This window comes from Phycodurus eques, chromosome 12 (genome assembly GCF_024500275.1).
Source record: "Phycodurus eques isolate BA_2022a chromosome 12, UOR_Pequ_1.1, whole genome shotgun sequence".
Taxonomy (NCBI): domain Eukaryota; kingdom Metazoa; phylum Chordata; class Actinopteri; order Syngnathiformes; family Syngnathidae; genus Phycodurus; species Phycodurus eques.
Window position 1 is genome coordinate 21,858,463 of NC_084536.1, and position 144,179 is coordinate 22,002,641.

At 41.4% G+C, this 144,179-nt stretch overlaps 2 protein-coding genes across 2 annotated transcripts; one reads left to right on the forward strand and one right to left on the reverse strand.

Annotated features, from left to right (window-relative positions):
• Positions 1-9,535: 9,535 nt before the first annotated feature.
• On the forward strand, positions 9,536-15,317 carry dct (dopachrome tautomerase). Its single transcript, XM_061692534.1, is given in 10 exon segments — positions 9,536-10,007; positions 10,090-10,389; positions 10,815-10,915; positions 11,148-11,314; positions 11,400-11,579; positions 11,651-11,690; positions 11,692-11,787; positions 11,865-12,066; positions 14,441-14,577; positions 14,579-15,317. Coding segments are annotated over 10 exon segments (1,542 nt in total). The 5' UTR covers positions 9,536-9,724; the 3' UTR covers positions 14,615-15,317.
• On the reverse strand, positions 14,883-109,048 carry gpc6b (glypican 6b). Its single transcript, XM_061692545.1, is given in 9 exon segments — positions 14,883-17,288; positions 18,661-18,836; positions 20,147-20,283; positions 49,069-49,212; positions 51,444-51,580; positions 70,753-70,918; positions 77,698-78,089; positions 82,705-82,863; positions 108,556-109,048. Coding segments are annotated over 9 exon segments (1,677 nt in total). The 5' UTR covers positions 108,716-109,048; the 3' UTR covers positions 14,883-17,082.
• Positions 109,049-144,179: the final 35,131 nt, after the last annotated feature.

Consider the following 144,179-nt stretch of genomic DNA (forward strand, 5'->3'; position numbering starts at 1 on the left):
ACGTTTGAAGGCTGCTATCATACAGAGCATGTTGACAGCTCAGGCGTTTTTTTATTTTAGCAGGTTAACTGGGCCACATGTAAAATGGGTCAAGTGGAACTGCAACAACTATAGCGACATATATTTTTTTCCCCCCCTCCAAAAAGATGGGAGCCATAAAAGCTCTCAGGAGAGACACAAATGGACTTGAACGTCAAAAAGCAAACAGACGTCAATAACAAGGCAGGAAGGTGTAAAAATATACACAGCTAACACACAGCAAAAAAGAGATTTATGTATGTAGGGCGCTGAAAAAGAGACACAGCCGACGCCTGGTGCTGTCAGGCTCGTTTGGGTGTTGCGTCATTCACCGTGGCGGCGCGCGGCGAGGCCAAATATGGCAGAGGGCTCTATTTCGCGCCGCTCGCGCGCCGTGATCCCTTGTCACGCAAACAGATGTTGGAATTGCTGGATGTTTGTAAACAAGTTGAAAATATTCCCCCCTCTTAATTTGATCCTCAATGCATGCTGACAGCTAATTCCATTCAGGCGGCGTTCAGATCACGTGTCACATGTCAGCGCAAATAGGTGAAGTCAGTTGACTAGCAAGACACTAATAAGTCTGTGTCGCATCTTGCCGGGGCGTAATATTATCGCCTGGCTCTGACCCAATCTCACCTTTTAGCTGTACAGCCAGTACGCCGAGCGGTGATAAAAGTCCACGTGTGAACGTAGAGTGTGCGAGGCAAGAGCCGGCAGCGCTTTCGCGAGGTAACAGGAACACTTGGAAGGGATACTGAGACAAAGCTCACTGTGCGTCCTAAATTGCTGAACGGCTCCAGGGCTGACATTCAAAACACAACATTACCAAACAAAACAAACAAACAAACAAACAAACAAACACACACACACACACACACACTAAATGCAGAAAAGCCAAGCAGGTGGCGCAGAGCGAAACCTGAAATTCAAGTTCCTGGCGACGGCGACTGACCCAAATTTCCTGGCCCCTTCCTCTCCTTAACGTGTTTGTGCAAGCCCGGGCCCCGGGGGTGACATATCCCTTACACAGGGATTGCAAGTGCATTTACATGCAAGCATGCTTAATGAGAGATCAACAGCAGCAAAGCGCCTTGAATATAAAGCTTTCTTGTAAAAATAATGAGCGAGCGATTGATCCATACTCAAACAAGCCGGTTTGCTGAGCTAATACCAAAGGCAGATTACAGCCCCTGCCAAAAGTGCCCTGGCGTGCGACGCCTTTCGCTTCCAGGGTCCCCAAATTTGTCATCACATTAGCACATGGTCAAGGAGTACATCCGAGCACTAATCTGCTTTCCTGCACAATTACCGTCGTCTTCTTGAAGAAGGCTGTAGACTGACAGCCAGCAGGGGGTGGGGGGAATAAGAGGAAAATCCCTGAGTTTCACATAAAATGGATGGATTATTTACAGCCAATCCAATGTTCCTCCCTTTGCCCCTCACCTTCTAATTCTGCGCATTGGACTCTTGCTCTGCTTTTAGTGTGCATTGATAAAGAGGTTTCAGTGAACACTCACAGTCACTGTCAATGTCTTCCAGCTGAGAAGAGCAGATGATGGCCGACTGGCAACTTTTTCCTCTAGAAAACATTAGATCATTTCATTTTAAACTATGGGCAGAGAGGGAGAACAAAATAGCAGGAGGGATGGAGAAAGGAAGTGTTTTTTTTATGCGCAAAGAATAAGAAGAATTCAGTGCTGCTTCTTGCAAGGGGAAAAAGAAGAAGAAAAAAAAAACATTGATGACACCCAGTTCCATTCTTCCAGTCTCCCCTTTCTCTGCTCCTCGCCTCGCAGCACGGCGGGCTAAGCTGGGAGCTGTAATGTCATTAAATTGCAAATGCTTTTTTTTTTCATTTCCGACACACACTGTTTACTTATCTGGCAAAAACATATGTTGGAAGGAATCCGTTAAATTCTGCCCATTGCCTTGGGTGAAAGTGCAATAGAAACGGGCCCACTGAGCTCCTTCTGTCGTCTCCTTTTAGCACTTTGCGTTATCTACAAGGCTGCTTAGCAGCAAACTGGCGAGTTCAATGAAAAATGAAGATACAGAGCAAGATTGGGGAAGAACAGTGAGGGGGAAAAATGCTTGGAGAGAGGGTCATCCCATTCCTCTCCATCTGCATAAATGACTATTTTTAAGGCATCTGGGGCGTCTGTATATTTTTCTCACTCTGCCACACATTTAATTTCACGCCCCGTGTTCTGAATATGCTTAAATGCATATCTCTGATGCACCTTTAAGCCAGAGGAAAGAGGATGGGGCGGTGGCGGCGGGGAGGGTACGAAAGCAAAATTAAAGATAAAATGGTGTGATTTGCACTACAAGTCTATTACTTTATGGCATTTACATATAGTTTACCTCTGCAATTCCAAGATTTTTTTTTCACCCCCAACACACCACTTTCCTATCAGTATAGCTGGGCTTGTATAAATATGTATAAATCTTTGTTAAAACGGGGGGGGGGAATAGAAAGTTTCAAGGGTGCACTTTCTTGCCACAACTTCCTCCCATTGGTGCCGTGAGGCTGTCAGCAGACCTGCTGGGAGTGTTCTGCCCCAACAAAGACCCATGCGGCTTCAAGCACTTTGTGCACCGTGATCCCCCTGACAGAAACCCTGAGCGGTTGGGGAGGGCAACCTTTTTCCCTATCAGGCACCGTTTCAGCTTTGGATGCGCCTGTTGTACAATGGAGAAATATTTTAAGAACATTTTTAAAATGATGCTACGATTGAACAAATGTTCATTCGTATACATCCTTAGCATTTGTGGATTTTGGTGATACTCTGAGGTTCTGTGTGATTTTAGAATTGTGTAGCGCTCCGGATCAAATGATTCCCAATTGGCTGCCCACCCCTGCTGTAGAGGAAGTGCTTTATCGTACAAGAATATGTGTGTGTGTGTGTGTGTGTGTGTGTGTGTGTGTGTGTGTGTAGCCCTGTAGCATGGACACGTCATGCAGATAGACCTACAGAGTCCTGTGATGAAAAGCGTCTGCGAGTCTTCCGCCGCCGTGCTATCAGGTGCTACAGCGGCGAGGGCTTTCGAACCCCGCCCCTTTCAAGGATGAGGATTGGCCGGGAGGAGAGTGAAAAAGGACAGAGAGAGAGAGAGACTATTCAGGGCACGATTCCTTCCCCTCATTGTCTGCCCGCTTCGATTTGAATGCGCTTCGCTCAAAAGCGGACGAGGGAAGCGCTTCAGTCCGCCGCATTGTTGCCTTTCTCTCTGCGCTCTTTTCTATTTGCAATTAAATGCATTTCAAATGGAACAACTGTACAGAGAGCGTTGCAGATAAGGAGCGGTGGGGTGGTGGTGGTGGGGGGAGGGGGGGGGGGTTCCATTGCCTTTAACCTCGTTTGTAATGCCTTTGCAAATTTGGAGTGCTCTTATTGTGAAAAGTAGGCAATCAAAAACAGAAAATGCCGCACAGCTAAAAGCATTGCTTCAATGAAAATTAAATTGCTTTTAGAATTCTCTTTAAAAAAAAAAAAAAAAAAGACAATCTTAGTGTTTTGGTTCAAGGGCTTTATGTGCAACATTGTGCTCAGGCAGGGACATCACACACACACACACGCACACAGGTCCCAAGCATGGGATGAGATCAGTCAATTAGAATTAATGTCATCTGGTCATTTACAGCTAAACACCCTCCACATTGCATTGTGTTGGCTTTGTGTGCGCGGCGTCAACTGCAAAACCAATCTCATCCCGCAGACATGGCATTCTTTTTTTTTTTTTGAAGGATTTGAACGCTGTAAATAACTCCCAAGCCCTCTCTTACGAGGTTTACCCCTGCAGCACTTTGTAACTTATCAGGGCCTCCTTGTGCTTCCTCTAATGCCGGCATTATGCTCAAATGTAAATGGGTAAAGCTGCCAGAGAGGTGGGCGGGAATCACTGAAGAAAGACTCACTCAAAGGGTCTAGCCAATATTCTGATAGGGGCACAGAAAAATCAACAAGAAATACACAGTATGGTTTTATTTTTTTAAAAGACAACATACAGCGCTGTTCTGTTTTAATCTCTTTTGTTCTTTAGTGTTGCGCAATTTTTGATTGTCATTTTTATTCCAATAAGAACACATATGACAAGTGATGGGCATAATCAGTCAATTAATCTGGCGTTGTTTGTATGGAATTGATTTGTTTAATGATTGTGACTCGAAGCCATCGAGGCAAAAATGAGCGCACTACTCGGCTGCAACCAGCAGAGGCGCTGTTGATTCATTGTCAGCTAGTTTTTGACCTGAAGAAAAGCATTACTTTGAGACACTGGTAGAGAAACAAGACCTCAGACTATTCAGTCACTATGCTGATCCATGTTTTTGCTTTAAGTAGTATATATTTTTGAAAACGCTCAAACAATCGATTAATCTTGGTCTAGTCAAACAAAACAAAACAAATTTGACATTTTGACTCTTGAAATATGTGGGTAAACACATTTTCATTCGTATTTTGTGCCATCTAAAATTATTATAAAAGTATTCTTGTAATAACTATTGATTATTAGATAATTTTCTCCAAATTTGAAGCACCAAATTCAGTTTAATGCCCATCTGAGTTTTGTGAGGTGTAAAATTGTTGAAGCTAGAAATAAGATATTTAAATGGATGAAAGCACTTAAAACACTTGGTATTTTCTGCCATCTAAAATGAACAAAATATATATTTTTTAATTAAAAAAAAAAAAAAAAAAAAAAAAAGGATTGAATGAATTCCAAATTGATACTATTACCTCTGGCAAAGTTTAGATGTTGGCCTTAAAAATTTGACTTTTGCACTAACATATATGTATGGAAAAAAAACAAAATCCACCTGTATCAAAAATATATTGTAAATGTATCCTAAAGTATGTCAAGGACAATCAGTCAAATGTCCATCCTTACTTGCGACATAGTTCTGAGGGTGGGCACATCCAAAAACGACACTTACACCCGACTGAAGTAAACTTGAGTAATTCTAAGCGAATGAGGCCCAAGGCTCTGTTTTGTACTTGTAATTTCCATCTCTAATGGTACAAGAGACTGATTAGTAATTAGGACAGCCTCATTTAAATGCATGTAATTAGCATTATAGGTTTCTGTTCTACTGGTGAGCCGGGATAGCATCTTCACGTTGGATATTTAACGCATGTTGACCTCTAACGACAGCTCTTCACGTCCTTGAATTGGCTTCGTAGCATAATGACTTTATCGTGGGATCGCTCAAACAATTGACCTCAAGCGTGTTTCCCAGCATAACTATTAATCTTATTTTCCAGTGAATCATTTGAGAAGTGGCTCTCTCTCACACACACACACACACACACACACACACACACACACACACACACACACACACACACACACACAGGCTGCACGCGGAGGGATGTGTGGCCCCTAGATATTAATTTGGAGATGGATAGGAGTCTTAAAGAGGATTAAAACTCTATACAGGCTACTCATTTCACATGGCTGCCTACCACCCAGGCTACTGTGTTGCGCTCCCAGACGCCGCTCAGCACGGTGGACATTTTAAATGGTGACAGTTAAAAGTACAAAGATGTCCAATCTCAGACTATTTCATGGCATATTTGGCCCGAGCATCCTGGAGGAAATTCAAACTGTCGGGGCCGCCTGTCCCCACCAGTGGCCACCTGACACGGCAACACTGCCCTCCTCCTGTTGTCTGCTGGTACTGCACCGCCCTCCCTGCCCTCTTCCTGTCAAAACACCATTATTTTCCTTCACAGGTCCAGCCTGAATACAAAGCAACAACATTACAACAGTGACCACAACTAAAATTTGATTGGACTGTTATGTGGAATGGATTCAAATATAACAATGTTTCTTGTTGTCTGCAGCGGTGTACTGCAGCTAATATTTCGCCCCCATGCAGCATATGAATGACAATCATAAACATTTTTAACATACATGTGAAATGAATATCTCTATGACAGTGTCAAGCAAAATTGAGTATTACCTTTGTAAAGGCAGAATTGCTCATTTGCTTGTCTACAGAATGTACAATCGTCATAATCTCAACTGACTGAATATTTCTGAACACTTTACACTAGTCTTCATAGCAATATTTATAATAACGCAATGAGCAATTGCTAATGTTATTTTTACAATGTTGTTGCAAGACTTCTGTTGGATTTTTTACGTTAACTTTAGGAGAACTAAATTGTTTCATTGTCTAATCTGATTTAATTTCAATTTAATTAAGGCTAACTGGTAGCGTAAACTTTTGTTTGTTTTTTAACTGCCTACGTTTTAAGACCAATATTTTCACGCTTCCCATTTTGTCTCAAATTCCCTAAGTCACACCTTGTTTCTCCACAGCTCTTTGGCACCATCCTGTGTTTATAGAGAATAACCAAGTTGGTTATTACAATTATGCACAATTGCACATAAGTAAATACTTATTCTTTTATAGCAGAGGTTCTCATTTTGAATGTCTTGCTAAGCAATTAAAGTACCGCCGTATGCCATCACTGTTTAAAAAAACAACAACAACAAAAAAAGACTTTTTTTCTGCATCCAAAATGGAGCAACAAGAATTACACTCTCACATTTTAAGAGGCTATGGTTTATTTTTCAATAGAACGGTTATAATTCAATGTTTAGGAATGACAGTTTTGCCTATTTATTTCTTTAACCATAACACACACACAAATACGCTAAAGATGATCGCTTTAGGTTTAAGTTTCAATATTATGCAGCACATCTTCAAATACACATCCACTTATTGTCTTATATTTCACCTAAATGTATAATTCTAAACGCCGCCTAGCTTCCCTTTGATTCGATTTCAACCTGCGCACTGGATCCACACATTCAGGAGGCAAAACAATCCATCTGTCGCACGGTGAGCCGCAAAACTGTGACCAATCCAAATCATATCACAATCACGGTTCATTTTGCCACCGTTATAGTGTCTTTGCGCTTCCCAGACACTTGATATCATTCCGATATTCCAGTTGACTCCGTCCGGGCAGGAATTCGTCTAATCCCCACCAGTCCATTAAAACTCACGAGGCCTCTTGCGTAAAAGCATTCCCATGGTGCCATCATGTTATAGTATTACTACCTCTTGAGAAGATGATTAACTTCTTACTGTTGCCATTATTTGCTGTATTTGGTAAAACAAATGAAAATAATGGGAAACAAACAGGAGTGAAAAGGATATTTGTATCAAACTGTGATCACCTTTTCTTCACATTGGCTTGGTAATTATTGCAGTATTGTTGTAAAACAGATGCACATAAAAACAAATGACGACATCAACTGCAATGAAACGTGGGCGTAGGCGTCTTTTTGCTTTCGCATAAAAGCAATGAGCTGCCAACGTCCACACAGTTCTCTCGTGGTTTGCGGCGCGGTCCAAGTCTCGCTTTGACAACGAATTCCATACTCTGACTTAAAGCGTCAGCAGTCACAAGACGCACGGTTGGAATGCGCGAAGCGGGATTGCGGGTGAAAGAGACAACCCCGGGAGTCATGTGTCTTGAGTCACGGCCGAACTTTGATGCTTCTGTCGGTCGGAATGCGGTCACAAGTGCATTGGAAGGGATGCTCGAGAGAGCCTTGTGATATGCATACGCAAAACAGTGCAGCAAAGCTTTTAGGGCTCAATCATGCTTTGCAGCGTAGGGAAGTTTATTGTACTAATATGACATACATTTGGCTGGTGTTGAAAAACAAGCACACAAATAAAACATGCCTAACGCTGGATATGAAAGGACATTTCTCAAACAAATTGGGGCGCAATAACAAGTATGCAAATCAAATAACCTAGATATATCAGTTCCATGTAACACCTTTTTAATACTTTTTCAATATTAAAAAAAATGGCACTTAGTTTAAACTTTTTTTTTTTTTTTTTTTTAAATCTTTAACCTAATTATGAGACTGTAGATTCTCAGTCATCCAAGTCGAGGTAATCGGCAAAGGTTGAACGGACGCAACTGGACTTTCCTTTTGTGCTGAAGATGGTTCACCGAAAAATCCAAAAGGAGTGATGTCAGTAACTCATTTGAGTTACTCTAATAATCGTTGCAGCCTCAAACCTCCCCATATGTTTAGAGGTGGCTTCTTTTACGCCTCTTTCAAACCAGCAGTCCTTCTTGTCAAAGATTTGGACATTGCTTTCCCTCAAAGAAAGGTCACTTCTTTATGAGATGCAAATGATCTGCTGACTCTGGACTCGAAGAAGTTGCTCGCCGAAGTTGTGCCGTGCGCTTGTGTAATGGCTGCTTGGTCTCTCCCGTGTAGAGGTCTTTGCATTCCTCTCTCGGCTGCACAGCAAAAAACAACATTGCCGAGTTTGCGCCTCAGGACTTTGTCCTTGGGGCGAATCAGCTTTTGTCTGAGGGTGTTAGTGGGTTTGAAATCCACTGGTATGTTATGTTTGGAGAAAATCCTTCAGAGTTTGAGATTAATGGTCATTACAACTGATTTATATACACATACGAAAGAGGCCTGGTTTGTATTTGGTGTTAAGAATTGACCTGCAGTGTGAACGTAGCCCATGTGCCACTGCATACTTGTTGGCCTGTTCAATGTGACATGAATCTCAGTTTTGCACTTGGTCTACGGTCAACCCGGCGTGATCTCATCTAAAGCAATGAAAACATGGTTCAATTAGGCCTGGGCTGCTCAGTACAGTACAGTACAGTACAGTACAGTTGAAAAAAGTTATTTACCCAAACAATTCAAAATAATATACAGTACTACTACTACTACTAATAATAATAATAACAGCTGTAACCGTGGCATTATTGTTCATGGTTATCATGTCACAATCTGATACTGCCCTATCCCTAATTACAATAAATTGTGTTTTTATATATTTAATATAATTTCTTGCTTAAGGTTTTTCTACAAGGTTGTTGTCCTTTACTTGTCTAGATATCACGACAGAACAAAGCCTATTTATTTCAAACATATTGATTATTTCATTGACGAAATATCGGTATCGCTGGCAAAATACTGCAATAATTAAGTATTGCAATTGACTCTAAGAATCCCAGCCCTAGCTCCAAACACGATAGGAAGCTACACGTTAGTGTTCCATTGTCATTTTGGATCACATGAATTGCACCATTTGCCCCTTTTGGAAAACAAAGTGAAAGATTCACTGAAAAGTCTCTCCTGCCCCTAAGATATAATGGTTTTTTTTTTAGCTATGAAATGACAACAGTTGCTAATGTGATGATCCTGTTGTTTTATGCAGAAGAAAACGTATGGATGGATGGATGTTGTTTTGTGCACTTATGCTAACCCAATTATTGTGATATTTTGCAAGATAAAACCGTAATCTGCTTCAACTATTCAGAGAACCTAATGAATATAGTCTTGATGAAGTGAATTAAAGTCTTATGCCTAATGGCCCCTTCAGGCAAACATGTTTCTCGGTTCATGTCTCAGTCCAGCTTCTCAGATTGGCTGTCAGGTGATAGTCACAAGACCAACTAGCCTAATCCCACCCAGCTCTACTAAAGCCACAACACAAAATAGCGCCATCCTTAATGTGCATGAAACCAACTGGAACAGATGATTTGACTTTAAGTGCCATTTCCACCAACTTTTTCTGCATCTAATTTAAAGATACACACACAGGAAAGGAGATTCCACACTTGTGCAAGGGGAACTAAATTATCCGTTCATCAACAAGCTGATTTTTCACCACTGACCGGAATAAACAAGCAGGTGGAAAATGACGAGCATATTACTTTTCAGCCTTTTTTGCTTATTTCTGCGACCTGGTGAGGCTCAGTTCCCCCGAGCGTGTTGCACCGTGGAGGGGATCTTGTCCAAGCAGTGCTGCCCTGCCCTGGGCTCCGATCCTGCCAACATATGCGGCACTTTGACGGGGAGAGGAAACTGCACCGCTGTCCGGGTCGACACCAAACCCTGGGGAGGACCCTACATGCTCATGAACGTTGACGACCGGGAGAGGTGGCCCACCAAATTCTTCAACCAGACGTGCAGGTGTAGTGGTGAGTCACGTACAGTTACGCAACTATTCGATTAAGCAAATCTGACCAGAATCGCGAGTAACTACCTTCATCTGCGTTTTAGGTAACTTTGCGGGTTACGACTGTGGGCAGTGCAAATTTGGTTGGACCGGCCCAAACTGCGACCAGAGAAAAGTTCCCATCATTCGAAAGGACATCCACACGCTGAGCTCGACAGAGCTCCAGGAGTTCCTGGACACCCTGCAACTGGCTAAAACCACCATCCACCCAGATTACATGATCGCCATGCAGCACTGGCTGGGCCTCCTGGGACCAAACGGAACCGAGCCCCAGTTTGCCAACATCTCCATCTACGACTTCTTTGTGTGGCAACACTACTACTCTGTCCGAGATACTCTACTTGGTAAATAGTCGTAGTCCTTCTAATCGGAACGCTTAAATTTAAGAACACTAATAACAAGAATAGTTATGCAATGATTATCAGATGATTAGCTATTCAGCTCAGGATAATCCACAAAAATTGGAATAAAAAGGTAACTATACTTCTTGGTTTGTGAAGCTCCAATAACATTTCCATTATCTTAATGACAGGTTTTAAATGTATTATGTATAGATTGCAGCAAATAACTGAGCATAATTTAGTCATTAGTATTAAACTGTTCTTAGCCCATGGTCATAATATAGTTGTTTAGGTTCTGAGCACAGAAATGTAGGCGCTGCAGTCAGTGTTCAAATCTTGAATTACATTTGATCACTATCCGTTCTTAGAAGAAAGTTTTTTTCCCCTCAATTCCAAACGTGTAATTTTAAAAACTAATTTCCTAATAGGTCCTGGTCGCCCGTTCAAAGCCATTGATTTCTCACACAAAGGACCCGCGTTCATCACCTGGCATAGGTACCACCTCCTCAGCTTGGAAAGAGACCTTCAGGTATGCACGAAATTTCAGTTTTTCTCAAAAAACGTGACTGGAGAATCTAGTCAAATCAAATTGGGTATAATTCTCAACATACTGATGAGAAGAGATTTTTGTGAAAGAATGAACATTTTTATAAATACACTTGTGTATATTATTTGCTATGGGGGCCTATCTAAGTAAGAAACAAATACATGCCACCTCTACAAACATACTAATAATCCCAATAAATGTCTGTTTCCCATAGAGGCTGACTGGCAATGAGAACTTTGCGATCCCTTACTGGAACTTCGCCACCGGGCAAAATGATTGTGATGTGTGCACAGACGCTCTGCTGGGAGGCCAAAACCCAGACAACCCCTCCCTCATCAGTAACCAGTCCAGATTCTCCAACTGGGGGGTGGTGTGTAACAGGTCTGCACGAAAGCATTGAGGAAGGGGGGGTAGTGAATGCGCCATGATTGCCACGAATCACAAAGTATTGTGCTCCTCATTCTAGTTTGGATGACTACAATCGCCTGGTGACTCTTTGCAATGGCACCAATGAGGGTTTGATTCAGAGAGGCGTGATGAGAGGAGCTAACATGACTTTGCCCACCATGAGTGATGTTCGCAGCTGTCTTGGTATCCGAGACTTTGACAGCCCTCCGTACTTCACCAACTCTTCCTTCAGTTTTAGGTAGACCATGAGACCATATTCAACCATCTATGACTACACTGCACACTGTTACCCGATGTTTTACCACACAGAAACGCCCTGGAAGGGTATGATAAACCCGACGGAGAACTGAGGTGAAACTGTCAATAATCTTCACAACCTGGTCCACGCTTTGCTTAACGGAACCAGCTCGTTACCTCACTCCGCGGCCAATGACCCCATCTTCCTGGTAGGAGTCAAATTTTACAGATTGCAACCAAAAGTCCAACTCTAGGGGATGTTGCATTCTGGCTACTTGCCTTTCAGGTTCTCCACGCATTCACAGATGCCATCTTTGATGAGTGGATGAGGAGGTTTGTCCCATCCAATGCCAGCTTCCCAGATGAAATGGCCCCCATCGGTCATAACCGGGACTACAACATGGTTCCGTTCTTTCCTCCAATCACAAATGAGGAGCTCTATATTACATCAGAGCAACTTGGGTATTCCTATGCCATTGCCTTTGAAGGTAAGACAGTGATCAATGCTGGAATTTACATGTTTTTTTTTAATTTAATCTCGGTTATGAGACGAAATATTCACATTGTATTTCTTCTGAATTTGAACAGCAGGGATCTGAGTGGCAGCGGTTCTAAAGTTTCATTTTAAAGATGCGTTTTTGTTTAAAAACTAATTTGCCCAATAAGAAACAAACCAAACTTACTGTCACCGACATAGAATATTTACTAACTGGTCAGGCAATGTTTTTATATATCAAACTAAAAAAAAAAAAAAAAAAAAAAAATACGCACTGAGCAGCTAGGACAAACGTGTACCATTTTTTACGATATTGCTATTTTACACGAGTTACATCACAAGAAGCAAAAACAAGACAATTTAGATGCCTAAAGTAACCTAAAGTATCACGGGATATGCTGCCGTAATGGATAAATGCATAAAAGTTTGACCGCCATGTTAATGTAATCAGCGCATGCCGTAGTACACCAGTGTCAAACTTAAGGCCCGCAGAACAGATCAAGCCCGCCCTGTCACTTTATGTGGCTCACAAATGCTTGCCACAATGATTACTTGATTTCTGCTCATAACTAACCATAAAAATGATTGAAAGCAAATGCAAGGGGAATTATGTAAAAATTATGACAATTACAAGGGTTCACACACACAAAATATATTAAGGGGACAAGAAGTGTAACTGCGTCGCACTATAGTCACACACCTGATCACTAATGAATCAGTGCAGCTCAGCTTCTGACTAGCAAATGTCATGGCTAACCCTATATGATACAGAAAAAATATTGTAAAAAATAGATGGAACAAAGGAAAAAGTGCCATTGTTAGAGTTTTTGGGGCATAATGATCTGTTTTGTTACTGTTGCACTTATCACCACCCTTCATTTCCCAAAAAGAAGCCATAATTGGTGAAACTGCATTTTCTTTAAAAAATAATAATAATTCATTAATAATAATACATACATTTTAAAAAGATTGTAGCAAATAACATTTGCAAATAGCATTTAAGAAATGTTATTTGAACTTGCTTACATAAAATACAAGCAGTTTGTTGCGCATTTACTTCCCGTACTGTACCAAAAGGTTATGGTACCAATCCATGAACTTAAAACAAGCTACATGCTACGCTTGCTTTGTTTTTTTTATATTTTTATTTTGTTTTACCCTTCAGGCCACGAGGCACCGTGATGACGTCACACCTTATGCGTAATATAAAACACTTCCTACCGTGTACAAATGTTTGATATGTTTCCCAGGAACAACCACGGACAGTTATATCCACTGGTTCAGTCGAAGAGGTGAAAGAATATCCGTAGTGTTAGACAATCTCCTCCGAAGGCTCGCTTACGTTCGTGGACATAGATATGAAGACGCCAGCGTGCTGTAGCAGCCCGACTAACCAACGTGCCTACGTGGCGGCCATGTTGGAGAGGTCGTTCTATGTTCTCAAACAAGTAAAGGGGCGAAACTGTTGAAAGAATTCGAGATTTAATTGGAAAATCGTGTTTCAGTGTTAAATTGTATTTGTGTACCCTACCTCTTCGAGATAGTGCTTTTCTATGACCAGCTTGTCGTCGTCTTCTACGGGTCACCAACGTGAACCGGAAGTTGATACCTGCTTGTTTATCATTTATTTATTTATTTGATTGCTTGTTTATTCATTCAGTAAATCATTCATTCATTCATTTATGAAAAAATATTTTGCTGGAACGTTTTCATTCGTAATGTCAGACATTTGGTTATTCACATAAACTGTCCACTGTTTTAAACCACTAGCTATGGGATTTATGCGACACTTTATTAGGTACACTTGCACTACTTGGATCCAATAGAAAAGCTGTTGTAAAAGTGACTTGTATACACACACACATACAGTTATATAATCTAATAAAATTTTTAGCTGTAGTTTTCACTGCTTGGTTATATGAGGTTATTATAGTCAGTGTCTGACTGCGAGGGAAATAATATTAGACACACCATGCTATAGTGCATTGCACTTCTCCAGCTTCGATGAAACGCTTTTCAAACGAAATGTGCTGTATACGTCATTAAATGTCAATCCATTTTCACTTGTCCTCATTAGTATAGCTGGTGAGCTGGAGTTTCTCCAAGCTGAATGGGTGAGAGGCAGAGTACAACCTGGACTGGTTGACAGCCAATCACAGGGCAGAGGTCACAGATTTGAACCCCTGACCTCAGAACTGTCAGGCAAACATACTAACCACCAACTACTGCGATTGGCTGGTGACCAGTCTAGGGTGTACCCCGTCTCTCACCCATAGTTAGAAAATGGAAGGATGGAGAAACAAACAGAATTTCTGCATTAGATTTCCATTGACATATGTCTTGTCCTCGTCTTTCCCTTCTTCCAGATGCAGAAGGATCGTCCGTGTTTGTGCTGGGATCCACCCTTGGGGGAGTCTTCATCGGGCTCTTGGCACTCCTCCTTATCTTTGTGCTCTACCTTCGCCAGCGTAGAAACACGGGCTTTGAACCCCTGATAAAAGCAGGACTTCACACATAGGAAGTACACAGAGGAAGCTTAGAACCTTATCAGGTTGCAGGGACACAGAGAAATGAAACCTACTGTGTTATCAAGGCCTGCATGAAACAAAAGGAAAATATTAATCGTGTCGCTCAGGGGTGGGGAACCTTCAGCCTGTGGGCTGTCTATAAGTCCTGCAAGGGCACTTGATCCAGCCTAAAATATTAGACAAAATTGGAACTCTTCTGAAGACCCCAAACACTGACCAAAATGAAAACATCACAGCCCCTCATAGGAACAAGGTTCCCAAACCCTGTTGCAGATCAATGTTTGCCAAACTTTATTGCCATCTGTTGGAAGAACATTTGTTCTGCTTGTCAACATACATCATTGGCATTGATAGATGAACAGTGATAATAGTGAGAATTTCCTGTGGAACATTAGAGTGGTTGGGGAATCACTTGTAGATGAATGACATGCCGAAACAATGAAAATTATGAAATAATTAAGCCCTTTAACATGCTTTTAGTAAAATGTAACAAAAAAAACCCCACTAAATTTATTTCAACTATTTGGAAAGAAATGTTGTCTTATAGCACTCCAGAGTCACCACAAATAAGAACCTATTGTATTGTTTTTAACAAATATTTATTTTTAAGAACAGTACAAAAAAAAAAAAAAAAAAAAAAAAAACACTGACTGCAATCCCCTTTAGTTGCATTGTAAGGCATATTTTCTCATCTGCTTGAAATCGAATTCAAACAGAGTTCATTTGAATGTAAATTCATACAACAACAATGTACTGATGAAAAATAAAAATATTGACTGAAGCATTTCCACCGCTGGATATATATCCCCCCCCCCCCCCCACAACATTTTATTGCAAAAATATTACCATTAAAGGTTTGATGATACAAAACATAAGAGCACTATTCATTATAAATTTTGGAATTACAGACTGTACAAGTCCTTGCTGATATGTTATGAAATGAATAACACAAGCTCTCGGAGAAGGCGCACACAGGCTGCTTTTGGTTGGCCGGGACCCCCGACCCCCTCAGCAATACGCTCTACTGACGAGATAGATGCATTCAGGCCTGTCCGCTCTCCACTCTCCACGGATTCTCATTTCACAGGTGACTGTGGTCGCCTTCCAGCCCGCCTGCGCTGCACACACACCAACGTTCAGGCTTCACAGAACACGTTCAGGGGTGGCTTTTCTTTGCATTTTGACGCACACTCTCCTTAATAAATCCCTCACATTCTGCATTATTGTGCAAGGGCTGCTATAGAAATGGCACACTTTGAGATGCATAAAGTACTTTTTGTTATTTTCCGGGGGCATTTTCGTGACTTTTACTTCTAGAGCCATATATGCTGCAGTATTTTTATTATTATTATTATTTTTTTTACCAAATCCATGTTTTCTTGTGCAGCACAAACACATATTTCCTATTTATGAGCCTGTTTTTACAGTCAGTATGATACAGTGGTATAGCATGAGTGTGGATGATATTTGTATGTGCACTGCGCTGGTCGCCAGTGTACAGCACATACAAACAACCAGCTTAATTGGTAGGTTGTGTTATTGAGTTCAACCAATAAGATTTTCCTGGCCTTCAAAATTCTTCTTTTCATAAAGAGATACATGCATTTTAATGAGTGATCAAATAGTTTTCAGCATTCAGTCTTTTATGCACAGAATGCTTGCTTGTACTTTCAATGGATAGACACTAACAAGATTTAGCCTTGTGAACAAATACAAAATGGCAACGGAGGCACGTCTGTGCAGATGGTTTACTCTCCAGACTGCTTAATTAAAACCAACACAATATGAACGTATTTTGCTGAAAGTTAATTAATCGGTTGCAAGGCAAATGAAAGCATACAATATCAGCTTTTTTCCCTTTTAAATGAGTATACGGCTTGAGGACGGACTATTAATACATAATTGAAATCATTGTAAGAATATGATAGATTCATTTAAAAAAAAAAGACCATTCAATTCATTCAAATGAAAAAAAAAATCCAATATTAGTACTGATCTTTTTATGGCAATTTAAGTTACAAGTTAAACTCTATGTCACATCTTCCATTAAATCCTTTGAATCAGATTAAAATGTTACATTGAACATAACTGTACCACTTTGAGTCCTCAATAAGCATATTTTAAAGGAATTTACGAACTTACACACACACACACACACACACGCTCATTTTTTTTTCATCAACACAAAATGTCAAAACAATCAAAGTGCGTGCTATATTCTTCCACATGGTGACAGACATTACTGCCTGACATATGTGCAAAGAGTTTTTTTTCTTTTTTCTTGAATAAAAATAGTTTTAATCTCTCCAGCAGAGTTTGTAGGGTCGGCATCAGGGTCGGACAGAGGAACGATGTCGTGAAGTATCAAGTCAGTGGATGTGCACTCTTTGGGAAGGTGGGAAAATCGATGTGTGACTCAGTTGACTGCTTCAGCCTGAATAGTGTCTGGCAACGCTCGCCGCAAGCTACTTTCACCTGCATTATCTCCAATGTATTTGGAGCAGCAAAGCCGAGAGGGCCAAAGCGGCCAAGAGGCCCGCGTGGGGCGCGTGGGATGAAGGAGCGCCGTCCACCGGACCCCTGCGGTCGGCCTCCACAACCGGGGCTTCGGGAGCGGCCCCATCTGCCTCTGTGGGGCAGGCCTCTGTGCAGCCGCTTCCACTGCCTGAACCGCTGCCCTCGTCGCCTACATTGGTTAAATTAAACACAAGGGGATTCAGAATGAATACTGGTGATTTGAAGAACAAAACAGTACACTATATAATCAAGAAAAAAAAAATTGCATGCAAAAAAATGTCTACTATTATGCGCAGATGGTTCTTGATTTTTGAGTCTGGACAGTTTTTTTTCAGTTTTTGTCCCTTTGCTGTTGGCTTGATAGAACTCTTGTCTGGCATATCGATATGATTGTAATGAACAAAGGACTTCTTGTACGTCAAGTCCACGTGTTGGGTTGTTTGACAACAAAATGAACCAAGTTAAGCTGTAGACTGTGAAACTAGCCACGAGCTCGCTTGCTGCCACGCAGTGTCACGGAACGGATTGAGTTTGAACTTCGAGGTAGCACTGTATTGTCTCACTTCCTGTAGATGTACTGGCCGTTCTCAGCTTGCAACGGGCCCGACACACGACCTTTAAAGGTTATGAAAGACTTGCAATGACCGGCTTAAGAATTTTCATCAAACTATTTACTGTAATCATGGTTTTACTACCGCCTTAACGTAGGTTAGTGATGGACTACAGCGCGTTCAGACTTACATACGAAAGCAAGTTTATGTCGTTGGCTTAGGAATGGAACTAAGACAAAACCGAGGACCTGAGGACTATACTTGTCTCTCTATCCAGGGGTTAGACTCCTTCAGCCCTTATTTTGTCATTTGGTCAAGTGCAATGTGACCCCCCCACTAAGAAAAAACGGAATATGAGAAATTCTGTTCATCTAAGTTGCTAGGTTTTATAATGACTCACAGTAAATTCAGGTTGTCTTCATGAGCTCAGGTTATAATTTATGTGCATGAATATGCATTACCTTTGATAACTTAATAAAACAAACAAACAAACAAACAAACAATTTGTTTTCATAAAACCAAGACCGAGTTTGCCTGTTCTTCCCAGGCTTGCGTGGTTTTTATCAAGCTATTCCAGCGTGCTCCTACATTCCAATAACATGTATGTTCGGTTAATTAAAGACTATAAATTGTCTACAGCTGTAAATGTGTTGGCAAAACGTCAAGGGCGTACCCTGCCTCTCGTCCAAAGTCAGCCCGAATAGGTTGCAGCTCACCCTGAGCGATAAAAATGGATGGATGGATGCAGAGATGAGCTGCTGGCTTCAACCTTAACATTCTTAAATCAATACTTGCAATTACACTACGAGCGCTATTAGTCCCTCATCAGCACGTAATTTTAAAGTTGGCCACATCCCATCGCCACGAGCAATGTAGGAAAGAAAACTCACCAGCTAATAACAAAAACTGCCCATAGGCCACCTACGTATACTGTAAAATAGGAGCAGCGTTAATGACCTGAGAAAGGAAAAAGCGCAATCCATAACTCACTTGAGTCCTGAAAGTAGATATCGTTGCCGTTGTAGGCGTTCTTCAGCTTGTTGGTCATCACTCGGAGAGCCATGATCTGCTGACGGATGAGCGTGTCTGGACGGGTGATGTCCACGTTGACCTCGGGGTTGTTGACCTGGTTGGTCAGTCCGTCCATTACCACTTCTGGGAAATACCTTTTTGGGAGGATAAAACAAACCGAGCATGCATTTTTACAAAAGCAAACCACATTTTCCAGTAGTCATTTGACGTGTAGACAAGACGTTGTACTCTCTAACACACAAAGACATCTTGTGAAAGCTGAACTAGAAAGAGGAGCGCATTATCTTGTGATGAGTCAACCTCACGAGTCGCCTCTGAGTGTAAAGATAAACCATTGTAAGATAACACAACATTCCGTCCAATCAGTAATAAAAAAATAACGTTCCGAACATCAGACACACAGCTGCTGCCTCTTTGATGAACCAGCAGTGTGTGATATATATTTATTTGTTTTTGCGATTCATTCCACATATTGCTTGTCAGAACACCATTTGTTCCCCTCCGGAAGAGCACCCAGGTCAGTCGGGATAATAAATACAAATGACAGCTTTGATGGCACCAGTAATTTGCTTAGAAATTGAGGGTGAATGCTATGAGATGACTGATGAAAATGTTCATTTATCACAATAACATGACATGATCACCGTTTTACATATTACAGATACAATACATGCATTGAAATCGCTGTTGCATTTTCGAAGACAACAAATATAAACCATGCCACCTAACGCGCTTTTCGCTCGTACGAGAATAAACTTGGAGACATCCACCCATTTTCTGAGCCGCTTCTCATCACTAGGGTCGCGGCTGTCATCGGGCAGCTGTCACACCCTGAACTGGTTGCCAGCCAATCGCAGGGCACATACATACAAACAACCATTCGCACGCACAGTCACACCGACAGGCAATTTCGAGTCTTCAATTCATGCATGTTTTTGCGATGTGGGAGGAAACCGGAGTGCCCGGAGAAAACCCAACGTAGGTACGGGGAGAACATGCAAACTCCACACAGGCGGGCCGGGAATTGAACCCGGGTCCTCAGCACTGTGAGGCTGACGCTCTAACCAGTCGCCCACCGTGCCGCCTACTTGGAGACATGACCTGCGTAATCAAGTCACTGGCAGAGAAACTTGGCGTGAGAACACTTCGCTCACACGGCCATTTTCAGAATAGGCAGATAGCAAAAGACTTGATGAGCGGGCAGAGACTTCAATTAATATTTGTTTACAACCAATACAATTTCCACAAAATGTAACTTTAAAAAGTAACTATTTATACCTCTGAAATGAAAAACTACAATCGAATTTTGACTTCATTCAGGGTAAATGTTTTGAGGTTTAGGCCTCAAAAGCTCCAAGTGTGATATCTCTTACTTCCCAGCAGTGCTGAATGCAGCACTTATGGCGAAACTACAGACAGCGTAGCCCATGGGGACACCTTTTACCTTCCCTTGGTGTGTCCATTCCAACATTGGTCATCAGAGGCGTTCCCAGCAGCCAGTCTGGTGTCCATGCACATCTCCTCAGGGAGACCGGACCAAAATCTCTTGGACTGCTTCAGTTTCTCTTTTATGTCAACAACCTGAGCAGAGGAGAGAGAGAGAGAGAGAGAGAGAGAGAGAGAGAGAGAGAAGAGAAAGAGAAAAGAAAGGCCATGAAATAAAGCGTTTAGTGTTGCCAAAGACAGTTCTGGGGTTATTACGCAGCGTCATGTGCCCCTTTGGTGTCGTGAATGAGCTTGTACAATAATACAAAAGTTTGAACTGCATTTTTGTTCATCGTTAACCTTTAAAGCTTGGTGTTTTACCTTCCAACTTTTTCAGATAAAGGACAAAGTAGTCCATTTAAAAAAAAAAGACCCACGGACCAAAAAAGTGAAGAAAAAAAAAAAATCACAATTTTGGTAGAGAAAAGAACAAATCCATTTATCAAGAACGATTAAGTAGACGCAATTGATTTGCTTTCGTGGGCTACACACACACACACACACACACAAAATCGATGCGTTGAGTTTGGCACGTGGAGTCAAGATTTTTGCTTTTGTCTGACAAGGGCCAAAATCAGGCCAGCGAGTGGGTTGGGCTAGGTCAACCACTCAATGTATGAGACCAGGATGGGTGGCAGAAATGACCCCCCCCCCCCCTAAAAAAACAACAACATTCTTACAGCTCTGACTTTATTATGGGCTTTCTTACATGAGTGTGTCCAACTCCAAACTTTCATCAAGCACACAAAAATGTGACATATTTTGCAGGGACTGAGGAGAACGTCTGATAAAAGCAGGCTGCCCCGTTATTATTTTTTGGGGGGAGGGTGGGGGTTCCTTGGGTTGCAGGTTGGCTAATGTGAAATTGCAGTGAACCTGAGCAGAACATGAAAGGTGCTGTGCTGAGCGCGCCACGCCGCTGTGGGCCTCCACGGTGCTTTTGATGTGTTAATCCTGTCACACTGATGCCAAGGCACAGCGGCTCTGATGCTGCCCAGAGGGTCACCGCAGTCTGCTGCCACAGACTGACGATCAGGCGATGTTGGACTAAAAAACCTTTGCGCGTTCAAGATTAGTTTAACGTCACTTGACATCTGCAGGGCCTGTGAAAAGTTACATTTTACTGATGCAAATATGCAGAAATATGTGAACTCCACCTCGACTCAGGATGTGTTTTGCTCATTGTTGCTTCATTTGGATGATTGAGCCTCTGTGTAGCAGCATAAACACTCTAAATACTTAATGGGAATACATTACTGTATTCTCTTTTAATCTTCTGTTGGAAGTAAGTACTCTGGAAGCTTTTAATGAAGTCACACAAACTATATGCAATAATAATGGCTCGAACAGGCACTGCAAAGGCCCCTCTTGAAATTGCTTTGTTTCTTTGTCGTTATTCTTTTATGCCCCTGATTTTTCTTTTGAACATTCCGAGCCCGAAGCCATTTTCACACGAACGACTGCACCTCAACGCACCCGGCTGTCAAACTCCTGAAGTTTGCAGATGACACCACTGTCATCGGCCTCATGAAAGACGGTGACGAGTCTGCATATCGACAGGAAGCGGAGCGGCTGGAGCTGCGGTGCGGCCGACACAACCTGGAGCTGAACACGCTCAAGACTGTAGAGATGATTGTGGACTTCAGTAGGCATCCATCGCCACTGCTGCCCCTCACGCTGTCCAGCTGCCTTCTGTCAACCGTCGAGACCTTCAAGTTCCTGGGAATTACAGTCTCTCAGGACCTGAAGTGGGCGACCGACATCAACTCTGTCCTCAAAAAGGCCCAGCAGAGGATGTACTTCCTGCGGCTTCTGAGAAAGCACGGCCTGCCACCGGAGCTGCTGAGACAGTTCTACACAGCGGTCATCGAATCAGTCCTGTGTTCTTCCATCACAGTCTGGTTTGGTGCACTGCATCCACTCCTTGAAGTCTCGACGCACTTTGCACAATGTTCCTTCAAACTGCTCTAAGTGCTAGAGGAGTCTGCATCTTTTTGCACAATTATCAAAACAAACAAATAAATAAACAAATAAAACAATGGTACCGGCATTACCAGACAACTAGTAACCCTTTATTGCTCAGTGACTGTTTTTCCTCAATGTCTTTATGTCTCAAAAGTGTTCTCTGTCAATTGACTGTCTGTTGTCGTACTAGAGCGGCTCTAACTACCGGAGACAAATTCCTTGCGTGTTTTTTGGACATTCTTGGCAAATAAAGATGATTCTGATTCTGATTTATAAGACATTTGATAGACATGACTATCATGAGTAGACCATGAAAAAAGGCTCACGGAACCATGCAGTGAAAAGACACGGGAAGTACTGTAGGCCAATTTGGCTTGAAGCATCCACTTTAGGATCATTTTGGCCATTACAGAGGTACTTCAAAAAATTCTCCGATTCTCCGACGAAATTTAAACCAGCTATACTAGACAGAGGATCAATCATCTTTGTCTGCGGGTTTGAGCGTGACATTCTTGCAAACGTCAATCTCTCAAGTCAGTTGCACTTAGGAACATGGAATTTAAAAGGCAAAAAAAAAGTCTCAGCAACCCACAACCACATTTGCAATTTTGTCAGCGAAGTTTGATGACTCGCCATAAAACCCTAACCCTAACTAACCCTAAACCCTAACCCTCTAATTACTGAGTTCCACATTTCTTTGTGTTATTGTCATTTTAAATGATTAAAGATTCAGATCAGATTCAAATTACAGATTTATTCACAACATGAGTCTAAGAAATGTGAGGCAGATGTGTTGACCATGATTAAGGTTATTTGTTATTATTATTATTATTATTATTATCATTATCATTATCATTATTAGTGGCAGTGGCAGTAGTATCATTAGTAGTAATAGATTCAATGTTTGGTGGCTGGGTAAAAAAAAATAAAGAGAGAAAAAAACCCCCATTTTTTATTATTTTATTTCATTATTTCACCATTTTAATTTTACTTCCTGCACTCTGATAAATCCAATTTCTTACTTTTCTCAATTTATTCCGAGTCAGATTAAGTGGCAAATAAATCAGGCGCTGAGGGAAAACGCTTATCCATTGGATGATTAATGTAGGACATTTATATGGGAGGAAAAACATTTTCACAGAACAATAAAGCTGCTTCTAGGAAAGGTCAGCCTCCTTCCCGCTTTAGTGCACATTGCCCATAAATAAATAATAACAAGTGCGACGAGACCTACTGACTGCAACTACCAGCAATGTCCACTAGATGACACTGCGTCCTAGAGGAAGCCAGAGCTAAAAGGAACGTGCAGAAGCATATCTGCCTCACAGTCTGGGTTCTGGGTTCAAATCTAATCTGCGGCCCTCTCATGTGGTTGACCCGTTTTGACTGTGTGCGCCTTGGTTTTCTCCCTTTTCTTTTCCATTTCCTCCTACTTTCCAAAAACGTGCATGTTAGCTTAATTCAATCCCTTAAAATGTGAGTGTGAATGCGTGTTTGTTTTTATTTGCCCTTATTGGCTGGCGACGAGTCCAGCGGGGATCAATTTCAGCTCACCCGCAACCATAACGAGGACCAGTGTTGGCGTTTGTAACCCTCAAACACCAAAAACAACAACAGGGTTGGGCACAGACTCCAAGGGGTTCAATCATAATTGCTTGTATGATCCATCAGCATTGTTCAAAGGGAGTGATTGACAGCAGTTATGCTTTAATCCAAAGAGCACATGAAATAATTCAAGCTCCCACTACGCCTTTGGGGTAAGAAAGAAAAAGTGCAGCACGAAGCGTCAACGACTCTATTGTGTCTTGTGATCTCCTCTCTCTTTGCTCTTCGTCTCAGCAGCCCTTCGTCCTAAGTGAAGGCGAAGGTTCCTGCAGCTTCACGGCCTGTGATCTTCCACCAAAAAGCCTCTTATTCTAAGAAGTATCTCTCTGGCTCTTATGTAACTGGAGTCTCAAAAAGTGGGGCATGGGTGTGATGCATCGCTAATAAAGCTACCCTGTTCTTTCTGTGCAGCTTCCTCCTTCAAACTATAGGAGACAAGATGTTTACAAAACCACAATCCGAAGATTAATTCAGCAGTAAACACAATTAAAAAGTGGCTTGTAAAGTATTACAGCTGAGGCTGCTTAGCCTGTCACGAATTTAAACTGTCTTCCCCTTCAACACAACTTCGATTGGACGTACAGAAGAATATTTATTTACATATTGTGTGACACATGGGGAAGTGTTTGCAGAGAATAATTAATGACAGGGAGAAAAAAAACAGCACGGGCCAATGAGATAATTGTGTTTGCTTTCTCAGAGTGGGCGTGTTGTGTGTCTTTCTTCCAATATTTGTCCTCTGTTGTGTTTGTGTACACACGCATAGACACACGTGCACGGGTCACGAGTCAATGTGGATCTCTGCATGCGAGCTGGCAGCTACCTTCCAGTTCAAGAGCTTGGACCTCCACTGATTGGCAGCTTTCCTGGGCCTTTTTCACCCACCTGACTTTCAATTAAAAGTGCAACCAGAGTACTCTACGCGCACTAAAGTACTGAGAAGCACCTTGGAATCAATTTATCATCATCACAGTCTGTGCATTCAACTTTGAAGGAACAATTTGGGGGCCCAAAGGCCTTTTCTTGTTCTACCATGTGCTCAAAGTAAGGTTTGTCAAAGCATGCTCGGATGAGTTTGGAGGGGGAGATTTTGACAGCCAACAGTTCCAACACAGTGATTGCGCGTGGGTTGCCGGCACCTGAGGTAAGTACATGTGCTATGTGTTATTTGTACACCTGCAGCAACATTGATCAGTCCGGAATTGACCACCATACTTTATATTTTCGGCAGTGCAGAAGTCACAATATGCATCAAGGCTCTTGTTGGAACTGTACTGTAGTAGAAGACTGTTCAACTTTTGAAATGTTGCACCGTCCATACCGTGGTACCTTGATGCTTGAATGTTCCAAAGGTTGTACAATGTGGAGATGGACCAATCTTTTCCCGAAAAATATGCTTCAAAGTAATCTGTAACTGTAATCAGCGGTGGTGTCAGAACATCAAACATGCCTCCGTGGACTTCATTTCAACCAGCAATCAAAAATAATCAAAGGGTTAACTGTGCATGAGTGTGCTGCCTCTTCATTTTGCTTTTTGCAACACGTGGATGAAGGATGTAATGGAAGAATAGCCACTGGAAGTTAGCATGTAAGCGGACTCACATTCTAAGCAGAAAAGACTGTGCTGTCCAAGTATTTGCAGTAGTCAGTGTTTCAATGTCGTGATAGTCAGATATAATTGCCAGTTGTCATGTGGATGGCTGAGCACAAGTGTTGCTTCTATAAAGCCATGTTTGGTGCTCTTCTATTTTATTGGTTAAAATTGGACTTCCTGTTTTTGTTCCCTTGCTATGATAGGACTCTCGACTGGCATATCATCTAGCACATCTGCCTCACAGCACTGGGGTTCTGTGTTTGAATCCCAGCTGCAGGTTCCTGTGCGGAGTCTGAATGTTATTCTGCCGCTTTCTCCAGGTTCCTTGGCTTCCTCCCACATTCCAAAAACATACAGCTGTACTTTTACTGTCTTTCCATTTGATTGTTTTCTATTTCTGACCCAGAAATGTTTTTTATACAAATATTTATTGTAATTATGCCTCGCTAGTGCATGAGCGTGAATATAGTGATAGACTGCGCCTCGTACAAATTGAGGTTATGTTGCGGCCATAGGACCAAAACTCAGTCAAAAACTCTTAACTTTAGATCAGTGATTCTCAACCACTGAGCGGTAAATCAATTACACTGGATTGGTCCAAAAACTATTATTTATTCACTTCACGCAATGTATCTTTGTTTAACTATCTATGCTAGTGACAGGCAGAACAATTGCTCTTCCACTCCATGGCTAAAGGTACAATGATTCCACCCTCTTGCCATTCATACAAAAGAATAAGTTATGACTTCCTGCCAGTGCATGTGCTTTGTGTTCAACTAAACAGAAAAGTACATTTGTGAGTGAAATGAGACTCAATCATCATTTTAATGAATATACTTTTTGTTTCGTGGTGTGCCGTGAGTAAAATGTAAAATACTGTATGTGGCTTGACTCGATAAAGGTTAGGAAACTGCCTGTACAGTATTTGTCCTCTCAGGCCTCATTTCCACCAGGCAGAGAAGAATACATTTTTAAATATCCATCCACCAAATCCACCTTCGAAATGATTGAGACTAGATTGAAATGATTAGACCACTATCTTAATTAACCATTTCATAATAATTCCATCATTGATTTAACGAGCTTTTAAAATATATGAATTGAGCTTGATTCTATTGTTTCTTTAAGTTGTTCCATCACTTCACACATTCCACTACTACAGCACATTAATTTCCACTAGTATGTGAGATGATTTAAAAAAAGGTAATGACAACAATAATAATAATGCCTTCGATGCATTGATTTCTACAATGATTCAAAGGGTTCGATGTACGCTGTTCTATTATTTATATTTATGAGTTTGCATATCTGTCTGCCTTCACCTCGATCACAATATCACATCACATTCAATCACATTAGACCAGCAGTCTGCTGTGTGCCAAAAGTGCCATCTTGGCGCAGACCGGTCTGCCAAATTGGCAAACACACCAGCGAGTCTTGCGCTGGCACGAAAATCAAGATATGCCGCCATTTGTCCTCTTGGTGCACAGTCTACGAAAACAGAGACCCCAATGTTGATGTTTTGAAGGCTCCTGTACCTTTTAAACTGTAGCTGATTACGCTTTTTGTCTTTGAATAATTATTGGTAAGATATGTTTATTAGAGGCGGCACGGTGGACGACTGGTTAGAGCGTCAGCCTCACAGTTTCTGAGGACCCGGGTTCAATCCCCGGCCCCGCCTGTGTGGAGTTTGCATGTTCTCCCCGTGCCTGCGTGGGTTTTCTCCGGGCACTCCGGTTTCCTCCCACATCCCAAAAACATGCATTCATTGGAGACTCTAAATTGCCCGTAGGTGTGACTGTAACTGTGAGTGCACATGGTTGTTTGTTTGTATGTGCCCTGCGATTGGCTGGCAACCAGTTCAGGGTGTACCCCGCCTCCTGCCCGATGACAGCTGGGATAGGCTCCGGCACGCCCGCGACCCTACTGAGGAGAAGCGGCTCAGAAAATGGATGGATGGATTTTTATTAGCCTTGTTTGTAATATTTTAAAATCATCAAATGTCAAAACCTATTTTATATATGGCAACTGTTAGTAATTATTTTTAAAGCTACTTTTTGAAAAATAAATATAGGTTGCACACAGTAGGTCAAGTATGGAACAATTATTACGCTGTATAATGTTAACATGACATTGATACGCATTTCATGTAAATTGCCCCCATCCTATTTTCCAGCGCATTTGTCTGGGGTACCGGTAGCAGTTGTACAATATGGTAGCCCGTGTTGAGCTCAACACGCTGTTGTCTATCAACTGTACCGTGTTTATCTTCTCGCCATAACTCATAGGCGAATTACATCTTGACTCGTTGCTATGATGTCACACTATTGACGTAGTTGACCCAGCTCTATGCCTCCTGCGTACGCAACCCGCGGTGGAAGCCTGATCACGGTTTATGGATCTGAACCGCAATGTGGTGAACCAAACTGTAATGTACCGCTTGGTGGAAACACAGCTTTAGGGCATCTGACGAAAACCTGATGCATGACCCTTACAGTTTCTCCTTCAAAGACCAACTCCGTCTGGCATTTTGCCTTTTTCAGTATCTATTTAAATTCCCATTTATCTCGGGATGTCCTGCCCGCCTGACACTTGACTTTCTATTGCAGCTGCCGGTTGGAGCTAAATTAGCGCATGTTCCTTTTAATCACAGAGTCCGCAGCAGGCCTCGCAACCAAAACCGCGAGGGGCAGACGACTCCTCAATGGACTTGTTTTCCCTGGCAACCGCTACGGCAGTCTGTGTTAAAATAGTCTTCCATTTGATACACGTTTGCAGTCTTCTTCCTGCGTCTCAATTACAGAGGTCAGGGAGTCAGGCGGAGCTCATATCGGACCCCCGCCAGGCCTCGGCCTGACCACCGAGCACTGTGAGAAGAGATGGAATAGTTTCTCACAGGCCGCGGTCAGAATAGTTCTGCCTCCTCATCAGAATCCCGATCAACTTTGGTTGAGACAATAAAATCCCCTCCTCGGCCATAAGATATTTGAACACAGATTGACTTTGCCGTGTTGTGTAACCTGGAGACCTTGAGAGTGTTAGTTGACCAGTCTCGTAGCTTCCAGTTCTCCTTGTTGTTTCAAGATTTCAAACGAACAGCTCCAAGGCCAGAGCTGCTATTTTGAATGTAAGCTGATATAAAGATAAAGCAATGAGGAATATTATTTTTGGTACGTTACTTTCAATAGTCATTGTTCCTGTGTAATTTTACTCCACTTTTCCACAGTACAAATCGAGCTCCCAGTTCTCAGTTCACTTGGGCGGCTATGCCACGGGAAACTGCGAAAGCCAAGCCGCCTTGAATTCATCTGTCAAAACGAGACATGACAACTAACAACAGTGGAGGAGAATGAAAGTATCCTGCAGTCTATTTACTTCTCAGCCTGTGGCTGTTAAGGCCACCAGTTTCACTCGAGAGGAGGGCAGCAAGAAATGTAGCGCTGCAGCAAAGTCAAAAACCTTTGGCATAATACTAAAGCATCTTGATCTACACACATTTTTACAACTTAAAACAACTAGTGATTAACGTGTCTGTCTCACAATTCACAGGTTTAAATTCTCTGAGTTTGCATATCATCCCTGTGATTGGATGGATTTTTCTACGGCAAGCATGTGCACGTTAGGTTCACTGAAGACTCTAAAAGTGTCCAAAGTCGACCAGCAGCACGGAAAGGATTACGTATTTAAGCAATCACGACACGAGTTGAAGGTGAAGGGACGGAATGATGCCTTTGATGATGTGCCCCCCTCTCTAAGGTCACTTTAGCAGGTAAGTAGATCGCATATACTGTAGATGCAGGCCAATCAATATCCATCAACACCACCAACTCCCCAGTGGGACTCTACCAGCTCGAACACCATGAGAACCGTCATTAAAAATTCAGTTTTACATGTGGCTCCTTGATGCAAAGGCTTCCGATCTATATAATATACACACTTGGCTGGAATCATCGCCGCCCTTCGTTTCTCATGATTACAATCCATTATTAATCTGCCACGGTGAGCGACGACAAACACGATTTAACACGGAGAACTCGACAAAGCTCCCGCCTGTGCCCTGCGTTCATCCTTCTAATAGCTCCCACTGACAGTGGTGACAGTGACAGTCCTGTGGGATCGTTATCACGTCGCCTCCCGGGAATGGATACTTGACAAACTGATGTTCCTTTTGCCCATTATTTTGCATTTTTAAGCTGCAGCCCTGACTTCTTCTTCGTCTTCTTTTTTAACCGAGATAAAAATGTCCACATCTCAGCTGAGCATCTAAAACTTTATGATGGAGATTCAATTGATGCATTTTAAATAATGCATATTTATCACTTGTCACACAATGTGATTAAAAACCGTTGCCTCAAAGAAAGTGTTCGCATAGATTGGACTGGCTGCCGCGCATTCACCGACTTTGCTGTCAAACTCACTCTCCATCCAATAATAATTTTGAACGGCAAATCTTGTCACACCCTTGAGACATAACATTATTTTCAACTCTTCTAATGTGTGTGTTGCAGAAAATGAGTCACCGTGCCCTTAATTTAATGTGACGGCAAATCTCTGTATTGAAACACACAAAAGATAAAAAAAGGAGAAAAAAAAATTGGTTCCAAAAATAGAAGACGACGAACATGTCTTTGCTCTATCTGGAATTTTATTGGGATTATCACACTGCACACTGGATTTAGAGCTGCTTATGTCAAAAAAATGTTACATGGATGAAGATCTGCTATTTTCTTGTTTGGATTACATGGAACCATGGTCATGTCAAAGCCAAAAGCTAAAGCAGGGTACACACAAACCAATAATTAGTCCAAATTGGACAAAGGCTTGTCTTGATTATCCTGACTGATTATCCTGTGATGTGGGGTGTGTTAAGAGTGCCCCCCCCCCCAATCTGCACAGAAAACGATCAGGGAGCTTCAGCAGAGCTGCAGTGTTGTTGGATTCACAGACATCAACTCCGTCCTCAAAAAGGCCCAGCAGAGGATGTACTTCCTGTGGCTTCTGAGGAAGCACGGCCTGCCACCGGAGCTGCTGAGGCAGTTCTACACAGCGGTCATCGAATCAGTCCTGTGTTCTTCCATCACAGTCTGGTTTGGTGCTGCTACAAAAAAAGACAAACTCCGACTGCAACGGACAATCAAAACTGCTGAAAGGATTGTCGGTAACCCCCTACCCACCATTGAGGACTTGCACGCTGCCAGAACTAAGACAACAGCGTGCAAAATCCTCTCTGACCCTCCACATCCCGGTCACCGGCTCTTCCGGCTCCTTCCCTCATGTAGGCGCTACCGATCAATGCAAACTAGAACTAGCAGACATTCCAACAGCTTCTTCCCTCTTGCGATCAACTTCTTAAACACCTAATCTACAATTCCATTACAACATGCTGGCAATGTTTTGACTTGAGTTCGTTGTCACATTTCTGTGGGGCCAATTACGTATTACTCGTGCACTCACTGTAGTAGTCTCGCCACGCTGCACTATTTGCATATCTGTTGTTGACCAATACTGGCCACTCATGCCAGAGTAGCATCTGCTCCATTTGCACACTGATTTAGGAGTATCTGCAACATTTGCACAATCAACGTTGTCCCAGATTATCAGGCTACTCGTCACTTTAAACTGCATACACTCCTTGAAGTCTCGGCGCCCTTTGCACAATGGTCATTGCCACCGGACTATTCGCAATATTAGTCATTCGAACTGCTCTAAGTGCTAGAGGACTCTGCATCTTTTGCACAATTGTCAAAAAAAACAAAAAAAACATGTACCGGCATTACCAGACAACTAGCAACCCTTTATTGCTCAGTGACTGTTTTGTTTTTTTGTCAATGTCTTTATGTCTCAAAAGTGTTCTCTGTCAATTGACTGTCTGTTGTCGTTCTAGAGAGGCTCCAACTACCGGAAACAAATTCCTCCTGTTTTTTTTGGACATACTTGGCAAATAAAGATGATTCTGATTCTGATTCTGAAAGCAGACAGCGTCCCGGAGGTCCTTTGCCATCAGCAAACATCCTCCAAATGTGATCATAGTGCAATTGATCATGTTCTTTCTTCACTTGGATGATAAATTGCAGTCTTTTCTCACCATAATGTCTTATTACACGTTGTCATTGTAGGTCATATTCAGTATCGTGTTTTACATAGTATCGCCTCTAATTATTCGTTAAGTCTCATGACAGCAACCTCGTTTGGCCAAGACGGTCCATCACTGGGAGGAAAATGTATCACTTGTCCATCCTGCGGCGAGGAAATCAAAATGACAGAATATTGATGAAATAGTGGTGAGTTCGCACTTGTGACTCGCTCGGGGCTACGACGGCAGACGTTTGAACAAGAGGGATGATTAAAGGGAAGCGATGCTCCGCGGAGAACAGGGCCGTCGTCAATGGGCCACGTGGAGAGAGCTCCCTTGGGAAGCTGCCAGCCTGAAGTGTTAAAGCGCCAGTGCAACTCATTATGCAGTGACAGCTATGAATGAGTCACGTCCGAGGACCGGACAACTTATGTGCTGATTATCACCACAATATCCTCAGTGACCTCTCACTTCTGGATGTTCAAACTGTACGAAATGCTCTTACTTAATAATGCTAATGATTGCATTATAGCAATGAGCGCTACTGTAATTGCAATACGCGTGTACCTGTCTAAAATGTTTGTTGGCTATGAATCAGGAAATGTGTGCATAACTGTACATGTGTATTGGCCTTGGTACTCTGTGTCACTACATAGCTTGGCAGAAATGAATTGTTATAAGTCTTTTCAGCCTTTGCCCATGTATCATCACAATGATTTTTCCCTTGCTGAAACTCCCTCTCTTTTATTCCCTAAATGTCGTGCAACACATTTATGAAGAGCCACAGATGTATTCACTCTGCAATAAATTGTCTTTGCAGGATTACCAAAGCTCACCTCATGCATCTTTGAATGCAATACTCATTTCCACAGTTCTATTAAATGTCAGTGCACTGCATGGATTGCAGAATAATACGGCGTGGAAGAAGAGAGGCCCCCCGGCGTGGTCGAGACGCATCGGCTTTGGCGAAGCTTTGTTTCAAACAGCTGCTTGCGCTTTACTCATGCACTCAACGTACTTTTGTTAGACAAATCGAATAAAATTGTACTTTCATGTGGACATATTTTCTGTACAGTACACAAATACTATACTGTAAATACTAGATACAAAAACGCCAACAATCGGGACTTTTTGCTAAAACGGAGCACTCTTGGATTGAGTGGCAAGGTACAACTGGGACTGGCTCTCCGGCACCTCGCAGGGCACATACAGACAAACAACCATTCATACTCACATTCACCCCTATAGACAATTTAATCTTCCAAAATCTGCCATGAATGTCTGGAAGATGGAAAGGCTGGAACGGATCAATGGCGTTTCCAATCATTTACATGGGGACCTACGATTTGAGATGAGTGTTTTACACTACGAGCATGGTCACAGAATGAAGTCCGTGTAAGTAAGTACTTACTTGGCTTGAAATGGCTTCACTTGCTATTGATCAAATGGTCTCCTACTAAGAGTTAATCTCTTAATACAGAGTATACAATACGATATCGAGAACCAAGGCCAACACACAGATCACACTGGTAGGAGGTTAGTCTCCAAGGTTGGAAATTAGTCAGAAACTACGACCTAAAAAGCATAAACTTGACATTTAACGCGGACTATTGTGAGGTGAATATAAACACAAACGGCAGCCGTGGCCCAATGGTTAAGATCATCGCCTGCCACCGTGGGGTACCTAGGTTCAAGACCCCGACTGGACCATCCACCAACATCCCCCGGGCTCACAGGCTGTGGTGTCCTTGAGCAAGACACTGATGCCCCGAAATGCTCCCCGGGTGCTTCAGCTGCCCCCTGCTCCAGTGTGTTCCACTAACATGTGTATGTGTTCACTGTGGTGGGTTAAAAGGAGAGAACAAATTTCGTCGTGCATGCATGCATGTTCATGACAATAAAAGGTTATTCTTCTTCTTCTTCTTCAAATCAGTGAGGGTTATTGATTTGACAATAGTAGCTCATAATTGTTTAAAAACGGTGACCCAGAATGGGATGATAAGGAACATATTGTGATTTTTTTTGATCTGAGATATGTTGTGCTTGTGATGATTCAAATCAATGCCTTCTTTGATGGAGGGCAATCATCTAGGAAAAATTGCTGAAAATTTGTAGTTGTGAGCAGGTGGATATCATTTAAAATCAATAGGTTTCTCTTTTGATACAGATTAATAAGAAACCCTTATGCCACTGGTCTGTGCATTTACAAAAAGAATGTGTTTTTGTTACCTTGGAAGAGGAAGGATAAAGATAGTGTTTGTGTTTCCTTATTGTTGGAAGGCTTTTCACTTTTTCTGTTGCTATGCATCAGTAAATGCTGTGAAGCAATAAACCAATATGTTATTTGTTGGGGGTTAGCGATCTTATTTTAAGAGTTATTTGGTGTTTTTACTGACAGGATGTCATTAGATGTTGTGGAATAGCATTGCTGTTACATGCATATTTTTATTTTTAATTTAATTATTATTGTTTCGGGGTTCTGAAATTTTTTGGTCCAGGGACCCCTTACAGGGAAGATATTTCTACCAATTAAATATAACTAACCTAAATGCCAAAGGAATTAAAAGTTGCCTGTTTTTGAGAAAAAGTCAGAATGTTACAAAAAAAATTTAAAAAAATCACATTTTACAACAATGATAACAATCATAGTCTCATTCTTTCAAGAAAAAAAGTTGTATAACATTTCCAACAACAAAGGTATTTTGTCGGGCTACAAAGTCATAATCTTACACAAATCACATAATTTGGAGTATTATAATATTAAAGTCAATGTTTAACAAGGGAAGACATTTTAACAAGTGAATTTGAAAAATATAACTTTATTTTCGTGATATTACATCTTTGTTCTCAAAGAAAGTAGAAATAAAGTTTGTAAGTGTATGTACAACCCCAATTCCAATGAAGTTGGGACATTGTGTTAAACATAAATAAAAACAGAATACAATGATTTGCAAATCATGTCCGACCTATATTTAATTGAATACACTACAAAGACAAGATATTTAATGTTCAAACTGATAAAGTTTATTGTTTTTAGCAAATAATCATTAACTTAGAATTTTATGGCTGCAACATGTTCCCAAAAAGTTGGGACAGGGTCATGTTTACCACTGTGTTACATCACCTTTTCTTTTAGCAACATTCAATAAACGTATGGGAACTGAGGACACTCATCGTTGAAGCTTTGTAGGTGGAATTCTTTCCCATTCTTGCTTGATGTACAGCTTCAGCTGTTCAACAGTCCGGGGTCTCCGTTGTCGTATTTTAAGCTTCATAATGCGCCACACATTTTCAATGGGAGACAGGTCTGGACTGCAGGCAGGCCGGTCTAGTACCCGCACTCTTTTACTACGAAGCCACGCTGTTGTAACATGTGCAGAATGTGGTTTGGTATTGTCTTGCTGAAATAAGCAGGGGTGTCCATGAAAAAGACGTTGCTTGGATGGCAGCATATGTTTCTCCAAAACCTGTATGTACCTTTCAGCATTGATTGTGCCTTCACAAATGTGTAAGTTACCCAAGCCATTGGCAATAACACAGCCCCACACTATCACAGACGCTGGCTTTTGAACTTTGTGTCCATAACAGTCCGAATGGTTCTTTTCCTCTTTGGCCCGGAGGACACAACTTCCACAATTTCCAAAAACAATTTGATATGTGGAGTCGTTGGACCACAGAAGACTTTTCCACTTTGCATCAGTCCATCTTAGATGAGCTCGGGCCCAGAGAAGCAGGCGGCATTTCTTGGTGTTGTTTGATAAATTACCTTTGCTTTGCATAGTAGAGTTTCAAGTTGCACTTACAGATGTAGCGCCAAACTGTATTTACTGACATTGGTTTTCTGAAGTATTCCTTAGCCCATGTGGTGATACCCTTGACACATTGATGTCATTTTTTGATGCAGTGCCGGCTGAAGGATCGAATGTCACGGGCATTCAATGTTGGTTTTCGGCCTTGCCGCTTACATGCAGTGTTTTCTCCAGATTCTTTGAACCTTTTGATGATATTATGGACCGTAGATGATGAAATCCCTAAATTCCTTGCAATTGTATGTTGAGGAACATTGTCCTTAAACTGTTCGACTATTTTCTCAGGCACTTGTCCACAAAGAGGTGAACCTCGCCCCATCTTTGCTTGTGAATGACTGAGCAATTCAGGGAAGCTCCCTTTATACCCAATCATGGCACCCACCTGTTCCCAGTTAGCCTGTTCACCAGGTGTTTGATGAGCATTCCTCAACTTTCTCAGACTTTTTTGCCACCTGTCCCAGCTTTTTTGGAACGTGTTGCAGCCATAAAATTCTAACTTAATGATTATTTGCTAAAAACAATCAAGTTTATCAGTTTGAACATTAAATATCTTTGCAGTGTATCCCATTAAATATAAGTTGAACATGATTTGCAAATCATTGTATTCTGTTTTTATTTATGTTTAACACAACATCCCAACGTCATTGGAATTGGGGTTGTATGTAAGTATGTTTTTTGTTAAAAAAAAAAAATACTCATGCAGGGATGATTTTATTTAATTTAATTGTAATTTAATGGGCGGCATGGTGGACCACTGGTTAGAGCGTCAGCCTCACAGTTCTGAGGACCCGGGTTCAATCCCCGGCCCCGCCTGTGTGGAGTTTGCATGTTCTCCCCGTGCCTGCGTGGGTTTTCTCCGGGCACTCCGGTTTCCTCCCACATCCCAAAAACATGCGTTAATTGGAGACTCTAAATTGCCCGTAGGTGTGACTGTGAGTGCAAATGGTTGTTTGTTTGTATGTGCCCTGCGATTGGCTGGCAACCGGTTCAGGGTGTACCCCGCCTCCTGCCCGATGTTAGCTGGAATAGACTCCAGCACGCCCGTGACCCGCGTGAGGAGAAGCGGCTCAGAAAATGGATGGATGGATGTAATTTAATGTATTCATTATAATAATGAAAAGGGAAATTCAGTTTACACTTTGCTGTCTATGTTGTGTTGCTGCACACCAGACAGACAACCAGAACACACACATGCACGCATGTAAGCAGAATCTTAACGTGAAAAGGGCGGGTTCACAAAACATGCTCCACCTCTTGAGCTGCAGGGATGGGGAAGGTGCCTGGCTCAAGGGCACCTTGTAAGTAGCCAACAAGCAGATAATAATCTCTCCAACACCTACTTGCCATTTTTACATTTTTGTCTAAAGCTTGACTCGAACCCTTGAAAAGTCCTTACAGATGAGCTACAAAATCATATCGGAGCTTTTTGGCCCAAAGCTAAGGGATATTAATGGGTTAATGTTTAATTGGTCCCTGACACGACATAATATATATTCATAAAATGATTGCAGATTAATTTGTGGACCTGTGGTGGTACCTGAACCCCAGTTTGAGAACCACTGATTATGTGTTTTAACAAGACCAGTTATTCTCAGTACTCAAGCGACAAACTCCTGCACACCTGGGTGCAATGATCAAGAGTAGCATGCTGATTGGTGCATGTGAGAGCACTTAAATGGAGCCAGTTTGGCGCAGAGCCAACAGATGTTGCAAAGCCAAGTCGTAAGCAGGAACAATTGACCGCATTCATCAATGGCTTGTGACTTGTATTTGAGGTAATGTTGCTTTTTGTCCTTTTTACAGACTTTGTCAATACTGACTTTTTAGTCTGTTTGCTAACTTTCTCTCTTCAGGGTGATTGTGCTCTGGCTGTTAGCCTTTGGACAACAAGCAAAGGGTAAGTACCAGTGGTGGCTGGTCAAAAGAGGGCGCTAGGGTGCTGAGCCACCTTAAATAATTAAAAAAAAAATGTCTATTATTAAATATGTAGTAATGTATGCATCTATTTTTAGATGAGTTGGGGTAAATTAAGGTTATGAGGACTAAAGTTGTCTCGTTCACCTGAAGCCTGAATTTTCACCCAGTGACTCTTGTTAAAAGTAGCATCTCTTCAGTGCAATAGATTGGACCAAAGTGGGGCGTTACATTCCAGTGCCCCGAGCTGGCAGTCTAGTCCTCGACAGCCGGCTCTTCCGTCTGCTCCCCGGTGGGAGGGTTGTCGTATGTAAACCTCTTGATTGACAAGTTGAAGTAATTCAGTGAAGTAACTCAAGACTGCACTTTTTTTGAGAGAACGTACCGGCAGACAATCAGGACCTTGACATGAAAGATCACGGATGTACACAGCAGTCCATGGACTGAGAAGATGGAGATGACTAACCTTTTGGAGGCTAATGCATTATTTATTTATTCTGCTTTGTCAAATGTCAGGATCTGACCCAGCATGGACTAAGATGGGCATGGCTCCTTTAATGTCTGTCTGTTACGTCCCTGCCGTACTTCATTGGGAGGGGAGGGGGGGGGGGGTGGTGGTGTTACAAAATAAAAACATTCGGGAGTTCATCAGAATCCTCTTTATTTGCCAAGTATGTCCAAAAACACACAAGGAATTTGTCTCCGGTAGTTGGAGCCGCTCTCGTACGACAACAGACAGTCAATTGACAGAGAACACACACAAAACGTGTCTTCAAAAAAAGGCCGATTGGGGAGCAACAACTTGTTTCATATACACTATAAAGTGCATTTTAACAAATCTAGTTGGTAGATTACTCAAAGACTGCAGGTGGCTACCTATTGCTTTCTCTTCATCCTTGGTGAAAACCTCACCAGCTTCTCTGGTAAGTACCTGTTCTGTGAGTGCACAGATTCACTAGTTCCTCTCTTCAGGAGATGGTGATACACATGGAGGTTTTGCTGCTGCTGCTGAGCTGGCTGGGAGCTCCCCTAGAAGCCCAAAAAGTAGTTGGGATCAACAGCAATCCAGTCAACCTGAGTTGGCTAACCCAGAGCAAAGTGGTTGCCCAAGCTGTATTTGCCATCCATGCGACCCTCTTCCTTGCCCTCAGCCTTACTGTGTACCTCTTTTTAGTCATTGCCCTTGCCTTGCAAATTGCTGTCAGCGTGGGTGTGCCCCACATTGGATTTCTTGGTAGAATCCCCCATGGCTGAGCAGGTAAGACTAAACTATGGTTCAAGTTTGTCAATTTGAAACGTGTGCCACCTCTAAACTTTCTTTCTTCCAGGGTTTCATCTGTTCACTTTAATGGCAGAAACTGGAATAAATTTGTATACTTGAATCTATTTATTCTGTTGGTGTTCACTGGACAATTTAACACAAGATGGAGGCATTACATGCAGTGGCTGATCAAGAAACTGGGAAGTAATGAATTCAGACCTAACAAGGAAAAGTCAGTCACTAGAATCTGAGATCCTAATTGCAAATGTTCAAAAACTTAATTAAGAGAACTGTGACTGATAGAGGGATGACAAAGGGCGTGTACCGATTTCATCCTTTGCTATCTTACTGTAATTTCCCATATATATGTAATGATGCACATTATACACAAATTACAGTAACTGTCTTGTGTTGGCGAGCATTCAAAACCAATGGGGTTCTTTTCTGGTCCTTTTAGTGTTTACCTTCTCAACAGGTGTTCACTTATTTTGAAATCACTGGAAGTGCATCAAGTGAACTGGCAAAGGGAATGACAGATGGGAGGTGCTGGATCATAAACTTTGAGCCTCCTCATACAAACTTGTGGGATTTAGTTTGAGTGAACTGTGTATATACTTGTGATGGTTGATGACCTAAAGTCAAATTGGCAAACCTTAGGCATGTGCTTCTGCAATACTTTGTTTTGTATGAATACCTACTCTGTGATTAAGTACTCCATTTAATGATCCGAGTTTGTTCAATGTATGAATGTTTTCAACCTGACAGAATCACCTGCATTAACTGTTAATTGGCCTTTTTTCAGTTAAGGCAATAATTGTGGAAAATCTTGCAACACCCCTTGTTTGAAGAAATCATTTTTTTTTTTTTTTTTTTTTTTTTTTTAAAACCAGCTTTGTCTTACATGTCACTCATTTCATAAAGGATGTACTGTATGTGATGTAAAGGCAGGACTCCAACGCACATTACATTAAAATGTCTAACGTTCAGCCTATAGCAATGCTAAATTAAAATGTCCTCATGGAACATTGACTTAGTCTCTACCTTCATGTGGCATATAAAGTGCAGACTCACAGGTGGTTAGCCTGCAATAGGAAGCGCTGATGACTTGCCCAATTTGGAAAGTCATAATCATTTCCATGGAAGCGGAGGTAATTCCTTGAAATAAAACTTCCTCACGGAGGAAGCAGCGAACAATAAATTAAACACCACACTTGCCACATGTGCACTCATCGCCCAGTTCTTTCTCGTGGTCTATGAAGAAGCATGTTAGAATCTTTGGAATCTACATAATTACATGGCCCGCTAGGTGCAACAATTTGGCGAGAGCGGAGCTGTGGACAGCGATGGGCTCAATTCACTTCCATTAAACTGGCTCCAGTACAAGAATTTCCTCGTGGCTTGACGTTGCATTATTTCTGGGCTGCAGCTTATAATGTCAGGGTCAAGCTGTTTGGGAAAGGAGTGGCTTGGTTCTTTTTGACTTCACAAACCACATTTGGATGTTTTATTCTGTGTTTCCTGTTGAGCATGGCAGGGAGAGAAAGAAATGCACGAGAAATAAATTTAACTCCATTTTAACCAATCTACTGTATATCAACATGCTGTAGTACGTGAGCTGTGAACAGGAGTGTTGCATGCAGCTCAAAAGACCATTTTAATCAACAGATAGCCAAATCATAAATATATACAGCAGGTGGAAAAACTGAGCTCAAACAAGCGCACATCATAAAACACACCTTCCATAACAGCAATTTCCTAGCAGGGCAGGCCATAGTGGTTGAGAAATAGCACAAAACACAGACAACCATGCCGAAAACTGAAAATAAAGCCCACGTCTTTCTAAGTCGAAGATAATGATACAGCTTGCCGCCCTCTTATTGCACTGAGAGACCTAAACAACATGACTTCCGCCTTCGGACACAAATTTAAAGCGGTATTTATTCATCCCTGAGGGAAATTAAAGGGGGCTGACTTTTGTTTTTTATTTGTGGTTCTGTGAGGAAGTGCGCTGTCACTATGGTTATGTATAGGATATGGCTACCATGGCCAGACAGTCTGTCTTTTTTTTTTTTTTTGGTGTTGTGGTTAGTGAACAGGTTTTTCCAAAACCATCGACCCTAATTCCAAAAGTAATGGTGACAGAAGTAGGACGGTTAGTAGTGGTGTAAACATTCTGGCTATCATGCCAAAGAGCTTTAGTTAGCGTACATTATTTTTTTTTTAACTCAGAAGACTTGGGGTTAAATATGGGGTGAAGGTACTCCTCATCAGAGTTCATCAAATGGTGTCAGAAGTGGGATGGTTTGATGTGAGTCCATCTGTGGTGTGTTCAGTTGAAAGGACTTGAGACAAGTGACCCCGATGGTAAACATTGTGGGAATGGATGAAGCAGTAGGATGATAGAAATGTGGTACCTGTTTGGAATGGGGAGGTAGCCTGTACAGTTGTTTCAATACAACAGACCACTGTTCAAATCTAGATTGAGGGTACTACTCCTCAGTGTTCTGTGACAAATGGTGTCAAAAGTGGGATGCTTGACGCTAAGGCCATTTGTGGTGAGGGTAAGGGTGTTATCTCTGTGTTCTGTGACAAATGGTGACAGGAGTGGGGCTGTTAGCTTTGAGGCCATCCATACCTAAGAGTCTGGGGCTCACAGGTTTTTAAATCAGTGAGAACTGGGTTCAAATCAGGGTTTAGTTTAGTTCAGGGTAAGTGGGATGGCTAGTTGTTTGGCAATCTCTGGCATGGAAGAACCCTTGGAAGTTAGTGTGTCAAGGTCAGTGGACATGTTTAAGACTGATTCAAATCTGGGAAGAGGACACACATCCTTAGAGTTCTATGAGAACTGTTCTCAGAAGTGGGATGGTCTGTGGCGTGGAAGGACCCATGTGCAACAGATACCAGGGATACATAACTCAATAGATGGATTGAAATGGGACAATTGTATGAAAAGGGAAGGTAGTGTCTTGAGCTAAAACCAGACGTTGCTTCAGATCTGAGTTGATGATATTATTCCTCAAAGTTCTGTGACAAATGGTGCCAGGAGTGGAATACTTAACCATGGGGCCATCCGTCCACACAAAAGCACAGCACTGAGGATATGGTTTCGTGTGTTAAATGGGTAGGGTTATTCCAAAGCAAATAATTGTATCGTTTAAGATAGATGACAGATCTCTCTAGCAATTATAAGTCAATAAAAAAGTATTTTTACACCTCGCTTTTTGGAGTTTCAAACCCTTTGGCTTCGAATCTCCTTATTTTGTACAAAGCTGTTTGTGTAACTGATGTTCCAGCAAAAGTATGTATTGAATATTTATTTTGACTAGAGGCCAGGCAAGAGTGCAGTCTCAGGGGTTCATCTGTGTGGCTGTACATTGTTGAAGGTAACACGAGTTTTCTATTTCTCAACACAAAGCATCTGGTGAGGGTGGGTGGCGGCGGCACCATGGGTTAGTAACTTAGTTTTAATGGGGCTGGCAGAAAAATGCAGTGACAGGGAAGTTCAATCCAAGATAAAGTTTTATTTATGTACTTGAAGCAAAACTATGCGGGAATTGAGAAGGAACAAGGAAAGATGACAAAACAAATGCAGAAAAGGGACCCACTGTGTTTGTCTTGTTAATCCTCGTACGTGCTCACATCGAGTGAACCTACGTCGGTTTTTCAGAACTGTCTGGCAGCGTGTGCCTCTTTTTGAATTGTTTGTCTGCTTTGAGTTTCAAATTGCGGTGGCGAGCTTGGACAAACCTTGGGGGTGTGTGCCTAAATCCACCTTGGATACCCGCTGTTGATTCTTTACTGACAATGCAAGCCTCATCCTGCGGTGCAAAAAAATGTTTAACATGGCAAAGCGTGGCAAGGAGGCGAGTGCAGAGAAACAGCAGTAAATTATATCGCCACAATGAAAAAGGAGCTATAATTTGTCTGCAATGATAGCTTTTACCATTGGTGTGAGGTCACAATAATCAAGCTCTGACCATGCTCGTATTCAAACATAAATAAATAAATTAAAAAAAGAAGAATCCAGTCGAAATCATTGCAAGCAACTACATTGGAACCTTAAAATCGGACTAACCGAAAATATGTATAATTTGTAGTTAGATCAAAAATTTCCGGAAACGTGTGCCTTAAAAGTCAGTCTGTAAAATATTATCACGGGATACGTCACGCAAAAAGCTAGTGTGAGACTTGAGCTCAATGAGCATCTAAAGGATTAACTCCACAAGTTAGTTAGTTGAGATTGTTGTCATTTATGATGCCATTACAGAGGGCTGCAAATAATGACCAAAGAAGGAATGTGTGATGATAAACAGAACTGGAAATTTAGGCAGTTTTCTGGCTGCTTCATTACCTTTAAAGGTAGATGCTGATAAAATGTCTACAAAGCTCATTGTGTGTTGTTATGGACGCCACACAATAACAACAATATCTATAAAACACGCTCCGTTTCCTCTCTATTGCATGTCTTCAAAGGATGAGAAGTTTTACTTTATTTTAGCTTTACTTAAAGTGGTTAACTAATTTTGACAGTTAAAATGTTACTTAAAGGTGCCATATTAGAGAAGCGTCACTTTTGAATGGCTTGTATACAAAGAGTTTGTTGTGACAATCAACCAAGTAAATCTCTTATGTGCTTATTTATGAAAACGTGTATGTGAGTGAGCCCTTCTGCATTTCCGCGGTGCTGTTATGTAAAACTGGGGCTAGTTTGCATAATTACTGCCCACAAATCGAGTTCCTACGCACATCTTATGATCTGCTTGTCTGGGTGAAGATCCGAAGTGACTTTCAGGTGACGAAGATGCCGGACTCCTATGCAGAGGCTCTATGACGCGGAACACCCACATCCCCCACCGGTATGGCACCCCTGCTATCATGTCAAAGAAAAGGTAAGGAGAGCTGCATTGCATTCTGTTCGATGTGCAGATTAGCATGATTTGATAGTGCTTGCCTTTGCTAACCAACACCAACGGCTGCATCTGAATAAATTACAATATAGAAGAGTTCATTTATTTCAGTAGTTCAATTCAAAAAGTGAAACATATAGGAAAATACTTTACTGATTGCAAATTGTTGCATTATTTCTGTATTATAAATATTTTTGTTTCTTTTATAATCCAATTTCTTGCTGAATTTGGGGATTTTGTTTGCTGTAAAGGGCGGCACGGTGGACGACTGGTTAGAGCGTCTGCCTCACAGTTCTGAGGAGCGGGGTTCAACTCCCGGCCCCACCTGTGTGGAGTTTGCATGTTCTCCCCGTGCCTGTATGGGTTTTCTCCAGGCACTACGGTTTTCCTCCCGCATACCAAAAACATGCATGGTATGTTAATTGACATGTGAGTGCGAATGGTTGTTTGTTTGTATGGGCCCTGTGATTGGCTGGCAACCGGTTCAGGGTGTACCCCGCCTCCTGCCCGATGTTAGCTGGAATAGACTCCAGCACGTCCGCGACCCTAGTGAGTAGAAGCGGCTCAGAAAATGGATGGATGGATGGATGTTTGCTGTAAAGCGTAATTTATCAAAATTATAAAAAAGATACGAGTTTAATTTTTAAATTGAACTACTGAAATAAAATGTGTTTTCCGCAATATTGTAATTTATTGAGATGCAAGATTCATAAATTTGGAAGTCAAGCAGCGTCACAAATTCGTAAAAGCTCCCTTGTGTAAGTTGCTTGAATTTATTGAGGACAGACTATTTAAATGATAAAATCGCAATAATTTCTTTCATTAAAAATCTACAGTCTAGTGACTTTTTGCGTCACCCCATACATCTTCATAAAACACCAGACTGTATTGCACAAAAGGACACAAAAGCCCTTTAAAACTTGTAACAATTGCCAAATTAAACGCTTCTCTTCTTATCTATAATGCGGCTCTGAACTTAACAGTCTGTTGTGCCTTTATCGCCACTTTTGGACTTTTGTGATCTCCATTTCTCGCTGGGCTTCAGGGGTGTGTGCTCTGACAGAATGTCAGGCAATTAAAGCATCATGGCTCATTGAGCTGGAGGTGGACACCGCCGCTCAACCCCACAGCTGCCATCCTTCCCGTATTCCTTCACTAACAAATGTATGGCTGTACTTCCACACAAGACATTCCTATCAAAGGGCAAGTTAAACTCTTTTCAGCTTTTCACAAGGCGGAACATCATCGCTGTCGTGGGTAATTATTGTGCATCGGTATGTAAAGGAGGACAGCGGGAGCAAAAACAAAGATGTGCTTTACACATGGAATCCATTTATAACCCCCTATCCAGCAGAAGACGTCGAAATTCTGCTATACTAATGATTGCACACAGGAGCTGCCGGACTGTGTGACACGTTCTTCTACGTTGTATTTGTAACAGAGACAAAGCCGCAAAAAAACAATAACAGGGTGTCATATTCTCTTCAAAGAGCTGCGAGTGGCACTGCGATTCAACTTCTTCTTTGCTTTTATGTTGTGCATGAAAAGAGAATGTCCCGGTAAAACCTTTCAACCACAACAGTACACACTGAACAAAATATGTTGTTTTTTAATAAAAAAAGGAAACAGAGGAAAAAGAAAGGTGGAGAGTACTTTAAAAAAACACATATATTCTGCTGTAAGGGCCACTGCACAGGCCATTGTACTTTCAGTCATGACATGGGCCTAAGTTCCCCTCAATGACAACTTTTTTTCATACATCAATTGTATGTTATGATTCTAGCTGGGGTAGGATAATAGACTGGGGTGTCTGATATAAGGCAACTCTTAAGTTGGTCATGCACTGTTAAATAGTGGATGGGTATGTAAGTATGGTCGTACAGAAGGGTAGACAGGTATGTACTAGGTGTTTAGAGTAGTAACTCAATCATGTAGGATAGTACGGGTTCTGTAGAGCCGTGTAGTGGTTTGTATTTGTAATCGCTGGCAGATAAATTCTTAGATTGGTAAACGGTTAGTCTCGTAGGTTGGTGGTATAGTAGTGTGATGTACGTATATTTGGAGCAGCTGGCAGGCCGGCTTTCAAATTGATACATGGGTCGGGTAATAGGTGAGGTATGATAGTAGATAGGGTGGGCTCATAGCAGTGGGTAGGGTAGGTAGTTGATACATAGAATAGTTAGTTAGATTGGTAGATTGGGTGGTAGGTAGCAGGAAGGTTGTGCCAGACCGTAGTTTGGTAGGGATGTAGGTTGGGTAATGGGTAAATTAGTGGATAAGTAGAAGGTTCCCTAATGGATGGATTAGTGGCTCACTAATAGGCAGTGTACAGCATGGGGCAAGGATGTGGGCAGTAGTGGGTAGACTCATTTTTAGGTTGGTTGTGTCAGAAAGTGTAGTATGTAAGTTAGTCTTCTAGGAAAGCTTGGTCAAGTTGTAGGAGATTAGAAAGTGGATAAGGTAGTAGATATGGTATTCAACAAGACAATCAAGTAGGAAGGAAGGTTGAATAAGTAGAATAGTTAGTCCATAGGCTGGTATCTTAGTCGGTGGGTAAGGTAATAGGTAGTGTCAGATTGTAATACTGTTTGCTTGTGTCAGATATTAGGAGGTATGGTAGAGTAAGGCAAAAAGGTTGGCGAGCTATGTAAGGGAAGTAGGTGAAATACTAGGGTGTTGGTGCAGATTTGTGAAATAGTATATAAAATAAACAAAGTCCGTCACTCTGTGACATTGAGGACCATTTCAAGTACATGTATATCCCGGCTGCGCACGAATGTCCTTGCTGCTATTAGCGGTAGCGTCTCGCTGTTCAATATTTAGCAGCTGGAGGTAAGCCACTGAGTGAGTTCACAGCAGATGTGCATGGTATTTCAAATATGACCTTAGACACCTCCGGCAACATTAAAAACAATTCGAGCATCATTAACGAACTTCAATACTTTTCACCATATGACTCACTTCAAAGATGAAGGTCATGTTTGATGGCGTGAACATAACTATTGCCCATGATATGATGATATGATCATACGCTGGGTTTTGGGCTGATTTAATCACAATGTGATGACGCGTCGCCTATAGCTTGGCAGCCTTGGCTGCTGCTATTTTCTGCATTTGCAACTGGTCCACTTCACGCATATGACACAGTCTCTGTCTGTTCCCGCAATTTCCTGTCTGAATGCCGGCTGATTATTCATGAGCGGCCCCCGCATGCCTGCCTGGCCGCCTGCCCGCGTCGCTGTACCGTTAGAGCAAATGCTGGCAGCGGTGCTCTGTCAGACCAGGTCACCTCCTGATTTTGCTGTCCGTGCTATTACAAACGTTGGACAGGGGATAGTTCCAGAATAGATAGGTTAATTGAGGAAGGTTTGTGTTGAGGGATCCTCGCCACCTGAGGACATGCTGGCATATGGTTAAGCCATCCTTGATGAGTTAATGACTTTGTAAGAATAAAATAAAGTTTAAAGGCTGGAGCTGTGCTATAGGATGATACGAACTGCTGCAGCCAGTAATAAAAGTAAGAAATTTCACATGTTCATGCAACCCGTTGACTATGAGTGCTCAGCAAGCATCAGATGCTACTTATAAGAGGGAGTAGTAAGGGTGTCATTGACACATTTACGCATGTAGTAATTACTATTTTGAAGTGTTCATGGCAAAACTATGAGTAGAAGTAGGGATGGTCATACCAATTGATGAATGAACAATTATGTGGATTGATTGTGTGGAATTGATTATTGAAGTCAGTGAGACAAAACAAAAACAACAAAGGTTTGTTGTCAAAAGAAAGCCACCAGTATATCAGCTATGTGAGGCGACCGAGCAGTACGAAGGCACATGTAAAAAAAATTTAAACACTTCTACAAATTACGACTGCAGGAACTTTGTCCCGGAGCCAGGGACTTCTGGAGGACCATTATGTCCTGTCTAAATTTAGATCTCCTTGGGGTGGTTAATATTAATCTACTAATTTGAGAGGTCAAGGAAACTTTGAAACAGGATCTGCAGTATTAACATATCTAATTGGTTAGTACTAATACAGTTAGTACTGTGCTTGCATTTTTATCATTTTGTTCATACTCAGCCAGCGTAGTTATGGAAAGTTGCATTACATTCACTGCATCATTATTAGCATTATTTCTATACATCCCTATTACTCTGCTCAGTTAGCAAGTGTCAGGTAGCGCGGTGTGGGAGTGCATGGCATTTTTGTCTCACAGTTCTGAGGTTCTGGGTTTGAATCTCGGCTCCGGTCTTCCTGTGTGACGTTTCCATGTTCTCCAGCTTTCTCCCACATTCCAAAAACATGCACGTTAGTTTAATTGAAGACTCTAAATTATCTTTCCGTGTGAATGTGTGTGTGAAATGTTGTTTTTCTAAATGTGCCCTGTGATCTCTACCCAAAATCATCTGGGATGGAAGAGGACAAGCGAAATCAAAATAAGACTTATGACCATGCAGTCAGGGAAGATTGTCTAATTAAAAAATAGCAATGACTCAATTTACCATTCATTTTAAAGGACATTTAAAGTAACTCTCCACCCCAAGCAGAAGAGTAGAAATATGTTGAAGCTTACGCTGTGTTGCATGGTATTCCAAATAATCCTCTGGTTTGCAGCAGAGAGAAACGGGGAAAGAAAGAAAGTCTTAATTAATTGTGTAGGTTCAAAAATGAGCTGAGTGGAGACTTAAAAGAAAACCTCAAAAATGGGCGAATGGACATTAAAAAACAATTAGCATTGCATCAAACAAACATGCATTGTTGAAGAAAAAGACAAATTATATATCAGTAAAGTGACAAAGTATGGATTTTTAATAGCGAGGGTAAGTTGACTGGCAAGTCCATCCATCCATCCATCCATCCATTTTCTGAGCCGCTTCTCCTCACGCGGGTCGCGGGCGTGCTGGAGCCTATCCCAGCTGTCATCGGGCAGGAGGCGGGGTACACCCTGAACTGGTTGCCAGCCAATCGCAGGGCACATACAAACAGACAACCATTCGCACTCACAGTCACACCTACGGGCAGTTTAGAGTTGCCAATTAACCTAGCATGCATGTTTTTGGGATGTGGGAGGAAACCGGACTGCCCGGAGAAACCCCACGCAGGCACGGGGAGAACATGCAAACTCCACACAGGCGGGGCCGGGGATTGAACCCCGGTCCTCAGAACTGTGAGGCAGACGCTCAAACCGGTCGCCCACCGTGCCGCCTGATTGGCAACTCATGCAGTCATTTGACATTTTGTCACATTGTCAAACAGGCAAAGAGGGCATTGTGGCTGAAAAACTATTTACGGCATGACGAGACCTGCTCTTTAGCTTCATTTGGCTGTCAGCACGTAACCTTTACTCCGGCTGTAGCATTTTAGCCCTCAAGGTTGTTTGAGATGGTAAATGCATGTATAAAAGTCCAATCCCGCAAACACTCAGCCCATCTGATATGAAGGGCTGGCTTTGCAGCAAACAATGGCCGTGGTCAGCTCTCGGAAACAGCCTTCAGCCTTGTCTGCTCTGTTTGCCAAGCACACAGACAGACAGGAGAAGGGCACGTCGTGGCACGCCGCGCTCTCCGAGGGGCGGAGGAGGCTGTTGATTCGTTAACAAACGCCGATCGATAGATGCGGGCCGAGTACGTGCAATGAATTGCCATCGGCGGGGGACTGGCAAATCACCGGCTTTAATCAACGGTGTCAGGCGCGTGAGAGACAAATGGTGTTTATGCCATGAAAAGCAAGTGCCGCTCGATGTCCTTACCAGTCTGTCTAGGCTCGTGCCAGCTGCCGTGGTGGGACGCTCGTCTGGGTTGTAGGGCCTGAAGCGGGCGTTGAACACATCCGGAACGCCACGGGCAGACCTCGTCATTCCTGAGGGTTTTGGCTGACCGCAACCTTGAAAAGCCTGCAATTACAAAAAACACGGGCACCCGACGGTCAGGCTCTGAAGTGACTTTTTTGGATGGAGAGAAGGAGGGAAAACACGATGTTTTCTTAGAGACTGTGCGAATCGTTGAACACCACACACTGCTGGTATATAATGGGCTGCAGGCTGAGGTAACCACGGTGACGCTCACGGTGATTCAGCCGGGCTGCGACCGACGTTATTTAAGTTTTACAGCTTTTGGAAAAATACCACATATAGCATGACTGTATGCGTTGTATGGGAAAGCCTGCAGAGGGCTTGAATCACAACTGACATCAACACTATGTGGGAATGGAAACATCTTTACAGTTCTGCACATTTTTTCAAACTTTTTTTTTGTATTATTTAGTGGGTGGTAGAAAAATGCCATAAAACACATCAACTGCTGATTTACGCTGCAGGTCTCAGTGTAATTAAATGCGTAAATAAAACGTAGGTATTTTCAAGTGCCACACATCCAAAGTCAAATAAAGATCACAGGTGCCAAACTCTTGGCCCGGGGGCCAGATCGGGCCTGCCACATCATTTTATGTGGCCCGTGAAAGCAAATCATGTCAACTTCCATGATTCTTGCTAAAATCTGTACCAAAATTTTTAGTTGTCCTATTTAATAGTAATAACATTAAGATATTGCAAGCATTTTCTTGTTACCAAACCCCTTTTTACAGGAACTTGAACAATAGTTGAACAAACTATCATCCTTGAATTCTGATTTCAAAATTAGTTATCCATCAGTTTGTTGTGTATATGTAATATGATGAAGGGATTAAATACTTACATACTAACTGTAACCTTTTCATTGTTATTTAAGACTCATTAGCAAATTCCTGATTTGAGTTGTTATCATTCATATATATATATATATATATATATATATATATATATATATATATATGACTGTGGTTCGAATACGTTGGGCATCTTGAGTAAAATATGCGTTTGACGTTTTTTCGAAAGTTGACCCCTCGTTATTTGTGTGCACGCATGGTCTGAGGAGGTTCTAGATTCGATTTGATACGAACAAAAACAAGTATGAACATATTGATGAATCGCAGAGTTTTTTTCCCGTACGCACGATTAGTAAATTGAGGCCCATTGTGAGTAAACGTGTAAACACTTTGGAAGTTGGAAACTGTCTGCATTGTCATTGTCGAACGCTGGTCTGCTGTTGCAGGTGTGCCAAGATAATGACGCTCAATCTGACTTTTTGGGTGAAATGATAACCGATAACAGTGATAACTTTGTGTTTTGGGACATCATTATAGCTATGTGTGAATGCAGATCACTTTAAAAATGTCATCTATTCGTGGAACCTTTTTTTTTTCTTCTTTCCAGCAAAGCAACAAAATCTGTTTTTAAAACTTTCTCGTGTAATTGTACACTAAGAGGAGCCCTGTTTACAAAAAATGGTGCCGTTTTGGCCCCTCATCTGCATTTTATTTTTATGTAAAAGCGTAAAGTTTTTAAAATGCATCTTAATGTGAATGTTTTTGAAACCGTTATTGTCATTGCTCTCTTGTGAACACTGAAGGACACGCACTTTCACAAGTGATGGAACACAGTTGGTGTTGCGCGTGTGCCGCTCAAGATAATGAGCTTAATGTAGTGTGACCAAAACAAAGAACTTACGAACATAACACGTATAAGCCTTTTTACAGTTTTATGTAAATGTGGATCATTTTGACAGTGTTGACATCTGTGCATGAAACTTCAAAAACTCTTATCTATCTGTAGCTGTATTTATCCATCTGTTTTGTTTTGTTTGTGTGTAGGATTAGAAAATTCTTAATCACCACAAATGTGAACAAAATGCTATAATCTTTTACTTTTAATATTTTCCTGCTTCACTCTTTGGAAAGTAGCTCAAACTGACAGTGTAGGGAATGTGTTAAGTAGTAGTTATATCTTTCCGTCCACAAACACTTTCCCACTTTGTGCTTGCCATAGGTTTTAATGCATTTCTTAAAAAAATCTGTATAAATTCCTTTTATTTTATTTCAATTATAAGTCTTGTTTCGAACTCAGTCCTTTTTGTGAAAGCATACCCTTACACGGTCTTATCTTACCTTGACTCGGACATGTAATTCACAGGCGACACCTGAACTTGAACATAATGAGAATGTGTTGAATTACACACCTAAGACTCAGGAAGAGTAGCGGTGTGTGATTCACAGCTGATGTACCAGTACGGCGTAGACGACAAAACGTACAATACCTTAGTAGGAGACCTGCGCGCTGTTGTCTTGCATATTCATGATGGCCTCTGAGATCTTGACATCAATGGGGTCCATGACGGATTCGATGTTGAAAGGTCCCTCGAGCCGCAACGCCACTAGCAGCATGGCGTCTGCCATGAGAGGGGTGAAGCACAGTCAAAGTGAACACTGACATGATGAGAAGCTATTGATGTTTGTAATTGTAATAACGAAATGAAATAATTATTGTATAATTATGCACTTGGACATAACCCCATGTCGTGTCACTCTCCACACAGCAGTATAGTCTTTTGTGCTCTGCAATTAGTTAAAATATACTACACATTGTATATATATTTTTTTTCAACCACTCCATTTGTTAAATATGTCAAGATAGATGAGCTGTTCATAAATTGCAATGCTAATTATAAAATGTAACATAGGGGGTTAGGGAGTCATTTATTAGACGACCAGACAGTGCTGACAGTCTTTTGTTACACTAATTAGTTAATTAATACTTGAGTTAATGTGATGCACTCGCTGGCTGCATGTTCCTAAAAAGGAAACTGAAGTCTCAGTTAACACTGTTGATCACAAAGGAGGAAGTATAATGAATTGTGTGATTTTGGGAGCTTTTTTCGAGACATGTATTACGAAAGTTGGACCGCTTCCATGGATGACATCACGCAATATTTCAGCATATCACGTAAGACCCCACTGTACCTAATGATACCCAGTTAAACATGCAGAAAATGATTGACTTAGTGCGTTTTGCTTCTTCTTTGGCTTTTGGTGGAATTATTGGACTCTCATACAAATCTGTATAATCTTGCATCACCATACAATTCAAAGTTAAGTGGTTAAGTGGACTTTTTACAGTCACTACACCCTAATATACACTTGGAATAAATCCACAGTAAATGCAAAAAATGTAGCCTGATTTTCTAAATACTGTAAATAAGGCTCACAGCCACACACAGCGTTGTATGTCTGCCTCTTTCATTATCGCACATTATCTTGTGAGTTCCCGCCTTCTTTACACACAAGCACCAAATTACAAGGCATGAATGCCTTTCAGGGTAAATTCAATTTTTATGTTGATTGACCCCGCACGTCAAGCAGATTTCGTTTGGCGCCATGCAACGAAAACCCGCTGATGAGTCATTGATTTCATGGGAAAGCCAAGCACCTATTGGTAGCGGCTGCGGGCACTACGGGAAGGTCAACGCCTCATTAATGTCACTGTGTGGACAGGAGCCAGCGCCTCCTTGAATTCAAGACACTTGCATCATTGTCTGAGCAGATAACTTTTGTTTTCATTGCCAATAATTACTTTGTACAACGCTTTTAACCCTTTTAAAACCAGCACAATGAAACTATGAGAAGTAATAGGGACAAGGATGCTAATGACATCCACAATAGAAGCACCGCTCTCTGTCAGGAAAAGCTAAAAATGATAATAGAGTCCTGCGAATCTGCACTAAACCCAAGGGTATTTATGCTAATGCAACACTGACTATTAAATCGAAGTTCTGAGTTGAACAACTGAATTATAATGGAGATATCCCCAGATTTCCCCCACTTCAAATGGCAATGTAGCACACTACTACTACTTTTCCCATGAGATGTTTTCTCATTGAGTGGATTTTGTAAAAATTGTTAAGATTTTACTTCCCCATTTGGCATGAATTTACATTTACCTTTACATTATGCTGTGACTGTTTATTTGCTCCTTCTGACTGTAAAGACTACATAGAGTCACAGTTGCGTGTCTGATACTTTGCAAAAGGACACTTGAGCAGTGCTTAAGAACAAAACAGGCCTGTCTTCGGCAACTGATATTAAATTCCACAAACTAATTCCCTGGGGTTCTCCAAGTCGACCCGTCAAAATCCAAGAACAACAGTTTGTAGAGAAGATACCAAGTGTAAGGCCAAGATTTTAAGATCCTTTCAAGTCAAGATCAAGACCTTCAGGGGGAGAGAATAAGAGTGAGACAATGTGAGACCAAATGAAGACCAAGACTTTATAGAGATGAAAACCAAGACCTTGAGGGGGATGAGACCAAAGTCAAGCCAGAGACCGAGGCAATATAAGACCAAGTCAAGACCAAGACTTTGAGGGGATGAGAACAAGACCGAGGCAATGTGAGACAAAGTCAAAAGCAAGACCAAGGGAATGTGAGACTAAGCGTTGACCAAGACTTTGTGGAAATTATGTCTTGTCAAGACCAATGCTGAGGAAATGTGAGACCAAGTCAAGAATCTGAAGAGACTAGATCGAGACCTTGAGCAGATAAGACAAAGTCAAGACCAAGACTTTGAGGTGATCTTTCCAAGATTTTTAGCGAATGAGAAGAAGACCCATCTTATGTGAGGCCAATTCAAGACCAAGATTTTTAGGTCAAGACCAGGTTTAAAATTGTAAAATAGCATTTCTAGAAACCTATGAAATACAAGGGACATGCCATGAATAAATATTATAAATATTGACAACTCTAAATTGCCCGTAGGTGTGAGTGTGAGTTGTTTGTTTATATGTGCCCTGCGATTGGCTGGCAACCAGTTCAGGGTGTAGCCCGCCTCCTGCCCGATGACAGCTGGGATAGACTCCAGCACGCCCGTGACCCCAGTGAGGAGAAGCGGCCAGAAAATGGATGGATGGATATTATGGCATATGTGATGATGACATGAAACTAAACTGGAGAGTGACCTCTCTGTAAATCCACCACAAAGTAAAAAAAAAAAAAAAAACAGTTGGCAAACAACAAACATCTAGGTGTCACTCGAAACTATCTTAAAACAGTGTTTGGTCGCTTTTCAGAAATACTACAGATTCTGTGACCGAAATGTGTATCCTCAGCGCCATATTGCGGAAATGTGGGAATCTGTCATGGTTTATGGCCCAGAGGAAAAGTATATGGGTCAACACATGTCAGTTGATGGACTACAGTTCTCGTTTTAAGAATAAATGATAAGCCCAAGACAGCATTTAGTTAAAAACTTATCGATTCAGGGATCAGACCCTCCCCAAAAGTGTTCCATTACCAAAACCAAGAGACAAAGCCCGATCTTGAGTAGTTCAATATTTCAACAGTACAAATGTATAGAAACATTAAATGAGACGTTGAACATTGACTTTTTAAGTGGATATACATAGACTGTACAGTAGTTGTGTCTCTGGAGTGCCTATCCACCCATCGAGTGTTAAATTCTCCAGTGGTTGATTTGTGCTAGGTAAGCAGAGCTGCACTGAATTTTGTTGGATACACAAATTTGTATTAGCTAACAGTTTTAGCTTTTGATAAGATGCACTTACTTGATTCCTCAGTGAAGTTATCAAGTTTAGGAATATTTGTGTTTGACGATGTGTCCAAGCGCCACATGCACACAGAAAAGTACTAACTGCTGCCTCCACGACGTAAAATGCTTCCCTTGTCCTTAAGAACGCTTGCTTTTTGTGCCATATAAAATGGATGCACGGATGTCTTGTTTCAATCGAAAACCAGAGACTTTAAATTAAACATTGATTGAAGTGAGATACTGTCCCGAGCTTGGGCTCCATTTACTCGCCACTTATGTAGAGGCCTCTTCAAAAAAAAACAACTGTTTGTTGACACTGTGGAAAGGGAAATAGCCCATGATGCACCTGCAAGGTGTTAATATGCAGGCCACATCGGTGTCAAATGGCCTTGTGAAGTAGCACTTTAGTGGATGGCTTCACTGAGGCTCTAAGTGTAAATGACACTTTCATCTGGAAAGCAAAAATTTGAACTCGTCTCCGAGCGGTGATGATGATCAGTCGCCTCGATGCATTTCCCAACGCTGAATGCGCCGTATTGCTTTGTTTCGAAAGGCGCCTGACATTGCCATTCACATGCCAGTTTAATCTGTTTACCATGTAAATATGCTTGGATTGGTCTGCTTCCTCGCTTGCTGCACAACAAAATTAAAACCATCTAGCAAGAATATAAAAGCTGTCAAGTGCATGCAGCGCCAATTTAGGTCAAAGGAGCCGACTGGGGGAAAAAGTCATTTTCATGGCATTTTATAGTAAGAAAAACCGAGTTGCCTCTAGCATCGGAGATAATGGCATTCATTCCCAATGATGAAGTCAGAGAACGAGCGCCTACAGACACAGACAACATACTGCAGAGACCACTGGTCCACGAGTTGTGTCATGTGGGAAACGACATACCCTTAGTTACTTTTGCTAAGTCTGACAAGCTTTCAATGCGTGTTTCTGCTGCCTGAAAATCCTTGGTGAAATATCATCCAATTTACGGAGAAAGGATGTTTTCAGACAGAAGCTGGCAGAAGGAGTGTGTGGTGTGCCTTTGAAGGTCACAGCCACCGTATCAAAGCGACACAGGAAATTGTGCAAATAAAGATGGGATGTGAGCGACTCCAACTACGGGAGACAAATTCCTTGTGTGTTTTTTGGAAATACTTGGCAAAATAAAGATGATTCTGATATAACATACCATCCAGATTCTGGTGCCGACAATCGAGACAACAATTGAGGAACAGCATTTACTTTTATTTACTTTTACAATAATTCAAAAGCAAAAACCAATAGGCCAGTACTAACAGAGAGTGTACCTTCAGAGAGGTACATCCAAAAAACACGGTGCGATATGATGGGCTTGTGCATTGCGGAAAGGGCAGGCTACGCAGTTGTAATGAGATGACCATTTTAAATATGTATCGCAGTACAAAATAAAAATAATCAAGTTTGTTTGGATAGGTTTAGGGATAGGGTTGGGGTTAGGGTAGGTTTATGGTGGGTTCGGCACGGTTAATGGGATTCATATCAACACCGCCACACTGAAGTCACATACGTCTTTTCCCATCTGGGAGCAGTAAGGTGCAGCGGCGCATGTCCTGCAGCCGATCATATTGCAGCAAGATGTCTCCTGCCTAGAACACGAGTGGTATTACTAATAACTTGCATAGTACACCACACAAATATATATCTTATATATCATATCATACAATAATATCAAGAATTGTGAGTCTCATCCCTTAAATCAGATGTCTGTCGAAGTACCAAGATTGACCTGTTAGGGGCGGTATGATGCCAGAGGGCATCCAGATGGCCAGAAAATACATAGAAGCAGAAAGAGTAGGAGTAGTATTACTGTAGTTGTCGACAAAATAGAAAAAAACTAGATGAACTGTTTGCTCTTCTGGTGAACGGCACTGCAGTAAAAACTCTTCTCCTGTCATTTCTATTGTGATGAATGACTTTTAAGACGTTATACAAACACTCAACAGAACTGGTTGCTCCACTATTTGTATTCGACAATGGTGGAAGCTTCAGGTCACTTTCTGATTAGCTAGTTGTCCGTTTTACATCACAATCACAGAGTACGCGGCTCAGCCCATCTCGGTGTTGACCACACACATAATAATTTGCAATCGTAAATATTAAGCAGGTTTAAGATTTACTATTGACAACCGATTTTCCAAACAGGTCAGGCAGGGAGGAAAAATGACTAAAATCATAGCATGCCAAAGGATAATCGCGCAAAGAAATCTTTAGAGACATCTGATTATTGGGCCTTTGCTGTCTTAGATTTGAGGAGAGTAAAAATGCTACAATGAGGCCTGATTGTCAGTATGTGTGTTCCCTTTTAAATTGGTGACGCTTGCTCGCACCGAGGATAGAAACCAAGCCTTACATTGCTTTAACTTGAAGCAGACAAGAGTATGTCTATTGATTTTTGAGGGAATTATGCAGATGACATCAAAGTCTTATCCCGACCCTGCCCTTTACCTGGGTTAAATTGAGATTTTGTAAACAGAACAAAAACACCACATTGCCCAACAATACAATCATGTCGAGAAGAAATACTGTTCCTGTACAGCTGGCTGGCTCTATTACAATCATTAAATCATCAAAAGCAAAAAGCAATAGACTGATGCAAATGCTGCAATCTGGAGCACGTAGCTGGCCATGGATACAAACTCTCACATTAGTAGCTTAACACGAGCATTTTGTCTGACACGCTAACAACACCACCATTACTGAGGTTGACTAAGTTAATCAGCTGGATGCGGAACGTCACGTGACCAAACCTGAAAAACAGGCTAGCGGGCTTCCTGTGTATGCTCCGCTAACGAGCATCACTACAGGTTTATGACATGACGTTTTGAACCCGAACTGAAAAGAAAAAAAAAAAAAAAAAAAATATATATATATATATATATATATATATATATATATATATATATATATATATATATATATATATATATATATATATAAATCTTTGGTGGCTCTGTGGTGACATCATAAAAAAAGACATACTCTTACTAGTGACGGTCCCCTTCACCATTCACCTCAGTGAAGAGGAAGAGCTTGGACCTGTTTTGCCGAATGCAAAAGTAAGTTGCACATAAACCGGATTGCTTACCTTTGGAGTATAAAAAGGTGTGGCTATTGATTATTGAGGGATTCTTTTGACCAAATAGCTTTATCCAGAGCCTGTCTTTATCTCGGCTAACATGGGTAATCTTTCGTCTCCGGATAACGTGTTACTTATGCAGGTACCAAGAACATTGTAAAAGGGCAAAAATATTTCCAACATGTACAAAATCCTAACAAGTAACATCAAATTCAGGAGAGTGTCAGACCTGTGTTCTGTGCAGTGCTGTGCTTGGGCAGTCTGCATTTGGACAACAATGGCATAGTTGGCACTCTCAGCCAAATGTTCCGAGCATCAATGCAGAGATAGGCAAGCATCCAGCTGTGGGAAATCTTTTTTTATCACGCAGACACAGCCGTAGAGATAGACAGGTCCTATTCTGAGCCCTGGGCTTTTAAAGACAACATCAGAAGCTGTACCTCATGTAGAGCACAGGCACCATGCTGAAGCAACACAATAGACCCTAGCTTTACCAATATGTGCTTCACTTTGGTTTAAAACCTTAAAACCACTTTTAGTCTGTGCTCTTTATCGATATTGATGTGTACATAAATAGGACCGATGAAATCGCAGAGCAGACATTGACAAAACAGGAAAGTGAACGCTTATCTCTGGGAGTCTATTTTCACCAGATGAAAAATAGCTCTTGCATCATTTTAGCTTGTGGGCCTCATCTGTGGCTCAGTCACCCAACGAATGGTACTGAAAAATGGGAGGAAAACACAAAAACAACATATTTCCACTTGCTTTGACTTAGGGTTTTAAATACCACGCATGTCTCAGACTTGTACCTCCCTTCTGAAAAGTAGTTTCCTATGTTTAATGACTCCGTCTTATGAGTTTCACTTTTTGAATTGAACTTCAACTTTTCTACAATTTATTGAGTTCCACCTGTATATTATATATCAAACCCCTCTAAGGTCACACAATATGTTTTCCCACAGGACATAATGAAAATAATAATATTGCTAGAGTTTTGCTGCTTTTAAGAGATTCTTCTTCTAAAGTTATGCTAGTTGAATTCCAAATGTAAGCTCAGGTGGCATTTGCGGTTCAACTGTTTAGCGTTTGTTTTCAAAATGTATACAATCAGACAAACGGTGTAACTCGAGTCAAAAAGTGTGCATTAACATTGATTCCATACACCACATAAATAACATTTAGCATTGGACCTCCCACCCACAACTCCGAATTTTGCTGGAACCTTAAGAAACATTACATCCTCTGAATGCAATTGCAGTCCACTTTGCTATTAAATGGAGTTGAAACAAACTAGCAGGCAAGGAGGAAAGCAAGCAAGCTGCGGGAAAATTGCCTTCATCTACTTTGAATTAAAGTTATGGCCAGCACAGCAGCCATGCAGGTCACCCACTCTGCAGCAAAATGAAACACATAGCCTAGTGTGAAACTGATGAAACACTTTGCTCTCAAAAGTGTCCCTATGAGCACAATAGGTTTGGTTCCCAACATAATCTAGCCTGATAATAGAAAATAAAAAATAATTAAAGAAAGAAATACTGTATACATGTCAGGCGTTATCCATTACACTAAATTATGGTCAAACACACACACACAAATAATTCATGTTTCTCACCCATGCATGTCAAAATTGTTATTTCCCAAAGAAATGGCAAGCCTGATGGGAATGCACATTAAATAATCACCGGTCCTAGGCGGCAATGTAACTCATATTTAGTCACAAGCCGGAACACACAGTAGTCGAACACTTACCTACGCTAACACAGTGGTAAAGTCATAATTACAGTAAAATTAGAATGGAAAACGCTTCTAGGCCCTAGATATAAAATATTCCTGTAAAAAACTGTAAATATGAAGCTAACTGAGCGTGCATTCTTGTACCGCATGAAGACATTCGAAATGTTGTCAGTACCATATCATAAGTATCATAAATGGAGGAAATCACGTAATTTTTTACTACCTCTCCACCACCCACACAAAATGGCTCCGCCAGCCACCTTTGGGTCCCAACCCACGAGCAAATCAATTAATTAGCCACACCCGTTTAGTTCCCACTCAGTGACACCGTTACTTATGTGAAGCGCTACACTAACAATCTTCAGTACATACCTTGAACATACTGTTCTTACCTAAGTACTGGGATGTTACAGCGCAGTTAAGAATTTTAAAAGTCACAAATGATCATTCCGAAGACACATTTAACTGACGAGGCGTTCAGTGAAATGGGTTTTCAGCCCCATTGTTGAAAACCGGAGCGTCAATGAAGGCTTCAGACATGAAGGAAACGTTGCACTTAAACAATGAGTGCAGCTTGATTACTTGTCTTTAACTCGTGCCATCTGAGCTCTTCAAGCTATTCAATACAATTACTGATGGTGACATTGACAGAAATGTATGAAAAATGTTTCTCCCTTTTGGCTGTAAGTATTCTTAGTTTAGTTAGTTTTGTTCCTATTGAGTTCAGACTCTTTGACTTGATTGCACCACCACATGCATCATTTGACATTAGTGGGAAAGCACATTTCTACCAAAAAAGCCTTGTATAAATGTTTTGCAATGTTGCCCTATTGTCCAACTACTGTAATTTCTCGTGTATAATGTGCATTTTCTTCCCCCCCCCAAAATTGTCCAGTCAATAGTGCGCAGTATACATAGGTATAGGGAGAAATGGGGGAGAAAAAAAAACATTTATATATTTTATAAATGAGGTTATGAAAAAGCTGTACACTTTCATTCCAAAATGGCACCGCCACCTAGAGGTTATGAGAAAGGTGTAAACTTTTATTCTAATATGCCACCACCACCTAGTGGTTATAAGAAACGTGTAGCCTAGACTTTCATTCCAATATGACAGGGGTACGTATGGCTGCATATATGTACAGTTGTCCACATAAGTGAATGAACAACAAGTATCATTACTTTCTTTATGGTTATGTTTTGTTCAATGATAATGCTTTTTGAAATGCTTGACCATTTCATTTGAATCCCATTAAAATAAAAAATAAAATGTTTCGCCTGGTCCTTCATGTTTTCTTTAAAGAATTGCATCCATCTTACAAATTCTGCCTGGGTAATCAAACATATGAACACAACTGTGTGTTTTCTAATTTACTCAATAAAAGTAGAGCTTTAAACTTCAAAATACGAGCAAGTAAGTAAAAAAAGTATTGCGTGTTCAAATAAAGTGCTTAACTTCAGAATAATTCTTTGGAAAAAAACTAACAACTTTGATCATGTGGGTAGAAGCAAAATCATGTATTGTAAAAATGCATTATACATAGGTAGCAGGGTTTTCCAGAATTTTGAGTTTACTTTGGGGGTGCGTATTATACATGGGTGCACATTATACACGAGAAATTACGGTAATTTAAACTGTGGCCATCGACACATCAACAGACAACTGGAAAAAAGAGGCTGGACCGTAGGAAATTTAGGCATACCAGCAGTTTTATCAGAACTAGACAACATTTTTGTCAATTAAAACAAATGCCCACTCCGACTAACTGCAAACAATTGTATGTCTGTGACCATGAAGTGTCTACATTTTTAAAATAAAAATTTAGAAATGTATTTATTTTTTTTTTTTTTTAATGAATAAACTACAAAACAAATCTTCACACAACATGTATTTTCAATCAGCAATGTGTTTACATTTACTGAATGCATGAACTAAAGTGTTTAATCAGGTTCTAACCACTACACATGGATGTCAACATTGTGTAGTGACAAGTTTCCTATGTACGCTGCCACATCCCGAATCTGGCCAAATGGGAGAAAAAAGCCTGCGTGTAAATCTATATGTGTCAGACAATAGAAGGAATCGAACAAAATATTGACATTACAATGTATAGCTTTCTTCTATGATACGCGTGCGTCGAATACAGATATTACAGGCGTGCGATGTCCAAGTTTAAACACTTTATGACTTCATATGATGTGAATATCAGTGCTCACAGGGTCCTCACATAGCTCGAAACGACCAATGAAAACATGTTTTATTTGTTTTATTTTCTGCCTAAACATTGTAAAACAATTGACATACAGTGCCACATACAACAGATTGATGTTTCTAGGACTAGATCTGTCCAATAACTGTCATCTTTGTGAGGAGCGTTTTTTCCTTGCTGCTGAAAAAAAATAAACAACACACCAACTGGCTGTATTAGGTTTAGATCAGTGTAGTCTCGTGTATTTTCATATTCCATCTATTACATATTCCATAAATATTAGGGCTGTCACGATCGACTCTTTTCAGAATCGATTATCCTATTGATATTTCGTTGAGTACTCAAATGTTTTACGACTAACATGCATTTTATACTCATTTGTGAGGGGTGGATTTGTCCTTAAATTCCATACTTTGGTACTGTATGGTATAAATTCTGTACAGAATTTGAGACAACAGAATCTGACTTTGCTAAACGGTTAGCATACGTGATTACCATTAGCGTGCTAGCAATGAACATTTCAGGTAAAAAAAAAAAAAAAAAAAAAACGCTAACTACCATTCAGCTCACTAAAACATCATGTTATGTGTACGTTACACATCTAATAGTGTCTTAAAAACCATTAACAGACGCTACTCTGGAGTTTTTGGCAATGTTTTTCACAGACCCAACAGTGCATCCGTCTACAACAAATGTCTGTGCGATAAACACATTATTTTCAGTAATATTTTTATTTCCTCGAGGCAGAAATTTTTGCATCAACCAATTTTTGTGGTTGACACACACAAAGACAATCGGCCTGTTTTTGTGCCAATTTTGTCCCTTCCCAACCAAGCACGTCAAACGCCAGACAATCTTAAATCTTATAAGATTATCCTATAAAATTGTCCTCAGGTCTGATGTGTGTTAAGAGTGGATTCGTCACAATTTTAGGGTCCGAAACAGGTCGCGCCTGACATATTCAATATTTACGACCACAATTCTTCGTGTGTGGGGAATGCCGACTTCTCCCGAGTCACGACGCCGAGAATGATGACGTGAAACAGAATGGAGCCAATAAAAGAAGCACCTAAGACTGAAAAACAGGGAAACAAAATGCAGCTCGATATACATACCATGACCCTCCCACCATGGGGTTGATGTCATACCGGACTGTCATCGAGTGCGGCTCAATGGCAGGTCGAGACGATTGGAAAATGGAGGAAGAGAAATTAAGTAACTCAAACAAATCACCAAAGTAACGTTTTGAGAGGAGAATGTACCAGCAGAAGTTCGATGTGAAAGAATACAGAACCGATTGACCGAACATCAAAATTAATAAGCAGTCAAAATACAAGGCTTGGCTAACTACATGTAGCAAGGTTAATTCTTTATTCAACTTAGCTGCCCCCATATTTATAACCATCCATCCATCCATCCATCAATTTCCTGAGCTGCTTATTCTCACAAGGGTCGCAGCATATTTATAACCCTGAACTTAAAATCGTAACCATACTACCCATATTTTCATGTAAAATAAAAATTTCCACCCATGCCTGTTTTGCATGCCTGGTGTATTTTTTTTGTTCATTTTTGATGCGTGATCGTAGGATATATTCCTCCAGTACATCAGTTTTTACGTTAAAGCTGTATTAAGATATTGTTATTGATATCATAATGCATATTCGATTCCCACCCTTTTCCATCTAAAAATTATATTCAAAAATTGCAGTAAATTAATCACATCGTGAGAAAAAAAGATCAGCATCGATGCTAATCTTTTAAACATAAACACACACCAAAGCGTGCACAATGTCCATTGAATTAAAAAGCATGAAATCATGGTGCAGAACCTGTTTTAATTATTTAAATGAAGTTACAACTAGCCGGAACGGTGGACGACTGGTTAGCACATCTGCCTGGGGACCAGGGTTCCAATCCCGGCCCCGCCTGTGTGGAGTTTGCATGTTCTCTCCGTGCCTGGGTGGGGTTTTTCCGGGCACTCTGGTTGCCTCCCACATCCCAAAAACATGCATGGTAGGTTGTTTGAAGATGTGTGAATGTGAGTGCGAATGGTTGTTTGTTTCTATGTGCCCTGCGATTGTCTGGCGACCGGTTCAGGGTGTACCCGCCTCCCGCCCGAAGATAGTTGGCATAGGTTCCAGCAGCACGTGAGCCTAGTGAGGAGAAGCGGTAAAGAAAATGAATGGATGCAAGTGTATAAGTATAATGTACAGGTTGAACCCATTCCGTCTGCTAACACAGTTCATCTACAAGGCAACATGAAGCCTGAGTAACAGTGTTCCAAAAGTATCAAATTCGACATAATGGCATAATGTCTATTCACGCTCCAGTTGCCCACTCGTGTGGCCCTGTCGTTCTCTTTCTTTATCAGCGAAAAGTGGGAGTGGGCTAAATCTATTTGAAATATTAATAACATGCAATTAGATTTCCACCTCCGCTCGTTCTCCAAAGCTGATAATTGGTTCCTGTTCAAACCAGCTAGGAAGGAGTGTCACTGAGCCAGGGCTGATCTGGAAAGTCTACACCGGCAGCACACGTTTAACCCTTGCCTCACAGTGTAAGTGTAAGAGACCTAGCACCTAGCCTCAGTAAAATTTAAACGTCAAAAATATATCAGCGGCTTACCTAGGTGTTGCTGGTACAATATGACAAAAAACATTTTTAACAAATAAATACAATAATTATAAAAAAATACTTTTTAATGGCTTGTATACAAATAGTTGGGTCTCTAGAGTGGCTGTCCACCCATCAAGTGTGAAACAACCAATCAAGTAAATCTTGAGTTTTCTGCTTATTTTCTGAAAATTTGTTTGCACCCCCTAATTTACATAACAACCACCCCCTGGTCGAGTTTCACCGCCCAAGACATTATCAACGAGGCTGGGTGAAGATCCAGAGCAACTTGAAAGCTTTATCAGCTGCAAAGGCCATGTTTTAAGTAACTTTTAAGCCCTCATAACACATAAATTGTAAAATAATAATAATAATAATAATAAATAAATAAATACAAATAATACTTTATTGTTATAATTTTATGACTAAAAAATATAAGCTTTATTCTTGTAATATTTTTATTTTAATCTTGAAAATATTAGATGATCTTTATGACGTCACACACCGAGAAAGTTGGATGTACAATTTTTTAGTCTGACTTTTGAAGCACATTTTTCTCAAATCTTATGTATTCGTTTTCCAACTTGTACAACATGGAGAGTATATCTTGCATGTACAGTAATTGTCTATATTCCACGTCACTCAGGTACAGATTAAAGACTGAGCGCTGCAGCTTCATGACTGGTCTAATTACCATAATTAAATTGTAAACCCACTCTCATTAAAAGGCCAATCATCTGCTTTTGCAAAGCACATTTCCAGCATAAAGCTGTTATTACAGTTATTGGAAGAAAAAAAAGGGTTTTGACAAGGAATGTTAATATGCATTTAATATGCAGCTGTTATCATAATTAATGCACAAAGCAATTGTGGTATAGCAGGAACAGATGAGGTCGGCTCGGATGTTTTGCTGTCCGGTGGGAACAAATGGATTAACGAGGGGCTACTCATCAGAGCCGTTTAATCTGCTCTGTGATTCACTGGGATGTGATTTATTCACTGTAACGTAGGCGAAAACACATAGATTAAATGACTACGAAATGAAAATATAACCAAGCAAAGAAAATATTATGTATGCATACCGAGGTACTGTATCGCCTAATTCCATTGCCCCAAAAGTGCTACAGTTTGAAAACATCAATGGACTTCAGTTCCGTTAGATAGACAGACAGATATGTAGTTAGATAGAGAGCTAGACTAGGACTGATGAACTAACTTACTAACTAGCTAGCTAACTAACTGACCGAATAATGGACTGACCGATTGACTGACAAACTCACTAACTCACTAATTTACCAACCAACCGACTCACCAACTGAGTAGCCGACAGATTCAAAAACCCAACCAACCAACCAACTTATTAACTAACCAAATGATTGATTCACTTGCTGATCATATAACTCACCAACTGAGTGACATTTTGCTTTTTCTACCTTTGTAAAGTGTCCTTGAAAATCAAATAAAAATTATTATTGTTATTATTACAGCACCCACTTGTAATTCAACTTTTTAAGGATTGTTGAATGCTCAACATTTATGTATCTATTTATTTATTTTACACTTGTTGAAAATGTGCTTCTTGTACAATGAACGTTTTTACAATGAACAAAAGTAAATGGTTTTAGTTATTTCTATACTTATATGTATAGATATGAAAGTAATGATGATGATGGATACAATTTGACCCTGGAACGGAAAAATTCAATTTCCAACCAGCGTCATAGGACAAATTGTTGTTCAAACTTTAAGGTCTCAATGAATATGCATTTACATTTGACGGAACCTTGGAGCCTCCAGGCAGCAAGTGTGTTAAATATATTTTACATTTAATTGGCTTGTCTAATTATTTCCTTGCTTTGGGGCAAGAAAAACAACCGTTCTCATGAGGACTTTGATTTCATATTGTTATGAAAAAAGAAAATCTCTTCATGAATAATGTTGTTACTGTGAAGACCAAATGCACGGGGAGGAAGTGATTCAGAGACGCTGGCGTCATTTGTATTATGGATACATTTGCAGATTTAAAAGATGCATTTTTTTAATCGTCTCAAATCGCTGAAGAATATACTGCATATAGAAATAGTATCAACAGAAGCAGCATATCTGTTAGAATTTACAGATGGCACTGTCAACGCACGCACACACGCACGCACGCACGCACGCACACACGCAGACAGTTATGATGGATAAAAGGCGAGGTCTCATTAATGTCAAGTGCATTTCTTTATTTGAAGTTGGCTATACAAGCGAGGGATTGTTGTTTGGTGGAAAATAAAATGTAGCTATCAGTGGGTGCATCTTTTGAGTTTAAAGGCTTTCACACTCTTTGCTTGGATTATTTTTCACCTCCTCCAATACCTGGTCGTCTGTGCTCAGTGGAGCAGACATATGACGTTGGTGTGAACGCCGCACCATCAAGATGAATTTATTAGCTGATGTTATGTGCCAGCTTTAAAGGGCGGGCAAATAAAGTCATATTTGCATACTACGGCTTCTTTTTTACACAAATTCAATGCCTATTTCTGTCTGTCCGTGTTCAGAGGGGCTTTTACAGCGAGAGCTTAAAAGCTAATCGAAGAATCTTTCACTCCTAAATGAGCTTGAAATGTCACAGGCAAAACTTATAAAAAGGCTGTTTCATTACATACAATAATGTCTGATGAAGACAGACTGAAAGCTGCTCCCGTGTTAATGAAGCACAATTCGAAAGTGAGGGCAGATGTTTCCTGTTGCCAAGGCTGGACTTATATGAAACAAATGAATAAAGTGGACATTTGTTTGTATGTTTGTTTGTCCATCTGTTGTTTTTTTTTTAAATATCCGATTGACTGCCTGACAGATCAGATCAGATTGACTAACTAACTATGACTATCTGACAGACCAACTGATCAACAGCGTTACCATCCACGGAAACTACTCACTGACCAACCCACTCACAGACTAACCATCTGACTGACAGGCCAACTAACTGTTTGACCGACTGTCCAACTGGCTAACTACCCAACCCACCCACTGATTAACTGAGCATCTATCAACCCAACAGACTCACCAACAAATAACCAACCAACCAACCAACCAACCAGCCAGCTGACTGATTTACCAATGAACAGATTAACTGACTAACAAGCTCACTTGCTGATTAACTGACTGACCAACCCACTAACCAATTGACTAACCTAAAAACTAACTGTTGGACCGACCAACCAACCAACCAACTGACCGACTGACTGACCGACCGACCGACCGACCGACTGACTGACCGACTGACTGACTGACCAAATAACAGACAAACTAACCAACTGACCACCAAACCGACTGACTGACCAACCCACTCTCAGACTAATCAACCTACTAACCAACTGACTGACTGACTAACTGACTGGAGGTAAAAAAAAGCTGAATTAATCATCTTATCCTTGCACTTGAAAATAATATAAGATGAGGCAATTAATGATAACCAGTTTAGCTGTTAACACTTTAACGGCCATCTGTGAACATCTTGTTGTTATCCTGAGGAGGACGCGTAATATTTGAGAAAGATGTTGGCTTATCTGAAGTGGATGCTGCAGTCGGCAACTAACCGGGGCAGTGTCTATTTGAAGAACTCTGGGATATAATTATAGAATTAATTATAAGCAATGTGGGTTTGGGCATTTTAGTTCTATAAAATTCACTTATATGTACGTATGCAACTATGTTGAAATAGCTTTGGCGCAATATCCTACTAAATTGTCATAATAGGTTCATATAACTCTAGCATGTGTGAATGTTTTTTTTTGTCACTAAAAAGGCAATGTTACAGCAGACTGGGTGTCTTTGTGCATTTTTTTTTTATGCAGATCTCATCAAAATACTTTCAACATTTAACATTTAAAGAAGCTAGATCTGATCAAATGTGATAAGGTGGACCAGAACCAAGAAACAATAAACAATGGTGGGGTAACTATCTCTTTTCCCTTGCTCCCCCCCCGAGTTCTGACAAAGTAATGAATAAAATACATAACTAAAATATGTATTTGTAGCCTGGTGCAGGGCCAGGCTGCAACACTGCATACACATGGTTTAACAGTAAGAACAAAATAGGGGTAAGAATTCATCTAGCTGTGGAAGCACTGTGAATGATAGTCAGATAAAAACGTGCATGTTGATGCTTCGTCCTCCTCTTTACAGCTAAAACGACCCAAAGTAACCTCAGCGAGCAAGCAGGCGAGGTATGACTTCAAGGAAAGAGCTTCTACTCCGGGATGGGATTTCAGTGTTTTCTTTGCCACAGGCTGTCAGCAGTCACCGTTTTTAGTGTCACACCTTTACACGACATGCTACCTACTGGAGTCATCTGCGCCAGCAAGGCCTTTCATGGAATATAAAATTAATATATAAATGGTACATTGATGTTTGCTCTTTGTGTCGGCAGCAGAACACGTTCCCAGCGCTGAAGTTGACGTGCCGCGGCCCCGCCCCGGTACAAATCCCCATTCTCGACGGGAGAGAAGAATCCAGTGAGGAAAATCGTTTCCAATCAGGTAATGTCAGGGGGAGGACACATTTTCTCATTCCATGAGAAGCTGGTGTTGTCAAAACACAAAGAAAATGTCTCTTCCAACAAGTCAAGTTCACTTGACGCAAATTGACAAGATGAGCATTGCGCTACGGACCATCTGTTCTCATCCATTTTAAGTTTCTGTCATATGCCTCACCAGTGAGAAACATCATGTATATTCTCACTCTTTTAGCCTACACAGGCGTATTTAAAGTGATTTTTTTTAAAATATATTTTATTTGTTAAATGGGTATGGCCATTAATAACCATTTTACAGATTTTATTTTCACCATCTTCACATGTATTATTATTTTTTATTTTATTTTGATGCCAAGTTAAATGTCTAAAAATATTCATATTCAACGTTCTAAACATGAAGTTACCAGGATCTTAGTTTCCTTGATTTCTTCAAAATTGTCCAGTGATATCACAGAGTGAACAATTGTCAAAATGTAAAAAAAACATAAGAAATTAACCTCAAAATTAGAATAATTTTGGACGAAACTGTACTTGTGAATGTGTGTAGCACAATCACATCCTACAACAAAAATGGGTTTCTGTCAGCAATTCTCACGTGAATTTGGGAGAATGAAAGTCGAAAAAAAAATACTAAATGGTCATGAGTGGGAAATGAACATATTTCACTGGTTATTTAAGATTTATCATTTATTCATAAGAATTACTGCCCGAACCCTAAATACATATTTATTAAATATATTTAATAAATATATATATTGGAGAAAGAATATCATATGTGACTCAAACAATACTGATGTCTCTCGTTGGCCTTGAACAATATTAAATGGAAGATGCTTTACGTAGCCTGTTACACAAGTGTCTATTTATTACAAATAATATACAGCTGTCACTCCCTGCTGATTGTCAATGTTGCTGGTTTCATTCTCATTTATTGTTGCAGCCACGTTTATCTTTCACATAAAATGTTGTTGTCTATTCATGCTGCTTCTCCATTCAGTACATAAAATACTACTGATTATTCTTGCTGCACATTCACTGCTGTATACGTAATATAGAATCGATTTATTTATGTACAGTTGTCACTGGAGTGCAGAGTTAAGATTGCTGGTGTTTATTTCATTCTCTGTCTACATACAGCACATGAATATATATTTTTTTATACAACATACAACAATGCTGCAGACTATTCTTGCTGCTGTTCACATTCACTTTTGAATGGCGTCGGGCGGAATACCTGTATCTACAAATTAGTCACTTTTCAGCATAAAAAAACCCCCAGCATATTTGTTGAGCAATTAACATTGTATCGTCAAAGAGAGAAAGCCATTTTCAATACTCAGGATTGGTGTATTCATTTGAAAAAAAATAACAGACCCACGTGGGGGCTGGCCAATATTATTGATGAATAAATAAATATGAAATTGACCAAATTTGGACATAGCGCTATATTATCTATTCATGTACTCTAAGTTGCCATGTGCACTGCTGCTGTCATTCTGTTGAGAATCATTGCCAGATGTTAAATAGTTATTTGAACATTTTTGGACTTGATGACGCGACTGTCTACTTTGCTGCCGTTAAACTGGAATTTCCACATTGTGGGACTAATAAAGGCTTATTTCATCCTATTCTGTTCTGTTGCCGGCATCAAAAGTCATATTGGTTCATTTGATTTCCTGGGTCTCATTTCAGTCAGGTTTCTCTACACTTCAACAGGTTTCCAATTCCATTTTGGTCTCAATATCCAATTGCATCACATATTAGTCACATGCACTCAGCAGCACATGAGAAGAATCAACTTGAATGAAGCAGTGAGAAAAGATGCACACTAACCAATGTAATGGTTCCACTCGGGGTCCAGGTCGGCTTGATTAGCCAGGCAGCCCTTGATAACATTGAGGCAGTAGTTCTTGCAGGGCTTAATGGCCGGCATGCCTTGACAGAAGGGGCAGTACGACATCTTGGTCAGCGCTCGCATGCATGCTGGAGTGCTGCTTACCTGTAAGAGCACGCAAAGAGTGCATCTGTGAGCGCCTCGGAACAAAACATAATCATACTCGACAATTGTTGCAATAACCGAATGGTAAGTCTCATTCATGCCACAAAATAGACTGCTGTATATAATTTTTGTTTTGGTCTATTCACCTTTTCCAAGCACTCTGAATATTGTCCTCCATCCCCCTCACAACTGTGTTGAACTTTATATTTTCCACAAATATGCACAGCTAAACAAATGTATAAGACCACGTGTCATATAAACAAGAGAAGAGACCATGCAGCATCCCGATGGGCTTTAATGAGAAATGTCCAAAAACTAAATTCAGCCGGCTTATTCCAAATTACATATATATATTTTTTTATAAAGGAACAGTGGAATCTCTAAAGTTGATGTTGTACAATTTGGAATACCACTAAAAATGTATGGGGGAGGTAGGGGGAAGGTGAATAACATTTCAAATTGCCATCATGCATGACGTCGTGTGGTACTTCAGCTCAGTGAACATCTCAAGGATCCAGATTTGCTTTGTCTTTGGCCTTTTTTTTTTTTTTTTTTTTTTTTTGTATGATGCCACCACAGAAACATAGTGATAATGGCATAGGCAATGGAATGTGTGAAGGGATATGTAATTTATTGCAATGTAGGAAAGCGGTCCAAGCGCCTCTGTCCTGGCTGCTCAGTACAGTATGGGTAAAGTGACATCAATAATAAAACATACTTCCAGTTTTCAGGTGAGGAGACTTACAAAGCACAAGCTTCAGATATTTTCTATGACGATAAATGATGAATGAAGTCAAAATATATTTTTTAAATTTGATAGTTTATATGGATATTTTTCCAATTTATTTTCAGTTTGTTTGTTTTTGTTACATTATTTCTTTGTTTATGTTTTTTTAATTGCAAACTTGTGCTTGTAATTGGAAAGCTCTATAATTTTGTCACAGTCCAAGTTACCACCCTAACAGTTAATCATAAAAAATAAACCAAATTTGTTATTAAAAAATATTTATATGTACTATTTTCAATGACATCCCTCCACAATACTTAGCCTACGAACCCTTAACGTGCAGTCTTGGGAATATACCATGAGAGGCTATAGTGGAGCGCTTTGGCTTTGTTCAATAAACCAATAACAGGTCGGTGTGTGTGCACGTGCTGACCGCCACAGCTGAATGATGGGATGTGCCCAAAGACTTGACAGAAGCTCTGTGCATTCTATCATTGTAGCTAGGATGTGCCGCATTCATTTAAACACCTGCATGCGTATTCCCAGCTTCCCCCTGGCTATGCTGCCTTTTTCCAGCTGAGTGGAGACAACAGCTACAGATACAAGAGTGTATCTCCACCTAGGAGTTAAATGCATGACACCCATGGGCCCGCTTCTTCACAATAAACGAGAAGATGAGCTCTCCCCTCTCTCCTCCCAGCTTGCCATATATCTCAGGGATGACTTGGACACAGCCAGACATGCACTCACCTATGGCTGTTTCTCACATACAGAGAAGTCCATCTCTTAGGCCACAGCGTCAACACCCCAAGAAGAAGAAGCAGCAGCAGCAGAAGACACATACATGATCAGGCTGCTCATAAAGAGCGAAGGACGGTGACAAACATTTGCGACAGTGGCCTCTCGGTCTTCTCCATGCTCCTCCATTCTGTGACTCACTCACTGTGAGTGATTGCTATTGAGTGATTTGCACCTCAGCCCACTGCTACATCAGTGCCCCATTAGTTCACAAAGGTCAAGCATGCAGCAACACTGACAGGGAGAATGTGCGCAGGGGACACTGAACAGTAGACGGAACTATAGCACTGTGGAGCTTCTGAAGTAAAATGTCCCTCAGTTCATCGAGCATAAATGGACATTAAGCTTTTTGTTTGGCTTTTTGTGGCACTTTTGCAACATGTATTTAAATGATGAGAGAAAACAAGGACAGAGCTGTGAGAAGCGATGACTATATTTGCACTTGTACCCCTTCTGTACAGTGTAAGTGCTTTAAATAGGGTAGTAATCGTTTTTTGTTTGTTTTTTTGTTTGTTTTTAATGCCTGGACATGGCCAAAATAACCCTAGAATGGACATTACAAACCAAAACGGCAGAACTCCTGTGCCTTTTTAGGCATGGTTTCTTGAGACTGTTTTTATGGGTCTACTCATGATAGGCATGTCTACTAAATTTCAAGTTGTCATTTCTCAAAATATTCTATCCCCACTTTTGGGGAGATCACAACCCCCTTTTTTTTATTTTTTTATTATTATTTTTTTTTTACATTTGCTGAAGCATGGGAAATCTGTAGCCTTGGAGGTCTGCGCCTCACACTAGAATTGTTTAAGCATGTTGTGTCCAAAATGTTGCTGCCCATCACATACAAATTAGAGTGTGGGGTTTCTCAGGGCTTTGTCCTTAGTCCTCATCTATACTTTTTTAAATATATATATTTTGAATATATTACAGGAGCCAGGCCGTGCCTGGGTGGGTCTTCTCCGGGCAGTCCGGTTTCCTCCCACATCCCAAAAACATGCGTGCTAGGTTGATTTAAGACTCTAAATTGCCCATAGGTGTGAATGTGAGTGCGAATGGTTGTTTGTTTCTATGTGCCTTGCGATTGGCTGGTGACCGGTTCAGGGTGTACCCCGCCTCCCACCCGAAGATAGCTGGGATAGGCTCCAGCAGCCCAAGACCCTCGTGAGGATAAGCGGTAATGGATGGATGGATGGATATATTACAGGCGGTCCTAGTTTTCCCAAATACAGTATGAGGCTTCGAAGTCAAAAATGGCATGCAAAGAACTAATTTGCACAACAGCAAAATAATATGTGGTCACGTGGTAAAGGAAGGCAAGCTTATTTACTTGTTTTGTATTTATGGCCTAGAAATATTTTTCACATCAATATCACCTTTAATTTGGACTTTACTGCTGTGTTTGTGTGGGTTGGTGATAGACTACAGCTGGTTCCAACCTAAGTACAATCTTGGGTTACATCGCCAACATGGGAATGGAATGACGTGGTAAAGTGCGGACCTTCTGTATTGTTTCAGCATGTTGTGTTACTGCACATGTAGCAAGTAATGAGGTGGAGTCAGTAGCACGAAAATGTTGACATCCATCACATACTGATTATAGCGTGGGGTTCCTCATGGCTCTATCCGTGGTCCTCATGAATACTTTATTTTTTTAAAATGTATTTACTGAAAACAAATTGTGGATGTTAAAACTATTGCACTGCATTTAACTAAAGTGTAAACATTGAATACGCAAGTCAATACAATACGTTAGGAGAGGTCTTTCTTTACTCGTCACTCTGAAGCAGACATTCTAAAGATCATAATAACAATGCATAACTCATTGGAATTCTAACCAGACAGACAATTACAGTCTAAAACTGTGTCTGGCTGATTGTTAGGTTCAGATGACAAAATCCGCCTCTTAGTTTACAAAGCACTCACTGTTCTGACTCCACAGTATGTTTTAATTCCACGATCACGTCTCTTGCCTGAAGGGGGAATCCTCTATGTGCTTTGAGAAAGTCTGCTGAAAGGACAGTCAGTTATAAATTATACAACAGTTTGCCTGCTCATCTTAGATGTTCTTCTGTGTTATTTTCAAAACAATGTTTTTGTAACCCTAACCCTAACCTAACCTCTTGCATATATTCATTCAATTGTAGCAAAAAAAAAAACATCCATGGCTTTAAACACTTAATATCAATAATCTGGTCACTGATAATGTAGCAGTTTGTTCCCCTGACCTCTGAGCTGTGTTCAGTTCCAAATCATATAGAAAATGGATTGCTATTACTACCGAGTCAGATGTAATATTTAATGTTCCATAATGTGGGATGCAGTTGAACTTCTGTTTCAAGATACTAGTAAGCAGTAAAAGTCTCAAAATCGTCAATAGAGATAAATAACTTTTGATGGGCTGAATTAACATTAGCAATGTTTCCACCAGTTGGTAAATTTCAGTTCAGCTTAGCTCACCATGGTACAGATTTGAAAAGTAAACCCTGATATGATCAGCATTTCCACTGCCTTGGTACCAGTTCGAGTAAATGAATTTGAACAAAGACAAGGACTATGATACAGTAAGCAAAGGAGAACAATGGAGGAAATTGAAAAGGTGCAGGGCTCTACACTAACTTTTGCACTGGTAGCACTAACTTTTGTACTGGTAGCACTGCTGGGACCAACTTTTTCAGTTGGTCGCACCAGTACATAATTTGGTCACACCCTCTTTTGGGAGATACAGCATGACTTGAATAGTTGTCTTAATTGACATACTGAAGTTTTATGAAGTAAAGATTGACAGTGACTCAAGATATGATATTTGTAAAATAACCTGGGAACAATAAGTTTGTCTGCAACAAGCAGTGGCTGACAAAAATTATTTTATATACTGTACAGGGTGAATTTGTATTTCAAATCATGGTTAAACTATAATGAATTGTTAACAGAATGCCTAACTGATCAACACTAGTCATACGTGATGAAACTTATTTGTCTCGAATGCCAATCGACTGCCAAAACATCATGCCAATTGCAGAATTTGTTTTATCTTAACAATTGTGTATGAACTAGAAATAAACAGAAATAAAAATAATTATGTAAACTGTGAATGAAATTCCCATTTTAAATAACAGAAGTAGTTGTAAGGGCCATTTCGTGTCTTTTCATGTTGGTCACCAAGTTGACCACTAAGGAAAAAAACCTATTTCCATGGATAGTTTAAAGGTATTTCAATTAATCTAGTGTTAAGTATATGCAACAATACTTATTTAGCTAAGAAAAAAATAACGTTACAAATATCTTTGTAAATTGTTACATGGTTTTAAGTTGAGCAAACACCTCATGTTTTACAGTGTGGGGAGTGAGACCCGGTGCGGTGATGTGTACAGTAAGGCCAGAGTTGAGTGCTCCCAGCGTTTGCCAGCCTTACAAATGTACAACAAAACATGTAGCTATACAGGTAATGTTTTACGTGAGAAGCGGATAACGTAGCATGAATTCCATGTCGGGCTTGTGAGATTCATCTGCCTCGCCGAGTTGGAGGGGACGGATCGATGTCATGTCATTATGAATCTGAGTATGTATCAGCACTATCTTCGCCCTTGTCGGCAGCACCTCCTCGCCCAATGACAGAGGGGGGCCGCTCCACCACGCGAGCCTCGTCCTCGCCGTGCCGAGGGAGCCGAACATGTGCGCGCGACCATTGGCCAGTCGTAATAAGATGGCGTTCTTTCTTCAGAAATGAGAGCATGCAGGTGGCGATTGACTATAGCAGTGAAAAAGATGGCGACTTTCAACCACTATGTCAAAAATAGTGAGACTGTGTTGAAGAAGCATTAAAACATCCACTTGCGCAAGTGCGACCAGATAAAATTTTTACTCAAACAGTGAATAAAAAAGGGTCTCATACGCAGCGTTTAGGTCGCTGTCTCGAGCCTTGAGGTGCCACGTTGTGTTCTTCCTATTCCAATCTCATTGTCGCACGGTCGCAATTCACTGTTCACCAATCAACAGATAGCAATGTGTTGAACATAACCCTACTGAGCATGGTCACCATGCATGGTCACCATGCTCAGTAGGGTTATGTTCAACACATTGCTATCTGTTGATTGGTGAACCCAATGGAAGGTTGCCCAAATGTTGAACAGTACAACAGTGTGGTGTACTGAACTGAATTGAACTTAAGTGCTGCTTACATGAGACCATGGGCCATTCATTGACATGACATCAAGGGGTTTGAGCATGAAAACATACATTTGAAACAAGTCTCAGAGGAGAGTTTTTTTTTTGAAAGACACTGGTATTGTTAACATGTAAATGCTGAAAGCCATTGTTAATGAAAATGGAGGATATCTGTGCTCATTCTTGGAAAGGAAGCCAAAATAATGATTGATGTACTTTACTGCTGTTGCAGTGTTTGTATTTATAACGCCTCTTCAGAAAAGTGTAAGTTTAAAGCCCCGCTACTGCTCCTATCTCCTAATGGAGATACATTACTTGGGTCAAATAAGGGTATTCTATAGCCAGTTTCAGAGAAGCTGGTTGGTGTGCTTGCGCATGGTGTTTCTTTTCAGCGTGACATCGCTCACTAATGGCATTATATAATTTGCAGTCCTTTTTACAGGTTTGTGTGAATGTAATGTACAAAAAAAGCAAAAGTGCAAAGAAAAAACATTATTTCTGGAAGGTCTCTACTCACACTTTCAGCAAACACAATGACAATGAAGATTCTAACAGGTCCTCTGACACTGCTTGAGAGGTAACATCACCACAAGTATTGGTGGAGGGAAATTAACACACAGGAACTATATTCGCACATGTGGAGGGTGACACTTGTAAATTAATCCAAAGTTTAGCCTGGTGCCTTTTCCTTTAATCTCACCCTGTATATGATCAAAGGTGCAAACACTCCCAGGGCACTACGGTATATAAGCAGAAGAGGCATTAAATCAGCGCGTTACATCAAACAGAATATTAAGGACATACATCTTAATTGGTAGATGCTCGGGAAAAACTATGCTAACAACACTGACCAATTCTTGGATTACCTTTCCTTTAGCATGTCACCTCTGGAAAACAACATCTGCACAAGTTAGACTGTTTGAAGACCCGCACAAAAATTATTCCGAGTAAGGAGGATGTTGTTTACAGTGAAACAGCAGAAAGAAAGTTAGTTCGCTGCACAAACAGCAAACATGACCTCAGGCGTGCTAAAATCTGCAGACGATGCACAAAAAAATAGTTGTTGATTCTTGGGCCTTCTTTAGTTTACCTTAGAGACTCTCTGAGCCACCTCGCGGCCGACAGAGAGTCCTTGGACGAAAGTGCGAGCAGCGATGAACGCCCGGGTGACCTGAGCCTTAAGCTTCCTCGGCACGTCACCGAAGGGCTTGAGCTGATCTGTGTACTTGCTGACGCACTCCAGGTAGTCCTCGGTGATGACATACTGGGAGTTGAGCAGCGTGAACATACGCTCCAGCAGCCGCGACCAGAAGTCGTTAAGCATTTCCTCCAGGTTTACGTTTCCCCCCGTGTAGTATCGCTTAAGCTCGGCGAAGAGGTTCTCGAAAACCTCCGCGTTCTGCATGTAAGGCTTGCCGTACGTCCGCACGAACATCTCGTTCAAGGACCTCTCGGTGTTCTCCAGCAGCTCCAAGAAGAATTCTGCAAAATAAATCCTCTCATGAGTGACTTTGTTGGTCTAAATTTCATCCACACGCAGAAACACACAAACAACGGAGACAAAATGAAATCCAGTACAAACACTGTATTGTTTGACATTGCTACCATAAATTTAGTTGAACCAAATATAATGCTGTCAGAGATAGCAAAACTTTCAGGCATATTGGTAGCCAGCCCAAGCACGGTAAGTTTATTTGTTAGCGAGTTTGCTGTAAGTCGCCACTAGCTGTTAACTACCTGGAGGAAATGTATTCCGCCCGAGGAAACTACCGTGGAGAGTGACAGTCCACAGTCGACTCACAATGACAGTCAGGAAAACATAAAGCAAAGGCCTAATATGAAGAGCAACACAGGACATATTTTTGAATGTCTAGTCTGAATGGGAGCAATTTGATTTTGCACAGTTAGTTCCCTGTTTCAATTGAACACTTCCAAAATCTTGACCAAGAATGGCCGTGAACGTGTCATGGATACATGTAAACAAGTCAGTTTGAGTGACAGCAACCGTATCGGCCAAACCTGAAAATGACAGAGAAGAACTGTTGTCACAAGGTATCAATAGTTCAGCCTTTAAAGAGGAAATAATGGTACACAAACCCATGTCATGTCACTCGATAAGGTTACAAAAAGACACACACAATAGTGTCATGCAGGGTTGTTTAGACTGAACAAAATTGGAATGAGTTTTCTCCAGGTACTTCAGCTTCCTCCCACATTGTAAAACATGCATGCTAGGTTCATTGAAGATTTTAAATTGTCCATAAGGTGTGAATATGAGCGTTTGTCCATTTGTGCCCTGCGATTGACTGGCGAACAGTACAGGTTGTTCCACCCCTCATGCTTAAAATCAGCCGGGATATGCTCCAGTTCACCCACCACCCAACTGAGATGGAAGATCATTTCAGTTTAAATTAACCTTAAAGCTTTATTGATTATTGTCTTTGATGTTGCGCAAACAAGGGCTGCACGTGAAGCTTATTTCTAGGAAGCTATAAGGTTTATGTTTGCAGTCTGCATTGCCAGCTCACATCTATCAAAATTAATTTTAGGTTTATTGTACAGTGTCAAATCAAGACATCTCTGCAGTATCTCACATCTATCTTTGCAACAATTGTTTTAACACTTGGGCAGTGAAACTACAAGCCTGACTATATCTCTTGTGTGCATAATGCAAAAAAAACCAAAAAAATAAAAAACATAATAAAGTGCCTACACCTTCCTGGTTCTTGTTGAGAAGGATGAACATGTCAACTTGAACCCTGTCTCGGACAGTTAATCCAGGAAAAGCTGAAGCCAAGTAGTGCACTCCATTTTGACTTAGTTACTACAAGACATGATTAATCAACACTCAATTCATCACAATCAACTAATGTTTTCTTATGCTCCTCCCTACATTATATGGTTCTAACATGAAGGAAAAAAACAGATTGGACCAGAAAAAAAAAAGAAAATAAACATAGTCTACAAGGGTTCGAGTTTCGTGTTGAGTGTGGTATACACATACCGATAATTGGGCTGGATTTTAGCATTTCCCCCAATCCCGCAAATCCAAGTTAGCAAATACTGATTATGTGTTGTCTTCAAAATATCCCTCTGCTCGGAAAAAAGTCAGGTTGGACAATTGTAAATGTTCAACCCGTTTAGTAATCATGGAATATTATGGAAGAGGTTAGGGTTTAGCTTGTGCTGTTGGCTGACAAAAATAGAGGAGCAATGGTTGGGTTGAGCATTTATTGCATCTCACTAGTCTTTCAAAATGACGAGGAGAGTTTGCAACCATATTGTTGAGACCAGATAAACGAATCCAGAGCTTCTTCTTCTCCTTCAACCACGGGTCTTTCTTCTTCTTTGCATTTTGCGTCAGTCTGGATGCCCAGTGACGTGCTGCCTCTCAAATGTCAGTCTTGGTATGACGACAGACATCTGGTTTGGGGCAGGAGACTCAAGATTGTTGGCGTTGTTACGTTCGTGTCTTGAACCAGTACACACATATAAATTTTTTTCTTCATCATGTGCGAGTTCAAAATCGGTTTTAAAATCTCACTTGTTATCTAAGTTGAGTTTGATTGAAATATTTTAAAATGTGTGTACCCCGGCTATTCCAGTTCCCCTCGGTTTTGATATCTTTGCCTAAAGGCTTTCTATGTGGATATTATCAGCTATACCGCCAGCTATAGGCATGCTCATTATAAAGTCTCCTTCAAGAGGAGAACATAATAACTCTGTGTAGGTGGGACTCCAACACCAGGTGTTAATTCAATGCTAAGGAGCATCTATATGAACTAATAGATAGCATGTTTGGCGTGTTTTGGCTCAGCATCAAGATCGACGCTCAGCTCGCTCGCACCTTTGCTGCTTAGCATAGAAATGCAAGAAGTCACAAATGCACAAGCTTAATAAATAATGCAGCATTTAGATTTACGCTTTCCTTTCATATCTCCTAGCAGTGAATTCCCAACATCCGCTCTACTGCTCATGTTCAATCCTGACAATCATACTCAATTTCAAACATTCTAATTCGCCGAATGGCACGACTGTAGCAGTCGATACTTGTGGAGGCTCAAAGGCGAAAACCTGAAACTTCCAAATGGAATCTGCTTTGTTGCTAATGAAATTATGGAGAATGGCAGCAAAACCCAAGAGGTAACTGAACGGCTGGACAAAGCCCATTTCTTTCCTTCCCTCCTTGTGACATTCACTATACATTGGCAGCAGCAAATCAAAATATGTATAATGCTTATTTATTCATGCATATCCAGGAATCATGTCTAGAGGAGAGTGAGAGGAAGCATACATTCCTGGATGAAAGAGGCAGACATCATTCCGGGTCTGTGACTTTTGCCAAGCTGCTGTAATTGAATAGTATTTGTTTTTTGTGTGTGTTGAAATAATCATTTTTTAAAAAACATATTGACAGCTGCATTGGTAATCAATGGCATTACTTAGTCAGACTTAGTCCCAACCAGGTGCCGTGGCTCCAGTGTATGCAAAAAAAATAATTAAAAATTGGATGGTCCAGGTGCCTGTTTGAATGTCTTGAAAGCCTTACAGAAGAAATCATAAAACCACATTTCTGCAAAAAACGTCTGAGTAACATCTTTATTATGAATCATGGCAACATTCTTTCCTGTCACACCTGCTAAAAAACACAAAAGTAGCTTTTATTGGCCATCTCATCGGGCAAATGTTCCGCTTGAGCGTGAGGTATCGTTTTAAAACTACTTCTTGTTGCCAAGGAAACCTCAAGAGCTGGAAAGTCAACCTAGAATTAAAACTTAATAGGCACAACTTTAATAAGAAATGAAAGTTTTATACGCTCCCATCCACTGGGCGTGCCATTGAAATCACCTTAGACATCAAAAAGACAGGTGGCCATTTTTCCTCCCGAGACTTACCAACTCTGCATGTGAGGTGATAAGACATCCCTTCCCTCACAATCTCATGTCGGGAGCTAGTGGGGATTATTATATCTCATTAAAAGGAGTTGACTCCATTGAGGAGGCTAGAAGGAGTAGGGGTGAGGTAAGGAGGTAAAAGTGTGTCTGCGCTGGGTAATGAGCCCCCCGCCTCCTTTAGTATCAGGTCGGTGGTCAAGGCAGTCGCTGAGGGGGCTCCATCTCACAGCACGGCACACAAGACAAGGAAACAAAGCTTAGTAACTGCAAAGTTTGGCTCTGGGATGCTCTTGTCAATCTGCTGAGCAAGGAGCCGTGTTTTGTTTAATCCGATGAGAGGAAGGCTACTCCGCCCGCTTGAATATTAACAAGGGCTTCTCATCTCCTCATGAGGGGCTGGATAGAGTAATGCGCTACAAACAGTAAGCCTTTTATCAAATTAACAACAACAAAAAAACAATGAAAAGGTGTCTTTGAGTCACTGTGAACTTCATCCCCACTGTTATGTAAAAGTGGTGCTAATTTACACAATAACTGCCCCCATACTGAATTTCTCCGCCAATGACACGATCAGCTAGGATGGGTGAAGACCCAGAGCCGCTTTCAAGACTACACTGTCTGAAACAATATCATGCAGAAAAAGCCACACCCTGCATGGGGCGACACCCTCGCTATCTTGTCAAAACCAAAAGGTAACAGAGCCTTATTCAGTTTTGTTGTATGCAGAGATTAGTGTCAGCTAGTAGAGTTAGCTTTTGATAGCACATGCAGCGGAACTTCGACTCACAAAACTCATCTACTGTATACCTTCTGTGTTTGTGAACCAAAATGTTTGTTAACTGAAGCAATTTTTCCCATTAAAATGAATGGAAATAGAAAGAATGAGTTTTCAGCCTCAGAACCAAGTTGGCAAAGCACCGTAAATCTTTGCCACATATTTTCATATAAATCACGTCAATATGAACCGCTATGTTGTCGCCCATACATACAGTACTGTTCTTTGCACAGTTTTATCAAGTAATGGCAACAAAGCGCCTCTAATTGTTAGCAAATTTTGGTACCTTTTGGGTAAAACTCAATCCTGGTTTTCAATGACAGTATGCATGTGTCCTACCAACTTGACCGTTGCGTCCAATATGTTAATGAAAGTGAGCTACCAAAATAAATCTTATAAACATTCACCATCAGATGAGATGCCTTACCATCAAACTTCTGATGTCTGGACACAAACATGCTCCTCAAAGTATGACTCATCTCATCAACCAGGTCACCAAACTCCTGTTTGCTGCGCTGGCCGAAGGCGTCCTCCATTTCTTGGGTACAACATGTGTTTCCCTGTGGACACACTCGCAGATGTTCACCTGTGGAAAGACCAAGTCATGGTTAGAGCAACTATGGGGGCCACTGAACACCATGAGACTCATAAAATGAGTTGTACTTGGTGAAGGTTAGCATACTACTATCATACAAATTGCTGCGTTGTGTTACGACATGGGACAAGTTACAATGCACAGGAGTAGTTTGTGTATTTCCTGTGTGCATACATTTACTACCATTTACATTTACTACCATAATTAATAGAATGAATTGAAAGAAATACCGTAAATCCTTAAATAGGTGTAGGTTAAATGTCAAGGGCTTGTTAAAAATAATTAAATAAAAGATCTGGGTCTAAATAGAAAGGATTCTAGTCGGAATAAATGGTTTGCCTATTAAGGAACTCTGACATAGTCTATCAGAAATGCTTACGTAGCTACTCCTATCGCCTGGTAAATGAGAAAACGGGACTTTAACTCATTAATTTGGAGTAATTCATTAGGGACAATTTATCAAACTTTTCGGTTTCTGCACTCCAGGCGACACAGAACATTTCTCGGTGCCATAATTCCACTGCTGCACAAAAATGATTCGAGTGACGGTAGCAAACCACATGCACCACAACGTTAGCCCCGTCGTTAGACTAACGACATGATGGAAGACGGTGAGGGACCAGACAAAGCACGGCTCAAAGACCCCTTATGATGACGACAAACGATGGGCTCGGTTTTCCCTTGCCCGGACGGGGGTCACCGGGGCCCCCCTCTGGAGCCAGGCCTGGAGGTGGGGCTCGAAGGCGAGCGCCTGGTGCCCGGGCAAAAACTCGGGTATGGGAGGAGTTTGGTGAGGCCATGGTGAAAGAATTCCGGACGGCTTCGAGGAAATTCTGGTCCACCATCCGGCGTCTCAGAAGGTGGAAGAAGTATACCATCAACACTGTGTATAGTAGGGATGTGGCGCTGCTGACCTTGACTCGGGACTTTGTGAGTCGGTGGGGAGAATACTTCAAAGACCCATGAGGAAGCAGAGTCTGGGTTCTTTGAGGCGGGCTCTCCTATCTCTGTGGTTGAGGTCATCGAGGTGGTTAAAAAGCTCCTCCGTAGCAAGGCACCGGGGGTGGATGAGATGCACCCGGAGTTCCTAAAAGCTCTGGATGTTGTGGAGCTGTCCTGGTTGACACGCCTCTGCAACATCGCGTGGTCATCGGGGACAGTGCCTCTGGATTGGCAGACTGGGGTGGTGGTCCCCCTTTTAAGGAGGGGGACTGGAGGGTGTGTTCCAACTACAGGGGGATCACACTCCTCAGCCTCCCTGGTAAGGTCTATTCATGGTTGCTGGAGAGGAGGGTCCGTCGGGAAGTCGAATCTCAGATTCAGGAGGAGCAGTGTGGTTTTCGTCATGGCCGTGGAACAGCGGACAGGATCTACACCCTCGGCAGAGTCCTCTCGGGTGCGTGGGAGTTCGCCCAACCAGTCTACATGTGTTTTGTGGATTTGGAGAAGGCGTTCGACCGTGTCCCTCGGGGAGTCCTGTGGTGGGTGCTTCGGGAGTATGGGGTACCGAACCCCCTGATACAGGCTGTTCGGTCCCTGTACGACCGGAGTAAGAGTTCGGTCCGCTTATCCGGCAGTAAGTCGGACTCGTTCCCGGTGAGGGTTGGACTCCGCCAAGGCTGCCCTTTGTCACTGATTCTGTTCATAACGTTTATGGACAGAATTTGAAGGCACAGCTAAGGCGCAGAGGGGGTCCGGTTTGGTGTTGCATCTCTGCTTTTTGCAAATGATGTGGTTCTGTTGGCTTCATCAAGCTGTGATCTCCAACTCTCACTGGAGCAGTTCGCAGCCGAGTGTGAAGCGGCTGGGATGAGAATCAGCACCTCCAAATCTGAAACCATGGTCCTCAGTCAGAAAAGGGTGGCGTGCCCTCTCCAGGTCGGGGATGAGATCATGCCCCAAGTGGAGGAGTTCAATTATCTTGGGGTCTTGTTCACGAGTGAGGGAAGAATGGAACGGGAGCTCGACAGGCGGATCAGTGCGGCGTCTGCAGTGATGCGGACTTTGTATCGGTCCCTTGTGGTAAAGAAGAAGCTAAGCCGAAAGGCGAAGCTCTCAATTTACCGGTCGATCTACGTTCCTACCCCCACCTATGGTCACGAGCTGTGGGTCCGAAAGAGCAAGATCCCGGATACAAGAGGCCGAAATGAGTTTCCTCCGCAGGGTGTCCGGGCTCTCCCTTAGAGATAGGGTGAGAAGCTCGGTCATCCGGGAGGATCTCACAGTAGAGCCGCTGCTCCTCCGCATCGAGAGGAGCCAGATGAGGTGGCTGGGGCATCTGATTCGGATGCCTCCCGGACGCCTCCCCGGTGAGGTCTTCTGGGCACGTCCCACTGGGAGGAGATGAAGTGGCTGGGGAGAAGGGAGTCACTAAAAAAAACCATTGGAACTTCATTATTGTTATCCCATGGCTGTCGTCCTTTTTCCCATGGCTGTCGTCCTTTTCCCCACGGGTGTCGTCCTTTCTGTTTTAGAATGTACTGTAGCTAAATTGAAAGATACAAAGATTTACATTGACGTTCTTGGCATGTGTTACAAAAGAGCCTGGAAAGACTCCTCTCTTGCATATTATTTTCAGGAATAATCTATAATACAGCATGATGGCACAGCACAATATGTGACAGCATAACCAAAGCTGAAATATATTCAAAGGAAAAATACTGAATGGAGGCACACATAAAAGTAAATTACAGAGAAGACAAAAAGTTCTGTAAATGACACTTAACCGCTGGCACTGAGGTAGCACAGTGAGTATTGTGACAGTACGTGTAGTATTACACTTCGCCATCATTATGGGGCTGATAATGAATTGTATTTTTGATGCCACCAGTTAAAGTTAAGTTAAAGATAAATCAGTGGGAGAGGAAACATTACTTCTCTTTAGACGATTCGGCTGCACATTACATAATTAATGACATTGGGGAAAAGTTAATGATGCACATCATTCTCTTCCCCATAGCAGTGATTTAGAAAGAGCTACAGAAATCTTGGGAAGTTCAGTCCATCCGCAAACTTTACTCAATGCATACAGAATCTATTTCTGTTTCATTAACAACTTTCCTCCATGCACATTTTAGCCCTTATTTCAGCTGCACTAGTAATCCAGCTTTTCCACCAATAAAATGACCTGTTATCTCATCTAGCCAGTTTATATCCTACCGTTCAGGGTCATGGGGACTCTTGTGCCGAACCCAAGGACAACAAGCAACCGTGTGAACCATTACACCACCATTGACTGGACCACAGAAATGCAGCTGGAAAAACTGAATGTTAATAATTGTAGATTCATTAAGATATTTGGTTAACCTCAACACATACACCAGTTATTATTTTGTCCACAACAATTTCCTCAACATCTGAGCTTACTAAACCATTCTGAGAATGGTGGTTAGCATGTTGGCCTCACAGTGAAGAGGTTCTGGGTACAAAACTTCCCTCAGGCCATCTTTGGGTGGAGTTTGTGTGATCCCCACGGGTATTCCAGCTTCCACATTCCAAAAACATGCATGTTAGGTTAAGTGAATACGCTAAATTGTCTGTAGGTTTGAATGGGAGTGTGAATGGATATTTGTCTGTATGTACCCGACGAGGGTTTTCTCCGAGCACTCCGGTTTCCTCCCACATCCCAAAAACATGCGTAGTAGGTTAGTTGAAGACTCTAAATTGCCCGTAGGTGTGAATGTGAGTGCAAATGGTTGTTTGTTTCTATGTCCCCTGCGATTGGCCGGCGACCGGTTCAGGGTGTACCCCGCCTCCCGCCCGAAGATATCTGGGATAGTTTCCGGCAGCCCGCCACCCTAGTGAGGATAAGCGGTAAAGAAAATGGATGGATGTACCTGACCATTGACTGATGACCACTCCAGGGTGCCTCTTGCACTTAAATCAGCAAGGATAGACTCCAGCTCACCCGCAACCCAAATGAGGACAAGTGATTGATACAGAAAAAGGATGCATGAAGCAAACCATCCAGAGTTGCATTAAGGTGGTCAGGAGCCCCTAGGTTACACTGTCCAGTGGGTTACCATCAAAACCATCAATACCCCTGAAAATTACATTTTTAGCCTGTCAATTCTTTACTTGTACAGGGACAACCAAAAAACAGTACTTCCTTTTTAAACACACCCATTATTTTTCTTTAAACCTGGAATGAAAATGTATCTAGAGGCCGATACATGTGATCAGATAATACTGCCTTTTTATTTAGACACGGTGAAACAGCATGTAGCCCATTATCCAAGGTTATTTTGAACACCCTGTTCCAAGTAACGCTACACAATTGCTTGTTTGTGATCACAAGGCAGCACAATGTTTAGTACAAACAGGACAGCAGTTGCCGTGTTAGTCTGAAGACTTCATATACTCCGTTGCTCTGGACAACCTTGGTGCCTTGTTCAACAGTACTGAGTATCTTGACTCGCCAACAGTAGAAATATCAGTCCTTACAAACTGACTGCTATTTTTCACCTGAGCAAGACTGTAGACTTACTACTACCGGGGAGTAACTTGATGTATTTATTTTTTTAAATAGCACATGGAAATTCCAAATATTGCCCAATGATATCACTATTCGCATTATTAATTATATCATTATAAATAATGTGATTATTTTGAACTTTGACAGGTGAATTCAGATGTTGCTTCAATGCTGACATCTGTTTTCATGATTAAAAAACCGTGAGTTCTGGCAACTTAGTGTTGCGCATACTTCGCAGATTGCTTTTACCCATGCTCCTTTGGTATGCCCACAAGCCTCTCAACATGAAGGAAAAGACAACTCTAACAGGTCTGATTGGTTCGGAGGAACTGCATTCTCTTGCTGTGGTCGACCTCCTGGTTTTATATTGCTGAAGTGACACGTGACTATGACTGTCAGCAGGACTATTGCTCAAAGCACTTACTTTCCAAGTGCTCATCAGAAGAGATTCCAAAAGGCCAATTTTCTCAGCATCGAGTCAGTTTCGGCCTTTTACTTTCTAAATACAATTTGCTGCACATCTTAACGAGTGCTACAGCCTTGTGTTACTATGTCAATACATACTGCTGCATCAATCACAATCCCCTCAGCCTTTTCAGTACAACAATTTCATGTTAGTGGCAGACTTTAGACAGAGCAAGTGCTTGCTCTTGGATCAGAGCAGATCAAGAAAAAACATACACAGTCTGGAAACTATAGCTGTATTGTTCATGTTGTCAATTTTGAGTTGTAGTTCCAGGTTTCACACACTTTCAACGTGTATAGTGAATGTATTATTTGTATGGCTGCTTGTGTAAACAAGTTTAAACCATGCATTGGCATTAGCTTCAACATGTTGACGCTTACATTTAGTCATTTGGCTCTTCATCCATTTACATTTGTATTCCACCAGGGGGCACATTAGATTCAGATTCACCTGTTGCAAATTTTCAAGATTTATTTGTGAGCACATAACACAGGTCTGATTTAATTGGATCTTTTTGTGCAATTTTTGCACGTTTGTAAAAATAATTGACAGCAAAAATGCAATATAGTTTCATTGATTAACTATGTGAATTAAGTAATAGCATTTTTCAAGGGATGGGAGGATCTCTGAGTTTTCTGAACTCCTGTTTCCATGCCAGTGTTGCAAAAATAATGATTCCTGATCTGTCATATTATTTGGAAATATTTTAATGTTTTAAGCATAATACCAGTGCAGAATATGCATGTGAGCTGCAGGGTGTATTTTTTTTTTACACTTGGGGTTGCCATCCTCACGTTCTACACGGTAGCATCTGTGATTTCGAATGTCTATGGCTTTAAAAGGCTGGGCTGACCTGTTGAGTTGATGTGGGAGTCAACGAATGAGAGTGTAGAATTGGCTGTTGCAGGCCCAGGATAGCAGCGGGCTGTTATGTGATTAAGTGTTAGCCAGTCTGTGTGTTGAGGGGCTGTGTAGTTTGTTCAATAAAGTGGTTGAAAGTGCACCGGCGGCTGTCTATCCTTGACCACCTGTTTAAAATCTGCTTGCAATTTGTTCAAACTAGCGGTGGTAAGCTAATTAAATTAGCTAATGGTGTTTACTTTACCAAAGACGTGCAGTTGTCCAAGACAATTCTCCTTTGGGGCAGAAAACATTGCACTTTATCTTTTTTTTTTTATGTGTGAAATGATCCCTAACTTTGGACATTCTCTGTCTTTTAAGCACTCTTTCCTCCTAGCTCGTGCCTATTGCTACATGAGTCTACAGTAAACGGTTTTGTGGAAAAATTATCATCGCAATATAGCGTAAAATCTGTGATAGAAAATTAGAAATGTACGATGTAATGGTCTGTAATATAAATTAGATATGTACGATTAAAAAAACTACATTAAAGTGAGACAGCGAGAAGTGAAGAACTGTATTATTTTCAGACGGGATTTTTATTCCAACAGTTCCTGTATATCTCATTAGATTGTGTAGGTGAACCTAATGTTTATTTTTTGCTCCATTATATATGTATTTGCAAATGACCTCTTCCTCCAATTCCATGTCCTCTGAATAAGAAGCAAATAAACATACGTCTATTTTAGTCAAGAAGAATAAAGAACATTGATTCACCACCCCCACCACCAGTGTGGAGCAAATACTGAGCGCAACCTTTTCATCAGTTATGTATGGTCGAGGGAGGAAAAAAGGAAAGCAGCATCTTGACATAACATCCCTTCATTGTGCTCTGGTAGTCTCGAAAATCACTAAGCCCGTCATATATCAATGTACTGCATATGTGGAAATGGGCTTTCAAGGGACACCAACACAGAGGAGTACTGTGCGCTTCCTTTTCTAGGTTAAAGAGCTCTGTGGCCTTACTGGATCATCTGTCTGCCCGACAACTTATCACATAGCCAAGATGGAGGAGTGAAGACATTATTTTCCAGTTTTTTTTTTTAAGTTTGAAAAGAGATGGGGGGGAAATATATTGGAAATAGGTTATTGCCTCTAAAGTAGAAGTCATAGTTCTAAAGCGTTATTTGGAGTGAAATATATCCATCCCTATCCAGGTAAGAAAATGTCATAAAAAATCTAATAAAGTACTAGCTGAGCGCATCCTGTATCAAAAAAAATACAGCTGAAATACATGACTATTGATAGAGTGTACTACATTGTCAATGAGTGAAAATTAAAATGATAGACAACCTATCAGCTCATTAACCACAGGAGCAAAGAAAGATAGACATTAACATATTCCATTTGAACTCTGGTTAATTCAGCATAAGGATCCCATCTATTTTTAAACACGACGGCACAAACGGCAGCTTTTTTTTTCACCACAGTCACATGTGCTGAATGTGGTAGTTTGCTGCCCCAATGCAAGTGCGCTGTAAATTCCATCTGCGCCTTCATCACAATCTTCCATGGGGTAAACACCTGAAGTTACCAAGCAACCAACAAACAAAACCTCCGTGCTTTGTGGCATAAAAATGACAAGCAACAATACAAAATGCACTCTAATGGGCTGCTGCTGTCATTTGCTGCATCTTGGAGCACCATCTAGGGAGTTTTATAGGTTTAGCAACAGCAACATTTGTGCTTACAAAGGCCAAAGTAAATGGCTCTAAAAAGAATCATATGTTTGGAAGCAGATGTCCTTCTATCACACACACACCATACGACATCACTGTATGATTCCAGATTATGGTGGAGAATCCACAGACTTCATGAAATCATCTACACTAGTACATGAACTAATGGTAACATAGTGGGTATTAAGTGACATAATTACACTGATGATGTCTGACTAAGATGACGAATCCATTTTCCCTCATCGCCTATGCTAAATGAAAAGCATGATAGCAAGAGGTCATGGATCAATCATTGTGTGTTAGTTCATTCATTTTGTTCACGTTTGTTTTCTTAGTTCATTTGTAAGTTAGTTTCGCTAGCTAGTGTCATTCGTTTGTTACGTTTGTTCAACTCTTTGTTAGTTTTGCTACTTAGAGTCGTTTGTTTGTTTTGTTAATTAGTTTTGTTCCTCTGCAAGAAACTAGCGACCAGTCCAGGGTGTACCCCGCCTCTTGCCCGGAGTCAGCTCGGATAGGCTACAGCGCAACCGCGACCCTAAAGAGGACAAGAGCTATGGAAAACAGATGGAATTTGGTATGCAAGTCGGTATTAGAAGTAATTCTAATTATAAATATCTAGTGCCATTTGTTTGTTTATTCTCTAGTTTTCATTATCAGTTCATAGGTTGAGTTTTGCTCGTTCACTAGTTTTGCGAGTCACTTATTTTTGTTCGTTTGTTAGTTTCATTAGTTACATTTGTTCATTAGCGTTGCTAGTTTGAGTAGCTCATTTGTTAGTTTCACTATCAATGCCCTTGGTTAGATCGTTTTGTTCATGAATTGTTTTTGTTAAATGTAGTTTTTAGTTTCTTGTATTCATCATGTTAGTTTTGTTAACTTTCATTTGGTCGTCTACTCGTTTTGGTTGTTGCTAGCTTGTTTTGTCATTTGTTAATCTCGCCTGTTGGTTTAATACATTTGTTATGTTAGCACTGTTACTTATTGTTATTAGTATTGCAAGTAAATTTAATTTTTTTAGTTTGTGTTCATTAGGCTTGCTCATTCATTTGATAGAAACTAACCCTAACCCTCTTGCTAATTATTTTCCATATGTTTACAATGTGACCTTATGCTTGTTATTTTATTTGTTTTGCTCCTTGGATTTCTTTGTAGTTATTTTTTTTGGTCATTTGTCTTGTTGGTTTCCTTTGTTCGTTGCACTATTTAATTCCATTAGTCATTCATTCGCTTTTGCTTTTTTGACAGTTGTTTAGCTTTTTGCTAGCTGTTTAGTGTTTTGTTTCTTTAATTAGTACAGTTCTTTGTCAGTGCATACTTTCTCAACCCATTGAGAAGACTTCAGGCTTGTGCATTGTGCGTCATTTCTTTGAAAAAAAAAAAACAAAGTAAACATTTATTTTCAAATGCTAATGGAGGTTTTGGCCGCTATTATGTAAAGTTTGATTTCCATCAGAAGCTGTCGACGATCCTGTGCAAGGCACTCAGGGGGAATTATTTCACATGAATAGCTGTGCTTATTAGTCAGACAGAAGCATCAGCTTGAAGCATGAAGGTGCATCCCTGCTTAACCTTCCTGTATTGAGCCAATCGCCGTGCCTCCGCATAACAAGAGCATGCACAGTTTTCTAATGAACTTTGACTCATTTTAATTACAGCAAAACAGTTTAAGTATGGAATCAGAGACGCTTTTAGTGTGTTTACAAGCTGCCATCACGAGTTGCAATTACTTTGTGTCACTTGCATGTCAGTGATCTAATGCGCTGTCAACCCTATTTACTGCCTTATTCTAAATAAAGTCTATAATATAACAACAGAATCACTGATGGTGTAGTGGTACATTCGCCTGACTTTGGGGCGGGCAGCGTGGATTCAGTTCCCACTCAGTGACGGTGTGAATGTGAGTGCGAATGGTTGTCCCTGTCGATAAGTGCCCTGCGACTGGATGGCGACCAGTTCAGGATGTTGTCCGCCTTTCGCCCGAAGTCAGCTGGGATAGGCTCCAGTGCCCCGCGACCGTGAACAGGATAAGCAGTATTGAGAACGCATGGATGGATATTATAAGCAGCTCTTGGTATTGATGCAGCGGAGCTCTGTTGTTGTCAATTAAAAGTGAGCATGAACACTAAGGACCTGATTTACTAAGATCCCTAAACAAAATTGCATGTTCATCCGAACAGAGAGCACATGCTGTTGGTGGCCATGTTGTGCGTGATGAACTTAGATTGCAAACTTTTACTAAGATCTCAAATAGCGCGCAATAAATTGGATGTTTACTCACTCTAAGGCCTGGTACACACATACTGTAAGGATTTTTTTCAATCATCAAATATTTCTTTCAATCTGTTGCAGACCTCGTACATAAAGATAATGAATCAGGCATTTAATAGTTTTGTACTGTGTGGGGTGCTCCGATATTCTTAAGACAGCACACCACATGATTCTGTTCCACCACCGATCTAGAATCAAGTCCTCCAAGACTGTGTTTCGGGTACGACGTGTTTGTTTTTATTTACGCCGCTTCCTTGTTCCTCAGTCAGGTCACTTCTTGAGTCATGACTCGGGAGTCGTCGGCTTTCCTTACACACGTGAAGATTTCTGGTCGTAAAAATTGAACACATTTAATATGTAAGACTGTCAACCCTGACCCATTTCTAAACCTATTATTGGGACAAATTCAGTTTAACACACCTCAGACCCTTGGATAATCTTATAAAACATAAAATAACATGGCATTTGTCATCCTTGGTCAAGGAAGGGGCAAAACAATGACAAAAAGAGGGTTGGACACCTTAGGTAGCTATGATGGCTTTCGCCCTGGAAATTTTGGGAGAGCACCGCAAGGATTAAATTAAGTTTGAAGTGATGGAATTGGAAGTGTTAGTGGAAGAGAAATAAACATATTACTGAATTATAGAAAGGAAATCCATCACTCCAATAACTTTGGTGAAGCCAGCAACTGCCTAAAAGTCATGATTCCTCCCGAGTGACAATCCTGCATAACATTGCGTTTCAAACTTGGGACAGCACACACAGAAAAGGAGAGACCAGCACCAGACTGTTCTCACAGTGCCATGAAATGACCCAGATTCAAGGAAATGCAGAGTTGAAAGACGTTTTGTCACTGACTCGCTCCTAGTCAGTCTTAATAGCATTCGGTAGCTCCAAAATTGCTTTGCTGAACAGACGATTGATCAATAATTTTTGTTTCTGGCATTTCAAAAACGTTTAAATGAAGAGAAAAGATCTGTTCTCCCTATTGCCTGTCATTTTGCCCCAGTGTTAGCTCAGCAGGGCCGTTTGCACCTGCCTTTCAGGTGCGGTATTTAAAGACGCCAAATCAGCCGTCCCAATTCGTCTCAGGCTTGATAAATTCCATTGTGTGTGTTAAATTCATTTATTTATTTTTTTGCACATTCTGTATTCCTCCAAGAACATGCAAAAGGAACTGTGTGGCAATTTAGAGAATTTGTTAGATCAAATCACGGATCCGCCCACTTAGCAGATCAGCTCTGTTTGCATGAGTACTCAAGTTTCAATAATCCGTTTGATAATCCAAAATATATTAGTATCACATGATCTGTCAACGTGATCGGCAGCTCTCATGTTGCTTTCCCTTCCATTTATAGTTGTTGCTCTTGCGGACAAACAGTATACAAGTCTGCTTTTTACAGACTGTCTAAATTAAGACACCGCAGCCGTGTTCTTATTTCCACTTATCTCTAATTGCGCCATAAGTAGCACCATTATGTTTAGTCCTTTTTGTGAGGCATTCGAAGCTGCCGACTTTGAAAAATAGTCAGCGGTATACCTGGCCAAAGAGATGTGCAGCATATGTGCTCTGCCATCTGCTGCTTCCAACCACTCAAACACTATTTCATGGCCTCATGTGTTCGCCATTGAAGTCACAGGCCTTCGTGTTGTTCTTTTACTTAAAAGACTCTTACTGTACTTTGTTATTCCCTACTTATCCTACCTACACGTGAGTTTGGCTAGTTACTTACTTATTGGGACGAACCTACTTAAAAGTAATGAGGCGTTGGATAAAGGTTTGTTTATTACACTAGTTAGTTTACTCCATTAGTTTCGCTAGTTTATTTCATTTGTTTCATTCGTATTTTAGTTGGATTTGTTGAGTTTTGTTAGTTTCATTGGTTTGTTCAATAATTCAATAGGTTTGGAAAAAATGGGAAAAAAATTAATCAAAATAAAAAAAAAAAAAGATCTGCAAATAGGTGAATCTGCGACCCGTGAGTATGCGGGTGTGTGTTTGTGTATATATATATATATATATATATATATATATATATATATATATATATATATATATATATATATATATATATATATTGTCCGCAGCGGGACTCAAAACTGTGACCCTCTGGATCTAAAACCCAAGTCCTTGCAGATGAGCGACTGTCTCCTCACAGTACCCTTTATGAATAATTTATGCTTTAAATTGCATCTGTAAAAGCTCTTACAACACATATTGTATCATCATTATCATCATCGTCATTCCCCATTATCACGTTACATACCGTTTGAACTATACTGATATATATACTTTCTGTTTAGCATTTAATCAATGTGTCACATTTATAATTAAATCATTACAATATGTTGGATGAATCAGTAATGTTAAGATTATTTTGTACGTGATAAGTTTCTACACTATAAGGTGCCTCCTAAAATTTCCATAGAAATCCTGTTTTTAAACAGAAAATATATCATAACATAACATTAACACATAACAGATAACATTCTGAAATAAACTGGATGAGATAGAATTATAATGCCCATGAACATCAGTATGCATGCATAAACCCATGCATTCCCACACACTCTTCCCTTTCCACTTTTAATAATGTCTCCAGAGGCATTGGGTACAGAATAGCCAAGTTCCCTCCTCAAGTTCAAACTTGCACCATATCAATTCCAATGACAATATATCACATTTTGGGTCATGTCACAAGTCATAATGAAAGACATGATATGCTTGAAATGACTGGCGGCTGCTGCAGGTACAGACAGAGGGGCGTACGGTTGTCCTTGCGCGTAAAAAAAGGACAGATTCAAGACAGAAATGAATTCCAAGCGACATAAAACAGTCAACGATGAAAGCAGTGTGATACGTTTGTAGGATGGGAATCTTCTTTTTATCCTTGGGAGAGGCGGCATGACGGGGAAAGCAATAGAGAGAAAAAGGGTTTCAACCACCAAGTAAATGTGTCATTTTTTTATTTATTTTTTTATGTCAAGGTATCCCTCAGCAACACGCAACATGCAGGTGATTAAAAAAACATTGCAGAATCAATGAGTGGCTGTTTCATGATAAAAACATTTCAAAATACTAAAAGAATTATAATAATAATACTGTCTGGAGAAGAAAGTACATACGTACACAGTGGGCTGTCACTATCACATCTTTTTAGAATCGATTATCCAATAGATATTTCGTTGAGTGCTTGAGCAATTGCTGCCGCCCTCGCATAAAAAAAAATAAAATCAATTGTTTTTATCAGACATTTTCTTTTCATTTATGATGACTGGACTTCTATCCTCAAACTGCATATGTTGGTACTTAGCGTATGGAATCAAGTCCGTACAGAATTTAAGACAACAAAACTAGCCTTTGCTAAAGAGTTAGCATTCACGATTAGCATTAGCGCGCTAGCGATAACCATTTTAGGCAAAAAAAATAATAATTACCATTCAGCTCACTCATAGGTCATTTTATATGTACATTACACATCTAATAGGGTCTGAAAAGTCACTTAGAGATGCTCCTCTGTCGCTTTTAGGAATGTTTTTCCCTGGCCCAACAATGTGTCCGCCTGCAACAAATGTCCTAACGATAAACATGGATAAGGGCCAAATGGTCCCAGGCGGGGCATATTGCTTCCAGGCGGCACAAATATGCTTTTATTAACGTGTTTTATTCCCTCAAGGCAAAAATATTTGCGTCGACCAGTTTTTGTGGTCGACTTAGCCGGGTTAACCGATTTTTTCCCCCATAGCCCTAGTACACTAAGGAATGTTGCAGTGCTCAGAAGTTTCATTGTTTTGTTTCAATTAGCGATTGATTTCGGGATGGTGTTGTGTTGATGTTGGCAGCAACAGTATATGATGCCAAGCCAGCCGCCACAACGATTGTTCGTTCTTAATATTAACATGGATATTAATTAATTTTTAACTTGTATGTCAAGAAGATGACTTAAAACATTACCTGTATAACGGCGGCAACAGTTGGACGAAGCGCAACACATTATGTCAGTTACTTTCTCTGTCAAAACTTGGTTTCCATATATAAAGAAAATCGGTGGTCAGGCAGCAGAATAAACCCCGCCTCTATAGCTGCCATTTCAGGCAAACTGATCAACAGTTATTAAAGAATTTATCGCCAGCAAGTAGTTAAAATTAAGCAATGTGCCAATGCTGCAGGCCGGTTGGTGGCTTCACTCCTTATTCCCACTGGACAGAATGCATACATATTTTATGATTGGCGATCAGGAGATCTTCCGAGGCCCACAAAAAAAGTCATTTTTGTTTTTTCATACAATATCACAGCCGCGCTAATATTGTCACAGTATCACCTGACAGGAGTCACATTTATGAAGGGAAATAAACTCTTAGGGGGTTAAAATAGGGAAAAAGACATCAACAAATTAACCAGAGGTCCTCGTATAAATCTAAGTCAAGAAGATAAATAGACAAATAAAACATATAGCCTGCTTGACCTGGAGGCAAATAGCTGTGAATATTCATGTGCAATATACTGCTGCGAGGCCTACCAATATCAATGCAGTTAAGATTAATGTGTGTATGCATCTTCAGCACATTTAGGAGCCATGATCAGCATATGTAGTAATGTGTCTGCTTTTTTATGTTGATTATGACAGAGTATGGAATCAAAGAGGAGGAGGAGGCCGTTATGGATTTTCACTCCACACGCTGCTTAGACATGCATGCCAACATGCTCTGCATCCACTTAGCGGAGGCGACGGCACCGCGTGGCAACAGCCGGTGGCACTTTACTGATTATTACCTTTCACTCAGGATTTAACGGCTTCCTCATTAGCGCTGAAACCTCACCACAGCGCCAGGACTTTTCCTTTGTCAGCACCCCAATCGGAGGCCGCATTCTCCTCGCCTCAAAACAAACCTATGGAGTGCGAGGGCCAAACATCGCCGTTAACAAGACAGCGGCTAAAGACTGACGGGAGCAACGATGCGTTTAGAGGGAGGGCTTTGTCTCGTTTTAATTTGACGCATAGGTGAGGCCTCAGGGAAAGTAGACACATCTGACATACACTAAAAGAAAAGTTAGGGACATTGGGCTTTTTGGTTTAATTTCAGAATGAACCTAAAATGCAATATTACCTTTACAGGTGAACGCAATTTCACCATCTCTCTTCCCTTTTAAATGCATGTGTCCAACTGCTGAACTTGCTGTTTTCTAACCAGGAGCTGAACTACAGGTGTTTGACCCATGAGTCGACCAATACATTTCCTGGTTCATTCAGAATTGGTATCCAAACAGAGCTCCTTTCATGGAGATGGCAATTAAAGATTGTCACGTTGCTTAACAACTATTACCGTCAATACACACGTCCGCAATCTGGTTTCAAATGGGATTGAATTCAAATCACATATAATCAACACTGTTCACGCTTTACTTTGCTACCACAGTTCTCACCAACCACCCATCGCTCTCAGCACATATTTGTGGTGACTTGAATATACTGTATGTATACACTGTTGATATGTTGCTTATGTATTACTTGGACTGTAAAATCAGTGAAGGACAGTTAATGTTATTATTTTTCTTAATGTGGCCAAATGCTTCGATTAGGCTGGAGACCAGTTCAGGGTGTACCCCGCCTCCCAAACCGGTCCTCAGAACTGTGAGGCTCTAACCAGTCGTCCACCGTGCCGCAGTAAGTATTTGGATGAAATATATTTCCAGGTCATAACATAACAATCAAATAGAATTCTAAATCCAGTGGAAACTGATTGTGCCTTCTTGTGCAACATTATTCAAGACACCCTGTGCCAGAAGCAGCAAAACTGTCTCGGACCATAAATGATTTTTATATGCTTCATTTTTTGTTTTCTTCATATTTTTTATCTCAGAGTAGAGCCACTGCTCCTTCACATCAAGAGGAGCCAGACGAGGTGGCTGGGGCATCTGATTCGGATGGGCGTCCGTGCTAAAGCTACTGCCCCCACGATCCGACCTCGGATAAGCGGTAGAAAATGGATGGATGGATATTTTTTATCCAAGTAATGCAGCCCTATGGGGGGCACAAGCCAGTGCAAACTGTAGGCTGGTCCCAAGCCCGGATAAATACAGAGGGTTGCGTCAGGAAGGGCATTCAGGTTAAAACTTTGCCAAACAAATATGAGTGTTCATCCAAAGAATTCCATACCGGATCGGTCGTGGCCCGGGTTAACAACGCCCGGTGGAAATTCAGTTACTGTGGGTCGAAGTCGAAGAAGAAGAAGTGGAAAGCGAGTTCTTTGGCAGAAAGAGAAGAGGAAAGCACAGAGCCTAGAACTGAATGTGGGAACTTTGAATGTTGGGACTATGACAGAAAAATCTCAGGAGTTGGTTGACATGATGATTAGGAGAAAGGTTGATATATTGTGTCAAAGTATTTTAGTAAGTTTCGGTCCCAGGGAGGAACCAAACTCATCATTTTCAGAGGAAAACCCTGGTATAATTTTGAACATTACCCCGTATCAAAACAATTTGGTCTAAAGAGATTACTTTTTATTACAATTGATTTTTATGACAGAAATAGTGCAACTGCGATGATCTGAATGATTCATGTGGCGCAGGCAGCTTGTAGTTTTAAATTAATGAAAGGGAACATTTAAAAAAAACACATCAACTGAGTATCTTCAGGTTATAATTTCAGTGAATATGATTTCCATCCATCCATTAATTTCAACAAGACTGCAACAGTAACAACAGAACCCAAATGTACAGTATAAAGTAACAGGAATGAAATAAAGTTATGTCTCCTGGTTCATGCTAAAAAAAAAAAAAAAAACACTCAAAGCGCCAATGCTGACAGGATGCAAACATATTGACATTAACTTTACCTGCCTGGGGAAGTTCACTCCATCCACTGTAAGGCTGAGCTCTCCTCACCTCAGTTTCAGACAGTCAGTTTTACTACTTCAAAAAAAAAAAGTCTGACTTGACAGCCAGTGTGTGGACCAGGGATTTGGGCCTGCCTAGGAGCTTTAGAGCGCCTCATTGTAGGCTGTGAGCACGCTAACGGCATGGAGAGAAGGCAGAAGAGCAAGGTAAAAACAAATTTGAAGTCCGACATGACAGTTAGCATGTGGACAGGGGGTTCGAGCTGGCGTGGCTGCTTTAGAGCGCCTCGTTGTCGCGGTGTGAAAAATCCCTGTGTTTTCATTCCAGTCTTTTTTTGAAAAAAACTTTAAATCCCTTGCATTTGCAAAAACATCTGCTCTTTCTGCATATGCTGTTCAGAGCCGTGGTGAGCTGGAGCCTATCCCAGTTGACATCGGGCGAAAAGCAGACTCCACCCTGGACTGGTCGCCAGTCAATTAGAGGGCAGATATGGGTACTGCTGCACAGCCACAGAGGAAGGCCAGAGCAGAGATTTGAACATGAACATATTAACTGTTAGTCAGATGTGCTAACCACTCGCTCACCATGCTGCCCATGACATTTTATGTTGTAGAAAATCGCATTTAAGTGGAATTTGAACAGAAACCCCAAGGCCAACAACTTTTACTGGTAAGTGCCAACTGACAACTGAAGTAATGACTTTTTTGAGAATATATCGCCAAAACCTTGTCAAATGATATTCTTGTGATGTTATCTTTGGGTCACAGTGTTTTATCATACCCCTGTAAAAATATATAATAGGGCGCACGGGAACAGGACTGATTGTTTTTATAAGGGTGCATGCATCACTTCCTGGGACATTAACTACTAATGCAATGTTAAACAAAGTGAAGACAATTCCCAGCTATGCTCATTCATCCCTCCTTCCTTTGGCCCACGCTTCAGCGGAGGTGATAAAAATCAAGTATTCCCCTGCTTCCCCCCTTTATGTGGACGTCGTTGTGTGCCGCTCCGGCGCTGCAAACCAGCGAAACGACGCCCGCGACGGCTCTGTGGAGAGCGAGCATCATGGGGCCATTTTGGCCGTCACTGAGCGCGACGGATGAGATGCAAGGTGGAGATGGCGCGCAAACAAAAATCCCCTCTGCAGCACCAAATCCGGTCATTTGGTTGAATTCCCCCTCTTGGACAAATGTGACAGCGTCATCTTACATTGCACAGGAGCAGGAATAGCCTTTAAATAAGACATATTACACTCACCTACGAAAGTAATGTATTTTTGTTGTTGACTGAAAACACTTGGGTTTGACATCAAAAGACACTGTACTTCTATTCAGGATGTTTTCTGCAAATAGTCGTTTGTGTTTCTGCCCTTTGGATGTTTTGCTGATGTGACTAACAGTTGTTTTTAGGTATATCTGTCACAATGTTTCGGTCTTCAATAGCTTCTGGTTTTCCTTGATCTACCAGTCTGAGGTCTGTTACTTTGTAGTGGTTTGTGTTTTTTTTCTTTCTTCTTTTTAGAACATTCCAAATCATTGCATTAGCTTTGTCCGGTAGTTGTGCAATGTTTCTGAATGAATATCCATCTTCTCTCAGCTTCACAATGTCTTGTTTTTCTACTCATAGACAGCTATCTGGTTTCGAAGTTGGTTAACGTGAAATTTGGGTCGTGGGTGGAGAAACTTGATTTAAGGGCGGGATTATTAAAATTAGCCCAATTGCGATTTTCCATCTAGCCAAAATCAACGGCTTGCTTAAAAACACATGACTGACATAGGCAGCTTAAAAAAAAATATTTGGTTGTGTAATTTCATACTTGACAGGTAGGCAGGCACTCTGGAGACCCAACTATTTGTATACAAGCAATTAAAAAGACACTTTTCAGTAACATGTCCCCTAACACAATGATGCTGCCATATTGATGTGCTAACTGCAGGTGATTTGTGATTAGATCTGAAGGATAGCATAGAAGTCGTAAAGCATCAAGATGACACCTATTCCCAGCTCCGTCTCAGCGCGTGTGACGGACAGGAAGGTCACAGTGGCTTGGTAATTCATCATCGACCAATCCCACTCACCGCCCCCACCCCATCTCCCACCATGCAGGGACTCCCATTTAACCTTTCTAATCCTTTCCGTTCCATTACATGATGCGAGAGAACCTGTGCACATTATACACTCCAGCGGCGCTCATTTGTGTCCTTATGCAAGCGGCCCAGGATCAAATAATATCAGCGCTTGTATTTCAGTCCGACTCATGGCTGAGAGTAAACAAACGATCGCATCAGATGTGACTTTATTGTGATGTGACCTCCTTCTGTATTGTAACATCGTTTCTCTGATGCTAACTCTATCGATGCGACATGTTTTTAAATGAAAACTGGTAACAGATAACAAATAGTGTTCTTTAGAACTCCAAAGTTCTAAATGGAACTTTGGAGGCACCACTGTGCTCATACAAAAGGTTTGACAGCAGAGTACCGTACCGTAAGAATTCTTTGAGTGAACATCTGCAAACAGCCTCAAGCCAGCTCATCGGTGGGGTGAATCGTGGCCTTGCTCTGACAAAAACTTTGCACCAGTTGAGCTGTTAAAATTTGCCTTCTCTTTATCATTAGTTCATAATTGATATCTCAAATTGCGAGTGAGATGCGTGTTCCTACCTCACGTTCTGGCTCACAACCGCGGAGCAACAAAATCGACCAAGCAACTGACTTAGGAAAACTGTACATCATCTATTGCTTTCAATTATTATTTTTCTTGCCACAATTGTACACAAATGTAAAATTTAAGGAGCAAGTGTATGTTTGTAAGTATAAATAATGCCTTTATTCTGGAAAACACAATTTCAGACTTTTTCACAGATCATTGGACACTGTGTTGTGTTTCCTGTGCGACTGTGCATGTGACAATTGAGGCAGCCAACAACAGAAAAATCTTCATCATGTGTTTTCGAAGGCAGGCCCAGGCACATCAATGGAACTGGCACTGCTGTTTCATATAACAGAAAGCCGAACAGTAGAGGTTGTGGCAGTCATATGAAGGCTGCCATATGCTCCGCATGACTTAATCGAGTGTGACAGCACCTCTGAGCTGGACTCCAACAGTGTTGATTAGTTGGCCAACAGATGCTGCAATATCTACCGTACTCGACGTGTTTCAAAAACCGACAATGCGCGGTCATCCATAGATGAGATCCATAGACATTTTAAAAATTTACTTCAGTGAGAAGCGGGCAGGTTGCACGCCTCAAGGGCACGGCCAACCCGCGCAAATTTGCTGAGGCGCTCATAACACCTCACCTCTATGACTCATTCAAAGGAGCAGATCAAACGGCGTCTATTCAGGGGGTGACATCATCTGGAGACAAGATGAAATTGTTCGCTCACTTCTCCGAGATCGCTTGTGATAGCGGCGACACGGATGCAAAGGTGCGAGTGGGTTAGTTATGACAGGTGGGGCTTTTATCAAATATGCGCAGTTGTGATAAACCTGCCAGATAGGATTATACATTTTTTTTCTTTTGTTTTATTAGTTGTGTGCAAAACAAGGGAACTGTCAGAAATGTTGACACGAATAGTTTGGAACTTTTGGATTTATCGACTAAAAGGAAAAAAACTGCAGACGCAGTGCTATGATGTTCAGATGTGTTATTTATTGCACCTGAGCTACTAGGTCTGTAACTTCGTGTGCACCAACCATAACATTAGGTACACTTGTACAATGCAGTTTGTCCCCAAACCAATCCACCATTGTGGCGCATCATTGCTCGTATCAGAGATGAGTTTGAAGCAGATGGAACTGTTCAAAGCGTCCAAAAGCAACATTTTGGAGGAGAACAATTGGTAGAAATGCTCTTCCGATCCCCAAAGAAATCCCTTCGATCATTGGGTCGTGAGATACGAAATTCCAAACTCGAGCGTCCGTAGGAAGCCAGCCAATTGCACAGGAATGCGTAGACTAGATGAGAGTCACAAAAGTGTTGTCTCTTAGGTCATTAAATATGTTAAATTTAAAGGTATTTGTCTTTTTTGAAGAAGGCGCTCTGCATAGTCTCAAGGGTCGTTGTGAAATAAGCAAATATTATTTATAACATTTGACTGCGATAGGCTCCAGCTCACCGGCCACCCTACTGGTAATAAGCGGTATAGAAAATGGATGGCTGCAGGTTACCAAATCATTAGCCAGTGCAGTTGGATGGCACTGCAAATAATAAACACGTTAAATTAACACATCTCTGACACTATCAATCAAAACTGACAATTTTCAAAACAGCTCTTGTATTGAATCTTTTGAGATGGTGAAAGTGTCCCTAATGTGGTGTCAGTTGAGTGAAGTAGTGCTGTGAAATGCTTTTAGGAGGACCAAAGGGATCCCATGTTGGATATAATGTGAAACAAGCACTATGTCTCAACTCCTCATCCCGTTAAGCTTGGCTTCTCCAAAATTCCTCCCCGTGAGACACTTCTGCTGATGCAGGATGAAAAACGCTCGCGCTGCTGCTCGCCGCGCGCCAAGATTTTTAGATGAAACCATCACTTCTCCTCCAAATTCACCTTTACGCTTAACCGCCGACTTTAATTCTCCCAAACACAGCTGTTTCTGTTTTGAGCGCGTGACTGACCCTCACTGGTAAAACCGTCGTGCTTTAGCAGCTGTTTCTTATCGTGTTCCGTCGTGCCAACGAGCGCAACAATTGGAAAGTGGCCCGTCATGCTCGGTAATGTGAATTATGATACTTCCCACGTTCACACAATGCAAAGTGTTCTCTAAGGAATTTAGCGAGAAACTGTAGAAAAACTAAAACATTTTTATTACTTTGGAACTGGAATTTTCTAGCAACATGAGGAAAATCCATCCATTTTCTATACTGCTCCAAAGTCATGAAAAATAGAAATGCCCTCTCAGCTCTGAGACGCTGTGGGCGAGTTCGCTTGAATGAACATGCCCCGTACAATTTTCACCTGTCAGTCCAGCGTATCCCTACGCATTCCTATATGTTTGAGCTGTGAAAATATATCCTCTTCACAGGGCTTCTACCAGGTAATCAAAAACCACAGCGTTGCCAATACGCCAATACAGTACAGCATATTGTATGTGGGGCCTCAAAACCCGATACACGGTCACGTTGCAGCCCACCAGTAGATGTCTGGTGCTAATCGCTTCGTGTACGTACGGCTAAGCGGCTTTCGGCCACGTCGCTCGTGAGCGGTGGGCCTCAGTAACTCGCAATTGCACCGGTTAACCACTGATGCGAATGAAGGGCGGGGAGGGACGACTCATGGCCCAAGGCACTGAGCTCCGTTTACACCACGCCCCAAAAATCCGGAAAACTGAAGTGGTGCAAGACAGTCTAATGCAATATCTCCACAAATGAGTACTATACAGTTCTCAGACTTTGCACACATTTTCAGAAATTATCTTCAAATGTATAATGCATTTAGAAACAAATCTCCAAATTCGCCCCCGCCATGCTCTTTAAGAACAACCCGCGAGCTTAATGCTAACATATAATCAAAAATGCCATTGACATGCTAACGGTTAGCATCACTTATAGAACCCAGTCTTTCTATTTTAAACGTATTGCATAAAGTGGTGACACTGTTTTTTTTGTTTTTTTTTAACCATACAAGCGATAATGAGGAAGATGACAATTAGAAAATGGGAGCGCTATTGTTAATCTTCCTTTCTTCAATACGGTTTTTAAATTATCACACTCATATCTTTTTTTGAATGTAATTATTATACTCATTATAATCCCTCAAGGAAAAGTTCAACTCACACTCTGCTGTAAATGTAGCGCTGCACACCGCAAATAAGATCAGATCACACACACCTCTTACACCTCTTCAGCTGGGGGTGGGGTGGGTACGGTGCCTTGCTCGAGGGCACCTGGACAGTAGCCAGCAAGCAGATTAACATTTTTACATTTTTCAGCTCTGAAGCCCAAATCGTTACCGATCAGCTACTGCTGCCCCTGTATCAGTGATGATATCGGTATCAGTAACAATATTAATATCAGAATTGCTATCAATATGGAGGATCCAAACACCCTTTATTTTACGTTGTATCGTGAGAGTACAGAATTTTCTGATATTGGCCAACACGAATGAATAGGAGATTTTTGCAGTATCCGTTTATCACATAAAGCCATTACTTAATGCTTCTGTTTTCATTACATTGACAAAATGCTTGGCTATACTAATTATGTAACTGTATATTTATGTCTCTCGCGATTAGTTTCAAGGGCGGAAAAAAGTCCCGCATCTCCAGTTGGTAACCGTCACAGTCAGTCTATCAATCAGCTATATAATGTAATTGGAAGTGAGATGCGCTTTAATTGCCTTTTATGACGTTTTTAATCATGTGGAAAAGAGTCCCTTCTGGTTGGAGACACTTAAGCGAGTGGCAGCCGCAGTTCCGCCTGGCATTGTCGCTAAAATGTACGCGGGGACGGGTTAGTTAATCTGCTTATGGCTGACCATTCATTATCCATTATCTATGCACGCAGGGTTGGCTCCAGCACGGAGCAGGCAGGCAATCTCACCGCGGCCGCCTGGAGGGACTCTTCACATTAGGATTAAATATTGTTATCTTCATGTAGCTCGCACGTAATTAACGGGCGTGGAAGCAAAGATACCCATGTTGACCACTGACCTCTGCGCAGGAGTATAAGGGCCGCGATTGAAAGGAAAATCAAGGAAAATTACAACAAAAGAAGAGGAAGATATGCGTAAAATAAAATAAAAATGGCGGCATTGTGGAGGGAGACAATGGTAAATGTGGCCACAAACTAATTTGAAGCGACGCCTGAAGGCTCACCACGCCGATGTTCCTGCAAAGGTAAGTCACAACAAGTCCTCTTGACATATCTTAAACATATACTGTTACTCGACAATCGGCTTGTGACAAATTTCCTAGTAAACCCCTGGTGCAAACGGGACGCTAGCTAGCTAGCTTCAGGCTGAAGTTAGCGTTGTTGTGCCAACGTTAATGCACGGGAGCAGCGCATCTCCATCAGTGGGAAAGTCTCGGCTCAAACTATTCTGGTAACGAATCTGGTTACGCAAACGCGTTAAGGTTCACTGTTTATGAATTGCAACACTCGATACAACATGCTAGCCTTGATCCCAATTTCCAATCCTTATTCATTTGTTAAAACTGCAATCAAATCTTTTTGAGTTTTCGTCGACTTAAATCTGGAGTAAAACTATCACATATAGAAATGATTCAAGTGTGACTAAAGCTCATAAGCATTTTCGTACAGAAGGCTAAAACTACGATGAAAACTACGATGGGTGCCAAGAACAACACTGTTTTCAAGAAAACATTCTCAATCGTTACGAAATATTTTATGTTAATGAGTGTCAAAAATTCCCACACGAACCCAAACGCAACAGCCCTATTCTTACATACATTATTTCCAACAAAAACAACTTTTTTTCTCATAATATGACAACTTTATTTTCATTTGATTCTGACTTCATCTTGTCAAAATTTGGATTTTTTCCATATAATTCCAATATGATGTCGTTTTTAATGTTGTGTTACAGCTTTTTGTCTCAATATGCCAACTTTTTTTATGAAATATTCTGACTTAATCTGTTTTTTTAAAGTAATATTTTGTAATATGTAGTACAATTAAATTACTTTTTTAAATAAAATGTGGCACAGTGAGGGACTGGTTACAGCGTCTGCCTCACAGTTCTGAGGACCGGGGTTCAATCCCCATCCCCGCCTGTGTGGAGTTTGCATGTTCTCCCCGTGCCTGCGTGGGTTTTCTCCGGGCACTCCGGTTTCCTCCCACATCCCAAAAACATGCATGCTAGGTTAATTGACAACTCTAAATTGTCCGTAGGTGTGAATGTGAGTGCGAATGGTTGTTTGTTTGTATGTGCTGCCCGATGATAGCTCCAGCACGCCCGCGACCCTCGTGAGGAGAAGCGGTTTCTGAAAATGGAGGGATGGAATAAAATGTGTAAAATGTGTTTAATCTTGTAATTTGATATCCCTTTTGAGTAATATTCCCCAAAACGTTTTTGCATAGTATTAAACTTTTTTTCCCCCCTCATTCCTGCCATACGACAACTTAACTTTTGGAATATTCAGAATTTAATCCATCCATCCATTTTCTGAGCCGCTTATTCCTCACTAGGGTCGCGGGCACTGCTGGAGCCTATCCCAGCTGTCATCGGGCAGGAGGCGGGGTACACCCTGAACTGGTTGCCAACCAATTGCAGGGCACATACAAACAGACAACCATTCACACTCACATGCACACCTACGGGCAATTTTGAGTCTCCAATTTATGTGGGAGGAAACCGGAGCGCCCGGAGAAAACCCACGCAGGCACGGGGAGAACATGCAAACTCCACACAGGCGGGGACGGGGATTGAACCCCGCTCCTCAGAACTGTGAGGCTGACGCCCTAACCAGTCGGCCACCGTGCCGCCCAGAATTTAATCTTTCAAAAAAAATGTCATAATGTTACAATTATTTCTCATGAGACAGATTTTTTTTCTAAATATTTATGAAAAAAGTAACTTTGTTTTAGTAGTATTATAACCTTTTCTCTCAAAATGACTACTTTCTTTCTCATAATATGCCAACTGACAACTTCATTTTGGTTTTAGGTCTTTTTTCCTTGTAATGTGACTTTCTCGTGAAGTTTTTTTCTTGTCGTATTACTATATTGGAACCTCAGTTAACAAACAACTAACTGGTCACGAAAACCGCAATTTGAATCTTTTTTTTCCCTTCTCAACCAGGGTGGCTTTTTCCCCTCATAATGAATTTTTTTGATGGTAATATTGGGACTTTTTCTTGTTGAAAGTCACTTTATTATCTTCTTGTATAGTCAGTAGCCCTAATACTCCTTCATAGGGTTCATTTTTGGCAGTCAAGGTTTACAACATTTTATGCAATTTTATGAAAATTGAACAAGTGGTTGAGGTGTTGCTGTATCCTCATTCTGCAGCAACCCAACATTTTTTTTCTCAACCATAAACACGCACTTAAGTTTCTTGGGGTCAATGGTGTGACATTGCAATCGTACCTGGGATCTCCTGGAGGGGAACATGCGTGAAGATGAAGCCCTTAGCCGCACAAGCCTCCCTCACCTCGCTGCAGTTCCTTGCTTTCAATTCTGCTTTGGCTGCGATACACAGCGCAAAAAAAGTGTAAACGAGAATATCCAGTCTGAGCATTATGGACATGGTTGAAGATCTAGGCGCTTCTCTGCTGTATCCTGCTAATTTAAGAAAAATAATAATAATAATAAAAATAAAAATGCAAGATCCACTGGTGCTTGGAGCTTTTAGTCAGTTAATGCCTGAAAAGCCAAGCGAGCACGTGTCCCTGAGGAGAAAACGTCTTTAAAATGCAGCAAGTGGTGCTTAATTAAGAGCCCCCGCCATGCATCGCAGAAGAGATGGCGCGCATGGAGTTGCCACAAGGATCCGAAGACGAGAAGCGCCCGGCCCGCAACTCAACTTGTCTGAGCCCGGCAGCGGACGTATGAGAGCCTCGGCGTGCTGCGTTCAAGTGCAACTGCTGTGAGAGTGAGTGCAGAGCAGAGACTGCGCTGTGCGCGACGCATCAGATGCTGAGGCGATGCAAAGCAGCCCACAAAATGCGGACTGGAGCCCACTGCAGACATCGCTTCCAAGTCCTGAAGAGGGAAATCACTTCAATTATATAAACAGAATAAAACTTCAGCGTAACAGTGTTTATCTCCCAGCATTCTTACCAAGATTTTTGTTTTTAGAAACAAGCATGTGTCCTAAATATGGCATGAATGTTGAGAAAGATGTATTCTTACTTATTACATATAGTTAAAAAAAAAAAAAAAAAAAAAAGATTTATTCTAAGACACATTCGGGCCGCCACCTCGATTGGTGCGGCCCGTGAAAGCAAATCAAGCGCGTCAACTTTATGTTTCATGTAAAATAACAACATTACAAATCGTCTTCCCTTTTATATAACGTTGATTTCAAAGATTTTTGTTACCAATCCCCATTTCAAAAAATAAACTGAATTAACAACTTATTACTGCCTTCTGGTTTCAAATATAGTTATTCATCATTGTTTTTGTGTGTATATGTACTAACATGAGGCAATTGTACATTTACTAAATATGTGTTTGCGCTCATGACGGCCCTCCGAGGGAAACCATAACTACGATGTGGCCCGCAGCAAAAATGAGTTTGACACCCCTGTTCTAAGAGAACAGCACACTTAGAATAAAACTACTGTTTAAAGTTCCTGTAAAGTACAAATAAAAACATTTTTATAAATTTAACACACCACAGATAAGTGTTGAAAACACGCCCCGCTTTACCTTTACCTGTCAATCAAATACGTTTGTTCAGCATACGCGCTGCAGTGCGACCTAAAACGTTATGTCTTCGCACGTTTTCAGCACTTATCTTCAAACCTATTTCATGTATTTAGAAATGAATCACTGCAATCACTTTACAGGGTCTTTAAAGACAAACCTTCTAATATATGTCTAAAACATAACTCATAAAAATGTGTCAAAAACGAATGAACCCAAAACATAAAACAAACAAACACTTATACTGTATAATATACATTACACATCTCTTCAAAGCATTTATTAATCATCCATTGAGATTGGACGATCCTGGCGTAAGACGTATGCTAATCACTGCCGCTAGGGGGCACATCTGCATACATTTACACGCTCAGTGAATTTTCTCAGTTTGTGCAACGCAATGTAAGATTATTGTTTGTAAATATGACGGAGACACATTTTATTCCATTTTCTTGCTATGTTCCGCCAAACGGGAAATCCCGTTAATGCAGTATCAAAGTGCATGAAATCAATGATGCAGAGGCTGTGATGAAGAGCAGAAGGCAAAAGCCTTCATGACATTATCGATCGTTGGGCATCTTGAGCCGAGTGGGTAGATCAGCAGTGGATTAACATGGCTGCCACGGCGGTGCGAATGATTCCTCAAGGTGTGGGAAGCCACCGGCATTTCCCCTCGATGATAAGTTTCACGCGAAGGAACGCCGATGGAGGTGTTTTGTCTCGTGCAAAATGGATGGTGGGTGGTAATGAGTCGTGGCGGGCTTCATACGCTGCATGTGCATCATGTGTGGCTTATTTGTTCATCAACTATTAGGGTCATGATCTGACGTCATGATCAACGCTGCAGTTTAAGTATGAAAGTATGCGAAAGGGTTTTTTTTATAACAATGTACGGTATACATCATGTTGCAAACGTATCAAAACAACTATTAGAACCTGTCCATCCACTTTAGTTATGGCGTATTTCTGATATTTTGTGATAGTAGAATATAAAATCTTAAAAATGTAACCTGAAGTTGACAAGACTTGGGAGTACAAATTGACAAAATCAAGAGGAAGGACTCCAAAGTTTTTGTTGTTTTTTTTACACTTAAAGTCAAAAGCCACTTTGTATTCCTGTGCTGAAGTGTACCAGATAAAAAAATAATAATGTTATTTTGTGGGGGAAAAAAAGCTTCAAAATCATTTTAATGGTGCTCTGGCATGATAAGGAGAATAGTGGCTTTTTCATTGGACTTGCCGAGTGCTAATTAAGTTCTATTTTATCGTGCAAAATACATTTGGACCAGCCAAGACATCAAATTTTTGTTTCAGCACTAGAAAATGTGCTACTTGCGCCTGCCCGTCTTTGCAGCACACTAAAAGACGCCGTTTGAAAAAACAAATGGCCTCCGTTAGCATTTAGCACTCATTGACTGGACTTCTTGTGCTTGTTTGCTGACCAGTGACTTTGAAAATTGTGTAAAATAATAATGCTATGAATGCTTAGAGATAATTCAATTCTATTTTTAGCGACAATTCAAATTATCGCGCCAAATCACAACAAAAGTTGTCTCAGGGCACTTTACATGTGGAGCTGGCGTACTCACACATTTAAAAAAAAAAAAAACTGAACCCCGCATGAGCATTCCTACTAATAAAATTGCGTCACAAAATTGCTATGAATGTGGACAGATTGGCATTCTCACTAATAAAATTGTGTCCAAAAAATTATTAGTGATGAGAGAAAAGCTTTCTTAACAGTAAGAGAGAAGCATTCTTTCTAAAATTGTGTCACAAAAAATTGATGCCGGTGCTGTGAGATATAAGCATTCTAACAATAAAATAGTGTCAAAAATTGGTATGAATGCTGACAGACGAGCATTCTAACTTATAAAATAGTGTCAAAATTTGTTTATAAATTCTGTGTGATGAGCATTAAAATTCATCCATCCATCCATCCATCCATTTTCAACACCGCTTATCCTGGTTAGGGTCGCGGGACGCTGGAGCCTATCCCAGCTGACTTCGGGCGAAAGGCGGACTACACCCTGAACTGGTCGCCAGTCCGTCGCAGGGCACATATAGACACGGACGACCATTCGCACTCCCATTCACAACGTCACTGAGTGGGAACTGAACCCACGCTGCCTGCACCAAAGTCAGACGAGTGTACCGCTACACCATCAGTGACTCAGTAAAATTCAGTGAATGCCAATAGACAAACAGTCCTACTAATAAAATCCATCCATCCATTTTCTGAGCCGCTTCTCCTCACTAGGGTCGCGGGCGCGCTGGAGCCTATCCCAGCTGTCATCGGGCAGGAGGCGGGGTACGCCCTGAACTGGTTGCCAGCCAATCGCAGCGCGCATACAAACAAACAAACAACCATTCGCACTCACAGTCACACCTACAGGCAATTTAGAGTCTCCAATTTATGCATGTTTTTGGGATGTGGGAGGAAACCCACGCAGGGGCCGGGGATTGAACCCCGGTCCTCAGAACTGTGAGGCTGACGCACTAACCAGTGGGCCACCGTGCCGCTACTAATAAAATGCTTTACATAAAATTGATATATATGGAGCGAAACAAGCATTCTCGCCAACAACCTGTGTCAAAAAATATATATGAATGCTGAGAGACAAGCATGCTGTCTAATAAAATATTGTAAAGCTTCCTTAAATTGTGCCTAAAATTGTACAAACTTTGTAAAAATGCCGAGAGATGAGTATTTTTTCTTACTAATGCAAATATTTCCCTAAATTGTCACAAATGCTGCGAGACAAGCATTCTTGCAGATAAAAAAGTGTCCTAATTGCATGAATGCTGAGAGACCGACGCAACTTTGGTGCACACTGAAACTATGTGTTGTTAAAACATAAATGTCTTCTTTTAGCATTTAGTAATCGTTGCTCAGAATTCTTGAGCTTGTTTATGACCAATGACCACTTTACTGCTGTTGTTTGAATTCACCACAGCATCCTAAACCTAAATCTAATTTTATATCTGTAGATGGAGTCTGGAAGCAGAAAACAAGTGTTCCTTACTGCAACTTGAATTATTTGCTCTGGGATTTGTGTCTTTTGTTGTCATTCCTTCAGCTTGTGTTACCCAAAAAAAAGGCAGAAAAATAATGGAAAACAAAAACCAGCCTTTGTGGTTCCTGCGGTGTAATTTTGCATCAGTCAACAGGAACCGTGACAGCTGCCAGTGCACGGATATTGTTCCAGAAATCTTTTTGGGCTGACGATGAGACGTGGCGGTTGGTACCACCCAAAAATAATTATTGTACAAGTTGATTTTTGTGAGCCATTATTCTCAGGATAAAAAGCAAACTGCCTGAGGGGGACTGTTATTTAAATACTTATTTGTCAAACAAGCGGATTTTTAAAGACTATCTAAATGAAGGCTTATTTGGAGGAAGGTGGCCTGCAGTTGGCGATTAGAATTGTTTAAATTAGACATGGGAAAGAAATGTCTGAAGTGGCTTTAATTGTAGTCATTATTAATAATAATAGCCAGGTTGCCAAATTGCTCCATTTCTCACTGCGGGACATCGACAACCTGGGAAATAAGAAACTCATGTTGCCATTTTTCTGTCAGCTTCTGTTTGTTCTTTTTGGATCAGAGTTCTCTGGCATTGAAGATGTATCCTGGGATAGAGTGCGCGCTGTCTCTATATCTCGGGGAAGCGTGTCCCCTGTCTGACTGTTCACAAAATTTGCATGTGTGTGTGCAAAGATGGAATATCTGGCCGTGCACTGAGGCGAACTCTTAATCCCTTCTCCGCGGAAGCCGCCTCTGTGTCGCAGTCAGAGCACGGCAGGAGAAATGATAAAGCAGTACTGGCTCCAACGGCGCTAAATGAGTAAAACTAGGCTATATTGACAGCCCAGTGAGGGGGAAAAAAAAAAAAAAAAAAAGTATACATCATTCCTGAGCGTTGAGCCGGACACCTTGGCGATATTTCTTTCGGAGGGAGGATCACGGAGATTTTTATGGAAACGCCTGCACGCGTCTTTTTAAATTGCTATCGCCTGGACCTCCACCTGAGCCCACTTTGCTCCCCGACGTACGTCATACAGTCTGCTCTCACTAAATGAGATGTGAACGACTTTTCATGTTGTGATGACACTGATTCCATACAGCGGCATATTAAGTCTTGTGGGAACCCTAGGCTCCACATTTGTATGCTGTACTGGCAAAAGTTTTATTTTCACCTCCACACGAGGGGCTCTATTTTCGTGACTGGCCTAACTCTGTACGGAGGCGAGCGAGATGATTTTTAAAAAAAATGCAATAATAATGCCTTCAATTGATTGATTTCTACAATTATTCCGAAGGTTTTATGCCTGCTGGATTCCGGAACTACTGTGGCGGACTTAGACCTATTCCCAGCAGGCGTAACTTTAGACCGACTTTCTGCCACCAAATTGTCACATGCGCCGGCCGCATATCAAAAGACCACACCGTCGTTGCGCCAGTATGCCCAGCTTGTCGCAGACTAGTCTGCCAAATTCCGTCTTGAGGCTTATTATCCAACAAGTGAATCATCTCAGTGCTTTTGCTGTAATTGATAATGTACATTAATCAACATTTAATAGTTTAAAATGTCATGATTTCTGTGTCACAGTGAAAAAGGTAAAATCCTTTGAGAACAATTGTTTTCCTCTTGCCTTTTGCCGCTGTCCTGCTCAACTCGGGTAATTCGGCTTCATTTTCCTGACAACCGCACCAACAAATTTGTTTTGCTACCGTCTTTCTGATTCTAGTTTGCACATGCGCAGACGGAAGATGGTGTAGTCCACTGCATGAGAAGGTAAGGAGAGCACTTGAAAGAATCATGATAGATTACGCACCTTTGTGTTTTTAAGCATGTGAAGTCCGACTAAAAAAAGAATAATGGCTTTAAATGAGAATGAATTAGTTTTTATGAGATGCGTGGGTGCCCCTGGAAATCTCAGGGCCCCAGGCAATTGCCTGTATTTGCCTAATGTTAAGTTCTCCCCTGGCAAAATAAACTTGTTTTATGAAGCAAATGTGCTTTTCCCCTCCTTCTGCAAACTCTAAAAGCTTCAAGTGGCATTGAAGAATACGTTGGAATCTCGAAGATTCAATGCCATCCATTGTGGGATGCTATCAACTTGTGAAACAATTACTTTTTACGATTCCAAAGCTTTTAACTACACAGGGATTGTTTTTACCCTCCAGTTATGTTATAAATGTTATGAAAGAGAAAAATGAATGCGAACTCCGCACAGAAGGGCCTCGCAGCAGTGAGGCAGACACGTTAACCACTATTCCACCATGGTGCTTTAAAAAAAAAAAAAAAAGTTCTGCTTGTCTTGTCATTGTTGTTTTTTTGTTTTGTTTTTTTTGCTTTTGTTTTTTGTTTCAAGAGTCCCATAAACTCTGCCTAGCAACAAATGATTAGAATAATGAATTCAAAATGACCCTAAAATAATCTACAACGTGATTTCTATTTATGTTGAGAAATGAAATATAATATGATCACACTCGGGCTAATGATCATGGAACTGTAAAAAACAAAGATAACAAGAACCGTAACGTTTCTTTAAAAAGGCGCATAGAATAATATTAAAGCCATATATTTGCTTTAATGATTTATTTACATTTCTATGATACTCATAGCATGGTTATTGACTGTTTTTCATGAAAGTGCCTTAAACAAGTTGATCTAATTAAAGCAGATTAAACAGGATTTGTTGACAGGCTCATTTGCTTCTATAGGCCACACTAATTATCTCTTGTTGCACAGTCTGAAAGGGTCACTTTAGGACAAAGGAATTAACACTGAAAGTCAGATTTAGTTTTTAGAACTTCATTATACTCTGGAGGGAAATGAAAGCATAATGAAAATGTCGGGCTCCTTATATAATGTTAGTCAGCTCAAGGATGAAATGTATCCATCAGGGTTTCAAATTGCCTTTTTAAAACCAATGAAAAGCACTTCAACCAGTGAGCGTTGGCTAGAAGGAGATTATAATGCCACGTCATCACTTCTACTCGATCCCGCTCAAACTAAAAAGGTCAACATTGGAAACGCCGCACTTTCTCAAATAGTGGCTTCTGCTCCAAAAGATGCTTTGACCCAATTGTTTGAGCACATTTGCGACTCAAACAACTGAGCCTTTCGGGGCGGCTCCTTCTATACCCAATCATGACAATCAACCTGTTTCAAACAGGTATTTTGCGAGCGGTCCTCAACCCTCCCAGTCTTTTGCTGCCCCTGTCCCAGCTTTTTTTTTTTTTTTTTTTTGTAACACGTTGCAGGCATCAAATTCAAAATGAGAGAAAAATTGCAAAACAAAAAAACCCTAAATATTTTGTCTTTGTAGTGTATTCGATTGAATTTAGGTTGTAAAGAATTTGCAAATCATTGTATTTTGTTTTTATTTACGTTTTACACAATTGGGCTTTATAGTTTCATCATCGCTCCACTTTGACCTCTGTGCCACCAAGCTAAGTAATTAGCACAAGCATGAATGTCGGGGAGAAGTGTCGCACATTCTCCTGCAGCCTGCGGCGAGGCAATGCCTAAACATAATGTCATTGTTCATGCTTCATCACCTCACCCGTTGATTGTGTTGCAAACAAACATGTCCGTGGGGCTGACAGTGAGGAATGAAACCATTACAGCGTGAGCAGCAATCAACGCTTACACTATGCAAATACAGAAAACAAGAAAACTACGTTTCTCCTTCATAAATCGTAACAGGTTGAGCCCTTAAGGATAAGATATTTGTGCAAAAGCTCTCCAAACCTCGTTGTCTCCTGTACAAATCAAGCTCTGTTTACCTCCCCCCCCCCCAGGGGGGCCTGTAATTAGCACGCGCCCAACGTTGGATTGAAGTCCGATGTCAGCATGAACCACAGCGAGGAGAAAGAACCTGCAAATGCATGCACGCGGGCAAGGACAAAGCAATAAAGCACATGTCGACTGACAGCTAAAGGTAAGTGTACTGTCAATAGAGTGGAACGCGGCAGATGGATTCGCACATCTTCTATGCGGCCTCATATGCCGATGGCGTTGAAAAATACAAGCTCTGTGTCGGCTCCACTTACTGGACAATTTATTAGGTACACTCCGATTAGAGTCACGAAAACTGCTGTGCACAAACAAAGATACAAAGACAATAATGTTCCATTCTGACACGTGTTCATTTAAGAATATGTTGTTTACTTTGGAGTGATATCGAACTGAACTGCATCATATGGAGGGCAAATGAATTATTTGTATCATAGTAGTAATAGTAATAGTTGTCCCGATCTGTGTTTTTGTTGTTTCGATTATAATTAGTTTTGTTTCATGTAATGTCTTGTTTTCTGAAGACTCAGGTTGTTGTCTTGCTCGTCGAGTTGTCGTTTCTACCTATGTTCGTCAACCCTGCCCCTTGTGTCTACCAATCAGCTTCCTCCAGCTATTTGTGTCTTGTCCAGGTGTGCCTCGTTGTCTCGTCAGTTTGCTTATGTCTCGTATCCCGTGTTTTGTCATGAGTTCTGTCTTAGTGACTGTTTTGTTTCGTCATGGTTCTTTGTTACCTTGAGTCTTGACGTCCTTGGATGTTAATTAAATATTTAGATTTTTCCCATGATTCTTTATTGGCTTTTTTTTGTTTTTGAAAATACATTTTTTTGAATTTTATTTTTTATTTTTTTTGCCTCCCTGCTTCCCTGCACTTGTGGTCACCCTCTTGCCTCCAACACCACAAAAAGCTTCAAACCTGTCAATAGTTGTAGGGTAATAACATATAGCTATATATACTATAACGTAACAGTAGTAGGCATTGATCTGGTCTAGCCTTCCCCCCAAAAAATACAACTACAAAACATTATTTTTAATAAGAAAAAGAGCACTCTATAATATTATAATTTATTAAAAAAACAACAACACACACACATTATCTAATGACATACTTCAAAGTGTAAAGGACTTGACAGTTTTTGACAGTTTTTGTTTCAATTCAATGGCCATTCTAATTGTGCTGCTCCTTACAATAAATACAGACATATGGATATACAGGTACATGGAGACGGTCATGGCTCCTCAGTAAGCTGCAGTAATATTATTAGTTTTTCTCAGCAGGTGAAGAAAATACGCTTATGACCATTGTTGGATTGTCTGTCTACATGTGTTGCGCCACCATTGGCGGTTAAATATCCATTGCTTAAAGGGTTGTAACACTGCGACACAAAAGGGCCGTAACAGCAAAGTATTAGTAATATAAGTGGGATGTTACGTGGATACTGCGAAAATAGTGGTTGAATTGTGTTGCCAAAGTGTTACCTCCAGGTTATTAGGAATATGTCATCTTCGGAGAGCTATTTATTGTCCCGCAAAGGAACACTGTGCCTGTCTTAGCCTCCATCAGCCCATTAAGTGTAATGAAGGTGTCCACTTAATGAGGCGTAGCTTCCATATAGAAGCCACTTGCTAATGGAGCGACGAGTCTTGATGGGAGTGAGCCAAAAGGTGCACAATTCTACGGGTATTTGTGGAAAATGGCCGACTGTAGTGGCTAAGCAGGAGTATTAGGATTAACGTTCTGGTTGAAATGGTACGAATGGTCTGTAAACCACATAGTCTTTTTTTCTCATCCTATTTTGACTTTCTTGTAAGGTTTATACTGTACTTCAATAATATTACAACTTTTTGCTCATGCATTATGACTTTATTCTCATAAGATTGGGCCTGTGTCTATTTTTTTTTTTTAATTTAGTACTGTAAAGTTGTAACTTTTCCTTGTAATATTCCATCCATCCATCCATCCATCCATCTTCTACCGCTTATCCGAGGTCGGATCACAGGGGCAGTAGCTTCAGCAGGGACGGCCAGACTTCCCTTTCCCCAGCCACTTCATCCGTTCCCAGGCCTGCCGAAGGATGTAGTCTCTCCAGCGTGTCCTGGGTCGTCCCCGGGGTCTCCTCCCGGTGGGACGTGCCCGGAACACCTCATCTGGCTCATCTCGATGTGAAGGAGTAACGGCTCTACTCTGAGATCCTCCCGGACGACCGAGCTTCTCACCCTATCTCTAAGGGAGAGCCCGGACACCCTGCGGAGGAAACTCATTTCGGCCCCTTGTATCCGGGATCTCGTTCTTTCGGTCACGACCCACAGCTCGTGACCATAGGTGAGGGTAGGAACGTAGATCGACCGGTAAATGAAGAGCTTCGCCTTTCGGCTTAGCTCCTTCTTTACCACAAGGGACCGATACAAAGTCCGCATCACTGCAGACGCTGCACCGATCCGCCTGTCGATCGCCCGTTCCATTCATCCCTCACTCGTGAATAAGACCCCAAGATACTTGAACTCCTCCACTTGGGGCAGGATCTCATCCCCGACCTGGAGAGGGCACGCCACCCTTTTCCGACTGAGGACCATGGTCTCAGATTTGGAGGTGATGATTCTCATCCCAACCGCTTCACACTCGGCTGCGAACTGCTCCAATAAGTGTTGGAGGTCACGGCTTGATGAACCCAACAGAACCACATCATCTGCAAAAAGCAGAGATGCAATACTGAGGCCACCAAACCGGACCCCCTCTACGCCTCGGCTGCGCCAAGAAATTCTGTCCATAAAAGTTATGAACAGGATCGGTGACAAAGGGCAGCCTTGGCGGAGTCCAAACCTCACCGGAAACGAGTCTGACTTACTGCCGGATATGCGGACCAAACTCTGACTCCGGTCGTACAGGGACCGGACAGCCCGTATCAGGGGTTCGGTACCCCATACTCCCGAAGCACCCCCCACAGGACCACCCGAGGGACACGGTCGAACGCCTTCTCCAAGTCCACAAAACACATGTAGACTGGTTGGGCAAACTCCCATGCACCCTCGAGGACCCTGCCGAGGGTGTAGAGCTGGTCCACTGTTCCACGGCCAGGACAAAAACCACACTGCTCCTCCTAAATCTGGGATTCAACTTCCCGACGGACCCTCCTCTCCAGCACCCCTGAATAGACCTTACCAGGGAGGCTGAGGAGTGTGATCCCCTTGTAGTTGGAACACACCCTCCCGTCCCCCTTCTTATAAAGGGGGACCACCACCCCAGTCTGCCAATCCAGAGGCACAGTCCCCGATGTCCACGCAATGTTGCAGAGGCGTGTCAACCAGGACAGCCCTACAACATCCAGAGCCTTGAGGAACTCCGGGCGAATCTCATCCACCCCCGGGGCCTTGCCACCGAGGAGCTTTTTAACCACCTCGGCGACCTCAACCCCAGAGATAGGAGAACCCGCCTGAGAGAACCCACACTCTGCTCCCTTATGGGAAGGCGTGTCGGTGGAATTGAGGAGGTCTTCGAAGTATTCTCCCCACCGGCTCACAACGTCCCGAGTCGAGGTCAGCAGCGCCCCATCCCCACTATACACAGTGTTGATGGTGCACTGCTTTCCTCTCCTGAGACGTCGGATGGTGGACCAGAATTTCCTCGAAGCCGTCCGGAAGTCTTTCTCCATGACTTTATTCTCCTCATACTAAAGGTCTTTATTATTATTAGTCTTTATTCTCCTAATAATACTAAAGGTCACTTTCATTCACATAATATTTTGACTTTTTTCGAACAAAAATATTTTTTCTATCATATTTTTGACATTCTGTAATATTTTTTCTCATACTTGCACATTTTTCTCTCATGATTGATGATGCCTTGCAGTTTTTTTTTTTCTTGTGAGTGTCACCCTAATACTATACATATAATATATATATAAATTATACTATATTACGGATACTGTACACCATATTTAATATTTGGGAAATATGGTTAGAAAAAGCTTAGGCATTCACTTTCGGTGACCTTAACTGTGAGGGTGGTGGTGCTTAGACAAAATGCATTTTGAAAAACCGAGTCATTAAATCAAACATTTGTCCATCGAATTTAATAGAAATGCCGCAAGTCCTTGGACACTATATGGACATTTGCACGACTGCAGTAAAAATAATGTTAATGCGATGTGGACGAGCTGGTTGAGGGATGTTACGTACCGCTTCTCATCTCGTGTAATCTCACGCTGGAGATGCCATTAATGAGTCCAATGAAACGTACACCATTATTGTATTTTATCTCAATAACTGTGAAAATCCGTGCGGGCTGAGGAGATGAACTATGATTATTCCCGCCTGTTGAAATGAAAAACACACTTGGGCGGCGCTCCACGAGCCTTCCCGCCTAACTTTCATCAAATATCCAAGCGTGGTCTATTTCGTTATTGATTTGCTCCTTTAATGGTTGCCTTATTTGTTTTAATTACAAGTTATTTGTCAATTGCACATGCAATTTAGTTGCCGTGGCGGACGAGTGTGCCGCGAGAGATCATCGAGATCATCACAGCGTGTCCTGTGGAAATCATCAAATTTCACCGAACTTGTCTGAAATTTATTGTTCAACAATTATAAATATATCTTTGTTCATCTATCAATGCCACTGACTGACGTATAGTGACAGGCAGAGCAATTAAATGCTACTCTAATAGATGGCAAAAGGTACAAACAGTCCTAATTTCAGAATGACAGATTTTTGTGAAATTTTTTGTTTGGTTGTGTTCTGTGAGATCTTTCTAATGCCAAATGGGTGCCTCGGCTCGATAAGGATGGGGAAACATTACACAAAGACAGAAGTCGTCCAATATAACTGATTTGCTTTTAAAATTCCATTATAGTTTTGCCCTTCGGTTACATCGCCCCCCCCCCCCCCCCCTTGTCTCTGACTTCAGCAGCATTGATTGCAGCCACAGCATGAAATGAGTCCACTCTCTCTCTTACTCAAGCCACTTTCGTCAATTAAGTTGTATAAGAAGTGGTGCATAAAATGTCAAGAATGCTGACAAGGATACAAATAAAAAAAGGACCCAAAAGCATATTTCACAGATTTAAAAGAAATAATAGTAGATGTATTCATAATTAGATTTTATTCAGATTCATTTATTTATCAGAAAGTATCTCCAAAGACAAAGTACAAACAAAACAAATCACTGCAACACAGGAAACACGACAGTCTATATATCAGGAGTAAGAAAAAAAAAAAGAAAAAAAAACTTTGGTCAAAAGTCAGCTTTCCTTGTATCTCAAGGCACCACGATACAATTTTATTTTATTTTGATGATAGCTCGGGCATTGCAATGAGAAGAGAGGACAAAGAGAAATAGAGCAGAGAAAGATGGACAGATTTTCACTCACGGAGGCAGCACTACATTACCAACAATTACACTCGGCAATCGCTGTGCTGATCCGCACATGAAGCCGACGCCCTGACATATTTTCACGAGTCAAAAAGAAAGTACATATTTGTATACCATCTGATACATACAATTAAAAAGTCAGTATCCAATAATATGTTCCCTTTAAATAAACAATAGACAGTTGGCTTATTGCAGTAACTCATATGTATTGCTGTCTGTCTATGACTTACAATAAAACATTGTAATAGACTCTTTAGAGGACAAAGAAATGTACTTTCCCACCCTACAATATATAAAGTCAGACTGTACAGACTGAGCAAGTGTTATCGAGGTTTCCTTATGTTTCCCCTCAATTTTGGTTCCTTCAAAGGCTCTTTTCTTATTTGATGCCAGCAGTTTGATATTTGAAATGGAATATATTCCAGATGAGGGAAACTACGGGGAATTGGCCTGCCTCTCTGAAGAGCGCTATTATCTACATTTTGGCTTTGAGGGAAATTAAGGAGGTCCCCAGACCTGTGTGATGGGGCACAGTGAATCCTCAGTGCTTCACTTTATTTATTTATATATATATATATTTTTTTTTATAGAAAGTCACTTTAAGCAGAGGAAATAAAGATCCCAGACATGTTGGAATGGTTGACAGTTTACAGGAACTTCATTAGGTACAACTGTACACCTATGTGTATGGAACATCTTTTTTTAAAAAAAGTCTTCTTAATTTTGCTGGAAAATGATGACTCAAAAGTCAAACTGATGCCAACAAATCTTGTAAGACTTCCGCTCAGTGAGCATGTTAAAGATTAATTCCAAGAGTGCGCTTCACTTTTTCTTTACATTTTTTTAAAAAATATTTTTTCGCCACCCTAAAGAAATTCCTGCAATGACGTAGAACCGGAAATGTGATTTACTGTGACATAAGCAAGAGTCTGGATAGATAAAACAATCACAAGGCTTTATTGAATGCACTTCACGGATTTCGTGAAAAAACGAAGGATTACTTTACCTCGGGTCCAACGTTTCTCATGTCCATAAATAACTGCATGTTGTTGTTTTTTTGTTGGTGCAAGCTCGTGATGATGTGTTAAATATTGAATTTAATTCATTAATTTTAACTGAATTTGGTTCTGTTCCTTTCTGTTATACAGGTCATGAATATTTAAGTTGAAAAGTTTGGAAAAAAATAATAATTCCCATGTCATGTCGGGGTGCACATGGTAGTCCATGTTTAGTTTCCTTTTAGGATTATGTGGGGGCTCCTTGGAAGGCCTTCCCTCCCATAAGAGGTCCCTGAACCTGAAACTTCGAAAGCCTCAGATTTAAAGAGTTCAATGAACCTAGCGTGCATGTTTATGCAATGAGGTAAAAAGCTGGAGTAGGCCAACCTTGAGAAAATCCATCCTGATCAATCCAGTTGGAAAAAAGGCAGAACATGGCTGATAAAGTATTAATACATTCCCTTCAAAGAAATGCTGCCTCCAATACAGTACATAACCGAAGCCAGATGAGTGTGTGATTAAGAGAAGTAAACGATCTCGTCCTGCAGCTAATTGATCATCTGTTCATTTCCTGACATTTGCCTGCACAATTACACAACCCTCATTTTAGCCACGTTATTGTTGTCCAAGTGGATTGTTGTCCGTCCCCCCCAAAGCTCCTGGCAATTGACATTCCGTAATTAGTCAGTAAACATCTTTTGAAAACTCGCCTGACATTTCGAGGGAGGGGAAAAAAAAAAAAAAAAGCTTGCGTCCATTCATTCGTGATGGCTTGATAGTTCAGCAGTGAGGATGTTGATGTGTTCAACAGTATGTGCCAGCCACTCATTATGTTGCATTAGGCGCTGCTGCTAGGAGTGACGGGTTAAAGCTCTGAGGGACTGCACGGAATAATAAATGCGCCTTTGACCAACATCGTTGCATCAAGGTCCTGATGTAGATGTAGTATAACCACGGGGCAACGTTTCCAAACAAACGTGTTTATTACTGCATTCCGTTACCCACCGGGGGAATAATGTGAATTGCAGGGATATTTATTCAAACTGTAAACTTCATATATTATACATTGATGTAATAGACACACTGTATAGTACTAGCATATATGTCATACAGCATTGTATGTGTGTGATACTTAACCAATGTGTTAGATGAGGAATATAAGGTTTATGCCACAGCTACCCTATATCAACAGCATTTTGTATAGATACCACTATAATTTTTCATAAATGAGGAATGGTTAATACAGCAGTATGTCGAAGGTTTAACTGAAATGAAATGGTCAATGCTAAAATATCATCCTTTTCCATGAATTGCATCCGCGATTGAAGTTACTTGTAGTGATTGAATGTCGTGCAGAGAATAATATGGTGATATACTATTATGCCGTGGTTTGCATCCCTATTGTCCATGTCTGTTTGGTCTCTCTCCCATCCTTTTCTGTCAAGGCTGCATTTTCATCCATCCATCCATCCCTCCATCCATTTTCTACCGCTTATCTGAGGTCGGGTCACGGGGGCAGTAGCTTTAGCAGGGAGGGAAGTTTGGGCGTCCCAGGCCAGCCGGAATACGTAGTCTCTCCTGCGTGTCCTGGGTCGTCCCAGGGGTCTCCTCCCGGTGGGACGTGTCCGGAAAACCTCACCGGGGAGGCGTCCGGGAGGCATCCGAATCAGATGCCCTAGCCACCTCATCTGGCTCCTGTAGTACTCGGAGGAGCAGCGGCTCTACTCTGCGATCCTCCCGGATGACCGAGCTTCTCACCCTATCCGAGATCTCGTTCTTTCGGTCACGACCCACAGCTCGTGACCATAGGTGAGGGTAGGAACGTAGATCGACCAGTAAATCGAGAGCTTCGCCTTTCGGCTTAGCTCCTTCTTTACCACAACGGATCGATACAAAGTCCGCATCACTGCAGACGCCGCACCGATCCGCCTGTCGATCTCCCGTTCCATTCTTCCCTCACTCGTGAACAAGACCCCAAGATACTTGAACTCCTCCACTTGGGGCAGGATCTCATCCCCGACCTGGAGAGGGCACGCCACCCTTTTACGACTGAGAACCATGGTCTCAGATTTCAAGGTGCTGATTGAACTGCTGCAGTGAGAGTTGGAGATCACGGCTTGATGAAGCCAACAGAACCACATCAACTGCAAAAAGCAGAGATGCAAAATTCTGTCCATAAAAGTTATGAACAGAATCGGTGACAAAGGGCAGCCTTGGCGGAGTCCAACCCTCACAGGAAAAGAGTCCTACTTACTGCCGGATATGTGGACCAAACTCTGACTCCGGTCGTACAAGGACCGAACAGCCCATGTCAGGGGGTTCGGTAACCCATACTCCCGAAGCACAGGACCCCGCGAGGGACACGGTCGAATGCCTTCTCCAAGTCCACAAAACACATGTCGATTGGTTGGGCGAACTCTCATGCACACACGAGGACCCTGCCGAGGGTGTAGGGTGCTGGTCCACTGTTCCACGGCCAGGACGAAAACCACACTGCTCCTCCTGAATCTGAGATTCAACTTCCTGACGGACCCTCCTCTCCAGGACCCCTGAATAGACCTTACCAGGGAGACTGAGGAGTGTGATCCCCCTGTAGTTGGAACACACCCTCCAGTCCCCCTTCTTAAAAAGGGGGACCACCACCCCAGTCTGCCAATCCAGAGGCGCTGTCCCCGATGACCATGCGATGTTGCAAAGGTGTGTCAACCAGGACAGCCCCACAACATGCAGAGCCTTTAGGAACTCCGGACGAATCTCATCCACCCCCGGGGCCTTGCCACCGAGGAGCTTTTTAACCACCTCGGTGACCTCAACCCCATAGATAGGAGAGCCACTCAGGTTCTGATCGTGGGGGGTTGTTCCTCCCAATCACGCCCTTTCAGGTCTCACTGTCATTGCCCACGTGAGCATTGAAGTCCCCCAGCAGAAAGATGGAGTCCCCAGCAGGAGTGCTCTCCATCACCCCCTCCAAGGACTCTAAAAAGGGTGGGTACTCTGAACTGCTGTTTGGTGCATAGGCACAAACAACAGTCAGGACCCGTCCCCCCACCTGAAGGCGGAGGGAGGCTACCCTCTCGTCCACCGCGGTGAACCCCAACGTACGGGTGCCGAGGCGGGGGACAATAAGTATACCCACACCTGCTCGGCACCTCTCCCCGTGAGCAAATCCAGAGTGGAAGAGAGTCCAACCCCTCTCGAGAGGACTGGTAACAAAGACCAAGCTGTGTGTGGAGGCGAGTCCGTATCTAGTCGGAACTTCTCGACCTCACACCAGCTCGGGCTCCTTCCAGAGAGGTGACATTCCACGTACGTAGAGCCAGCTTCTGTAGCCTGGGATCGGATAGCCAAGGTCCCTGCCTTCGGCCACCTCGCACTGCACCGGACGCCTATGGCCCCTCCCACAAGTGTTGAGCCCATGGGAAGGGGGACCCATGTTACCCTTTCGGGATGTGCAATGTGCAAAAAAGGCCTTCGAGCCCCACCTCCAGGCCTGGCTCCAGAGGGGGGCCCCGGTGACCCGCGTCCGGGCAAGGGAAACCTAAACTATTTGTTTCTTTCTTCATAGGGGTTTTTGGAGCCGTGCTTTTTCTGGTCCCTCACCTAGGGACCAGACAAATCTCACCTGCCATGGGTGACCCTACCAGGGTTGTGAAGTCCCAGACAACTTAGCTCCTAGGATCATTGGGACACACAAACCCCTCCACCGCGATAAGGTGACGGCTTCCAGGGCACATAGAAACAAACAACCATTCACACCCGCATTCAAACCTACGGGCAATTTAGAGTTGTCAATCAACCTACCATGCATGTTTTTGGGATGTGGGAGGAAACCGGAGTGCCCGGAGAAAACCCACGCTGGCACGGGGAGAACAAGCAAACTCCACACAGGCGGGGCCGGGGATTGAACCCCAGTCCTCGGAACTGTGAGGCAGACACTCTAACCAGTCTTGCACCGTGCTGCCGCATTTTCAATAAGCATCCAAATATAAACAACCACAGAGGGAGTATTTCAAACGCCCCTGTTGCACAGAAAAACTCTTCCAGCTTAAAAAGGCACACAGAACCATCATTCTGCTTGAAGATGCTGCTGAACAGGACAGGTTTAAAGAAAAAGAAAAAAAAAATGCTCAAAAAATAAATTATATGTGTGCAATGGTAATTATTATTGCTGTCCATGAATTTTCAAGTTTGTTTTATGTTTTTTAATTACAAAAAAAATTGAAAACAAAAGTACATTATGATTTATTACTTAAGATGCAAAAATACAGTTATTGACTTACATTCTTGAACACACAAAAATGGTTACTTTTTACAGTTGGAGTGGTCTGATCAGACTCGAATCTGGGAATAAAAAGAAATTCCTCATTCCCGTTCAAAATGCTCAAATGTGGAGAGCTCAGTGAAATTGAAAGAGGCCTCATTAAAGTCATGATAATGGAATTTATTTATATTGTTTGATTATGACAAGGATGCAGAAAAAGACACAAAAGCACGATTCTCAGACAAAACACAAATAAATAAATATCAGTAGATTTATTGAAACCATCAACAAGGATCTCAAAGGACAAAGGTCAAACAAAAATCACTGCAACGCAGCAAACACAACAGTCTATATCAGGAGTCACGCAAAATCACAGCAAAGCTGGGAAAAACAAAACTAGAACAGTAACATCTCAAAGTCTTAGCGAAGCTGGTAAAAACTGGGAACAAACAAAAAAGCAAAAATTCTCAACAAAGGTGGAGACAAAACACTCCTGAAGGACAAGGAACAAAAGCTTGGACTCCGGTAACATGAAGAACAAAATGCTAACAAGAATGCTTGCTTCAGGACGTGACAGAAGACAAGAAAAAGGATGGATGGCTATTAATAGCACCAGTGTGAGAGGTTCAAATTATCGTGTCTAATCTAATGCACCGAGTACTCATCTGTCATGCATTTTTTTTTAAGGTCGAGAAATGCATGAGCGTATGTACGATATAACACGTATGATATGAACTGAACAAAAATATCAATGCAACAGTTTTTTTTTTCGTCTTAGGGTTACATAACATTTTTCAAGAGCTGAAAAGACCTCTTTCTCTCAAATAGTATTTACACGTCTACTGAGTCTAAATCTGCAGTCGGTATCTGGTGTGAGTGACCACCATTTGTCGCAGGCAGTGTAACACTTCTCCTTCGCATAGAGTTACGGTCAGGAACTGGAACTGGAACACACTGTCGTACTGTAGACGCCGATCCAGAGCATCCCAAATAGGCGAGGGCCAGTATCAGATACTGACGGTATGATAAATGTGAGCAAAAACATATGGATTGGCATATACAGTACTGCGTGAAGCAAATGGTGGTTCCACCCGACAGGCAGTAATGCAGTATCTCGGCAAAGGAGACGTGCTCACAAACACAGTTTAAGGTAGATTTGTGAAAAGAAAAAGAAAAAAAGAGAGACAACTAGGCCTTTTGTGTACATATAAAAAGTCTCGGATCTTTGAGTACAGCTCATGAAAAATTGGGGCAAAACAAAAGTTTATATTTTTGTTCAGTATAAGAAATGCTGTTTGTTAAATGTAGGACAAAGAGGGTATGCAAAGATTATATTGCTGTCTCCACCTCTGAGACTCGAGCCCACTCAGCACACAAGTGCCTTGGAGCATTTATGAGATGCTTTGGAACAGAGGCTTGTCACTGAGAGGAAATCTTGATTTGTTTTCTGACAAATGATACATTTAGCCGCAAGAATGTTTGTGTGTGTGTGTGTGTTTTGTAAAGGTTTCACCTAGGCTGCCTCATTTGCCATTGCCTGCCGGGGTGTCAGATGCCACGTTCGCCCAAGTGGGGTCAAACCATCAAACGCTGACAGATGATTGCTTGAAGTCGCAAAAACGTAAAAAAAAACAAAACGATTGTGCTCCACAGTCTCCACTTTGCTGCGATGATTCGTTTTCTTTCAGCCCTCAGTCTCCTATTAAACAAAATCCATAATCACAAGGAGAAAAAAACACATTAATATTAGCTTATTCTGTTAGTGGGCCTTAGTGCTGCACACTTCTATATTATACTTCACAGTCTCCATTTTGCTGCCACCATCCGTTTCCATGCAGCCCTTAGTCTCTTCTCTCTTCCGCACCAGACAGCAGACACAAGATTGTTTTTGGGAGTTTGGGGCCTTTGTTCCAGGTTGGAAGTGTACAGGAATGTTATGCTGGTCGAAAATTCTTCTGAGTTCCTCAGATAGACCTGATATATTTGGAGAAAATGTTAACCCTGCAAGTCGACAAGAGACAGGACAAGCACTTTAAGAATAATGAGAGATGTACCATTTTAATAACAACTTGCATGCAAGGAGACAGTTCAAATAAACGGTGATGACTCCTTTCTAGGAAGCACAGGTCTATTTCGTCTTATATAGATATACAATACACACATGAACAGGCAGTTATCATCTGCCTTATGCAACGGGCGCCCCGAGCCAACCACAGACATCTTGCGTTGTCTCACAGCAAAGTACTTACACAATATCAGAGAAAGAAAGAGGAACAAGAGGGAGCTGAGAGCGACTTCTTGGGTACTGATTAATGTGAAGGGTTACCAGTTCGATGGGCAAAAGTTCTTAACGTGACCTTGTACATTGGTTGCACGTGATTAAAACGTGGTAAACTGAAGTAATTGTCCCATCTTCTCAAAAATAATAGCATATGTTAGTTTAACACATTTTAAATTTGCCACTAATGTACATGTTTGAATTACGTACATTCAAATTGAAATCTCAATGTGCAACACTGTAGTTCTATAAATCTCTACAAGCATTTACGTTTTTCAACTGTTCATTCCTAGGAAATCACAGTGTCCTGTTACTGGTGAGCTATTTTTAGAACAGCCCCGTGGGTTACTCACGTGTTCTTTGTGGGCTACCTGGTGCCCGCAGGCACCATTTTGGTGACCCCTGCCTTAGAGGATAAATCCTTTGAGCCTTCATCATCCCCTCGGACGAGCGTTGCCCGAGCTCGTCTTTCAGCATGAACTTATAAAAGCCCGGTCGGATGAGAAGCTAATCGTTTTCTAAGAAAACCCAAAAAGTCCAGTTGCAATCAATTCAATGCCCTGAGAATTCACTGACCAGGATGAATGAGAATACTCACAAGCATCTATCCGTGTTGTAGTAACCAACATAAGTTTAAGTTAAGTGTAACCGTGTGAGTAATTACCTCTGCCAAGGAGGATATGTTTTAATGACTTGTTTGTGAAGCACCCATTACCGGCCTTGGTGGAGGTCTGTGCTGGAGTTTGCAGACTGCACAGTGGGGTATATTTCAATAATTCAGTGTTGACAAATGACAAGATTTATTCGCCACAGTGGGGATGTAAACACATCACTGCTGATGCGTCCCCATTAATAATCTTTTTTAAAGCTCAACACCGACATGAGATATACGGGAAAGCATAAAGCACTTCGAATCTCATACTCGGAATGCCCAACTACAGAAAGCCGGCACCTCGTGTTGTCCTATTATGGGAAAGTCTCTTAATTATGGTCAACAAATCGTTTGGGAACGCAATAACCCGTCATCAGCTTCCATTTACTCGCAAACGAGTCTATTTCTCCTCTCAGGTGGCTTCCTCGGATGTGTCATTTCACCTGTCAAAAAGGTTTTATTTCTCCACGGAACTCCACGTCAAACCGTTCATGTTGCGCAAAATGAGAGTGTGTCACCCCATGTGGAATTCAGGAAGCGAGAGTGTCTCCTTCCTGTGTGCGCAGCTATGGTTTCTAGCAACGTGGGTCAAAACCTGCCCGGGTGAGTTCAAGTGAGTTCAGCAAGTCAGTCCACACCTTTGGAGGGAGTCTGCCCACGTGAAGCACCGCGGCTGTAAAACGTCCACTTCCCAAAATAACGTGAACATTAATCGGCTATCGCGATCATATTTCTCGTGCAGGGCGTGTGACACCTGTGACTTCATATTTGAGTAAAGCAGACATCAAGCAGCATTTGACTGACGGTGGAAGATCCTTTGAAAAACTGTGCGGTATTTTGAACTTTAATGGTTTTCCGTGCAAGGGAGCATTCCCTGAAATCAGATTACAATGATGTTTTTTTTTACTCCTATTACAAAAGATATGAGGCCAAATTAAATGGCTGGAATATTTTGCATTTGATGTTGGGAACTGTTGGCAAAGTTAGATTTGTATGAAGAAAATAGTCATGTTATGCAACTGGATAGCAGAATTTCTTAACCCTTACATACATTTTCCATGCTAGCCAAACATTATGTTCCGGGCCAAGACTATCCTCATAGTCATTGTCTATATGAAATTATGAATTACAGATCTTTCAAAAATGTATAAATGGATAATTAATCCTTTATCAATGTTTTAGAGAGAAGAAAAAGTGTATATATGTTTTACACCACTCGTTTAAAAACATACTACCAAACAAATCATGTACTGCACGATCAAATAATGTCTTATTTTAAAACAGGAAAAAAATCACCCCTTTATTTATATAGCACCTTGAGTACTTTAACTTCACAAATGCTTTAAAGCATGTACAGTTTCCCAGTTTGAAGATTCCCAGCATTACCACCATTGCTCTTGAGTTAACAGACTGGCAGACTTAAAATCTTTAGTATAGACACCGGTCAAATTTGACCTGGAACAGCATTAGGGCAAACAAAATGTATAGCCCCTGAAAAAAAAAAGTAATTTAAATACTTAGATTTTTGTGTATTTGTGTCAGTTTAGGTAAAGTCATTCAATTACTTGGTGAAAGAATGATATGGGGGTATTTTTTTTAATTGTTTTTTAAATTGAAGCCTGAACAATATGCAAGGGTTGTCTGTACTTAAAATTACAATATTATGAGAAAATAATTCAGAATTTGAATTTCAGAATGAGGTAAATAGTGTTAATATTATGAGAATAAAGTTGGAATATAATGAGACACAATTGTAGATATTCAGAGAAATAATCCATTTATAAAATTGCGTTTTGCAAGAAAAAAGTATTATGTATAATTTAATTTAAATTAATTTAATAATAAACATTTACATTTGTGTCTTTTCCAGTTATTGTTTAGAATAGGTTTCACAAATGTTTTTTAAAATAAAACTGTTCTCATAATTGTCTTCATAATTATTCTCAATATCATGACTTTTTACTTCTTGAATATTGCAACTTTTTCCCCCCTGAAAAATAACAATTTTGGTTTAATAATATTACAAATTGATTCTTAAAAAAACTAAATTGTCATCACTTCCCCCCCCCCCCCCCCCCCCCTCATGGTATTGTCTACCTTAAAAAATTACCACTTAATTCTCATAACATTATTCGGTTGTTGTTGTTGTCGTTTACCGTGACATTACCACTTTTTTTTTCTAGGATAAAACTCTCTCTCTACAAACCCTGACTTGTAACTGTACCATTGTTTTTCTTTTTAGATTGGACCCTGATGCTCTTTCATAGATAATCTCATGTAGCTCAGGAACCCAAAAAATGAGAGCGAAAAAAAAGTTTTGCTTCGTCTGTAAATAAATGTGAAAGAGTGGCCTCCTCCTTGTTATTATAGAAGTACTCTATCAAATGTAAGACCGCAAAACAATTTACTTTTGGGCCTTGGAAAGAACACTTTGGAGGGATTTCCGTGATGGCTTTGGCTTGATTCGCCATCTGTCATTCACAAAATATTTGCAGTGTTTGTTGCTGTGCAAGCCACTTCATGCTTTGTCTTCCCCCCCACCCCCACCCCCCTCGCTCTCTGTAGAGTAACCCATGCCTAATGCATAAGCAACACCAAAAGCGCAGATGGTACATTGTGGATTGTTTACACCATATAACACTGCTGGAGCACACACATTTCCCCCAGTGGTTTGCCTGACGTGGCATCCGCAGATCCAAACACACGAGATTGTAAGAGTTTAATCCCTATTCGTCTGCTTCAAATCCATTAAGAGGGGAGATATAATATTCTAATGTCTAACGCCCTAATAAACACTGTGCCTCATTTTCCCCGATGAGAACTAGAGTGGGCTAACTCCATTTTTGTCATTTTGCAGGAGAGTGATTATAACGTTTTATAGCTTCCGCACAATCTCTGCCACTAAAAGCTTTGTGCAATAGTGGTCAAAGTCCAAATATCCATCAAATCTATACATTTTTCATAAAAGATGATTCATCCATTGTAATTCAAGGTGTTCTGACTAACAAGGCAACTACTGTCATGCTAAACAGGAGCTGACCCGTGATAATAAACGTACAATTGTTTAGGTTTGCAGTGCTTGGTACAAGGCGTACAAGAATAACGATTGTATGATGAGCCAAAGAGGAAGACAAGAAAATGAATTATCTGGTCATATGTAGGTAGATTTCCATTACGTACGGTGGCTGCCTCCTCATTTCCTTTCAGGATGATCAGAGTTGACTCGCATTGTGGGGAGCCACATTTGAAAAACATTACATTACACAAAGTGATGTTTTCATTGATTGCTTAGATTATTGAACATCCGTGGAGATGAGTGTGCAACTGCACATACATATGACAGTTTCAATGTCTGTCGTTGGCGTATGGATAATGTACTCAGAGAGATATTTTTATCCCACCCCTAAACTGGGGCTTTATTCTTCAGACAAATAAGCCCATTAGAATGCCGTTGAAAAAGAAACGGAACACTTAAGGAAAATTGACTTTTTAATGACTGATGCATAAAGAGTTTGGTCTCTGGAATGCCTGCCCAGCCATCAAGTGTGAAATTACTCAACCAAGTAAATATTTTCTGTCTAGTTCTGAAAAGGTGTCTATACACCTGCTTCTAATGTCTTCTTTTTTTTTTTTTTTGCTCATTCTTATGATATCTGAAAAATATCACAAAAATAGTCTACCTATATGACTGCTCAAGCTTTACTGTTAAAGATTCGACAACATATTTATTTATGATCATAAGATTGGCAGACATGCTCACGGTGAAAAAGCACGCATGAATCCATTCTTCCATTTTCTGTACTGCATTCACACTCACATCCACACGTACGTGCAATTTATAGTCTTCAATGAACATAACATGCATGTTTTTGGAATTAGGGAGAAATGCTAACCACGAGGTCACCTTGCTGCCTGATGATTTGCCTTGAAATGCAAAAGTCTCATAACTCACCTCCACAAGCTGACTAAAACTGCTGTACATGAAGAAGATCCATCCCTGAGGAAATCCGTACATCAGCTCGCATATTTTGTGCAGGCAATAGGGTAGTTAAGGTTTCCCCTCAGAGAAACATTATGACTGTAAAACTATATAAATCTGCAATTGCCTCAACATATTATATATTCACAGCAAATTGATAACTATTTTTTAAATCAGAACTCAAGAAAAATTGTTTGTTCAACAATTGTTCCATTTATTAAAAAAAAAAAAAAAAAAGGATTTGGTAACCAAAAAAATGTGTGCAATATGTCAATGTTATTAAAAGTGGAGACAATTTGCAATTTTGGTACAGATTTGTGCAAGAAAGAAAAAGTATACAAGCACATGATTTGCTTTGTGAGGCTACATAAAATGAGGTGGTGGGCTTGATCTGGCCCCCGTGCCTTGTGTTTGACACCTGTGTGATTTGAGAATTATTGGACCACTTTCATAATCAGACAGGGTACTGTTTATTGGACAAATGGATGATGTTGACTTGCCAAGCATTTGAGTTTCCATCACACGTGGTAGGTGATGCGTAGTGGGCAAGTCTAATGGGGAATCAAATCTAATTAATATTGTAAATAAATCACAATGAGAGTTCTTGACATTTTAATTGCCGTGTGCAAGGCATTACAAAGCATGAACACAAATTTACTTCTGTTCACATCTCACCTGACAAGCCACGCAGTCAGCAAAGTGTCCAGGCAGAGCGGATTGCGAAGATGCTTACTTGTGAAAACTCCTCATCAACCTGCTCTGGGAAAATTAATTGTTTTCTGCAGCCAATTCAAAGGTGCATTAGCATAAATGATGGAAGGATGGCGGTGTACCACGTGCATACTTAAAACTGCAGTTCAAGTGGCGGTCGGGGATAGAGCCAGATAACTGGCAGGGTCATCTGATTGAGCGGGACCTCTGCCGCAGTGAAGGCCGGCGGTTGAAGTGCCGCCTCAGCGGGATGGCTGACACGACGCTCTTATTTACTTATTTTCTTTTTGAGTTTGTTGACATCACCCCGCCGAGACACCGCAACATTGACACACGTACAAACTCCCCTCTAAATATTCAATTAGCTCGGTAAGTCCCTCGAGGGGCTGACAGCCTTGTCTCCAACAATGAAATTAACAGTAATGAAAATAATACTAACTAAACGAAAGCAGGCGGCACGGTGGCCGACTGGTTAGAGCGTCAGCCTCGCAGTTCTGAGGACCCGGGTTCAATCCCCGAGTTTGCATGTTCTCCCCGTGCCTGCGTGGGGTTTCTCCGGGCACTCCGGTTTCCTCCCACATCCCAAAAACATGCATTCATTGGAGACTCTAAATTGCCCGTCGGCGTGACTGTGAGTGAGAATGGTTGTTTGTTTCTATGTGCCCTGCGATTGGCTGGCAACCAGTTCAGGGTGGACCCCGCCTCCTGCCCGATGTCAGCTGGGATAGGCTCCAGCACGCCCGCGACCCTAGTGAGGAGAAGCGGCTCAGAAAATGGATGGATGGATAAATGAAAGCAATCCTCATACTGTATATAACTTTTAGAGACAGATACTGACAAAAGTGTCTCACTCCACAAGTGTTTTGCTTTTTTCTTATTTTGTGATGCAACCATAGAAAGTAAATAGGAAAAGGGCGACGACAACAAAGAACAGGATACGGAGGTAAAGGCGGAGGGGGCGGGGCCCTAAAAGTGTGAGTTCTGCCTGACTAACAAGGCTCGTGCTGTCCTAACTGATCCTTGCTGCGTAAACCGACGAAGCCTGCTCGAATGAGAGGCGAAACGTCTTCTATGACAAGCAGAACAGTCCAGCTGCAATCAATTCAATGCTCCAAAGCACGAATCTTACATTCCGATTAGAACCCGGTTAGAAGCCCAGACCGAATCAAAATGTTCCATATAAATTCATTAATCTGAATGGTTTTTCATTTGGTTTACCAAACCGGTCCAAAGTCATGTACACAGTTCAATTGGAAAAGCATATATGTCTCTTTTAGGTTTATCCAGAGTCAACCCTCTGCAAGAATCTCACCGGGTTGAAAAAGTCAGCGTGGCCACATGAGCAGTTCCTGAAAGCCCCAAATGACATGTGGCTGACATACTCACAATCAAGATGCATTCTTAGCATCTGATAAAGGGAAAACGTCAACAAAGACCACAGGGTAAATAGAGGCCCCAGCAATCAGCTTGAGGTGACAAGCGGATATGCGTCCTTTGAGTTGGTGTCCTTCCCGGACGCGTAGCATTTATCTTGACTGTCAAAGCAAAGAGGACATGATAATGAAAGGTGTACACCCCAGTGAGCATCTCTCACTCTGGTTCCTCAAAAACATGCACTCACTGGCCAGAGGGAAGCTGCTTGCGAGCCTTGGAAGGACGTCTGATACAGTACAGTATGTGCGTATTATTTATCACACTAATTTAGGATAAACTCTTAGTGGAGTAAATATTCCACCATTTCTGCATTTCTGTGTATGCTGTATCTAAGTACAAATTGTGTCAAACTTATATATACATTTGCTCTTGTGAATCTGTACATTTGCATACTGAATCAGTCATTACAGGGTGAAGGCCTTTTGAGACTTCCCCATTTCACTGCCCAAAAGTTGAGATTGATCATTTAACTTTATATTAATTGTTATAGTCTCCTTTTCCTTTCCGCTTGTCGCTTTAGGGGTCGCCATCCTTTTCCATGTTAGCCTATCTCCTGCATCCTCCTCTCGAACACCAACTGCCCTCATGTCTTCCCTCACGACATCCATTAACCTTCTCTTTGGTCTTCTTCTGCCTGGCAGCTCCATCCTCATCATCCTTCTACCGATATACTCGCTATTTCTTCTCTGGATGTGTCCAAACCATCAAAGTCTGCTCCGTCTAACTTTATCTCCAAAACATTGAACCTTGGCTGTCCCTCTGATGAGCTCATTTCTAATTTTATCCAACCTGGTCACCCCGAGAACGAACCTCAACGTCTTCATTTCCGCCACCTCCAGCTCCGCTGCCTGTTGTCTCTTCAGTGCCCCTGTCTCTAATCCATACATCATGGCTGGTCTCACCACTGTTTTATAAACTTTGCCCTTCATCCGAGCAGAGACTCTTCTGTCACGTAACACACCTGAGACCTTCCTCCACCCGTTCCAACCTGCTTGGACCCGTTTCTTCACTTCCTGACCACACTCACACTCTGGACGGTTGATCCCAAGTATCTAAAGTCCTCTACCCTTGCTATCTCTTCTCCCTGGAGCCTCACTCTTCCCCCCACCACCCCTCTTATTCATGCACATATATTCTGTCTTACTTCGGCTAATCTTCATTCCTCTGCTTTCCAGTGCATGCCTCCATCTTTCTAACTGTTCCTCCACCTGCTCCCTGCTTTGACTGCAGATCACAATGTCATCTGAAAACATCATGGTCCACGGGGATTCCAGTCTAACCTCATCTGTCAGCCTATCCATCACCACTGCAAACAGGAAGGGGCTCAAGGCTGATCCCTGATGCAGTCCCACCTCCACCTTAAATTCGTCTGTCACGGCTACAGTACACCTCACCACTGTTCTGCTGCCCTTGTGCATGTCCTGTATTATTCTAACATACTTCTCTGCCACTCCAGACGCATGCAGTACCACAGTTCGTCTCTGGGTACTCTGTCATAGCCAATCTTTTTCCTTGTATGATTTCCTATACTGTGAGGTTCCACCACCAAGTCTCCTTCTCTCCTTTCCTGCCAGACGATACACCAAGTACTCTCCTGCCTGCCTCTCTGATCACCTTAGCTGCAGTGGTCCAGTCTTTTGGAAGCTCCTCCTGTCCACCGAGAGCCTGTCTCACCTCTTCCCGAAAAGCTGCACAACACTCGTCATGTCTCAGCTTCCACCACATGGTTCTCTGCTCTGTTTTTCTCTTCCTAATCTTCCTACCCACCACCAGAGTCATCTTACACACCACCATCCTATGCTGTCTAGCCACACTCTCCCCGACCACTACATTACAGTCGGTAACCTCCTTCAGATTACATCGTCTGCACAAGATGTAACCCACCTGCGTGCTTCTACCTCCACTCTTGTAGGTCACCCTATGTTCCTGCCTCTTCTGGAAAAAAGTGTTCACTACATCCATTTGCATCCTTTTTGCAAAGTCTACCACCATCTGTCCCTCCAAGTTCCTTTCCTGGATGCCGTACTTACCCATCACTTCTTCATCACCCCTATTTCCTTCACCAACAGGCATGATAAAACATACGCTAGCTTAAAACATACGGTAGCATGCATTCACGCTAAAACAATGTTTTTAAAAAGGCAGCGGGAGCAAAACTGAGTTCGGTTGTACTTTATTGAAGTATTTAACAATGTACCCACGTTATTTGTTTATCAATCCTCATCCACAAATCCATCAAAGTCCTCATGTTCTGTATCCGAAATGAACAGCTGGGCATGTTCTCCAACAAACATGGCAGGTTCCCTCTCGTCATTGTCGGAGTCAGTCTCGTTGCCGTGTGGCTCCTCAGAAATGATGGCTTTTACAAAATGCTTGAACAACAGTGCAAGCAGACACGTTAGCCCAAGCATCCACAATCCATTCACAAATTGTGGCGTAACTCGCACGTCTTAGTAAAGCCGTGTTCGCCATCTGTGTTCGCCATCTGTCATCCATGGCTCCCACGCCGCTCACAACTTCACTTTGAACACCCTGTTTACACCGATGTCCAGCGGTTGGAGTTCCTTCGTCAAGCTCCGAGTTATTGCACTCAGTCGAATGGTGACTGTAGAGTCTCTTCTCCCGGCTGTTCTTTGCTCATTAATCCATTGCTCGAGTTGGTCTTCCAACTCGGGCCACCTCGCCTTGTTTCCGCGGAAACTCAGTGTTCGTCTTCTTGACTTGGCGAAGCTCCTTTTCCTGCTTCCTCCACTTGCGAACCATGGATTCGTTGATCTTGAATTCTCTCGCGGCTGCTCGATTCCCATGTTCCTCTGCGTAACTGATAGCTTGCAGTTTAAACTGTGCTTCGTAAGCGTGTCTCTTCCTAGGTGCCATTTTCGGGGTTCCTTAGCCAAACCGATGCACATACCGGAACTATATACCTGCTGGGGGCGTGTCTTTAGTGTCCTCTGTCAAGCGCACCCTTCCCCCTTTACGTCCGCATGTTGTCTTCAGTCACGTCCGCCTTCCTCTGTATAAGCAGCGTGTCGGCAGGAAATGCACCCAGTCAGTCAAGCAGAGCGCTCATCACACAACAACATTTATAGATTTTGGAACTCGGTGCACACATAAGGCGAGCTGTATTATAAGACTTTTAAGTGCGCCTTATGGTCGTGAAAATACGCTACACATAAAATGTGCACATTTTGAAACAAAAGTAAAATATTTATTCTGGAACAATCCACTGTTTCAGCTTCCATTGAAGACCAAATGTTGGTGTGCCAAGTAGACCAGGAGAAGCTCATCCATGCTTTTATCACAAATAGACTTGTCTATTTGGTCTTCTGACTGGACTCCCCCAAAAGAGCATTAAACAGCTGCAGCTCATTCAGAATGCTGCAGCATCGGGTTCCGACCAGAACAAAGTGGTCAGAGCATATTACTCCAATTCTAAAGTCTTTGGCTCTCAGTCAGCTTTAGAATAGAATTTAAAGTTCTGCTACTGGTCTTAATAAATCACAAAATGGTTTAGGTCCTGAATACATGAAAGAAATGCTAAGTTAATATAAACCCAGTAGGGCTCTGAGATCGACAGACTCAGGTCAAATAGTGGAGAACAGAGTCCAAAGCAAACACGGTGAGCTATTATGCTGCAAACAAATGGAATAAGTTGCCAACATAAGTGACATCAGGCCAAAGTGTGAATGTTTTGAAGTCCAGGTTAAAAAATCTTATTTTTTTTCATGCTTTTTAGAGCATTTCCAGTTTTAAATGATATTTATTGCACTGTATGCTGTTTTAATTGCACTTTTAGTTTTTCTCTCTTTGTTTTGAATGTTTATAAGCAGTTTTTCTTTGTTTTTAAATGCTTTTAATCACGTCAAACACATTACGTTACCTTGTATATGAAATGCGCTATATAAATACATTTTATTTGCTTTGCTTTAACGTCACTGAAAACATCACCCCCTTCAGTTTTTTTGTTTTTTAAGGGGCAGTTGCTCCATAATGACAGGGTGGACAATAATTTCAGGGATACTGTGATACATGTTCAATATGATTATGAACACAAAATATACATAATCAAAATGGCTCTATCAAATAACTTGTTGACAAACTACAAAACTGTTTACAAAAAATAAAAATATTTGTACCGGTATTATTTAACCACTTACTACAAACAAGTTAGCAGAGCAGCAGCGTATGAGACATGCCAAAATCATATTCCCACTTTGTACATCCAATGAAAAAAATCTGTTTTTCAGGAGATTTACCACTGTACCGGTATGCGTGCAAATGTTTAACCACTTACAAAAAGCACCTCAGCGTTTCATTACTCTGCTACATTTTCATGATGACTGAGTGATTCCGATGAGGACTCTAAAAGCACTTTATAGTGATATTGACCCAACTGCCAGCTAGACTGGATTAAAGTGCATGTAGTACAGCATTGTGTACAAATGCTTCTCCCTGCTGGACAACCGCGTAACTGCAATTACAAGGACAGTAAAACAGCATTCTCATCATTGTAAGAGGCCGGATACTGGTGTTTTCTCATCATCATCATCAGACCACAAGCGCCATCAATTATGATGAATTACGTTTACACATTATGGTACAGCTCCCTGCATTAATGAATGTTTGGGCTGGGGTAAAAGTTATTCAATTTGCACAGACTATGTAAATATAAAGCAGATTATACCATTGTACAAATACCTACACTTGTAACGTTTTTTTTTCTCCTTCATAGCTGCTAACCTCATTTCATGGCCTGTACTTGTACTATAAATGTATTGTAGTGACAAATGTATTTAATGTACTTTACAAGTTCTGCCTGTAAGTAGGTTGTACTGTACAGCAATGGCACTGACCAAGGAAATCCCATTGCACTTTTCCCCTCAGTGCATAAAGCATACATTAACTACAGAATTCCAGCATAATTACGCTTGTCTGTACTGCATGCTTACAGTACAAAGGATTACAGGCCTTGGCAGAGGGCCATAATGTCCCCCCACAAGGAGAACCTGTGACTTTTTCAGACCATCCAAACATTTGGCAAACAAGCCAACAAATAGGTCACTGTATTCCTCATTGTATACTTTGGAATATACACAAAATATATTTTAGTAATGCCATTTTCTGCCATTCAGAGGGGAGGCATGGGTGTAATACTCATCCACTACCCTAAAAAGGACAAGACAAGAACAAGATATTACTGGCAAAATAAAAATCCTGACCATTATTTAGACATTTTTATTTGTTTCAAAGATGTCTAATGAGTTAAAGAAAAATGTAAATTTCATAAAATAAATTATGAGCAATGGGCAGTCAAAGAGTACTGTACACTTATTTCTCTTTAAATGTTAAACAATTACACGAGGCTTCTGTTAGCTCCAGAAGACAGCGTTGGTCAAATTACACAGATTATTCGGGCGGAGAAACAACACGTCGTGGACCGTTCCTCAGAAGCAGCACTCCCAGTGTCGTCAACAGGCCGGGACAAGTGCAATACCGTGCACATCCAGAGCATTGCCACCTCTCACAACCTGCTCAGACCGGGATCAACTCTGCTGGGATTTCTGTTGGCTCCGTGGTCAGTTTTGCATGGATTTGCACAGCACCCGCAGTGAAAAGCTGACCGCAAACCAGCAAAACTAACCAGAGAGTCACGTTCATGCGGGAATCCCTTAGTTTCATTCTTGCTGGAATGGCATCTAGAAGTAGTTGAAGTGCTCACACTGCAGTAGATTTCTCATGACACTACCTGCACTATAAGCACTTTAATACCGCTGAAACTTGCAGCTCCTCTATTGGCAGGCAAGAAAAAGTCAAAAGTTGGGTGTAAAAACACAGGACGCCGTCAGCTTTGCATAGATTTGCACAACTCTGTTCTTCTTGCAGCGCAACCACGCAAAGCTAACAGAGCACCGCCGCGAGGGTTTACACAAACGCAGATACATAACACGGAGCAGTCTAGGCTCCTTATGCCAGAAGGGGCACTTAGGGCAGTAGGTGCACATCGACTTCACTATCTGCACTAGATGCACCTTAGCATAAGCACCAGAGGAAGTCTCACGTGGAGGAAATAATCGCTCGTCCAATGGTTGGACAGAACTAAATATTGAGCTCATGAGCACAACGAATGACATCACACTACCCACGTAGACCGTGTTAGATAGAAGGGGTGTCCCTCATCAATCTTCAGAGATGTTTTCTTTCTGCGTGCCACAATAGTGAAGAAAGTGCCTCCACTGCAGTAGATCTCATAAAACTACCTGCACTGTAAGCACTTTGGCACTAAAGTGGCTTTAAAAAGATTCAGGGTCGGTGGGTCCAGGTGGGTCCCACTACCTGAAAGCAGAAACAAGGCAGAGAGTCAAGGGTGTGTCGCCATGCTTTTGTTTGTTTACAGACAACTCAAGATTTTATCTTACAAACCAGTTCTCGGGCAAAAGGATCCACAGCCTTTCAAGTAGTACGCCGCCATTAAATTAAAAACGCGATTAAGGCTGCACTACAAGTTAGTCGGCACATTTTAAACGAAGCAACTGTGCTCTATTGATTAATTGGCCTACAATTCTGACAATTGTTTGGAACTGTCGTTGCTTAATTGTGTCTTGTCAAAATGGAGCGTACTACTTTGCTGCAGTTAACTCAGTATCAACTTGTTTGCTATCTAAAGAACACCATCAATTTAGGCCTAAATCCACACAGAACTACACTATGACAACATCTCTGGGTAGTATTACGCCACTGTGGACTGGCATGGGAATCAGAAGTGCACAAAATTAAGATTGGCACATCACCCCCCAAAAAAAAAAACATTTTTAATCTGCCCCTCCGCCCTGCAATGGCCGATTAAGGAAATTCAAAAAAGTTGGACGATGGGAGTTGGTGTGATGACAGTTCATTTAAACAGATAATTTTGCTTGTGGAAAGTGGCGAATGGAACTTTGCCAGAACCCATACAGCTATTATAGCCACTGTAACCTAAATATTGGAAACTTCAAGTTACAGCTGTCCTGCTGTCGGCCATTTGAATGTTCAAATACATCATCTTACTACCTTAAAATGAACAGCCCAAAAAAAGCTAGAAAATATGTTTGCACTAAAACGGAAGGTACATTTCAGTCTTTGACTAATAATTTCGTCAAGTGACTGCATGCAACCATTTTTGCTAAAAACAAAAGTCAATTTCCCCTGCAGAGATTAAAACTAGCGCAATGAGTTTTATATTTGATCAACTTTTTTTTTTTTAATGATCAAACAAAGAACTATGTAACAAGTCAAATATAGACATTTTCTAAGCTTGACAATATGAGCAACAGGTAATGCAACAGGTCGATTTCATTAGTTGACCTTAAAAATGTGTTTCATTTCAATCATAAAATTGTATGGAAAACATTTTCTTCTCTACTGCTTAGCCTTTAGTCACTTACTTTGGTGGAAAGACCAAAATAAATGCTAATTGAAAGCCTTGTTTTTACATAACGCACCGAGTAGCACTGCAATGTTTTTTTATTATTATTAATTATGTATATTAAATAGATTGTGTGGATAACAGGACGGGCATTTCACTTGATTACAGAACCTCTGAATGTCCAACTGATGCTGCAGAGAGAAATTGTGCCAGTGTGGATTTAGGCCAGCTTTCATGTACTTGAGACAGAAATTGACTGAGCCAAGAAGTGCATGCAATTTTTGCTTTAAAATGGATTAATTTACAACCCCACAAAAATCTTTGCCAATTTTTCATCAATTAACAGATTATGCAGTCAGGAAATGTGCTTCTGCGGTTTAAGATATGAGATTTTAATATACTCATAATTTCACTCTTTTCAATACCTATAAACCAAGCCACTTAATTACAA